At 39.7% G+C, this 127,362-nt stretch overlaps 1 protein-coding gene across 4 annotated transcripts; it reads left to right on the top strand.

Moving 5' to 3' along the window:
• The first annotated feature begins 30,933 nt into the window (after positions 1 to 30,933).
• On the top strand, positions 30,934 to 118,751 carry CDC42SE2 (CDC42 small effector 2). Of its 4 annotated transcripts, XM_080362413.1 has the most exons (7): positions 30,934 to 31,326; positions 32,121 to 32,178; positions 47,152 to 47,220; positions 82,587 to 82,918; positions 111,583 to 111,684; positions 116,239 to 116,356; positions 116,788 to 118,751. In XM_080362413.1, the coding sequence occupies exons 4-6, from the start codon at positions 82,865 to 82,867 to the stop codon at positions 116,335 to 116,337; spliced, it is 255 nt and encodes an 84-aa protein (XP_080218539.1). In that variant the 5' UTR covers positions 30,934 to 31,326; positions 32,121 to 32,178; positions 47,152 to 47,220; positions 82,587 to 82,864; the 3' UTR covers positions 116,338 to 116,356; positions 116,788 to 118,751. The 4 variants fall into 4 exon arrangements, with proteins under 4 accessions (XP_080218539.1, XP_080218537.1, XP_080218538.1 ...); XM_080362414.1 differs by lacking the exons at positions 30,934 to 31,326; positions 32,121 to 32,178 and adding an exon at positions 35,002 to 35,571; XM_080362411.1 differs by lacking the exons at positions 111,583 to 111,684; positions 116,239 to 116,356; positions 116,788 to 118,751 and adding an exon at positions 61,991 to 62,087 and having other exon boundaries at positions 82,587 to 82,851.
• Positions 118,752 to 127,362: the final 8,611 nt, after the last annotated feature.

The following is a 127,362-nucleotide window of genomic DNA, read 5'->3' as shown; positions in this document are numbered from 1 at the left end:
TGTTTTATATCAAAAAAATCTGTAGAGATCCTTTGCAGCAGGCAGGAAATTCTGATTAAGCAGTCTCACTGCCTGTTGAGATCTGCCTCAGTTCAGCTGCTGTAGCCAAGAGGTCAGTATGGCCTAAGCACTGGGCGCTACAGTGCAGAGGTGCCTTCCTGACCTGTACAGATACACTAGAGGTGGTGCTTAGCAGGACGAGGTATTGTAAAGCTGAGATTCAGCTCTGCTTCAGGTAGTCACATGCTTACACAATTTGACAGAACAGATGTCACCAAAATGATTACACTTAAGAAAATTCTAAGCACTTCAGCTTTTGACATCTCCTACCATAGATGTGTCTGTTAGAGCCTTCTGCCCCAGCGTTCTCCTTCATGAACTGTTGACTTGTGTACACTGTAGCTTTAACAAAAGCATTAAATACAACCAAGAAATATTTCCTGTTTGAATATTAAGTTTTGGGGTTGTTCTAACCAGATTTCCCTCACCTTTATTTAACAGTTTAAAATAAAGGTTTTCTTCAGGTTTTATTCTGGAAGGAGTACCTCAGGATAAGGTACATTTGCTATAGCCTGATATTCATAAAACACAAGTGATAGATTTAATCTATGAATCTTTTTTTTTTTTTTGATGGACGGGATTTGTGTTTAAGTCTTTATGGTCTTCAGGTGAAACAACATGGCTTTTCTAATTTAGTAGTACCAAATTCATTCCCTTCTCTGGTCCTGTGCTCTTTGGTAAAGGAAGCATTTGGGTGCTATTTTAATAGGGAATGCTGTTGTATGCCACAAAGTCCCTCCGCAGAGCGTTGATCTGGAAGTAGGATGAAGAGTTTAATCTGTACCTTCCCCAGGTACTGAGTTCTCAGAGAGTTTTTCAGGTAATATGAGATCAAGAAACCTGTGGCAACTTCAGTGGATAAATCTAGCATTAGCATCTATTCTTAGTGTTCATGCCAGTTGAAGGAGCTGAACTAGTTTGAATGTTACATAGCATCATCAATCCTGTTTGTATCATACTAGACCTGTAAATAAAGTAACTTAGCTTAAAGTACTGGCAGTTCTTTACACTTCCTTTACAAAAGGGAAAAAAAATATTGACAATTGAAAACTAAAAATAAAGGCTGAGCAATTTACAGGAAGAGCTGAATCCTACTACTTCCCTGCCTTAGATAACCCTTTCCAAACTACTTGCAACAATGTCATCCTAAACTCTGGAGTCTGACTGTCAAATCTTTGATATCTGGCTTTATGGGAAATTAGTACTTGACACAAGCAGGAATTGCAACATAAATTCAGTACTGAGGCTGGGATTTTGCAGTTACCAAGTCTTTATAACTAGAAGAAATCTAGTAATCCTTGAAGGTAATGTATGTGTTGCTTGTATGGAGTAAACCTGTGGTGTAGGTATCCAGGTCTCTCTAGTTCTGTTGGAAGACTTCACTAGCGAATCTTTTATGATAGCTGTATTCAGTTTATTAAAAGTTTAGCTTTCTTGTGACTTTTTTTGTTTTTCCTGCCAACAAGACTAAATCTGTGGAGAGGGAAAGAGAGGAAGGGCACATCTTTATACTTTGATAAATAGCAATAAGTTTAAATAATTGGCTCTTTATAAGCAAATATTTCCATTTAGTCAGCACTCCAATAATCTGTTTTGCATCAGATGGTGGAGTAAAAGCATCTACTTTTCAAATTATGCTTTTCTTTTTCTGCCAGTATGTACTTCAGCTTTCCATTTCATCTACCTGAAAGGCTATGGCATGAGTCTAGGATTAGTCAGGATTAAATAAACAGCTAGTGAACCTGCAGCCTGTAGAAGCTGGGAGGGTGGGTGGTATTCTCTGCATTCAGCCATAAAAATGGCAACAGTTCTACTGTTTCACCTGCTGCTGGAGTAGTAACAGCTGTGTTCTGTGAGGGCAGCGGCATTGTACAAAGGTTGGTTCAGCTGCTCCCAAACTGCACTTTCCAGCTGAAAGACATCTCCATAGCTGAGCATGGAAATTTTGTCATTCTGCTCCCTGTGCAGTAGAACTGTCGTAGTGAAAACAATCAGGCTGTGACCTCCACCGTACTCTGCACTTTTTCCAGACAGTTCTTAAAGGAAAGAATGAAAAGGTCATTCCATTGCTTCCTTCCCCTTCTAAGTATGTGTTTAAGATAAAAACCTTTGGTCCGTTGCTGTCCACTGGCAAACAAGCCGGCACTGATATTTCTGTGTAGATATTTGTCAGCCATTCTATACATTTTCTGTTTGGGGGGGCTGCTATCTTCAGCTTCAGATTTCTTCCTGACACTTTCAGAGGTCCCACCTGAAGTCAGTTTCTTGGAGGATTTTTTGGCGTTCAGCACAAAATCTGCCCCTGAAAAACAAGTGCTTTTGAGGAGAAGGAACAAGCCTGCGCTTTTTGCAGTTAGCTCTGTCTAGCTATGTCACAATGCAAAAAAAAGAGTACAGCTTTCAGGCTGTAATTCCTTTGGATGTGATTTGAAGGGCTACATATATAGTAAAATTTCTGTAGTAGTCTGGCCAACATGTTACACTGGATCAGCGAGGAAGAGACCTCCTGTATAACAACATAGTACTGAGAAAGGGCAAAGAAGGAATTCTTACCTAGCTGGAAATAGTCCCTGAAAAAATTTCCATTTTATGCCAGATTTTTTGGTCACTAGTATTTAATTATGCATGTTGTTTCCTCAGTAAATTTCCTCCGAGCACGCATTGTGGAAATATAAGCAGACAAGTGGTCTCACTGGACCCTGCACTGTTGCCCAATAGTAACTGAGGTGAGGCTGGCTTCTGTCAAACCAATAAATGAAATGCAAAATGAATGAAGATGAGAGCTTTAAAATTCATACAAGAAAGAGCAAATGGAATAAGGGACAGCTTTTGCATTAGTGTAAAAAAAAAAGTCAACGTACTATGTGGTTCTTTCACCAATTTTCCACTATAAATATATGTCAGATTTTCGTTGTTTAGTTGTAATCTGCAGTGCAGAGTGGAGATGAAAAGAATGCTTATTATATGTGGACTGAGGAGGAACAGAGGATTAAATAAAGAAATAAAAATGCAAATAATTTAATTTGCACTTGATTATACGTCATTGCAGTCATAATTAGGACTGCACTATGTGCAGAAAGTTCTTTGAACGGAAAGATTTAGGGTCAATTATCTGTATAATTTTGCCAAAGTTTTTGCTTTATTTCAGTGGCATTCAGTGGGACTTAGATAAATAAATACTCTTCTGCAATGATTTCCCGAGACTTCTGTCTATATTTTCATTCCTTATGGAGAATGAAGGAAGAGAATTTCCCCTATAAGGGAACTATAAAACTCTCAAATGTTCCAATGAGAAAGATCATATAAGAACTTCACATGTGCCCGCACTACTTTCTGGTTACATTGTAGATGCGCACACATTAGGTGGTAAGCTCACAGCTTCTAAAGTTTCACCAAAATATGGAATTAAATTGTTTGTAATCGTGTTAGGTACAAGAAAAATTAACATGGCAACTTAATGTCAAACTAACAATACAACTGCTTTTTTAAAAAGAAAAAAGAAAAAGGACTCTAGAAATTGTGGGCTTCATTTCACAAAGCCTCTAGTGTGTGTTTAGAGAAGCAGCCCCAGAAAAACACCTCAGGCAGGCAGAACTATGGCAGCTGTGCTCCCCAGTACTGCTGTGCTTTAGCTACTGTGTGAAAGACAAAATTTAGAGGATTTATGAGTCCGAGGACGAAAGACCGTGGACAGAGTGGTAAAAGGGCATTACCTGCCTTTGTCAGATGGGAAAGTTGTGCTATGATGCACCAGATACATCAAACAATGAATCACACTTCACAGCATGCTGTCTGATGTACAGATTAGTAGTTTGAAAATCTCTCTTCAGACGCATGTCAGGATTTCTTTCACTATATTTTTTTAAGCACGTTTCAATAAATACTTGAAACTGCAAACACTTAAAATGGAGAAAAAGCATGCAAATACTGGCACATGCATTCCACTATAATTTCAGGGCAGAGGACCCCAAATATGCAAGAGAAAAGGAGTAAAAAAAACAAAACCAAAACCAAAACAAAACAAAAATTAACAAACAACACAAAGAATGAAGCAACAACAACAAAAAACCACAACCAAACAAAGAAAACAAAACAAAACAAACAAACAAAAACCACCATGGAACAAAATACAGAATGTTGCTTCTGTGATCAAGACATCCAGTAAGGCTTGCTGCAGATTTCATCACTTTGTTCTTGTACAGTTCCATTTATTTAAAATTTAATTTTCTAGCAGATGAAGTAGTTACCCAAGTAATTTATTCAAATATACAGTAACTGAAACCACAGAAGTTAAGTCAGGTCATCTCTCAGGGATTTCTCCTAAGCGTAATTTCCTCTAGTCTGTGTCAAGGAAAGAAAATAAAAGAGGAAAGCTGAAATTGTAAAAAAACAAAAAAGCATAAAAGCATCTGAACTGAATTGCCTGTAACATGTGGCATGATTTTGAAACTAAAATTCCATTGAATCCTAGAAAAACAACTTCTGTGGAAGTAATGGGACCCTGCAAATTTTAGCAAGAAGAGCTATTAAGAATTTTGTTATTTCATGAATTATTTAGAGGACTGTTTCATATTTGGAAATCAGTAAGGGTTACTAAACAGACGTGCAAAAAGCTACCATAATATTTATTAAAACAGATCAAGAAATTATGTTTTACATCCATTCCAATGTGAAGTTAGGAATAAACTAAGATTAGCTAAACAGTAATCTCCAAGGAAGTATCCATACACATAAGGAAATGAAGAGGAATGAGCTGTAGGCCTGGCTGGTGTAAAATAGCATACTTTCAAACATGACTGCCCTTCAAGTGTGTTCTCTCAGGAGGGAATGTGAGTCTGGGATGGTTTGACACCCTACAACTGCAGCTAAGAGAAAGTAGAGGCTGAATATTGAGAAAAGCATGAAGTGCAGCTCTCGCTGATGTCAGTGCGTCTGCTCAGTATCTTCTCTTAGTGAAGTATTGCCCCCGGGAACATGGAGACCCTTTTTGTTAGGATGTTTGAAGTCTCACCTCCCACAATACTAACACATATGCAGTAGACACATTAGAATGAGCGGGAATGAGGGCTCAGCTGAGTGCTGGGAAAAGAATGAGTTATACCAGCCATATTGTATTTATGTTAAAGTCATTTAGAAGCAACATGCTTAAACACACTGAAGGTAGCAGAAGCTGAAAGGGAAGGAGATTCTTATGCCTGCACCATTGCTTACCAGATAATTAGGAGACAAAGAGAGAGTACAATAAAAAGACATTGTCCTGCACTTGGTTCAGTGTGAGTACATTCCTCTGTAGTACCCCTCTGTAGCTCATGGTCTCTACACCAGGAAGTCTTCCTGATAAGTGACTTAAGATTAAAATTGTGTGAGACACTAGGGTTTTTTGTCTTAAAAGTTTGTGTATGAACATGGCTCATTTGACTTCTAGCCTGTGCCCTTCAGGAACTGTGTCCAGACCCAATTTCACAGATGTTGTCAAGTAGTAGATGTTAACACTGTATTAGCATGGGTTGTTTAATCCTTACCCAGCAGATGGATTCTGATTATTCTGCCCCTGAAAAAAATCAGCTAGAAATCATTTGCATGGACTCTGCTGATATTTCCACAAAGTTAAATGTGAAGAAACTCAATCCCACTTGAATCAGTGGAGGCACTCCACATGTTTTGGGTTCATTTAACAGCTATTCCAAGGTTGTGGGAGGGTTTCCTGGGAGTCTCAAGTTCTAGTTCTGCTTACCTTCATAGTTCTGACCCACTGCAAATTCTGACTTGGGTGCAACGATCAGGGCAGTCTTAGCCTAGGTACAGAAAAATGTATTTTTTCTCTACCTTTTCTTTTGGTTGGCAAGCATCTGGCTTAGTCTTCTTCCCTCAAAATTTTTCTCATTATCTCATTTCTCATTATCAAAATGCTCCTTTTTTGTCAATATATGTGGACTGATGCTAAGCACGTATCAAATATCTCAGATAATTCTTTTTGAGAGGTTGGTGTTCTTTTTTCTGTCCCTGCTGAACTGTGAAATAATGTAAAATGTAGTTGAAGATGCATGCTTCTAGATGAAGAGCTAACAGCAGCCTGTTCTGTGCCAGACAGCCATATATATAACATGTAAATTATTGTGGATATCCTGAGTCCATTAAAAACAGAAAGGCCAGTACTTCTTATTGCCTTATCGTTAACTGTCGATCTCACAACAAGGAAGCAGAAAGGTGCGTTATGGAAGTACAGGTTTAAACCAACCACACCATTACTGCTGCAGCAATGGGAGAGGACTTTCAGTAAGGAGTGTCTTACCTCCTTGAAGCATGACTTTACACGAAAATTCCAGCTATGATGCAGAACTTGATCTGTCCGGTATTTGAGCAAATACATGTTCCTGCTTATATAAACAGCCCAATTAAATGCAGTGCTTTAATGCTTGCAGAACTGGCAGTGTATTCTATAACGACAGTTTGCCCAGGAAATAAGGAACTTGGCAGTAAGTCTTTCCTGCCTTGTGCACAGAAGCAATCTGACTGAATCACCTCTGTGCATAAAGCAAGCAGGATGTGGCATAATCTTCAAGGTGTGCCAAGGTCTTGTTTGCACTGCGTGCCCTTGGGTAAGTAGTAGCCTAAAAGCAATACAGAAATTAATAGAAAGAATGTGTAACCACTCATTTAATTTCTGGAGCCATTTTAAATTTTTATCCTGAAGAATATCGGTATAGATCCTCAACATGGTGATTGATTTTCAAATAAAGTAGCTTTGTGGCTCATATCTTGCGTGTTCTATCTCTACTGACAATGTGGCTGTTATCTAAGTATATCTAGTACAGTTAAAGATATATATACATATATATGTATATGTGGGGTGGTAACAGTCCAAAGAGATGTAGTCACAGCACCAGCTGCAGAGAGCAGCAGCAAAGTCTTCTTCAGACCTCCTAACTTGCGTTTGCACGTGACATTTTGGTATGGAGCAACAAAACAACCAAAGAAAGTCAACAAAGGTTCACAGTACTGAATGCTCGCACAGCTGTGCAGCTGTGAACATGCTGCTTCAAAAAGCCAAGTTACAGGCTACATCAAGCGTTTTAACTTCCTTGGTTTGTAATGCTCATATTTATACCTTCACATATGGTACATTAATGCTTTAACAGATATTACCTGACTCAAGGAATCATTTGAACAAAGTGTTTGATTTTTTGAACACAGTACATTTGACATAATAAAGTATCTACTTTTCTGTCCATCTGTGTACCTGAACATTCCCAGATAACTGTGGATCAACACAAACAGCAAAACCTCAAATAACCAACACACGGTTGTTTTATGGTTTTCATCAGTGCTTGTTTATTGTACGTAGTAATGTGTCCTTTCAGGAAATACAGGAAAACCAGAGATATGAATGGAGAATTGATAATTCTAATTAAAAACCTGATTCCATATTTTGGAGTTGCTTTCTCAGAACTTGAAATGGCAGGCAGCATTCTGGCAAGTTTCCAGTGGACCTTAAAGAGTCCAGTCTCCTGCCTCATGGATGAAACCAGGTGAGAATGGGTCCTGCGAGCCAGGCGGTCCCTGGGGCACTGCTCAGGCAAGAGCATGGCACGGGAGCACGGCGGGCTGGCTGTGCCCGTGCCCAGCCCACAGCTGCTCTTACTGGCATTTGGGAGTCTGCCGCGCAGGAATTGGCAGTGCTGCACTTTTCAGCATCCTAACGCTGCACAATCATCCTCAGCCCCCACACTAGTCACAGTTTCAGTATCCCAAATATTGCTGCTGCCATGCTAGCCTCTCCCATAACCAAACAGGCAGGACTGGATCGTCCCAACATCATCTAACACCTTGGTCACTAGAACACGATAGAGGCAAGGGGGCTGCAGGCTGGTCCCTGGCGATGACCAGCCCTCTGAATGGCAGTTCTTGGTGTCTGAGCGTGAGCAGAGAGTGAGAGGTACTGGGTAAGGCATGGAAATAGCAGGGGGTTGTAAGAGACAGACATCGCCCCAAGAGGTGGATAAGGCAGAAATGCAGGGGTTTTTTGAAAATATCTGAATGCTTCTCAGTGGCTCTCTCCAGTCTCCTGGAAATGCACAGTGGTTTTGTAATTCCCTTCAGTGGTATAAGAGCTTCCTACTGGGATTTTCTTTGTCAGTAAAGCCAGGTGAGTTCAGCAACCTAAGGATCAGTTAGGGAGAGAGGATTGCGTGATGATACTGACCACAGAAACTCTTCCTTATTTCTTTCCTCCTTTAGCCGAGGAACTTGGCATGATCCAGCAGCCCCTGGGTCCATACAGCCCCCTCTCATTTCACAATCTAGCAGCAACAGGTAGTGCACAAAGCTGGACTGTTTGCAAGCCACATGTAATTCAGGAAGCCCAAATTTGTCCCTGCTGTTCCATTAGGTGTTGGCAAGTGTTGTTTTTATATTGCAAATGCTGTATAACTATGCAGATTATTACGTTTGCATTTTTAAGCCAGCATACAGGCTGAGTACCAGATACAGTAATTTCCTCGAAGATTTCTTCATTATTCCTTCTGATAGGAACAGAACTTCAGGCCAGAAACTATTTAGGGAAGGGGACATGGTGCTTTATTTTTTTTTTTTTTAATTTTCAGGATTTTTGTGCTGGAGGCAAACTGCCAAAGGGGTTGACTGTATTGTACTTTGAATGTCAATACTAATGATTTAAGCAAAAGAAAGTGTGTGTCTCTTAGTCTTTATGCATATCACAGTTGCAAAACTAATTAAATTAGGTACTTCAAAGGAGGATTATTGTCCTAATCCCAGTTTGGTAGGCCAGGTGTGGAGGACAGAGCTGTAGTTATTAAATGGACAAAGAAAGCAACAAGAAACTGTGTGCAAGGTCTCAAAAATGGTAGTCTGTTGAACTTCATTACTCAGTGATATTTGACTGCTTCTTCATAGTCTCCAAATAGATTAGTTTGGTGGTTCAGACCAAACTTCACAAGGTAAAAGTTGCTGTATAATAATGATTACAATTATTTATCAAGTGCTGGGGGTGGAGACCTTAACATGCAAACAAAAGATTATAAATTAGTTTAAAATATATATAGTTTAAAATATGATGCAGTAAAGGGAGAAATGGAGCTGAGTATAACAAAAAGTTGAACCTAGCTGCTCAGCCTAACACCAGAAGTTTTCTTTCAGGACATGTATACATATTTTGTTAACAGAGACAGATAAATGGATATTCAGGTAGGAAATAGACATGGGAACTAAGGAGAGGTTTCAGTGAAGAAAAAACCCAGAGATGGTCAAAGAGAGAGCAAGGGCAGTTGCAGGAAGAGAAAACTGTGACGTGAGGGTAGTAGCCCAGCAGTGTGGAGGGTGAGATGCAGCAGAAGCTGAATTCCTGGAGAAGAACTGGCTCACTTGACTGGGAGGTGAGAACATCAGCATTGGCTAAATGTAATAAGAAGGTCAACAAGGTCAAGTTTTTAGCCAAGGAGAACAGTTTTGAGATCTGCTTTATAGATTAAATGGCAGTGGGGAGCCAAAGGGAAGGAAGTTTCAGTAATGATGGTAGTAGATTGTGGGAATGTATAGTTGCAACTTGGTTACTAGAACAGCAGAAAGAGAACATGTCAGAATCTTTTATATAAAAACTATTTCATATGTTGTTATTTGCTTGTATTCTGCTTATAGCAATGGGCAAGTGTTTAGGATAAAATCTCTCTGGCCACACTAGGGTAGAAATACTGCACTGGTTTTGACATAGGACTGTTTTGAATAGAAAACAGGAAATTAATCTCTCACTGAGATCTGTTTCTTATCGCTCTTGTCCTGCTTTGAAGTTCTTAAATCCAAAGTATTTTCCCTGCAAGCACAAAATTGCTTTCATAGTAATTACTCCCCTCCCTTCCTCCCTTCTTGAAATTTGCTGTCAATCCATTTGCATACACTCTCTGAAGAAAATATCTGGAGCAGAGAAGCAAGGTATCCATGTCAGGGTCCAGAGGGTCCGTCTGTGTGGCAGCACAGAGACACTGGGGAGTATCAGAAAACTTGCCCACACTGCCTGGTCCAGAGTGAAGGAGAGGTCAGATGCCGCTGAGCTGCCAGGTGCCTGGCTAAGCAGGGGGATGAATGTTGGCTGTGCATCCACAGCGCATTAATGGCCTGCGCATTAATGGCAACTCAAGGCAATAATGTGGACTATCAGCAGAAAGGACTAGAGCAGGTTATAGTTCTCAAAGGTAGAAGAAGCAGGACTTCTACCCAGAGAGCCACAGTCAGGTTGTGCTCTCTGGGGGACAACACAGCTGCATGCTTTTCAGAGTGACAGTCTCTCTTTTGTCTTCTGCATTTGGCTGCAGAACGGGACCACTGTAAAACTTAGCAGTGGCAGGAGTGCATTTGCACTCACAGCACACGAGCAGCAGGGCGATGAGCGTGCACTTAATACCATGGCTGTGCACAATAACAAGAGATTGCTCTGTTCTTCACCAGAATACTCTGCACAATGTCAGGGCAAAGAGGCGGGGTGAGGCAGGAGCAGGTCCATGGAAGAAGTGAATATGAGTCATCAGCAGCTATGCACATAGCCACAACACAGAAGAGGACACTTCTTAAACTGGAACAGAGTATGCAGCACAAGTAGCCAAAGAAGCAGAGTAGCACTTGCCCACAGCTGGCCACAAGCTGACCCCGTGACAGTGGACTAGGAGAAATAAAATTGTTACAGAGGCATTACAGAGTTTCCTTAGGAGGGAGCACCTCCTCCTTATTAGAGGAATCCAGAGCCTGATCCTCAGTGAGACAGGGTTATGGCCACCTGTTGAAAACCCCTGTTTCTCAGCACACAATCCAGGACTTACTTGTGCACCCAGATGTCCTGTTCTGCACAGCTGATATGGAGATGTATCAACAGAGGCAGTTCTCATCTTTCATCTTCAAATGAATTTTCCCACAAAGAGGAGGCTGCGTGAAATGACATGTTTTTTTCCACTAGTTTGGTGAGAAGATAAAGCCAGCCTCTGACTCTTTACCTGGCCTTCCCCTGACACACCAGTAGACCTAAGACCTGGATGAAAGGTCTGGAGGAGAGGCAAAGGTCTGGGACTTGGGGTAACATTGTGGAGGTCAAGTCCTTTTTCACAGTGTGTGTCTGAGATGGATGTACTGATATTGTTGGGGAAGAAATGTCCTGCTCATACTTCTCCTTAGGCTTCAGTGCTTGAGGTCATGTCCCTGTTATTTTTGTCCGTTTTTGTACAAAGAACTGTACCTTGTCTTATTCTTCTTGTAATGTCCAGTTTTAGGATCCTCCTTACTTACATGAGGAGACTGGTACCTATGTACGTGATTTGCATGTGTGTATATGTGCTCAAAAACACATCTTACACATAAAAAGTCTTTGTAACAGCAGTATTTTCATCTTGTCATGTATTAGGCTTCGTAAGGTTACTTTCAAGGGGCTTTTTTCCAGTTACGTAGTAATATTTTTAAGGTTTTATATCTGGAATAGCAAATCTGGGAGCTGAAGAATACATCTGCAGGGACCCAATGCTGTTCTAATTATTCTGCTTCTCACAGCAGGAATTCTTATTAGAAATCACTCATTAAAATTGATTCAGTGAGATATGGTGCGGTACTACAAATCTCTGGTGAATTGCATACATCCTTACTGTGCTCAAAATAAATATTTCACATGGAAAATACTTTCTAAGCAATAACCATTTGGGAGACATGCACTATGCAGAATAAAGTTGAGGAGAATTTGCTGATGCCCACAACAGGATAGCAATGATTGTATGAAAAAAATTATGCTTTAATACTTATTGGGTGTGCTGTTTCTTGTTGTATGCTTCTACAACATAGACATGAAGGAAAAACACAGCTTGTTTGTGTTTAGCTTGTCCTAGAAGAAGCTCTGAAAGTTATGGTTATGTCGTCAATAAAATGCCTGGATTACGGTACACAATGCGTGTCTGCTTGCAAATTCATACATAGGTAATTTTTTAATCTCTTGAGCCAGGAGTTGAGACTTAGAGGAGCTAATCACAAAATAACAGTTCATGAAGCTCTGACACTGTGTAGATGCACTTGTGGCTGTGGAGCGCAACTCAGGATCCGACCTGCATCTCCGTGGGCTTCTTGCTCCTCGGCACAAGTTAGACCTGGCCTTACATCACCTGTGTAGGACCAGTGCTCTCGCTGGGGTCTAAGCACAGACCCAAAGGCTTCCTGCTGCTACATGCAGGTTTCTCATGTAAGTGTAATGGTTGTGTTCGAAGCTGGCTTAACCAGATGCTGGTACTATCAGGCTGTGTTTGACAAAAATATGTTTTGACAAATGTAGTGCTAATAGAAGTTACACAAGGGAAAACTGAAGATGTAAAACCAGGCAGCTCTGGCAGAGCAAGGCATGTGTTCGAGATGCTTTTTCAGCATAATATCATTGTTTGGTTAAGCTGCTCCGAGTTGGAACTGCCACTGAAAAGGATGATTATGTCTTGCTCCCAGGTACATGTTCTTGCTAGCTCTTTCCTATCAAAACTAAGAATTGTTGGCAAGTCAGATCAGCTTGTTGATCTGGTTGAAAACTATGCCTTCAAGAAGTAAATATGGGTTTTCAGTAAGATTAAAGAGCTGACATGTCTCATGGCTGAGGGATCACTACAACCAGTGGAAACACATGGCAAGCTTGAGCAGCTGGGTGCCATGGGAGGAGCAGGACTTCTCTTGCTAACAGCAACATCACCCAAGGGTAGCTCAGGGTGACACCAAAACCATACCCTCACTTAGGATCCCTGCTTGGTTCAGCTCAGAGCTGCTCATGTCTCTCTGTGGGATAACAGAGCTCCTGGCAAAAATAGCTCCCGACGTCTCTCAGGAGGAATCTTTCTTTTGGGATGCAAATCTCTTGAGAAGCCACAGATACAATTCACGTCTCTGCATTTTCTGAGTGAATTGGATGTGACTCCTATTATTATCTATCTTTTTTCTTTCAGCTACAGCTAGGGACGTTTGCAGGTTGGCTTTAAGCCCTCTGAAGGTACTAGTAGTCTTTATGGAAATTTCAGCTAAACTGGTACAGCTACAGACAGAGTTAAACCCCAATTATTGAGGAAAAACAAATGAAAATTAGATCTACCACCTCCTAGCAGCTCTCACAGCCTACACCTCCATTTAAAATTATCTTAGCACCTATTTCGTGGGACTGATGTCTTACTCTGTGACCTTGCCCACCTAGTCCCAGAGAATTATTATCAACATCTATCACATAAAGATTTCTTTGCTTACCCCGTGCTGAAGTGAACATCAGTGGACAAAATTAACCCTTTTTCTTCCTTGGTTATAGTGTGAAGCATTTTCTCTTTGTTTGCTATAGCTGAGCTTGTATAAAACATCATGTTTTATATTATTAGCTTTTCTTTGTGCCTGAAACACCTTGAGAAAGAAAGGATTTCATGGCCTTCTAAAAGGTGTACTCAGAAGAGTTTTTAGAAGTAAGCTGATTCATAATCAATATTGCCAGGAAGGCACGTTTGATGCAAAGGAAATATGTGGGCAGAGCAGTAAAATAAGCCCATTAAAGGAACTAGTAGCAGCCTCCATATATAGAATCACAGAATCACAGAATGTTTGGGATTGGAAGGGACCTCAAAAGATCATCCAGTCCAATCCCCCTGCTGGAGCAGAAACGCCTAGGTGAGGTCGCACAGGAACATGTCCAGGCGGGTTTTGAATGTCTCCAGAGAAGGAGACTCCACAACCCTCCTGGGCAGCCTGTTCCAGTGCTCTGGCACCCTCACTGAGAAGAAGTTTTTTCTCAAATTTAAGTGGAATCTCTTGTGTTCCAGCTTGATCCCATTACCCCTTGTCCTATCATTGTTTGCCACCGAGAAGAACCTGGCTCCATCCCTGTGACACTCACCCTTTATATATTTATAAACATTAATAAGGTCACCCCTCAGTCTCCTCCAAACTAAAGAGACCCAGCTCCCTCAGCCTTTCTTCATAAGGGAGATGCTCCACTCCCTTAATCATCTTTGTTGCCCTACGCTGGACCCTCTCCAGCAGTTCCCTGTCCTTCTTGAACTGAAAGGCCCAGAACTGGACATAGTATTCTAGATGTGGTCTCACCAGGGCCGAGTAGAGGGGAAGGAGGACCTCTCTTGATCTGCTAACCACTCCCCTTCTAATACACCCCAGGATGCCATTGGCCCTTCCTGGCCACAAGGGCACAGTGCTGGCTCATGGTCATCCTGTTGTCCACCAGGACCCCCAGGTCCCTTTTCCCTACACTGCTCTCTAATATGTAATTTCCCAACCTATACTGGAACCCGGGGTTGTTCCTGCCCAGATGCAGGACTCTACACTTTCCCTTGTTAAATTTTATCAGGTTATTCCCCGCCCAACTCTCCAGCCTGTCCAGGTTCCGCTGGATGGCAGCACAGCCTTCTGGCGTGTCAGCCACTCCTCCCAGCTTAGTGTCATCAGCAAACTTGCTGATAGTACACTCAATTCCCTCGTCCAAATCATTAATGAATATATTGAATAATATTGGCCCCAGTACTGACCCCCGAGGCACTCCACTAGATACTGGCCTCCAACTAGACTCTACACCATTGACTACCACTCTCTGGCTTCTCTCCTTAAGCCAGTTTGCAACCCACCTCACTACTCTGTTGTCTAGACCACACCTCCTCAGTTTAGCTGTGAGGATGCTGTGGGAGACTGTGTCAAAGGCTTTACTGAAGTCAAGATAGACCACATCCACCGCTCTGCCATCATCCATCCACCTTGTTACATTCTCATAAAAAAGGCTATGAGGTTGGTCAAGCATGACTTACCCTTGGTAAAGCCATGCTGACTGCCCCTAATAACCCTCTTATCCTTGATATGCCTTGAGATGGCACCAAGGATAAGCTGCTCCGTTACTTTCACAGAGGACAGAGGTGAGGCTGACTGGTCTATAGTTACCTGGGTCCTCCTTCTTGCTCTTTTTGAAGACTGGAGTGACACTTGCTTTCCTCCAATCCCCGGGCACCTCTCCCATTTCCCAAGACTTGGAAAAGATGATGGAGAGAGGTCTAGCAATGACTTCAGCCAGCTCCCTTGTGACACTCACACTTTACATATTTATAAACATTAATGAGGTCACCCCTCAGTCTCCTCCAAGCTAAGGAGACCCAGCTCCCTCAGCCTTTCCTCATATGGGAGATGCTCCACTCCCTTAATCATCTTTGTTGCCCTGCGCTGGTCTCTCTCCAGCAGTTCCCTGACCTTCTGGAACTGAGGGGCCCAGAACTGGACACAATATTCCAGATGTGAAGTTGATAAGAATAAACGCCAAGTAAAAAAAAAATCAAATAGATTATAAAAATGAAATATGTGCTTCTGGTGACTGATATGTGATTCTTTTCCTTTTCCTTACTTACCTCCCTTCCTACCATAAGGTACCTAAATAAGACCTAGCTTGTATGATGGAAAAGTTACAGCTTTTGTCACTTGAGAAAAGACTGGCAGTTCTTTATCAGAAGCATGGGAACTGAAATGTCAGTTGGATGGCTCTTGGGAATGAAGTTGTGGAGGGAACGAAAAGAAAAGAGAAGAGTGAGTCAAGGAAGCCAGAGGGACAGGGGAGATTTGGGAGAGTGACAAGTAGCAGTCTCCACTTCCAACCCTAAACCCTCCACTCATTTCCCAAACTCTTGGATGCTTCTCGAGAAAATTTTCAAATCAAGAGTCTAATTGCATATATCCTAAAAACTATGTTCATTTTGAAGACTCAAAAAAAAAAGAGCCTAAGACAATTTTAATAGATTAAATTCCTGGGGGGAAAAAAGCTTATATTTTTACCTTAGTCTTAACTATTCTCTGCCAGGTTAGTATATGACACCTGCTAACAATATTATATTTTAAATAACATCTGGGTCTACAAACCTACGAAGCAAGCAATTTTTGCAATAAAGTGACTATAGGCCTCCACTACTATAAAAATGCAAAGCAGTAATGGCCAGCCAGCTGCATAATCCCTCAGGTCAGACCAGGGCTGTGTCCACCCTTTTTACTGTGCCAAGTTTGGCAAGGCCCTGGCAGTAAAACCTGGCTCTTGTGAAACGTTCTGCCCTCAAGAGTTGCAAAGCTTCTTTGTAAAATGTCAATCAGTGAGCTTGGAAAGTATTGCCATTCTCAATTTACAGGTGGAGAAACAGACACACAGAGGTTAAGTGGTTTATAAAAAGTCTTAGAGAAAGCAGGTGGCAGACCTGAGAGTGTAGGTCCAGGAGACTAAGTCTTTTGACCTTGATATAAGTGATACTTTCTCTGGAAGACATCTCGTTATTCACATCTGTTTTCTTGTATAATAGAGATACTTAATTCCAGTAACAGGAAAGGAAAACTATAAGAAATGGTCAATTATGAGAATGAGGCTAAAATCACTAGTGAAACAGAGGAGGAAGTTTACTGCTGAGAGGAGTACAATGTTGAGTAAGTTGGGAGCATGAACACTATTAGTTCTGATTCCTATAAGCAGACTTTGTTAAATTGGCAATTGGCACAGGAAATCCTTTGCTGCTTTTCCAGATATGGGCTTAGTTTCCCCAGGGCTGTTTTCCATGCATTCATGTTTTAAACCATATAAACTACAACTTCCTGAAAATAAAAATATCTTTGTCATGCTTAGACTTTTAATAAACTATGTCAGATTACACGAGGCACAAAAAGTATTTTTTTTTGCATAATAAAAGTTTCTTGCTAGTAACAAGACATTTTTAGACTTAAAATCTATGCAATGTCCTGAGCCTCCTCTGATGTTTCATAGTTTAACTCTGAATAGAATGAATGTTACTTCTCTCCACACCTACCTTTCTTCTCACACTGAAGCTTTTAACAATAAAAACCTAAACCCTACATCTGAATTCTCTATCAGAGCAGCAAAACAATTTAGAGCAGTATTGGCATTTCATATTTTCTTCTCCATGCACAGCAGGACTTCAATCTACATGCAACTTTGAGAGCAGTCTCAATGAAGGCAATCAAACTGTTCCCATACAATGGGATAAAGAAGAAGAATCCATCTTTTTTGCCTGTGAGGCATATGCCATTGTAGAGACATCCATGGGTTACATGTTTGGTGAAATTGCAGATCTGGAGGCTGACTGCCAAGCCATGTAGGCAGGGTTTAACTGCTGGACCACCTGCACTCCTTTCAGACAATGCACTCAGCAAGGACAGGCAGCCAAGAACCCTGTGACAGGGAACGTTAGATATGAATAGCTTTGCATTTTCAAATATGCTGAATGAGCGAGACAACTCATCTGTATTAACTTTGACATGGGTGTGTGACATGGTTGTGTGAATGGCTAAGGCCTTCATAATGTATTAGTTATTGCAATGATATTTTCAGGGAATAATTAAAAAGGAAAGCTAAATCCTACAGAAGTCTTCTGAGCTACAAACATAAGCAACATGCTATATCATCTTCTTGAGTTTATTTGAAGGCCTAAATCACATGAGAATGCTTGGAGTGTGTTTTGTCTGTCCCCTGCAACCTGTGTTTCGAGTGAGTTGGGGAATGTGATTTTTATTACCTTTTTGTGATTAAAAATGGACCCTTTGCATCACCAAAGACCAGGTGTTCATTCAGTGTAGACCAGTGAAAAGCACAAGACAGGGAGATTATTTCATTTCTAGAAGAGGACATGAAAGAAGGGTCCTCTCTTCCATGGGTACTTTCTGCAACACCTTGCTACCAGCCTAAGGAGAAATTATAGAGCTACACAAAACATTTTCTGCAATAGTTATTTTATCTGGGGTCATAGAAGCATGAAGTGAGAGAAAGTCAGCTTGCATAATTAGCAGCCTTTCAGTGTTAGCATCTTGTAGCCATATAAAGACAGCAATCTCTAAAATTGCTTCATTTTTTTCTCCCAGATAGTACCACTGGCAATGACTCAAGAATACAAAACGAATTACAGCAGAACCACTGATAGAAAAAGAAATAAAGAAAAACAATGGGGATGTTTTTAATGAACCACTTCTCTTGGGTCCCATTATAGACAGTTCTCAAAAGCTATTTTTAAGATTAGTTTATATTTATACACTGTTATTAGCAAATCTGCTCTTGCTAGTACACATCAGTGACTCAGTCTGTAAGGCATTTCTCCATTTTTTATGCCCTCACAGGAGTTTATGGTTGTTGGAGACTTGTGGAACTGCTTCTCTCTCTCTGTGAACCACACATACATGCATGTCTGTTTGATGTAAATATTTATTAATTTTCTATAGAGAATACAAGTACAACAGTTAAACCATCTTTGAATGGCCAGGGTCTGACAGTCTAATTTGTGAACAATATGGAAGTGAAATGTTCTATGCCCAGCTGTTGAATTTACATCTTTTGTTGTACACCTGTGAATTCAGATGGCATAAGTTAATTTTTAGGGCACTTCTATATTTTGAAGTGTCTCTGACAAAACAGGCTTATCTGAAACTTAAACAAGTATATATGAATTCGGTTTTCTCTTCTGTATTGCCAAATGAAGATCTGGCAGTTATCTTTTTTGAACTAGTAAAATAGAAAATAAACAAATATCCTATGTGCAGGGTGCGACTGTAAGATCTTCTGAGTATAGGTTGAGAAGCCAACAGTCCTGAGTTCTGAGACAGATTAGAAGTCACTTTCAAACTTGGATGACAAAGTTACAAATGTAAATCCATACTTATGCATTATAATAGGGTACACAGTATGTCAGGGCTGCTTAGAAGAGCCAGAATGGCTGATCCACTCCGTCCAAGTTTTGTCCATGGGTTGCTACAGTCTGCTGCGTGATGTGCTTACTCTAAATCTGAAATAGTTCAGAAAGACTGTTTGTATGTGAGCAAGTAGCGCGGTGCAGCAGCAGCAGCACAGAGAGCAAAGCACTCAGTGCAGAGAACCAAATGTCTACACTTCACACATTTCCAAGGTTCTGGAAGACAAATGCAGGTGTGAACTAATGGGAAATTCCTAAATCCTCGGTACTTTAAAGGAAAAATAATTATAAGCAACAAAAAATACAATAGGGAGAAAACAAACAAACAAACAAACTGCTGGAAAATATGTCTGTGGCCAAGTTTTGTTCCTCTTTTTTGATTGTTGTTTTTGTTGGGGTTTTTTTATTATTTTCTCTTTAGATTATAGTTCTGCATGGACTCAGCACCAGCAAAGACATTGTTTTCTGTGACAAACTGGGTTGAAACAGATCATCTTGATAAAAACCTAGGGAGAAAGATTTGTTCCAGCAGCCTGGAACTGTCAGAATGGTAGAAGGCCACTCAACTGGCCCTTTAACCATCTTCACCTCCTCCTTCATGATTGTTTCTTACTTTTACTTCCTCTGTCTTGTTCTTCAAATTGACTGTGAACTCCTCAAGGCAGGATCTGTTCCTACATATGTCAGAACTTTCTTGTGTTGCTTTTAAATATGATATAGTGAGGCTTTTGGATGCTGGCTCAAGGCAAGCAGTAAACAGCAACAAAACTAACATCAATAATATTTAATATCCTGAGCTTCCATTACATTTCCAGCCTGTTCTTCCTCCCTGTTTTCGAAGCAGTTGACCACCCTGGCAAATTAATGAACACATAGCCATTTCCAGCTCCTGTAGATTCAATTTGCTGTGCTTGTAAAAATTGTATATGTAGAGGTCACATATGGATGAACTCCAGATGGACAGAAAAACCAAAGAAACTGGTACATTATGCAGGCACAGACATATCAGTAGTTATAAAATTTGAACTGATATTTGACAGTTGTGAGATTTTTTAGTATGGGACAAATAGGCTGTGTCTTCACTGAGGGGTAAGTGTGCTTTGTGGCACATCTCATGTTCTGGTCCACCACGATGCTGAACATAGGACCTACTGGAGCACATTGCAAGTCCCCAACAGGCTGCTAGTCCTGGTTAGCTCTGTATAACCAGCCAGGTGCAGCCAGGAACTAAAGGCAGGCATGGTGTGTTCCCATATCCTTGGCTGTATTCCAGCTTTACCCTGGCATAAGTGTGCACTCCCAGGTTGAGACGCTGTAAAGACAATCATGACCCAGTTGGAATACATTAAATGCATGTAATTGATGGTGACACGTAAATGTGACATTCTCAGCAAAGCTGCGACACTTTCTGAAACGTAATCTTGCCTGTTCCTGGGTTATAAATTTGTGTGTGTGTGTAAGAACTGTTTGATAGAGAGGGAGTTTTAGGGGAAGAGAGAGGAATTTTATAGCTTCAAGAGGAAGATTTGAGGTTTCGGGGGTTTGCGTGTGTGTGTGTGCGTCTGCCTGTCTGTGTGTCTATGTGCAAGGAAAAGCAGAGCATATTTCATTGTTCTGTTCCCACACTGTATTGTCTAGGCATAATAAATGGAACATGAGCCCCATGTCTCTAATTTGATGCTAGGAAAGTCTCTCATTCTCTTTTTGCCCAGGGCAGACATCTATTCTCCTATTAAAGTTTCTCCAAAAGTAACTAAGCCTAATCCACCTTCCACTGAAGTCAGTGGGAATTTTTAAATTGATTTCACTGGTAACAGAAATAGGCCTTTATGATACATCCTTGTATTGTCGCCTTTTTTTTTTTTTTTTTTTTTTTCACCCTACGTTCTTGAGGAAGTGGTAAAGTTTCACTTCCCAGGAAATTTCTCAGTTTTTTCCAAAGCTAGGCTGAGTTGGGGAAAAAAACTGGAACACCACTCCAAATTTGTCCTATGATTCATTTTTTTTGTTCAAAGTCCTATTGGCATATGCCTATATATTAAACTCAGTTTGCCACTACAAATATCTTATGGATAAAGTATTTTACAGTACCAATCTGCAAACTTTTGCTAAAGCCCACCAAAAGTTTTTTTGGCAAAAATTTCCAACCATTTCTGAGTGATGGGAATGTCCTTGTGCAACATTACAGAGAAAGCTCTGGCAGCTACGTGCAATGGGTTTGAGAAGCACTGGTGGCCAGCAGCAAGTCTTTGCTCTTGCTCCCACTTGTTATCAACATTACTGAAGTTGCCCTTCAAATACCTTTAAACAAAAGCTTAATTCTTGAGTGGGTTTAAATGTTTTTTTAAATGTGACCCCACATTGCATGGGTAAATCGTGCTGGTAATTTTCCAGCAAGATTTTGGTTTAAGCCCAGATCTGGCTATCAGCACTTGAACTGCCTTAGGCAGAGGGCCTCGGAATAGAACTACTGTATATAACCAGATAGTGACAAACCTGTAAATATATGGGGGAGTCATGAAGCAGGATGTCATTCCCAGTCCTCCACATACCAAAGCAAGTTACTTGCTTTTGGTGTCCTATAGACCTTCTTCTACCCAATAAAGCTACCAAAATAAGGCCCATAACAATGGCCTGTGTGATGCACTGGTGTTACTCCCTGGTCTGAACTCCTCGCTCCCTGGATATGGTGATGCAGTGTGTTAACAACAAGGATGTCTTAGCTGGTTCTGGTTTTGTCACACAGGTGGGCTGCATATGGTCTCAGCAAAACAAGTGGTAGTTAACCTGCTTTCAAATGTGGATTTGGACCAACAGTGCTGAAAATACAGAAACTGAAAGGGAAGCAATCCTATGGTGGACACAAAGCACCAAAGTGCATACTGACTTTTCAAAATTACACACCCTTATATCCTCCATGGCACAGTCCTATTTAGGTATCATTGCCAGGTACAACTCAGCTGTGGGTTTTTTTCAGGAAAAGACCCTTTATGGTTTCAGTGAGGTATTCACCATATAAATCCTTGGAATGTTTTTCTAAATATACAAATGGGCAGGACATTTTATATAGTTTTTCCCTGCTTCTATCCTCCACATTTTCACTAGAACTTTTTTTTTTCTTTTCTTCTTTATTACTTATACACACTGTAGTCAGTCTCTTTGTCAGTCTCTTTGTCATCAACATTTTGCTTGAACTATTTTGGGGATGTTGGAGAAGTAACAGATAATTTAGCAAAGGGTAGCCTGTCAAATTCCTGAATCTGGTGTGGTAGCATGCTTGCTTGAGAATATTACCTACATTAGAGTGCTTTGTTTACAAAATGAACCATTCTGGAATGAGTAGCTGAAATCTACTCAGGTACAATGAAAGTCCTATTTCTATTTAATAAAAGATGTTGCTGAAGTTGCTGTAAATTTCAATGGGATTTTTTCAGTATCTGGAGCACCTGCAAGATCTGGCCCCTAATTTGGAATCTGAATGATATTTAGTATCCATTTAAAGCCCATTTTAAGTTTGTCCACCCAATTTTATAGTGCAGTGTCTGCCTTTTTTTTTTTTCTTCTGTCAATTACCCAGAATCCACCAAACTCTACTAAAATTGCAGGACATCCTGTGCCAATTAGCAGTAACTGAATGATGCTATTTACAGGGTGAAAGCAGGTGCGCGTTCTTGCCATTTTTCACAGAAACTTACTGGTATGAATTGGTATGGCTGTTTCATTGCTTTCACCTCAAGCATTTTCTTTAAACAGTCCCATAACATGATAGAGGTAAGACTTGGGTACAAGTGGTGAATTTTGATTGGCCCAAGATTTCTCTGAATAATTGCAAGTGAAGATGTTTCTCTGAACTGCAGTTACCTCCTGCTGTGCTACCATGGCTGTCCCACAAAAAGGAGGTTCCAGGAGTAGGTGATATAGAATCATAGAGTCATTTCAGTTGGAAGAGACCTTCAGGATCATCAAGTTCAACCATAGCCTAACTCTAGAACTGAACCATGTCCCTAAGAACCTTGTCTAAATGCCTTTTAAACCCCTCCAGGGATGGTGACTCCACCACTTCCCTGGGCAGGCTGTTCCAATGCCTGACAACCCTTTCCATGAAGAATTTCTTCCTAATATCCAATCTGAACCTGGTGCAACTTGAGGCCATTTCCTCTCATTCTATCACTTGCTGCTTGGGAGAAGAGACCAACACCCTCCATGCTACCACCTCCTTTCAGGTGGTTGTAGACAGCGATAAGGTCTCCCCTCAGCCTCCTTTACTCCAGGCTAAACAGCCCCAGCTCCCTCAGCTGCTCCTCATTAGGCTTGTGCTCCAGACGCCTCACCAGCTTTGTTGCCCTTCTCTGCACTCTCTCCAGCACGCCAATGTCCTTCTCATGATGAGGGGCCCAAAAATGACCATAGGATTCAAGGTGCGGCCTCACCAGTGCAGAGTAGAGTAGCATAATCACTCTCTAAATACAACACAGAGCAAGAAACCTCAGTTAAAACTACTTTCAGTGCTACTCCAAGTGTTGGTTACCATAATAAAGACCATCTAATGTCTTGTTGCACTGAATGGAGGCTTAACACCAATGCCACTACAATACACACGTACCACCCTACTGCACTGGCCCTGCCGCTTGCTGCCAGGTAATGGCAACAAGGTGCTTACAGTGAGGGCTCATGCTTCTGAAACTGCTGCTTGTGACTCTTCTCAGAAAGCCACACCTCAAAATCTTTTAGTTTGAAACTTACCAATAAATCCATACAAGTGAATATTTTTCTTTTTCTATTTTTCTTTTTTGTTTTTTCTTTAACACAACTTCCGATGCCTTAAATCCCCTTATTGTGGAAATATATGTATATTTACTTTTGGCTTTGGATATAGCAGGATTGTATTGAATTCAGGTTAGATATGCCAGTGCTCTCTCTGATATGTCAGACAGCAACATTGCTACAGAGAGCTCAACAGTTACATCTGAGGAAAGTTTCCTGTGTTTTGTAAGGAAAGGAAATAAATAAAGATAAAATATAGATTAGTAAATGGAAAGAAAATGGTTGATTAAATGCTGTTTTCTCAATTTCATGCCATAGTGAAGAAAAGGATGTCACTCAAGACATGGAAGAAATAGAGTTTCAGAGCATATTTGGATTTACAGTGTAATTAGCTGGCAGAACTTATTGCCACCACATATTGCTAAAGGCATAAAGCTGGAAAAAATGTATCCTGGCTGTATATGGCAGCTATGATTTTCATCACTTCAGTTAGGTAATTGGATGGTCCCATTTTCAAGGCCAGTTCTCCCAAATACATAACTGTTCTCTAAAACTATTTTCCTGTTATTCGAGTTGCTCTCTCTTTCAGTTTTGTGCCAGGGTTTCTCTTTTTTTGCGTGTTTGTGTAAGTGAGGTTCTTCTTACCTTAGTTCAAGTTGTGTATGCTATGTATATCTGTGTGTTTGTCATAAGAAAGTTAAGTCCCACATTTGTAAGTTCCTACAAGTTGTGCTAAAAGAGGTAGCCCAAGAGATAAGAGAAACTCTGCCCAGAAGATGGAAAACTACAGAATATTATTTCCCTTTCTTATACTGTGAAAAAATCACACAGAAGAGGCTTTATGAATATCTCCACTGTGAGAAAAACTTTGGTCATTTGACTTTTTATGAGACCTAGGAAACTAGAATGTACAGGTTCAAGCATTCATGGAAGTTCATACTATTCTCTTCCTGTTATTGCATCTTAGTCATATTTCAACCTGTACACATACTTTTGTCTTTTTCTTTTGAAGTTTTTGCAAAAATTGAAATTTCACTTCCCTTTGAAAATCTTAGACTAGAATTCAGAATGGATGTTATCATCCATTTACACTTCAGGAGAACATTCTACTGAATACTATAGGCAACATCCATGTGACTTGTACCTCATCATCAATGTTATTTTCTACATTGGTGGGCTTGTTCAATTCAGGAATGAAAAGGCAGGTGTTTGGGCCCACCCCTGTTCAGACACCCACGCCCTGTTGTTGCAAACTCTGTCTGGCAGTGCATGCAGCTGGATGTGCAAAACTGCACCTTCTCCAAGAAGGAATCAGTGTGGCTGTTGGCATGGTGATAAAAAAAACCTTTAAACTCACACATGCATTTTCTGTGGCATGGATAGCATTTGAGTTTAATTTTGGATGTAAATTCATATATACCCTGCCTCTGGCTTGACCTGACAGTTTTGTGAAAAGCTCAGGACATTTTTCCTAGCATATCATCTTGTTCTCTTCTGAGCCCCACCTCTTTTGACTGGTACTGTAGACACAAAATAAACGCCAATACTTAATGATAGTACTGTCTGAAATCCCAGTTGCAAGCTCAAAGAGCATATGCTGCAGGGCACACACAGTCACTGTTCAGATGCTGAGGGAAGTTGTTTTCTTCTGATGAATATGAATGTCCTGTTCAAAATAAAAATCGTCAATCTTTGGTGGCAATTCCAAATTAATCCAGCAGGTTGGCAAGATCTCAAAAATACCAACAGTATATGAGTTGATGCAACTTACTGCCAGTTATATAAACAAGGAAGGCATCGTAATGGAGTAGCTGATGGCACAGCCAAGTACTGCTGCAAGCAGGCTTTTAGCACTACTCATCAGCTGAGTAAGATTCTTGCTTAAAATTAAATAATGAAATTAAACTAGCTACAATAAACTCTGAACAATGTAGAGTTGGAAAAAAAAAAAGGCAATGGAAAAGATACACAGAAAATTATAAGGTGGAACTGAATGTGAAAGCTTCTGGTATAAAGAAAAAAGACCCAGACACATCAAGCACTGTGTTACGAAGCTGAACATGCAAGGTAAAAAATTGTTCTCAATAAAGACAGTGGCATGTCTTCCACTAAGTCATTCCACTTCTAAGGTCAGCATCAGTTCAAGGTGCTTCCCTGTGTTTAGGAACCGAGAGAATATTTCATGGAGAGGACAAGATACACCTTAGAATCACAAAATACCCCTGATACTGGATACAGCATCCTATTGTGCTTGTGGTGTTGGGTTATTGTTTCTTTGTTTTTTAAAGTCACAAATAGAATTATTTTGAAAGTATTAGAAATGCTATTTTTCTTCTCATTTATTCTTGGATTTTTTAGGGGGGACAAGGGAGGAGGGGAGAGGCAAAATGGGTTTGAACATCTTAAAGTAAGAAAAAAGCAATGGGAATTTATATTGAGATGAAGAGTTGACATCTTGTCACCATTCTTCAGTTATATTGAGCTGGTTCTGCTGCAGAGACAGGGAGGTTAACAGCAGTGACAATATGAGTCCACCTGGTTTGCCACTTGGAATAGGGCTGGCACAGCACAGTCGAATTCAAAACACAGCGAGCATTAATCTGTAATGGAAGTGGCAATTACAAAAACAACAAAAAAAAAACCTCTTAAAGAACAAAAGTAAGGGAGTAAAGTCAGCTTTCAAAGGGCTGGCTGGATGCTAGGAAGAATGATCGTAAATGGTTTAGAGACCTAATAAGTCACCCACAGGCCTTTCTGACTTCGGAGGACTTTTTCCCTGATTAATAAAAGCTTCCTAGGAAAATACTTCAACCTAGCCAGCAGCACTAACGAGATAAGTCTGCAAAACTCTGCATGCCATTATCAAGGCATCTAGGAATATTAGCAGCAATGGGGAGGAAAAATTAGACATTACAGAGGAATCCAGGGGGTTTCCTTCCATTGCTGGACCTTTCTACCTGGTTTTACAGTAGCATGTTGCAAAGCCTGTGAAAGACAAATCCTGCTTTATACAGTACCTAATGGAATGCCTCTAACCTCTGGTAAAACCAGTAAAATTGTATTTTCATAAACAGGAAAACAAAGTTAATCCCTAGAGCTTCTGAAATAGTAATGAATTTTTAAAGTGTAGAATTATTTATTGTTTGTATCACAATAGCAAGTAGAGAAGCCAAACAAATTGAGAGTTGCTTAATATCGGGCAATGTGGAAACATTGCACAAATGCAACAGAAATATGCAACCTAGACAGACCAGACAGCCAGAGGGTGAGAGAGGAAACAGAGATGCATGTTAAATAATTATGACTTTCCAAAGCCACATACATGCATAGAATGAAAACTAACAAACTACAGAAAATATATTAGAAACCTAACTACCAGCCCTGGTTCTTGCAAGTGTTAAAAACCACTATTGTTTGTGGAGTTGCATTTCCATCAGAAAAAAAGGACAATGAATGAAGGTATCATACAGATATTTCATTGCAGGCTCACAATAAAGCAACTATATCCCTGCAACCATTTATCAAAGTTCCTTTCTGATAGAAACAGTACTGCTAGCTGAGAAAATCCCTTTGGATTTTCACTTGGTGAACTTCCTTTGTTCAAGGATCTTTTTATTATGTAGAAAAGCTCTGATTTACTTTGCCAAGTTCAGGTCTTTACATGTTGAGTGAGAAGTGCCTGAGTCAAGAGGACACACATTCTTTTCCATTCTCCCCACACTTTCTTGGTGAGTGGTAAATCTGCTTCATGTGACTTGGTGAAAAAATGAAACTTCTTTAAGACAGAGCGTCTCAGCTTGCATTTCAGGTGTCTGGATCTAATTCAGAAAACAGTATATCTTATAAAGCCATGAGGGAGCAGGCATGGTGAATCAGCTTCCACATGGATAGTTACTAGGTCATATAGAGGGCCTTGTAATCCAAAATGCATGCAGAGTCAGAGAGTTTTCTGTGACTTGCAAGAGAAACTTCTGCCTCTTCTGGAAAAAGCAAGTTTTCCCCTTATCTGGACCCACTCATTGGCCTGAGCTCATCTTAAACCTTACGGTTATGACTAGATTTACCTTCAGCATTGATCACGAACAGACCTTTGCAGCCGATGGAAGGAGCAGAGCACACGTCGCCTCTTGGTAGCTGAAATGCATTAGCAGATGGTACTGCTGGTTCCTTGCCTGTAGCAACTGCAAAACAAAACATATTTGCCTAGGCTGCTGTGGTGAAGGTAGACAGTTGTCACACATAAGGAATGCAGGTCTGGTCAGCTAGCACAGCGGAGGGAATAGCTGCCTTAACCACTGGTAAGTGCTGGTCCACACCTTCACTGACTTGCATATGGCTACACTAGAAGTAGAGGAATCCCATGCTGTTCGTGTTACACCCACACACTGCTATTTAGTCACAGCTAACATGTTCATTTTATTGTTTATTTGAAAAAGGGAACAATGCATTGTTAAATTTGGAATTGCAAAGTAATTTTTCCCTTTTAAGAAGCAATTCTTCCCCTCTCCCCCACCAGACATGAGCAAAGCCAGCAGTGATGAATTTCTATTTGTTGTCTTTGCTATGCTAACTAGCATGCATTCTGATGTACAGGGTGAGAAGAATGTCATTTAGCATCAAAGGTTCATATAAATATTGAGTTAATTCTGCCTGACTATTTTTGTCATACTTCAGCATAGGGCCATGAGGACCACAGGAGAGGAAAAAAGTTTTTGAAAGATAACATTCTTGCCTAACACTGGGTGTGGAAGAAGCAACTAGTAAAAGCAGTCAGTAACATAGGCAAGACTGTCACCAGGGAAAGAAATCAGGAGAATGGTCAGTATTTACTCAGGACATGAGAGAGATATTTGGAAAGTGGTGAAGACAGTGTGACTGCGCTTTTGAGGAACTAACCGTAATGAAGCAGAGTACAAACTGTTGGTCAGAGCACATTTGTCCAACTCCCTTCAATCTATTGAAGGCTTAATGGAGTTTATTTGCAAGCATGGCTGGCTCTATGCACAGTTTGTTCTCTCACACAACACGATTAGTACTCTGTTAGTAACTACAGAAGCTGAATACGTACCATTGCTGCCAGAAGCAGCCTGGCACATGACTGTCTTCTGACAAGTATTTGGCACATGCTTTCATGACGGAGATGAATCTCCTGACTCTGCTGTTGGACCCAGATTGGAGAGGTTCGCTTCTTATAGGTATATGCTACTGGGCTGTACAATGTGCCTTTGGGCATCCTAGTGTCTGATGAGGCACATGGCAGGGGAGATGCCCAGAACTCTGATGACGTACTGGAACCATCTAACACAGATGACTGTGCATGCATGCACTTGACATATCTTTGTTCCTTGGAAAGGAATTGCTGTGGGGAGCAGTTCAAGCCATGTATTACCACAGGATCTTATGAAAATGCCACAACTCTTCAGAAAACAGTTGTACTCCTAATGTGGACAGTCCTTCCTGGCCATCATTAATGCATTAGCAGCTTTGGCCCAAGATTCCTGTCATGTTTCTGTGAGTCACCTGCTCCTGCATGAAATGTGGCCAATAAAAGCCAGGAATTATTACTTATATCACAAGTCTTACATGCACAATATTGAAGCAACATGTTAACATGGTGTTCCCTTTCTTGGTTCGTACACTTACCAAACAAGTCTCATGTTTTTGCAAAAGATTTTCTGTGTGGATATGCCTACTTGCAACATCTCCACTTAATGACACTTTTTTTGCATGAGCTCTACAGTAGTTCTATCAGTGTGTCTTTTTCAATATTTCTTTGCTCCTTCTCCCAAGAAGTTTTCAGGTGGGGAGTCCTGAGAAACAGAGCTTGAAAAAGAAAACAAACTTGTGGTTAAATTTACTTTATCTGCACCCAAACTCTGGATTAAGTTTCTGGTTTTACTACATACTATATGTATGACCTGAGGCAAGATATACTGCTTATTAATGCTGCAATTTCTCATCTTGAAAGTGGGGATGATAATAATACTTTCTCTACATCACAGGATTCTTATGAAGTAAAGTCCATTAACAGTAACGAGAAGCTTAAGCAGAATGGAAGGAAGCATTGCAGCTGTTCTTTGCAGGCATCAGATAAGGATGTTCATCATCTAAACACACACAGATGAACCACCATTGATGGGGTGCTGGGCCAGGACTGGTTTTCAGTGCCTCTGATTGTGCAATGGGAGATGAGTAGCTGGGTGTGCCTAGACGCAGACACCCCCCCTCACACCGTGTCCTTCCAAAGGCAAATTAGATATAACCACATCTGGTAGCTCAGTGGGCACAAATAAAGACCTCTTAGAAAATGTTCAAAATAATTAAAAAAGAGCCTGGAAAAAATAATAGAAACCAATCATGTTGGCAGTTGATGTAGGTCTTATCAATAACAAGAAATCTGTATTGTTAGTAAGTGTAAACATCAGGGATTCATACAGACTAAAAACAGAGATCAAAAGTTTTTGAAAGATTTTTTTATAGGCTTGATATCTTTTTCAGACAGTTCTATAACAGTTTGTGGATTTAGGCATAGACAAGGAATTTTCCATTCTAAAATTGCTCTCTCCAGTCTGGGTAGAGCTGCTAGCTGTACTTGCAAGGAACACCTCATTTCACATTTGTCATGTTTCACATTTGAGTCATGCTTTCCACCTTTAGGTTTTTTTCCCCCTTTTTTGTTTTTAAAAGATAATACATAGTCCAGTGGAACGGATTGAGCTCTCTTTAAGAGTCGCAATGGCACCATACCTATTGCGAATCAGTAATTCAGTTACGGGTGTGGAGCACCTGTGACAAGCCACCACCTCTTTGCAAGGTCAGGTTCATATTGCTGTCGTGGACTGAAGTGACTGAGGTGGGACGGCTGCTGGATGGCGCAGCTCACCAACACGCAGCGGGGGGTTGCTCCTGTCAGCAGCCGGGGGTTGGGAGACTGAGACCCTTCTCTTTTCCTGGATGTCCGACCCCAACCACACCAGCTTTCCTGACCTGCTTTCCACACCTCTGCAAGCCCCTTGCAATGCTAGCGCAGAACTCTGGGCAGCCTAATGAAGACTCAGCCATTTGCGCTGACAGCCCCGGGGCGTGCTGCCTCCTCGCAGAGCCACGGCAGGAGAAGCGTCTGAGAAGGTGAGACGACCTCGCCGGCTTGGGAGAACTCCGGACCGCTGGCTCCGCCCGCCTCCGGACAGGCAGAGCCCATGCCAGAAGCCACGCTGGCGCCGGCCCCGTGTGCCCCCCGGGGTGCGCAGCAGAACCCCGCGGTCCGCTCCGTTCCGCTCGGCTCCCAGCGCCCGGGCGCGGCGGCCGCTGTCAGGGCGCGGGGCGGGCAGGGGGCGCTGCGGCGCCGGCCCCGACGGCTGTTTGGAGGCGCGGAGGAGGAGCGGGCGGCACATCGATAGCGCTGACGGGCAGCGGCAGCCGACTCGCCGCCGCCCGGCCTCCTTTGTCCCCTCCTCTCCCCGCCGCGCCCAGCCCAGCCGGCAGCGCGGAGCGGAGCGGGCCGGCCCGGGGATCCCCTCCCCGCGCCGCTGAGGTCGCCATCTTCACCCCCCAACCCGCCTCAGAACCTGCCGGCCGGGCTCCCGGGAGCGCGGGAGGGGGCCTGCGCCGCGCCAGCCCGCTGCATGTGACCGCCGGGAGGCAGCGGCCTCCTCCGCGGATCTCGTCTGCGTCCTCCTCCGCCCCCAGCGCGGCGGGGAGGGGGCGCGGGGGTGCCCGGCAGCTGGGAACGGAGGTGCCGGGGCGCGGCGGGCAGACAAAGGAGCGGGCACCGCCGTGGGCAGCGGTGAGTGGCGGGGGCAGGCTGCGGGGGTCCCGGTTCTCGCCGCCTCTCTTCCCTGGCATGTCCGCACGGCAGGTACCTGCCGGCGGGCCGGGCTGTGTCGCGGCCGCTCCCTTCACCGGGGGTCGCGGGGGCTCGGGCCGCTGCTGGCGGAGGAGGGGGCTGCCGCCTCTCCGCCGCCTCCGCTTGAGACCGCCGGTGTTTTCGCCACCGCCAGCCCCGCGGCGGGCAGCGGCGAGCGAGGTGCGCGGGAGCGGCGGGGGCCGGGCCGGGCGGGGCGTTGTAGGGGCAGCCTCCGGCCCTGCGGCCGGGGAGCGGGGCTGGCCAGTGCCGCGGGCGCGGCGGGCGGTGCTCGGCAGTAATGCCGCCTGAGACTCGGACAAAAAGGAGTAAGCAGCAGGTTTTCTGGTGGGCGATGAAAAATTTCCGCCCCCCGCTTCCTTGGCAAGGCGTGTGGCGGGCGGGCAGGTGCCGCGGTGAGCGAGTGGGTGGGCGCCGGGCAGCGGGGCCTGCGCCGGGGGTGCCGAGGCGCCTCCCTGTCCCCCGCGCCGCGGCCACGCGTGTCCCTGAGCGCTGTGGGGAGCCCCGCACAGCGGCGGGATGGCCGGGAGGCCGCTCTGGGAGGGGCGCTGGGGTATAGCAGCTGTGACTGCCTTGCACATCCACAGAGGTGAAGCTGTATTTAAGGGGATTGCTTGAAATGTGGTGCTTGTCTTCTGGGTTAAGTGTTTGGTGTTCAGGCAGTTATTCAGTGTGTGCAACCTTGTGCTCTTACCGAAATTATAAATCTTTTGTAGGTCAAGATAACATAAGCTCCTGCAACTTTTAACGCTCAAGTTGGATGTGCATTAAACTGTAAGTCTTATGATTTTGTTTTTGAACTTGGATAGATGTATGGAATTACTATTTCGCGTTTGTGAGACAAAAACTACATAAGTAATTTAAATGAAACCCCAAGCAGACTTTTCCTATGCACATTGCAAATATATCGATAACATCTCTCCTGGACTGTGATAACTGGTTAAAAAAAATAGAAAAGAAAGAAAATCTGAAAAGCCCAGGGCGGGGTTTGCCTTAAGCTCCTTTTTTTTAGTTTGTTGGGGTTTTTTTTTTTTTTTTTGTGATGTATCTTATGTTAACCCTCAAGGGCAGACAGTCACCTTTTAATTTCAAATCAATGTACAGGAAGCACCTGTAAGTGTACATTTCCTTGTATTTGAGTTGAGATTGTATGGTCCTTTCTCCTCACTCATGAAGAATGCTTAGTCAATTAATGTGCCTAGGTAATCTGATTAGTAATAGCTCAGTGAAGATACAGACATTTTTCTGAAAGCTGGTTGTATATTGTTGAAATATAGATGTAATTTTGAAAGATGTAAAAAAATACTAGATTTCATTGTAGTAATTTTTGAAGGATGAAAGAGACTGTTGTAGATGAAATTGTATAAAGTGATCAAATGATTATGACCTCAGATAATCAATTAGATAATTCATTGTATAAATTTTAGTATGGCTCTAAATCTAATTGTGTATCAATAGGTGCATCATTGTTCTCTTAAATTTAATCTTTCCTGTTAGCTTGAGTGAGAAGCTAGAATATAGGTATAGCTGTCCAAATATCTAAAATTAATTTGCTAATGGGTAATACTTTCTACATGCTTTCTACTTTGAGAATCAGTTCTTCTGTGTTCAAGGAACTTCCTGATGAAATTTCTGTGTATTGAGACCAAAGTTGTATATATCAGATTATGAACATTATAATGTGTTTGTACACTAGAGGTGTGAAGAACTCTGAAACTGTTGTTAGATGTAGCTTGGTGAGAAATGTTACAGCTGTTTCATATGTTGTCCTTGATTTAAAGGCTATTTTGCTGAAGAATAGTGGACAATTTACTTGTTCTGTCATATAACCAGAAAAAATAAATTGTTTTGAAGCTTGCTAGTAATTCTAACCTTCCTGTTAGAAGTTCTGTGGTGGTTTGCAGCATGGTGGTGTGTGGGAAGCCTTGTGGACATTGTCTTGTCGCGATAGGGACAAGACAAATATTTTTAACATCCCGTCGTAGTTTGTGCTGTCCAATAAGTAAGTTGAGTTGATTTAGAAACAGAAGAGAAATTAAGTGTGTGTTCCAAGTGTCTTTCTAAGTATTTTACTGTGACTTTTTTACCCAGGTATCAGAGCTTCTGTTGCAGTGATAAAACCTTAACTCTAGAGTAGTGTTGAGAAATCATATCATGTGCTATGGAGGCATTACAGTAAACAAGAAGTGTTAAATTTCTCATTTCATATTTTTTCCCCAGCAAGAAATGTAATCAATACTCTCTTACATTTCTAGATGGAGTAGTGGTTTGTGGTGGTGAAATAACATTAATCAGCAGTTGCTGCTATAATTCATTGTTCACCAGGGTGGAGTCCCTGTAACACCTGGTAACTTGAGTAAGGCTTTTAGGGCAAACTTGCACAAACTCTGTTTGTGCCAGACCTTTTGACCCTCAAAGGTGGGGTGTGAAGGGTTTAATTTTTTTGTTGCCCTGGTTAGGATTTTCTGCTAGAATTACAGTATGCTATTAGGAAAATATTTTTTGTTTACAACATCGATATATGAATTACAAGGAAAATGAATTTCATTCTGTGATATATGAGATAGCAGGTTCTTGAAGTTCAAGTTTGGGGTTTTTTTAAACTATTAATAATAGCATCGAGACATTTATTTTGTTTAATGTGATTTATAGACCAACCTTTAGGCATGAAGCATAATGTCAAAATAAGTTATTCAGTAATGTACAAAGAAAAAGTACTTCCTGAAAGCACCTCGCTTTCAGGTCTTTCTTTTTTGTTTGCTTCACTTTTGGTGAACTTGGCTTGTTGCGGAGCGGCAAATTATATGGAAGCTTGGCATACGCTATAGCTAAAGAAAATCTACTGGTCTGTTTTGAAAACTCTGTCGTGATTTATGTTAGCTCTATGTGCAGAAGCCCACTGGCTTCTGGTCAGTGTCACTGAGTACTTGTATATAACTAAAATATGACTAGCTTTCACTTACTTTTGAGTAATAGTTTGACTATTCAAATTAGCTTTCAGCAACTTAGTTGCAACTCCCGATTACACTTGTCAAGCTGAGTCCAGGAACTGAAGAGCAATTTATCATGAAATTCATTACGGCTACACATGTTTTTACTAGATATGGTTCTAGCTAATATGAAAGACTGTTGCCTTACATAAACATGTATCTGAATGACCTGGTTATCTTTGGTCACCGCCTTACCTCTGGGTATCTGTTTATTGCCATACACCTCTCTGTGCTCAGATAGGGGAAAATGGGTGAAGACCACTGTGGTCCTTTGTAGTACCTTGTTGTACTGTGCTGCGTTGCATTCATTAAAATGTCTTTGCTACTAAGTACCCTATTTATTTAATATTAGTCTTTTTGTGTCTGCTTAATATTGGCCTGTAAAGCAAATAACATCTTTTAAAACATCTGAAGGTGTTGTGAAAGTGTTAAGTCACTGCTTTGATACCTTTAAAATCCGATAAATGCTTTCTTATATATGTTGAAGGATTGTAGTGAATTGGCTGCTGTTTACTACACAAATGTTGCTGGTACATGTATGCCTGTCTTCTAAAGCAATTTTGTCAGTTCCAAAGTATACTTAGCAGGGTTAACATGAAGGAGTTTTTAAATATTATAGCTGTCTTGCTGTTGCATTAAAAGTACTGAAGCTAAGTGTACATGATGATGACGGTCCAAGTAAATTATTATTTTTCTTCAAGGACAAATTTTTGAATAGCCTATTTGGAGATGTGTTAGAAAAACAGGGACACAGTGTTCCTTCCTGTGGCCAAGCCTGTCAGGAAAATGAGGGGGGGAGGGGAAGGAGAAATCCCTCTCTGAGGGATGCCAGCCTTGAGTTGGATGCATTGGATTCCTTAAAAAAAAAAAAAAAAGCCAGTAAATATGAAGAGAGCCTTTTGAGTATTCCCAAAAACTTTAAGGTTTCAAGATATTTTGATGAAGCAAATCTGTCTTGTGTGATTAGTGTCTCTTGTTTTATCACATGACTAGTGATGATGTCAAGAGGTAATGGCAAATTCAAGGAACAAACAACCTGAAACACATGAAATTCGGTAAGAGAGCAATCAAACAGCTGCACTGAACATGTCAAAGCAGAGGCTTTATGTGAAGAGTGGACTGAAGAGGAAGTTTAGCAGTGAGAAAACTGTCTGCTGTTAAAAATGAGAATTTAGTGGTGAGTGTTCTCTGAGAGGGTCTGTTCTCAGTGACTGTTGTGTGGCTCTGCCTAAGGAACCCTTTGGTCTCTTTTCTAGTTCAGTGTTTTGCATGTGGTTAGAAGTGGATGTGTGAAATGCAACTACTAGTCCAAGGGTAATTATTGTCTCAAGATGAACAGAGTTTTTTCTTGATTGCTTCTTCTCAACTCCAAGAAGAAGAGGAGCTTCTCTTGTCTGTGATGAAGGCACAGTTAAGGGAGTGCAGACCCACTTCAGAGCAGTCTTCCATCTTTTTTGTCAGTGTCACATTAACAGAAGGGTTTAGGAGGGAGGCATAAAGAGGAAGACATAAGGTGTCAGAGTCATCAGCAGGTTTTGCAGGCTTCTTCCTGGAAACATGGCTAAACTGTATTAACTTCCTCCTCTGATTTATTTAGTTTTCTGTCCTATCAGATTGGTAATGTTTGTCATGAGGTGTCAGAGAGAGAACTGAAACCTTGTCTGTGCGTGTGCAGTAGTGCATCGGAGTGGTAGGTGGGAGAAAGCAAGCTGCTGACAGTTGTGCTGCCTGAAGAGCCAGGAACTGCTGTTCGGCTTGCTACAAAGTTGTGGTTAAGGTATATGCAACAAACAACTAAAATGGATCTCTCTGGCTTGTGTTCAATGGATAGCTCACTTATTTGGCTGGTGTTGGAGGTATGGATCATGGTATAGGCCAACATCTAATAACAGCAAAGGTCTATTGGGTGGCAGTTACCTGAGCACATGATCTGATACTATGCTTATTTGAAAAATCTCAGCTCAGTCCTTTGCTGGACAGAGTTTGAATCTCAGCCCCACTATATGTAAGTTGTAGCAGAAGTGTTATGACTCAAGACGAGGTTGGTTTGCACAGCACAAACCATTGCTCCATTGCCTCTACATGGAGGAAAGGTGCTGGAGGAGAAATGGCAATTCATCTTTCGCATAGTAAAGAAGAAACTTTCATCTAAGTAATAAGCTCCTAATGCTGGGACAAGATTGCACATGGCCATGACCATTCTGATCCAAACGTTTTTCAACCAAAGCAGTTACAGTACTTAGAGTCACACTTCAGGCAAGCCGGGATAAAAGACTGTAAGTATCTTTAACCATTTAGGCTAAAACAGAGAGCTATTTGTTTTATCAGTATATAAATCACAGTACAAGGGCAAAATAATGTAGGAGCCAAATAACTGATTACAGACTGCATCATTGTTTGCTGAGTGTGTTGGTATCTTGTGCTTTTTTACAAATTATGATACAACTCAATGTGTTTTTTCTGACTGTACATGCTGTGGACTTTATCCGTTAATACACAGAGTTTAGAAATGTTTTCTTAGGAAAACTTTCTCTCTATAGAATAGAAAGTATGCTGTCACCAAGGCCTTCCCAGTCAAAATCCCAATTGCTCTCACAGAAGAAATAAGTGCGTCTGTCTTTTGAATGAAGCTAGCAATTTCAATGTTAAATTTAGTGCCTGTCCTGCCCTAACGTACAGGCTTATCTTTGTATAGACTTGATATACTTTGGCCTCACTTCCTTCTTGGAAGAGGATATTTTGTCATCTTTCTTTGTACTCACTCACTGAATTTGGAGACCAACTGTTTAAATCTTGTGCAAAACCAGGACTTTAATAAATTGCAGTTGGATTCCTCATGAAAACAGTCATTCTAGTAAGTATTGAAATGTTACATGCAGAAAGCTTTTTGTTACTTTTATTGGTTGCTTTTATCTTATGGCTCATGTTCAATAACTCTTGTGCTGATGGATAACATCTCTTTTAATTGGCCCCACGTGATGCAGCTGTTCTCAACAAACATCAGTTGCTAAAGGAATTTCACCTACACTTTTAAAGCTTCCTGAGAATAATTTTTCATTTGAGCTCAAGTACGCATTTTCCCTTCTAATCCTTCAAGTGAATGGTATCTTGCCCTGATTTGCAGTACTGAAGTCCTTTTCTAATAAGCTGAGCTTTATAAACGTTTGTTCAGCCTTGGGATAATAAAAATAAATTAAAATTGATGTAAAAAAGTAGTTTGAAGTTAAGAATAGTTCTGTTCACCTCAACTGCATAATCAGATTTCAAGATACCATAGAGGCTGTTTTCTCCACCCAAACATATGTTTAAGTATTTCAGAGGAGGAGTTTACTTGTTTTTTGTTTGGTGGTCACATATTGAAGAAGTCAATCTACAGTGGACTGAAAGAAAAGTTTAAAAATACCTGTTTCAAGTAACTTCTAATTTCTAAGGGAAGGGAGCGACAGGGAGTGGTCTTCAAATAATTACTATTGTTTTGGTATTTTGTGCACTCCTTGCTCATCAGTTTGGTGTTGTGTTGGGGATTTTTTTGTTTTTTTGTCCTCAAGCATATGGGGAGAATAATTTGTGGAGCTAGTGAAGGGCTAGGTATCTCTGGTGCATTCCCTTTTTTTATTTTTTTAAATTTTTTTTTGTTGTTGTCATACCAAAAATTCACCTTACACAGATGTTTAGACAGTGGGAGCACGTCACTGATCATGTCGCTGGTACAGCCAGGGTATGCTGCATAATCAAGTCCTTTTATTTTAGTGTTGAAATAGTGACTTACTCTGAAAGATAAATCTAGGTGTGTCTAGCTCTGTTATTTGATGCAATTGTAGCTTGTTGTCCTGGTTTTGTTAAAAACAAGTTTCTCTTTTAGTGAATTTGCCTGTCAGCTAAAGCCTTCATATTAGCTGCATTTTCCTGGAGAACCAGACACATGTTTTGGTAAACATAGCAATGGAATGCAAACTTATTGACAAGCATGGATGGACATCTCGCAAGAGGTGCAACGAGAAACAAGTGACCAAGAAACTGACCAACTGTGTATAACATTCCATTCACATGAATACTTCATATAAAAGTGGGAGATCACGAGGATCTCGTCCCTTTTGCCTTTGCCTTTTCCCTTCTGCTTATGGCCGACATTAGGAGAGGACCTTGCTAGTCGTCCCTGCGAACTGAGGCCTAGTGACAGACTGAATCCAGCTCCGGTTGGCTGCAGAGTCCAATCCAGGACTTTGGGTGCCGGCTCTGCAGTTGCTGAGACTTTCAAGATTGGTTTTGTATATTTTGTATTATTTTCTCTATTCTTACTAGTAGCATTAGTAAAACATTGTTAATTTTTCCAACTCTCTTCTCTCTGTCCTTCCTTCCCTCCCAATTGCCTGTCCTGAGTGGAAAGGGGGGAGAGGGAGGGGCAAAAGGGGGAAGTGGGGGGGGAGAGGAGGTTAACAATACATCTGCCAGGGTTTTATTGTCACCCCACAATCTAAACCCTCGACACTTGTTTTCTGCTAAGCTGTCTTGTAATGGGTAAAGCTGCATGATGCTCTTGAAAAATGTCAGTTGGACTTAAGACTGAGGTGAATTTGAAGGGGCAGTATGTCGGAACAGCCACTCTATTGTGAAACATGATTGAAACTAAAGCATGGACCATCTTCCAGTGTCCACCATTGCCCAGCTTCCTGTGAGGGCCCTAAGGAAGAACCTGTAAGTCCCTGCACTGGTGCATCTTCTTCATCCATGCATGGTTGTTAATTGGTGCTTACACTGCAGGCCTTTCCCGAGAAGTGTGTAGGAGTGGTGAGGGATGCCTTTCAGTTTAAAGTTAAACCCTGGCTGTGATGAACTTTTCATTGAGATCATAAACTCATTACAGTTGAGCCTGTGAAGAAAGCGAACTGCATCTTTGGAAGAATACATTTTCAAGGGTAATATTAGTCGTTACCTGCAGATAGCAGTTGTGGTGAAATCTTGTTCCTTGTATTTCTTCATTAGAATCATAATTGTGTTAGTTGTATCCCAAGGTGCTTACAAACTGAAGTATGAGACATTATCATTTTATATACAGGACAATATACATAACAGGTGTTGTGGTGGATTTGTTTGTTTAACCTGTTGTTTGGTTGGGGCACAAAGAACCAAGAATTGTCGCCTTTGCTCCCAGTCCTGTGCCCTTTATGTTGTCAGGATATGTAGCATTCACAGAAAGATGGCCCTCATTTCTTATGATTTTTTTTTTTAATTTGTTGAAAATCATAATAAATGAAAAGGAAAATGTGTGAGGAGTGATTCCACTTGTGGGAAACTCACAACAGGCAGAGACTTGTTGTAGTTCAAACAAGTGTGCATTTTTATGAAATAATATATAAATTAAGAATTTCTTCAAAGAAAATATGTTGTTCTTCAAGTGACACTTTACAGATAGCTCAAATGTTGGCAGAGATAATGGTGATTCTAGACTATGCTTTTTATACTGAATGTATGTCATTTATTTTGTCAAATCCTTAAACTTAGTTCCCTTTGAGGAACGGAGAACATAATGTGAAACCTTTGTTTCTACTGGTTGAGGTCACATTAAGTTATTTTTGTCAGTGCTCTTCTGTGAAGACAGCTTTACCAAACTATTTGTGGCTTATAGCATCTTTAAATATAACTTAATTTGTGTTTGCATCTATTCAAAGATGCTGAGGGCATTTCAAATACTGTACTGTTCCAAAATCCCAGACAGCAAATTTTGCAAATCACCATGGTAATGTGTGTGGGAGGAAGGCTAAAGTCAGAATCTGCATTAACAGACTCTGTTAATATTGCATATGCTCAGTGCCACTAGCGCTGCTTGTTCTTTGATGTAGATGCGTTCTTTGCTTAATTAAAACCAGAGTGATATGATGCAGCTAATACTGCGTGTAGTCTGATTTTTACCACTTTTTTTTTTGTGTGTGATTCTGAAACTAATCTAGTGAAATAATCAGATGCGTGGGTAATCATTGAGTCTTCAGGAAATGGCATAGAAGAATCTTTTAATCTAGCAAAGAAACTTCAAAACTTCTTTCTTGCTTCTCTAAGAACTTATGGATAGGCTTAAAATCAGTGGTTTACAACTGGAGCTACGTACCAAGGGCCCTTATTACTGATAGCTCGTGTCATGGTCATTTCTGCCAAGTCACTGTGAATGTTGAAGGTTCTTGTTTCTGGATAAGCCTGTCTGGATGCTTTTGTACATGCTGTTGTTGCCTTAGACACAGAATTTGTTCTGAAGTGCAGTCAATGGTAGTTAAAAAACAAACAAACAAACCTAAAGCAAACAAAAAAACCACCCATACCAACAAACAAAACCCAAACAAAACAAACGAAAAACCCACCAAAACCAAACAAAGAAAATCCTGAACAATTAAAAAAAAATATTTTAAAGAGGAACTGTGTTCTGAGTGCTGAAACTAGTCCTTAATAATTACCCTTATTCAGTCAGTTTTGATGACAGATAAGCTTATAAATTTGTATGAGTTTATAGGAGGACTGGCTGTTGCTTGCTTTGGGGAACAGGAAAAGTTAAACCCAAAGTTTCTTGGCTCTTTACTACTGTAGTCTAAACAAACTGGAAAAAAAAATAGGAGACTTAGATGAAGGATGATTTATTTACCCTGTTACTATATCGATTGTTTCAAATTCTAATGAGTTGGTGTAACTTTTTGGTTTAAAAATTTTGGCCCACTTCTATTGAGAATTACAGAGGCACTGGTACTGGTTCGAAATGCAGACCAAGATGTAATGACTTCCATGCTAGGTGGCCTGAGAGAATGTGCTTCTTGACTCTTCCATTGCATAAATAAACCCTATAACAAAACCACCAAGAGGGATGTGGAGTTGAAATGTCTTCTCTGCATCAAAGTTCAGATGAGTTGGGGAGGCTGACAGGAGCCCACTGTCCCACTGGCAGAGCAGAGTCATTAGCCCGGCATGACACCAACACTGGGTCATATTGTCCTGAACTTACACAGCCAGCTGTAGGTCTGAGCTGTCCGTGTCTGCATTCACATCACTTGGTATATTTTGGTTTTGCAACGCTATTCATTTGTTATGCACTCTGTCATAGCAATAATGCTTAGTACTATGTTTTGTTTTGTTTTTCAAAATGCAAGGCCTCCTTTCAAGAGGGTAAATGTGGGAAGTGATGACATTGAAAGTCTTTGTCTTAGGAAAACAAGTTGTGTTTTTTCAAGGCTGTTTTTACGAAGGCAGGACTCTGCTGTGCAGGCAGTGGAGCTGTTTGTAAAGGTGGTGATATGCTGGGTTCTGTGTTGGCTTGTTGAAGCAGTTGTTTCATGTCCACTAATAGGATATCTCTCTTTCCAGTTCTTTATAACATGAAACTTTGGGTTTGATAAGACTTCAAACAATGATCTGTTGTAGTTTTTTTGTTGTTGTTGCATTGATTACCTCAAACTGCCCATGTCTGTTATGTACAGGATTTGTAGTAGCACACAGGTTGATTGTTACTTGTGCAATTTAAGGCAGACAGCTAAGGAATTATTCATACTAGATTTTGAAGCGAAAATTCAAGTAAATTACATCCCCTATCTGATAAATCAGTTAAGTTTTTCATGTCAGGTTCTCAAAGTCTATGTTGGCAGATATGAAAACACAGTAGCTGCTTCTGAAAAGCATATTATTAAATGTACCTTCCTCCCACCAAAACCGAAGACAGTATTAACCTTTTTCAGCCATTTCCTTATGAAGAAGGAAAGCCTTTACATGCAGTGAAGGAGATCCCTGTTAGATTTACATTGTATGGTTGTAAAATAATCTGAGAAAGAAGTATCAGTTCACAAATACTTTCTCCTGCTCTTTATGAAAGGCTTAGCCTCTCAGATTTTGTAATATATGCTGTGTTTCTTCATACTAAAAATCCAGTCTAAGTGCAACAAAATACAGGATTTCATGCCTTACATAGATTAATTTCTGCACTCCCAGCCTCTGACCCAGGTGTATTTCAGCCTTCTCCTTAGGATGTTCATACAGTGTTGTCCATTCATCATCCAATTAGACACACCTCTGTCACTGACAAACCAGAGAATTTCATTAGAACAGAGAAGGAATAGGAAAGCTTGATGCCAGCACAGGTGAACATGACCTGGAGGTCAAGCTTCTATGTCAGTAGAATCACAGAATGTCCTGAGTTGGAAGGGACCCACAGGGATCATCAAGTCCAGCTCTTGTTCCTGCGTATGACAACCCCAAAATTCGCACCACATGTCTGACTCACAGTAGTTTCCAAGAGGATTAATTGCTTTGTTTTTCTTGGGGACATTTCTGGAGGCCCATGGAGATAAATGTAAACATTATAAAATACTGAAATGTCTTCATGCTGTTATCTTCTAAGGATCTCTTGAAAACAGTGTTTAAGGTGGGGAAAAGGTATTCAGGTATAAGTTCAAGTAGGCTACTGTCCAAAGTCCTTTTCTAGGCTGAGCTGGTGAGTAGAGGTTATCTTCTTCCTCCAGACCTAAGTGTGCCATCTCTACATTGTCCTCTAAAGGACTCTAATTTTGAGGCTTAGATCCCTCTGATAGGAATAGGAGAAATTAAAATGAGCTTTTGTGATTCTTTGTGCCTCAACTTAGGTTTAATGTTACATACCTTATGACTGTTTTGCTTCCAGATATGCACAGCTCTGAATTCTTTGACATTTATTAACTCAATTCACATTCATTATGATTCTATTAAATGAATTGGTGTACCAGTTATAGGCCTCATAATAAAATTATAAAATACGTTCTACTGGCTATCTATAATTTCCTGCTTGTATGTGACTTTACCATTGACTGGAATGGAAGGATGATTGTAAATCTGTGTATATATACTATATATATGTCCATAAGAGAGATTAAAATTATTTGGCAGGTGCAAAACTGATCCTTGATATTTTTTCCATTTCAGTTTTTAATAGCTTGCAAAAGAATTTAGAAGTCCAGTGTTCTAACAAAGATAACAAAAGTAAATATAAAGTTTAGATTATTATTTTCTTATGGACAAATTGTTGAAAATGCTGAAGTTCATTGTCTGGTTTTATTGTGTTTTTTGTTTTGTGGTATATGTTTGTTTTTCAATGGAAAGGACTGAATGTTTGCAGGCTATTTAACTCATTGTCTACTGTAAAGTCATGGCCTTTTTAGTTTAGATAATACTTTTCCTCAAGACAAAAATGCATTTTTAAAGCTTACATTTTACATATATAGTGTCTTCACATTCTTTATCAAATTTCATCCTATTCTGTGTAATTAGAAAACAACTTAAGAAATATTATGAGGCTGCACTAATTATTTTTTCTCTGAATTTAATACATGAAGTAATAACAACATTAATTTTCTCAAATCTATTAATGCTTTTGGCATTTTTGTAGCTGCCTCATCAAAATAGACTTATTTGGCATTTAGTTTCTTTAAACGAATGTGTATCTCTTCAGTGGAATCACAGAATCACAGAATGTTAGGCATTGGAAGGGATCTCGGAAGATCATCCAGTACAATCTCCCTGCCGGAGCAGGAACACCCAGATGAGGTTACACAGGAATGTGTCCAGGTGGGTTTTGAATGTCTCCAGAGAAGGAGACTCCACAGCCTCCCTGGGCAGCCTGTTCCAGTGCTCTGTCACCCTCACTGAGAAGCATTGTAGTAATAGATAAGTTTCACCTTTCCAAGGTAATTAATATGTCATTTATCATATTGATTTGTACTTTGTCATCTTTGTTTTCATATGCAGGTTTTATATTGAACTTCTCAAAAAGGTTAATATGACTAAATTGACTTAAGCTCTGATGGACTAAGTGAAATAAGAAACCATCTGAGCAGATAATGTTAGGATAATGATGAAATGCCTGCTAATGTTGCAGTGTCAGCAGTTTATTGTAACTGGTTAAATCAAAAATTTAATTATTATTTATAAGTACAGTAGTATACTAAATTGTTAGCTCTGAAAACAAGGCTTCAGACAAGAATAAAGCTTCAAATTTTCATGCAAATGCTAACACTTGGACAATTGCTGTGTATAATTGACATTAGTAATGAACGAGCAATGTCCAGACTTCATAGAAAGTGGTTGCAGGTTGATTAATAGCATGCCTTGGCAGTACCTGCAAACAACTGCTCTTTCCACTCTGCCGGTTGGTACTCTATGCCAGTTCATTTAATAGCATTTCAAGCCAGAAGTCTACCATTTATAGAAGTGGTTTTTGTGAATTACATTGTCCATTAGGATGTGGGTTTAGTCTACAGACTTCATTCATCTGGGACTTTAAATAGCTGTGACATGATGACTTAAAACTACTGGTCCAGAGCTCATTTGTGACTGGCTTTTCCAAATGTTATTGTACAAGAATGGCTTTTGTTGTTCTGTCCTGCTGCTCTTACAGTGTGGCCCAAGATTTTTGGTGCTACAGTTTAGGAAAGTGTAATTCATTTATTTTCTACTTTGTCTGTTTTTCTTTTTAGGAGAAGGGTGGAGGAAAACATTTGGTTTAGTAGTTGTAAATGCAAATATTCTTATATCTACTCTTGCCTTATTTGTATAAGTATAGTTACATAATGAAATAACTTATGCAGAGTTGCGTTCTCTACATGTTTTTAGGATGTTGTATGTGCTATTAATGTGTACTTGGTGCTAACGTATCATAATGCAGAAATGTCTCTGTTTTCTTTAAGTAAAATTTACTAATATGAATCTTTCTCCACTTTGATTTCAGTTACATTGTGTTTGAGTGAGGAGGTCCGTGTTTAACTGCAGTTAGATTATTTGTTTCTCCTATCTACATATTAAATATTGTCCACAGAGTCTTTAAGTAAAATGTAGTCAAATGTCAGTGACAATTCAGTTACAAAATTAACATCTACTCTAAAAATGCACGTTCGTCTCACTAGCATTAAGTATTTTATTTGCTTTCTTATTGAATTTGTTAGGCAATCAGTGCGGTGTCATGTTACAAGCAGATTGCTCATCTGTTTGGTCTGATAACAGTTTGTGATACGGTTATTTTACCTGGGGAAAGAAAATCATTAGAACTCTGCTTACAGGTATTCAGAATATAGTTTATATGGAGCCCAAGCATTATGATATTGAAGTGTTTTCCCTGTGTGCCTCTGGCACTATGTTGTTAGCCGCCTGCTTTGCTCCAACTACATGTCCCATCTTTGGGACCTGTAGCTCTCTAGACCTTTGTCCAGTAACTCTACACCTTTTATATAGTATGTCAAGCTTATTGTTCTGTCCACTAAAGTTTATTTTACTCCTCTTCATTATTCTGAGGTAACTAGATATAAACAAAGAGTAGAAAGCTATTGTCTGGGTGCTTAGCCAAAGGAAGGAGACCCAGATCACATTCTTTCCACAGAGTCTTCTTGTGTCGCTCTCAGGGCTATGCAGTCATCAAATATAATTTTCACAGAGGCGGTTATAGCTAATTCCTAACACTGTTCCTCTTAGCAATCCTCTGTTGTGAAGTCTTTCTTTTTCGACCACACAGATTTCGGTCCTAAGAAAAAAGGTGATCAAAGCTTTCTGTCTCTTGACATGTAACGCTGTCCAGGCAAGTTTCCCCTTTCCCTGTTTTCCTCCCTAACATTCTTCTCTTGATTTACCCTTTTTCCTCTATTTTGCTTGCTCTCATCTGCTTCAGGTCTTTGGTTTTAGTCCATAAATTTTCTGACAGGCTTTTCTTAAAAGAAAAAAAAAAAGAGAGGAGTAAAGCTAGAAAACAACAACAAAAACCAACTTAATTTTACTTTTTAAGTCTGGTTTATGTTAGTTTGAGAAAAAAACAGAAGACTCTGTTCCCTAGTTTGTGATGAGCAAGGACGGACTGTAATATGACAAACAAGCCCCCAGTGAAAATTAGCAAGCAGTTGTTTTGTTTTGTTTGATTGTTTTTAGTACAGGTTTAACACAGATAAATAATCTGCTGCTACTTCAACAGCACATTCTAGAGCAGTGATTCTTCTTGTTGCTCAGAGCCAGGTCTTGCTGGTTTCCTTTCTGTTGCTGCCTGTAGTACTTACAGTCTGTCCTTTTACTGAGAACTGCTGGATTTGATAGCAGATGCCATGGACAATAATTCATTACAAATTTCTTTGCTAGAGCTCACAAATGTCATGAGATTTAACTGCCAAGTTGCACATTTTTACTTGGCACTTAGTTCAGGAAATAACTGGTCTGTACTACCTGGTATTGCCATTGATCTGAAGGCCAGTCAGTAAGTGGGATTATCTAGCTAATCTTGCACACAAGCATTGGAACATGTGTCTGATTGAGGGCCTTTCACAGTCTCTGCTAATATTTAGGTTTGACTATAGCAAAGGGAGCAGCCAAAATTAAATAGTTACTGCTTTTGAACCCATGCTCCGCACTTGGTTGCTTTAACTATGGCATACATACATATGTACACACAAATAAATTACAAATATATATTTAAAACAGTGTGTAAACATATTACAAGAAGAATAAAGAGTGCCCAAGGGTGCATAAGTCAGCGAAAGTTTCTTCCAACACTGCAGTGAATAAGGTAGCCTCTAATCTTTGAATTCATTCATTAATGGCAGCAGCTCAACCATTCCAACATCTGTGGTGCTCTTCAAAGGAGAAGAGTTGGAGAAACTCCTGACTGTTCCTCTTGGTAGCTCTTTACTTCCTGCTAGCATGAAGTTACCATGCTCTTTGTTATAAATAATTTGCATTAGGATAATTACTCATGCCATTTTTTTCCTTCTTCCTTGCTCTTTAGAATTGGGGATATATTCAGTAACTTGCTGCTTGAAGAAAGGACCAGAGTAACTGAAGTTTTACAATTCAGGTAGGTAACACTATCAGTTTACTTTTTACTTTAAATATTGAGGTAAACACAGATGACAGATCTATGAATATTCATTGTGATACCAAAACCATCAAATCGTGATGGGGATTTTAACCTTAAGTAGATTGGATCTGGTTTCATGGCTCATCTCATGAATTCTAAGCAGCAGTTCGAGTGCCTCCTTGGTGATGAGTCCCTGAGGAGAAGTCCAGCAGAATGATGATATGCAAATATCCTTTGTGCTTGTAATAAAACCAGATTGATTAATATTCATGTCTGACTCAGACTAACTTTGACAGGAGGTCCAGGTACTTTGTGATCCTCAGTTAATTTAACAAATTATTTTTGACAACATTCAATTGTGTTATTGCCCCAACAGACTCTGGTATTCAGGGCATGTGCAGCCATGTATACTTTATCAAGATTTCCTTCCCTAATTTTCTTACCAAATATCCTCAATGGATTTGCTAATTATGTCAATTTCACATTCCTTTTCTTTTGTTCAAAGTAAGGCTTCTAGATAGATCTCCAGTACCTAATCCTTCAGTAAGATGACAAAAATCTCCTTTGGTTTTGTGTGGCAGCTTTCATGGTTTTAATAATTTAAGTAGCAATTTAATGTCATATGCTACTGATTATCATGGTTTGGTCAGGTTTGAAGGACCCATCCATCTTGACTTTAGTACTTTCTGACTCCCATCAAGTACATGTGGTTTTGTGTGGTATTTAATAATGCAGATGAATGGCCAGTGTTTTTAATCAGCTGAATTTGCCTCCAGAAAAGTTCTAGTATAGATCTATTCCTGTTTGACTTTAGTAAGTGATACAATTGCAGCACATTTATATAGAGTTGATTTCTATGGATTACATACTACTAACAGAACAGTTAAACCCTGAAGCTACTGCTGGTTTCTTATGAACTCAGTTCTGTACAGAAAATTTAATTTTAGAAGCTTGTAAATTCTATTTCAACATTCTTCTTTACTGTTTCGTATTTTACTGTCTAAATACACAAATGAACTGTGGAGAAGGATACTGTTAGATAACAGTACTTTAGGAAATGTGCATAAAAGTCTCTTACACATGCTGCTTCCTCAGAAAGAGGTGTAACTTATGAAACATGTTGCACAATTCTCTGCATTGAGAACTAGCCCTGCAAACACTGTTTCCTTTCTCAGGTACTCTGTAATAAACTTGTATTCTACCTTATTCTCTGTGCTTCTGAGCATCATTCATGAGGTATGTAGTTCGAGTAGCAGTCAAACTTGATGCTTTACTGTAAAGATACTCAAAGTATTTAAATACCGGTAAACTGCTAACATTACATTTTTTGTTTCCTTCTTTCTCTTTCCCTTCCCCCATGTTCCTTTGATGACTTTGAAGTGTTTTCAGTACCACCAGACATGTTTGGACTTATCCTTCATGTTGTGCATTTCCTCTCTATGAACACACCTGGTTTTTTTCAGCTCTGATTTCACTATTACTTGTAAAAGCTTTCTGCCAGAGAGCCTGGGGAAGGAAGAGTCTGCACATGAATCTACCCTGGAGAAGTATGTGACAAGGAGGTGGTTTTATTACTAGCATGTGAAACTAGAAGTGTAAGTGGCATCCCAAAGCAGGAGCAGGAACCGCAGCCTGTCTTGCTGGCCCTGCAGGTCCTTCTCTGGCCTGCTTCTTGCTGCTGTGCCTCAGGAGTAGTGCCAGATGTTTATATACTCATGCTGTGGAAAACGAAACAAAACAAACCCACAAAAAAAACCCCAACAACATCAAAAAACATACCATGTTTCATTGCAGAATGAGAATGGGATGTAGGAATGGGGAATCTCTGTGCTTGAGACTCTGTCAGGAGTGGGAGAGAGAAGGAAGTTATAGCCCAATCAGGTAATTTTAAAATAAATTTTAAAACTACCAACACCATAAAGCCTCACAACAACAACAAACCACAATACCCTGTGGAGGTGGATGGAAGTGGGAGAAGAGTCAGTTGGAGACCAGATGTAGGGTTGATAAGGGCAGGTAAAAGATGGTGATATCTGTTTGAAAAAGAAGATGGAGAAGAGCAGAGGACGAATATTTACTATCAGGGGAGAATAAGGGCTGTACTTCAAGCAGCAGGAGGGCAGGGGTGAGAGCTGATACAGGAAGACCAAATGGAGAAGAGACATGGCTTCTGCTGGAGCACTGGCATCAGTCAGTATTGATCTCCCCTGGAGCAAGGGGAGGCAGGGAGGGAAGAGAACGCCACAGTGTGAAAATATGTGTATTTCATTCTTGTGCCAGAGACAAGTAAAGTGCAGTGGGTGTTCCCAACCTGTTGGCTGCCCTTTCTGTACATGTTCCAGGAGTGTCTGGAGAAAGCTTCAATCACAGGTCAGGAAGTAGAGTCTTCCTGACTTGCCTCCCTGGAAGTAATGGAACTGATAGGTTTAAAATCTCAATAAACATCTTACAGTATGTCCTAGACCAGCCTAAAAAAACCCCAAGCAACCGAACAAACAAACAAACAAAACCAAAAACCAAACCAAAACAAAAAAAAAAAACACCACCAAAACCCAAATTATTCAAGTCCTAATATTTTTCTTCTTTTGTCTTGAGTGTTTCGAGGCTCCGAGTGACAGATTGTAAGACAGTGATGCAGGACAGTGCACCAGGGCCATTCCCTGTTGCCTCCTTATATAGAACTCTGCAACATTTCCCTCCCCTGTTCCCCTACAATTGTGTGGCTGGACTTGCATCTTCATTCACATAGCCAGTGTTTCTTGTTGCATGATTTTGACCACATGGTGGGTGGATGTACTTCCAGTCATGTGAAGAAGGTGGCATTAAAGCTTGTGGCTCTTCATCATAGTTAGTGTATTTCTCATCTGGTCTCATGATACTCTGAAACATATACTTTCCAGCTGCTTAGAGCAAACCCAGAGCAATCTGGGGGGAATAAAAACCAGGATAAAAATGTGTTTTCCTTAACTTTTCCATTCTAGTATTGCTACTTATCATTTAATTCCCTAAAGATCTACAATACTGAAGTCGGAGAGAAAGTGGGGAAAAAAAAAATATTTTCTCCCTTATGGAGGTAATATCAAAATGGTAGTGAATTTTAGATAAATGCTTTTACACCAGCAAATGGCTTGAGTTTGTCAAGGAAACCCTTATTTCATTCATGTCTAGCACTAAAAGCTTCTCCAACATTTCTGCAGTATACTTTTGCAGCCAGAAGTCCTAGCCTAAAATGCTAGTGGATCATTCATGTGTTGTGTTTCTGTCTGGGTACCACCACAGAAAAGCCTGCATATCTTCAAAATGTGAAATACGTCTTTTCTATTACCTGGGTTTTGTAGTATATTTTTTCAAATTGGGTTCATGGGCTGTCTTTTCTGAGCAAGATTTTAATGGAATTTAGTTTCCTGTGGAAGGAAGTGTTTATACATCATTCATCACACTTTCATCAATTCTGAATGACTTGAATGTTCAGTTTAGTAATTGATTCATGAAGTTGGAGCAATGGCAAAAAGAGTTGTTTTAGTTCCCTTATTTAATTGCTCTAAGGGCAAAGGAAAAAAATTCACATAAGATGTTGGATTTTATTTTCAGTTTAGCTTCTACCTCCAACTCCTGAGTTCTGATAATTGCATTAATCCTGTAGAATAACTGGGAAGTAACACAGGTGCAGAACTATGCTCTGCTGTTACTCCAGATGCCCATTTGTACAAATACTTGCATTTCACTACTGTTGTCTCTTGCACCAGCTGTGTTTATATCTGACTGTTCTCCACCCTTAATTGTAAAGGTTGACTCAAATCATTGGGGTGCAGCTGGATTTTCTGATTCACCTTCTTACATAGGTCTTGAAAAACAGCTGGTGTTTTTTTCCCTGAAACGTTTTGTTTGTATTTTGAAATAGAATCATAGAATGTCCTGAGTTGGAAGAGACCTACAACGATCATTGAGTCCAACTCCTGTCCCTGCACAGGACAACCCCACGGTTCACATCATGTGTCTGAGGGTGTTGTCCAGTCTCTTCTTGAACACCGTCAGGCTTGGGGCCGTGACATCTCCCTGGGAGCCTGTTCCAGTGCTCCAAGACCCACTGGGGGAAGAACCTTTTCCTAATGTCCAACCTAAACCTTCCCTGGCACATCTTCCTGCCATTCCCTGGGGTTCTGTCATTGCTCACTACAGAGAAGAGATCAGCACCTGCTCCCCCTCCTCCCCTTGGGAGGAAGCTGTAGCCACCATGAGGTCTCCCCTCAGTCTCCTCTTCTCCAGGCTGAACAAACCACGTGACTTTGGCTGCTAGTAGAACACAGCTGATCCAATTGAACGATATTAATTCAGAAGTCCACAGTGCAGCTTTTGCTGTCACTTAACAGTAAAGTGGACCATGAAGAACAAAAACACTAAAGCTTCCTGCAAATGGAAACCATAAAACAGGAGAAATCTAGAAGCTGGAGGGCATCAATAAGAAAATTACTGTAATGGAAGCCAGCTTTCATTACACCTCTCTGTGTGAAGAGAATAGTAAACAAAAAAAGTAAAATAGGAAAATCTGTTGGGGAATATTGGGTGATGTTTAAACTGCTTTGTTTTCCTTTATGGGTAAGCCATCTTGCACTGTAATGGGGAAGAGAAGGAGAACACAAGGCCCACAAAGAAAGGATGCTTGGAAGTACACCTGCATGATGTTCAGTTGCCGTAGTTTGAAGTATTGAATACGTACTCTGAGAGATCTTTCATTTTGAAGGTTTTATATTTAGACTTCTAATTAGCTATAGAATGTACTTTGTAATGATATTTAAAGTATCTCTAACAGATTGGGAAGTTATGTTCTGTAAGATTGGTTTTTTTTTTTCTCCTTTCTGGAAGTACAGTCATGCTGTAGTCTTTTCCTTAAATTGGCTAAGCTTATGTACAGTGTGAAATATGGTATCCTGAAAAACCTGTAAGTGCTTCCTGCCCTCTTATGCACGCTGTACTTTGCAATCTTTTTTTTTTTTTTTCTTATATGTGATTTTATGCAGGGAAAAATCTGCCATTTCGTGATTTAGGCACAAAGCCTAAGAAGCCTAAAAATGTAACTGACTTTTAGCACCATGAGTAATCATGTCACCACAGAAAATGCCCCAAGCCCATGTGGTTCATAATGCTCAGGACAAAGTGCTCTCTGCAGTGAGAATGCCAAGGACAAATGTCCTGGGACTACTTGAATGCTGGCGTCCCATTTCCTGGGAGAGCACAGGCTCTGTTCATACACAAATTGTTGAGTGCTTACTGTCTGTTTTCTGTACATCAGATTTGTAGTTACCCTCCAATGTACAATGCCTATCCATTCAGAAAAGCTACCACACAATGTGCGTACATTATATAATCAAATTAGATCCCTATAGATATAAAATAATTAAGGATCCCTATTCTACAGCATGAAATTATCTGTGGTACTTAAAATCTAGTAAGTTAGGTAGCTCAGAGGCAGACAAGCTCATACAAAGTCTAAGAATCTGATCTTCACAGCGAGCTGGATTCAAAAGTGAAGACAGGATATGTTTCCCTTATTGTATCTAAATTTTGTTATTGAATTCCGGGTGGAACTTCTAACCATGGCAACTGTCTATTTTCTTCGAAAGAAGAAAAATTATATTCTCTTCTATTGATTCTTGATACTATTGTTACAATATCAAGAAGGAAAGAGGAACTAATGAACAGACTTTTGCTAATGGCCCGATTTAACTTTCAGATTAATCTTTGCCGTAGAAAATACTCCTCCACTCTCCTGTCTTCTTTTGGACCAATAGTTGCTATACCACACTGAAAGGCATAAAATGGATCATTTTCTACACTTGTTTTTTAACATTATCTACAACTTACTGGATACTCCCTTAATAGGAAAAGCAGTTCAAGCATGTCGCTTGGAGGAGGGTTGTGTTCCAGTAGGAACTTATTCAGGACTTTGGCACATAGATTCAAAATAGTGTTTTGAAAAATCTTACTGATATTCAGCCTTGGACATGCAGATTTCTCAGGTGTCTTGCTTCCTTTCTGTGGTTACACACACACACACACGTAGTCTGCGTGTTTACTCATGCTCAGAATTGTTGCAGTTTGATCAAGCTGTTTGGATGCTACCCTCTGTCCAGGAGAGACTGATCCAGTGTCTCAGAATATGTTCCATTCCAGTTATGCTAGGCTTCTCACAAGACAGTATGTCATTTCCTTTTCAAAATCTAATGAGTAAAGTAATATCTTGCTGTTCCTTCCTCATTAAGCATGAGCTAGTAGCTGCAAACTGCAACATTTTTCAATAATTTGATTTCTTCTTTTGATGGAGACAATTCAGAAGCAGCACATCTTGTCTTTGCCTTTCTCTGTATTGAAATACATAGCAGTTTTTAATCCTTCTAGGCTTTTTTGATTCTTGGTTATTAATCATACCAGGAACATTACCTGTTACTAACTAACTTGGGGACGAAGGGTAAGCAAGCCAGTATTTCTATTATTCCTGTTGCATAATAGATCTGTGCCTCTCTCTGGCTGGGTTATGCATGACCAGCCATTCTTTTGAGGCTGGTTTGTTACACTTCAGTCCAAGTATTTGTCAACAGTTATTCTATCAGTCAAATTGGGTCAACCAGCCTTTGGTATGAATTATGTTCGGAGGCTGAACTGCATTTACACATGATGAGCACATTGATTGGTGTAGGAGTCTAAAGAACTGGAAGAGTGCCCTCAAGCTGTAGCTTCCTTAAATCCCATTGACTGGCAGAAGCGGAATGCTGCTTTTGAATTGACTTGGGCAGGAAAATAGTGGTGGGGGAGGTGCAATGGCTTCACTGGCACTTTTGTTTGCTTTTTAGTTAATAAGAGCAAATTATAAAATGAAGATGGTAATGGCAGCCTAGCCTCCTTTTAAGAGTAGTCTTGTCAAGTTAGTGCTAGTCTTGGGGACGATGCTCTTACTGTGGTAAGATGGAAATGTACTCTCAAAGAGGAATGCGTGGGTGATATTTATTTGCAATATACATATATGAAAATACGTTAATTGCCTTATGCAGAAGAGGGAGTGGAGGCACAGGAAAGCATTGTAATTAATTACTGGAGGGCAGAGGTGCTGGAAGAATTGATTTGTAATACAAGAAGCCAAATCTGTAGTTGAGTAGCACCTGCTTCTCAAAAATCTGGCAGGCTTTGATTGGAAACTGCTGGTTACTTGGCACTTCTGAAAATCTGGCTATCTAGCTTTCCAGTTGTGTTTTGAGAGGCTTCTAACATAAGGCTTCTAACTTGAGCTGCCACAAGAGACTGGGGTGCTGCTAGATTCAATGTTTTCTGCCTTTTAATGGACTGTGACTTAACAAGTACATGAAAAGCCAAACTGTGACATGAATCTCTGTAGTCCTAGGTGATTTTGAAGTGCAGATTCCCCAGGCTAGTTTGTACACAAATGTTACAACTTAATTGATCTGTTGTGGGGAAAACAAACTCATGGAAGATCACTGAGATTTCTCATTGTTAACACTTTCCATAAAAGAAAAACATGATTTACTGTCAAAATTTCATTATTTACCTTCGGAAAAGGCAGTCTAGAAAATTATTTTGTCAACAAGTGCTCTCTCATAAACACAGTAGTTCCTTTCTGTACCCTATTCTGCTCTCCATCTGTTTCCTCAATATCTTCTGCATGATCTTTGCCTCTGGATATTTAGATATTTTTCAGCAAAGCTTCTTACTGCAGTGGGTTATCTGTTGCGGTATCATTACAAGTGCTTTTACTTCCACTTTTTTCAATTTTTTATTTGTTTAAAAACAAATCTCTCACCCAGTTCTTTTATATTGTATGTATACTCCAGGCTTGTTTCGTAAGTGTGGTTCTTTTCTGCTGTGCCTTGCTTCTCTCCCTCTCTGTTGCCCGCAACTGTAACCTTTCCTGTTACCTTTCTGTCTCTTCCTGTTCCTTTCCGCTGCTTGTATCTCAAAATAGCTGTAGTGGTCGTTACTGGTGGGGTGATGCTGTTAGATGGACCCAGAATTTGAAGGCTGCTGGATAACACTACATTGTGAAGTCTTTCATGGGATGGCATGGGAGAAAACTGTAACTACTTCTGTTTTAAGAGCACTGGAAGAAGTTGCTAGTTCTGCAAAAACTGACTGTGGTAGGGTCCTGGTGTACGTTACTCATGTAGTAGTGGAGGCTCTTGGATGCTCTTTGTTAACCTAATATATTGCATTGTGGTAGATAGAAACCCCTTGTAAATAGGCATCAAATTCCCAGCTGTAAAGCTTTGTTGCAGAAAAGTCTGACTTTGTTATATGTCCCCAAACAAACTGTAACAAAAGCATATGCTTGTTCCAGTCTCTGGAGACTGATATACTTTCATTTCCATATATGTTTAACGAAGTTACGTAGTGTTTACTTACCAGAAACTTCTACAGTAGTGTAGCGCTACAGCTATTACTAATTTGGTAGTTCAAGCTGAACTCAAGTGTGGAAGTGGTTTTTTGTTTGTTTCACTACTTTTTTTTTTTTTTTTTTTTTTTAGACAGCTGAGAATCCACTAGGAAAAAAGATACATTCACAGATATCCAGAAATAATAGCTTATTTTGCAGAAACTGATTATATTCTGAGGATGTGTTCAATAACACGGTTATTAATAACAAGCAGTTATGAAAAGAAGAAATGTCTGTCATTTGACAAATTAAAAGCAGTAACTTCTCAGAAAAGCTTTCTAAATGCTTTTCACTATTTCATTGTCCTGCTATTAGTATTTGTATATTTTAGAAAGTACTTATTTTTTGAGATATTGAATTTTCAATACTGCAGTAAAATACAATATTCATTATGAAATAGAAGAAAGTTTTTTAGACTATTGTTTTCAGAACTTCCGCAAAAATCCCACTTTGCCTCTTTACCCATCAAAATACTGATACAGAATTAATGAGTGAAAGTTGATGAGCAATATGCACTGACTATTAATACTGGTGTTACCAGTGCTGTCTAAATTTTGCCACTGTCTTGGATATTAGTATATTATAAGGGAAGTTAAATCAGCGTTTGTTTTGAAATCTTAGTCTCAAATTGAGGGTGAAAGCTTTGTACACATCTCACTAGAGCAACTAGACTGCTTGAGATATCTATATATAACAATATAATGTACAGACAACTAGTTAATTTCAGATGTTCAAAGATGGATGTACTGGTCACATAAAAAGCAGATTCTCTTTTGATGGATATCAGCATTATTCACTACAGTGCATGTCCAAGAACTGCAGTTATTTCAGCAATACTGCTGTTCCTCTGGCTCTTATTCTCTATTCTTGTACTTCTGGCTTGTGTGCTACATAACGTGAAATGCATATATTGGTGTTTTGGTTTGGTATGGTTGGTTGTTTTTTTTGTTTGTTTTGTTTTTATTCCTTGGGCTCCAGCAAATAACTGTCTCTAACACAGGAATTGAAGTTCTTCCTATCAGTAGTTCTACCATCCCCATTACAGAGCTGTATAACAGGAGACAAGAGAAAGGTTAGGTAAAAGAGCAGGTGGAATAAAGTATTAAAATAAATAGTACCACAAGTAAGCATGGTACATGTACCTTTTTTGATCTTGTGTTCCTACTTTAAATATTTATGAGATATTCACATGGAAGAAGGCCCACAGTTGTGGGTTAAGGCATCACAAATTCTGGATTAGAAGAACAATTAACTTGCTGTTGCACTAGAAATATCTGAGTCATGGTCATTGAATAATGCCAGTTGTATTCTTCAGGATCTCTTTATTTAAACTCCTGACGTTTTCCAGCCCCCAGGTAGTTAAGTACTTTAAACAGAACTGAGAAAGTTAACCATAAATGTGCTGCTTTTTCAAAATCTGAACTTTTAAAGAAATGCCCTTGCAGAAATTAGGCTTATTCATCTCTGCCTTCACATGGGGCTCAAAGACCTCAGCAGAAGTACCAAAATGAAACACATTAGGGAAGATCTAACCTGTTTCTGAAAAGGTTACCAGGAAATAGACTAGACTGTCTGATATGTGTTGATACATCCCGCATCAACACCGAGTTAAAGTGTTATATTTCTGTTTGTGGTCCTTCCAGTGTTAGATCACAGGTGTCAGCTCATGGGATAGGTCGCAGCCTTTTAGTTTCAGGCTTTATTTGGAAGTCCTCATCTGCTGCCTCTTTGGAAGTGCAGTAAGTGCATAACCTTGCCAGGATGCTCTGGTAACCTTATGGGCAGAAATTCCTATCACCTTCTATGGAGACATGGGTTCCTTGGAGCTGGCAGAAATCCCAAATATTTCCTCTGCTGTTGCTAAAGAGACAAACCTGCAGGTACAGGAGTCCTGACCTGATAAAATGAAAAACTAGTCTGACCTGTAGGCAAGGCCTAGAAAAGCTGTGATTTTTCTTTCTACCTCTTGCTGTGTCATAATCTGACACCCTGTGTGACAGTGCTTCTACACCCCATGTACTCTCTGCATATGCTTATTAAGGTAAAGCTAATGGCCACTTTGGATTAATTTGGGGCAGTCAACATGGCTTCACCAAGGGGAAGTCATGCTTGACCAACCTCATAGCCTTTTATGAGGACATAACCAGGTGGATAAATAATGGCAAAGCAGAGGATGTGGTCTGTCTTGACTTAAGTAAAGCATATGACACAGTTTCCCACAGCATCCTTGCTGCTAAACTGAGGAAGTGTGGACTGGATGATTGGGTAGTGAGGCAGACTGTGAACTGGCTGAAGGAAGGAAGCCAGAGAGTTGTGGCCAATGTGGCAGAGTCCAGTTGGAGGCCTGTATCTAGTGGAGTGACTCAGGAGTCACCAGTACTGGGACCAGTACTGTTCAATACATTCATCAATGACTTGGATGAGGGAATAGAGTGCACTATCAGCAAGTTTGCTGATGACACCAAGCTGGGAGGAGTGGCTGACACGCCAGAAGGCTGTGCTGCCATCCAGCGAGACCTAGACAGGCTGGAGAGTTGGGCGGGGTAAAATTTAATGAAATATAGCAAAGGCAAGTGTAGAGTCCTGCATCTGGGCAGGAACAACTCCAGTGTCCAGTATAAGTTGGGGAACAACCTGTTGGAGAGCAGTGTAGAGGAAAGGGACCTGGGGGTCCTGGTGGACAGCAGGATGACCATGAGCCAGCACTATGCCCTTGTGGCCAGGAAGGCCAATGGCATCCGGGGGTGTATTAGAAGCGGGGTGGTTAGTATGTCGAGAGAGGTTCTCCTTCCCCTCTACTCTGCCCTGGTGAGACCACACCTGGAATATTGTGTCCAGTTCTGGGCCCCTCAGTTCAAGAAGGACAGGGAGCTGCTGGAAAAAGTCCAGCACAGAGCCACAAAGATGATTAAGGGAGTGGAGCATCTCCCTTACAAGGAAAGGCTGAGGGAGCTGGGTGTCTCTAGCCTGGAGAAGAGCATACTGAGGGGTGTCCTCACTAATGTTTATAAATATATAAAAGGTGAGTGTCATGAGCATGGAGTCAGGCTCTTCTCAGTCACAACCAATGATAGAACAAGAGACAATGGGTGCAAGCTGGAACACAGGAGGTTCCACTTCAATATGAAAAGAAACTTCTTCACAGTGAGGGTGACAGAGCACTGGAACAGGCTGCCCAGGGGGGTTGTGGAGTCTCCTTCTCTGGAGACATTCAAAACCCACCTGGACACATTCCTGTGTAACCTCAGCTAGGTGTTCCTGCTCCGGCAGGGGGATTGGACTAGGTGATCTTTCGAGGTCCCTTCCAACATTCTGATTCTGTGATTTCCGTGAAATAAATGTTCTTGGTTTCCATTGTAAACAGCTTATTTGCACATAGCCTCAAAAGGCATGATTTATGAGTTCCTGTGTATTGATACTCAGGGTTCTCATGGAGAATTAATTTCTTTCTCTGTTCATTTTTTTGCTATTCAACAATGATTTCTTTGTGTTGAGGAAAAGGAGTCTAAAGTGAAAACCAACTGGTTTTGTCTCCTTTTCTCTGACACTAGAAGTGCTAAACAACTTCTTTCATAGGAAGTTGCTGATAATATACTGGCACTTAGAAACAAGATGGTACCAAAAGCAGTCCAAGAAAAAATTAGTTTTTAACTTTTTTTTTTTTTAAATTTATGTATTTATTTTGCTTAATTTTCACAATGGAAACACTGCCCACATCCTTCTCCCCTTCATAAGTGGCGCTACCCTGTAAAAGTGCTCGCAGAATGAATCCATCTGTAAATGCCAGTAAAGATTTTAAGTTCAGACCTGGGAAAGTAGTTCAGTGTGAAAAAAAAGCACTTCAGACCATAGCAGTGTGTGCTGATTTGGTAGTCATGTCCTTTTGTGTTTTGTGTCTTCAATCTGTATGTCCCAGAGGGGGCCAGGGCTTTTAGACGCAGCTCCTTCTGGAAGGTTAGAAATACTAGGACACGGTTTTTTACTGGTTAAAAACAAAACAACCAACGCCCACACAAAACACAAATCTCGTTTCCCCAGTTCTTAAGTCAAACTGCAGTGTGAACTTCCCATCAACTCATGATGACTGGATCATACCGGAGCAGCTTCTGGGGACCCTTCCCTGGAGGGGGCAGCCTGTTGTCGTGGCAAGTGGCTTGGGGACAGTACCTGGTCCCCAGTGCAGCTCTTCAGGTATGGGTGGTTGGGATGGGGTGGCAGGAGCTGCCTGCCTGCTCAGTGCTGGGGAGAGAAGGAGAAGCAGATACTGGAACCCTTTGTGCCCATCTCAAGACATGTGCTGCAGTGGGAACAGGTCACACAGCTGCAACCCTGGCAACTAGGGCCCAGAGCAAGGGACAAGGGCAGCTTCCTGGCAGAGGATCGCCACGTTTGAAGATGAGCAAACTAAAATGGTAGCATAGTCATTAGAAGAACTTGTGTGCCTGTTTATCTTCCTAGTGATTTCTCTCTTTTTTTTTTTTTTTTTTTGTAATTTAACATTTAGACTGAAATTGATCTATGTGTTTTTCAATACATAGATAAATTAATGACTTAATACTTTCCAATGTCTTTTGTTATTTCTGACTGCATATTGGTTTGGGCTTTAGGAGTTTCTTGTATTGAACATATGCCTGTAAGTTTGTTTTCATAATAAACTTCATAAAAGTCTTGATTATTTTTTTTTTCATTTTGGTTTTAGAGTCTTAATTTGATAGCATATTTCCTGTTTAATACAGCACCAAATTCATTGTCACCAGTTAAAAGCATGAAGGAATTTTGTTCAAACTGATTTTTGTAGCGTAGAGGCACAAAATCCTGAAAGCAGCGATGGTTTGAGAAGCAAATTTATTGTAAACAATGTGTGTGTGTATTTATCTATATATAGATTTGCATTAGTTCTTCTAAAGTGGTCATTCTTGTTGTGACAGCTGTTTTCTAGAGAAACTAAATGTTTCGTTTGTAAGATGCAGCAATCTGATCTGTTTGCATGGGGAGTCCCATGAATGAATTGGGATAACAGCGGTGATGTGAATACAATAGGCTTCATTAATTACCCAGCTGTGGATGGTGATTCACCATCCACAGTTCTGGCGGCATGTCTGGGAGAGAGGGGGCGTTTGTTTGAGGCAGAGTCTGAGTAATGAATACCTTAAACCAAGTGATCTATGGCTGGGTGGCAGACAAAGGGGGCTTTGGGGAAGTGACTGATTGTCCTATGTGAAAGGAGTGCAGCCATCTCTGGCCTTCATGCTGAGCCTCGCATGTGAGCCATTGCCCCTTCTTTTGGGGAGAAAAAGGGGAAATAAATCCACTTAGGAAACAAGTGCACCTTGCCAGTGAAGGTGCTGTTACTGCTGATCTAGTTACTGTAACATAGAATGGTGAACTAGAAAGTTTGGTTATTTTGTTTGTTTGTTTGTTTGTTTTTCCAGTATTTCAAGAAATGCAGTAGCAATTTTTTGGCAAAATAGTTATAGATTTATTTTTGTTTTCCCTTGTCTTCCACTTTCTTACCTCCTATAAGGAATCTGCAATGTCTGTGCTACAGGCTGGTTGTGAGTCAGAGCCCAGAGCAATAACAGCAGCAGATGTGATGATTCCTGGATGTTCACTAATCAGGCCAGTGTGGTTATCTGGGGCAACCACGAGTCAGGAGCACATTCCCTTCTGCTGACTGATATATAGGCCAAAATGTCCTGCTCAGGAGCTGGGTGGAAAGCTAGAACAACATCATCTTGAACTGTTCAATCACTTCACTCAAGCTTGATTGTAGATGGGATGAATTACTCATTTAATGGCTTTTCTTTTTTTATTTTTCCTCTTCCCTCACTTGTTCTGTATTCAGCCTGAGCAATGAAAGAGGACTGAAGGTGAAAGCTAGAAAGAACACACCTCACTAGGTGTGTTTGTTGACTTGTTGTAAAGTGCAAAGTGAAAGGCCTGGCGCCTGTAAAATATTTGGAGACACCTCGAGTGTCAAATTATAGAAATATATGTATTTTTGTGAGGCGTAGGAAATATGAAGGAAATGTTTTGGTCTGGCATAGGATTTGAGGCTTTAAATGCTAAATTTCACAGCTGTATCTTGTGCTCTTTGCAGAACTTGCTAGTGAAAGCAAAGTTACAAATTCAAAAAGTTGGACACCCCCTGTAACAGCCCTTTCCTTTATTTGAGAAGGAGCAACCAGAATGGAGAAGTATGTTAAAGAGCAACTCTAACTTTCTCTAAATGTATACTTCTAACACCTTAATCTTAACTTTCAGATAAAAATTATTATCCCAGGCCAAGGAATTATTGTGTGGTTTGGGTTTTTTTTTTGTTGCCAGATACATACAGAATACTTCTGTCAGCAGATTCAAGGAAAATGTCTCCCATCTCACCCAGATACCAAAAAGAACTAAGAGTTGTGTGGCATTGGAGGAGGTAGGATCTCATTCAAAACAGAGAAACTTTGTATGGTAAACTGAATTGTCACCTTACAACTGTTCAACAATTTACTCAACATAGTTGCTGCTTGTTTTTCATTTCAGTTGATTTACTTACATGGAGACTTGATTGTACCCTCCAGCAAAACCCTAGTGACTCATTTCCAGGCCTTTCACTGGAAAGGATTATACAAATGAAATACTATGATGTTATTAAGTAACTTACCAAAAAAAACCCCAAACAGAAATAAGAGAAATGTGAAGGCAGAAAAGACCTGTCCCCCCCCCCCCCAATCCCCCCCCTAGAACAAGAGATGATTCCACTGAATTTTATAGCTTAAACTTTCAGTGGTAATGGAGTGTGCCAGCAGTTCTTTAGCATGCAGAAAAAGTGCTCACCATGAAGTCTGTAAAGACCAATTGTATTTACTTAAAAGCTATTACAGTCTCTTCTTCCAGTGTGGCTGCAAAAGTTCTTAGGAGTTCAAGGTAACTGGGAAAAGGGGCAAAAATCTCCATAGAACTAAAAAAAATAGTGCACCTTGTCTCAAAATCAAAAAATCTGCCATTTTCCCTCTCTCATAAAAGGCAGTGTGCTAGTTTGGGCTATTTTTACCTTTCCAAAACTTGTCTGTTTAATTCCCATTTCTTGGTCATTTGCCGTGGGAATTTGTGGGAGAAAATGAAGCTGTTGTGCTACTTAGTGCTTTGTATCTCCAAAATGCTGGGGTATTGGCATAGGACAAAGTTTAAATGTGTTTAAATCCCAAGCATAGTCTCATTTAAAGGGGAGCATGTACCAGCATCCATAGGCTCTCCTGACTGTGGCAGTACCAGAGGAGGTAGTGGATTTGTATGTTAGGAAACATTAATGGTCTGTCATGTTTCTCCATAACAATACTTAGACTCAGGATGATACTTCTGAATAGGTAATATATATTTACCCTGTGGTCTAGGGAACTAAGTATTTGCCAAGAGAAGTAACTCTGATTAGGTAAGTTTACCTGTCGAAAGAGTAGAATAACAGAACAGGCGGTCAAGAACAGAGTGGGTGGTGTTGGCAAAGCATTTTTTCAAGCTTAAACTTGGAAGCATCTGATGTTAAATCTGTCACGAGCTAAGCCTTGTAATTTGCCTCACTGTCTGTGCCTTGTTCTGCAGTCTTCATCAACATAGTTTACGAAAAAGGTCCTAGAGGAACCTGGCAGTTCTTCCTGATACAAAGAGCTGCAATGGTTGCTGTTGCTGTTTTCCCTATGGCTTTGTCGTGCACATTACAAAAGGATTGCCTGTTGCATTGAGCTGTCTGGAAAACTTCCGTAGTTGATCTTGAGTAAAGGAACTTGTATTTCCTTGTTTCAAGTGTGCAAATGGGTTTGGTTGACGTGAGAAGCACTTGAGTCTTTATACTTACATTTATAGAGATTCTTACTCTGTGTGGCAGCAGCATTCTTTTCATTGTGAGGAAGCACAAGTATTTTACTTCAGATTTGTTATTCAGGACCTTTCACATTTATCAGTAAAGCACCCTATGTCTAGTGATTGTTTTGGAACGAGAAATACCATGGTCAAAACACTGTTTATTTTTCAGGCTTCTATTAGGGGTTTTGTCGAGGTCAGAGTGTTGGAAAGAAGGTGGCAGTGTTTTGTACATATTTTGTCTCCCGTCCATACCTGTTTGCAAGCAGATGGATAAAATAAAATAATGTAGGAGATTGGCTGAAGATGGTATGCTTCTGACCCATACTACAATTGCTAATGTGGTTTCTTGTAAATAATCTCATTTCTTCCCTTTCCTTTCTCCCAGAGAAATTCTCCAGAGCCATGTCTTTGGGCTTGAAAGTGTTCATTCAGTGCAGATAAGCAAATACTGTTGGGTAACGTGACAGTGGAGTTGAAGTGCCCACGATGGGAAAAAGAATGTAACTTCATTGCTGTGCTATCTTAGAGTGATAAGATTTTATTTCATGCTGCTAACGTCTGCTGTTAGTAGATGCTATTTTGGCCATTACAAAATGCAATGTTTAGTGAATATTTTTTCTTGACTACGTGTGTGCACAGAGGAGAGAAGTATCCCTTAAGGAAGTGATAAGAAAGCAAGAAGTAAGCAGGGACAATATCTGAAGACTGTACCAGGCCAGCGTGGGGACCTGGACAACACAGGACAAGAGCAGGAAGCACAGCTGCCTCTGTGAACAAAACTTCTGGGAACCTAAGTGTAAAAGGACTCTGTAGCAAGAAGCACTTAGTTGGAAGGGCTGCATTTCACCTTCAACATATGGAAGAGGTAGACTCAACACAAAAGGGTTGCTTGGCTTGTTCCTTCTATTTTGTTGTATAACTTCAGGCTCCTATCCTGGGATTCGACGTGTGAGCTTTGCAGTGCAGGACTGCAGGGAGAACAGAGGCAGCACAAAGAGGAAAAGCACTACAGCCTGAATATCTGGCAGCTTGGCACACCATAACGGTGACTGCATTTTTTGCTTGAAATAGTGGCAGAAAGATGAAAGGCACACAAAACTCTTTGTAGCAGCTAATAATGCAAGTATCTTGAAGGGAAGGGTTGAAGAGGAAGATGTACACAGATTTGGGGTTCACTTGTCCTAAATTCCTGATTCCTTTGTCACCTTAGTATCTTTATTCCTTTAAGATCTGAGCTGTACCAGGTAGATTATCCTATGGAAGCTAGATGTGTAGACAAGACTGACAGAATATTTTTTAATTTAAAAAAAAGGGGGAATACATATGTGACAATTGTCAAGGTGGATTGTGAAGTATGGAAAATTTCCACAAAGCCTTGATTAATTCATTTCAAAAGAAAACAATATATTGCATGTCTCTTCTTGGAATGTCATACATAATGAAAATAACAGTAAAAGGCAAGTGATGTATGGTCTCCCCCCACGCACATACCTTCCAGATGCTTATTTGTACTGCTTCCTGTATTTTGCCTTTTGAAAAGTGAGGAGGTTGAGAAAATGTTGTTTGAGAAAGGGGGGGAGGGATGATAAAGTTTTTGTATAACTCTGAATTATGTGGAAATGAAGGATCATACTTTTAAGACTTAGATTACTTAATCATTAGAATAACTTTCTAATGGTACTAGTGGATTCCCCATAACTTGTTTTTAAGTGATATTTGAATGGCTGTTTAAAAAAAAAAAAAAACACAAAACAGACTAGAAGTCAAAGATCTTAGTTTTCATTCAGTTGTGTAGGATATTAGATAACAATATTTTAGAGGCCTTTTCAGGCTGGAAGAACCAGTAGCTCATTTATCACCACTTCTGTTTGCGTCTACAAATTCTAAAAACAAAACAACAACAAATCAACCAGCAAAAAACCCTCAAAAATTGGCTAAATGCAAAGCAGTAGAAGCATATTAGTGACTACAAATCAGCTGGTGGCATAACTATATGCTTATTTGTTTTTTGACTTGTTAAAAGTAATTATTTACTTTCAACTTAATAGTATTTGACAAAGAAAAATCATGCAAAGAAATGCGTTGTTTTGCCGTGGTGATGTACTACAAAATACATGCATCAGTGAACAGGATGGTGGTATTTCTCCAGATAACTTCTGTAAGTCAGCATTAGCAAATCAGCTTTCTTTCCAAACCTTGATTTGTTTCTTTACCTTATTTTTCTTGTATAGCTTGTCTTATCTGCAATCTCTTATTTGTAGTCTCAAGCCTTGTCGAGGGTTAAGATTGCAGGGTGACAATAAAACCCTGGCAGATGTATTGTTAACCCCCTCTTCCCCCCCACTTCCCCCTTTTGCCCCTCCCTCTCCCCCCTTCCACTCAGGACAGGCGATCGGGAGAGAAAAAGAAGGACAGAGAGAAGAGAGTTGGAAAAAATTAAAGATGTTTTACTAATGCTACTAATAAGAATAGAGAAAATAATACAAAATATACAAAACCAATCTTGAAAGTCTCAGCAACTGCAGAGCCGGCACCCAAAGTCCTGGATTAGACTCCACAGCCAACCAGAGCTGGATTCAGTCTGTCACTAGGCCTCAGTTCGCAGGGACGACTAGCAAGGTCCTCTCCTAATGTCGGCCATAGGGAAAAAAGGGAAAGGAGAGCTGAGATCCTCGTGATCTCCCATTTTATATGAAGTATTCACGTGAATGGAATGTTATACACAGTTGGTCAGTTGTTTCTCGTCGCCCCCCTCGCGAGATGTCCATCCATGCTTATCAATAAGTTTGCATTCCATTGCTAGGTTTTACCAAAACATGTGTCTGGTTCTCCAGGAAAATGCAGTTAATATGAAGGCTTTAGCTGACAGGCGAAATTCACTGAAAGAGAAACTTGTTTTTAACAAAACCAGGACAAGCCTGAAGTATAAAGTCTTTATCTTGAGAAGATCATTAGACATTTTAAATTCCTGTTACATGAAAATCCATTCAAAACAAAAGAGAAAGTTCTAGTGATTTATGCAAAATTATGTATTAATGAACAGTAAAAAGTGCAGTGCTGTATGGCACACTTACAGTCCTGTGCTGTTGCCTCATTGTAGCAAAGATGGGAAATCTTCTCTTACATGTTTTTTGGATTATCTTTGCTTAGTGTGTACCTGGCAAGAAGGCATTCATAGGTATAAGAACTGCATATATGATACGTTGATATGATACCGAAAGAACAGACTTGCTCTACAGTTATGGACTTTTAAGAAGGTTGTACAATGATGTTTTGTCAAAGAGCTGGTGAGTATACTGCAAAGCTTTTATAAATACAGAAGACAAGAGAAACAAAACTACTAAAAGTACAAAAAGCTTGATAGGTATTAACTCCGATGTGGATAGTATCGTTTTGCACATCTAGTAGAGAAGTAGTTTCTGTGGGTACTGCAACCACTACAATATATTCATAAAATAGCTTGCTACAGTCAGTCTTTACCACCCAAAGGAGGATTAAAACTAAGCTTTTCTTAAAGTGATAATGTTAGCTGAGAACCAACATGTTGTATTACTGTCAGACCTGCAAAAAACCACTTCTTATGTTCGTTCTGAACAGCAAAACTGAGTAAATGAAGAGATTCCCTTTAAAATGATTGTTGTGATATCATCATTAAATGGTCTGAATACTTGACTTTATATTTACATTGCTAGAATGCAATGAAAGCAGATATCAGGATAGATGTATAGAGGTTTTTAGAAATTCATAACAGATAAAGTTAGCAGAAGTGTATATTCAATGTTGGTTTTTTTTTCAAGACAGACCATTTCTGGCAATTTCAGAGTTCTCCAAGCAGAGTTGAGAAAAAGTTGTGCTTAGAAACCCACCTGTTGCTTTATATTAAAAGATAACATTTTTATCTCGTTCTTCCAATGCCTGCTTATAAAAATGGAAAAGATTAACATATAGGATTCTAAAAACTAATAAACATTTGTTGGCCAGTTTTACAGGGCATAGGGTTGCCCTCTGTGTTTAGCTCTGTGAGATGTCCTGGCTCTGTGAGAAGATATACATTGAAATCCATAAACTGGTGGAAATGCATGTACTTAGAACTAATTTGAATAAGAATGTCCTTGGCTATCTTGAGTTATAAGATAGTATTGTCATTATGCCTCAGTTTCCCACACATATGAAGTGGAAGATGTCAGGATCCTTCCTCAACGTCGGAGTGCTCACTGCAAAGCCCATGCTTACCATGAACTTTCTAATTGTGTCTTTTTTCTTAACAATTAAACTAATTCCTGTTAAATAGTTAACAATATGATCACTGTAATGCATTATCCTCAACGATCTTTATATATATATAGATATATATATATATATATACACACACACACACACGTGTGTACATGCTTGGTTGTTGGTTTTTTTTTTTTTCAGTAGTTCAGTAATTACCAGCCTTTGCTATGGCAATCCTGACACAAAATTATATCGATGAAGTCACCATGGCCCAAGATAGAAGAGTTACGCTTATGGTAGAATGCTGAGAGTATATTACATTCAGGAAAAAAAGCTGTAGTTCTTTTACCTACTTGATACTAATTTTCAAAGTTTTTCTAAACGTACGTTAAAGACCTTCTGATTTCTTTCCCACAGAATCATTAAGAAAAATGGGATGGAAAAGATCTGCTCATTCATCTGTTAATTTCTTTGCCAAGATGTGACTGTTAATGTGTGGGCTTTTCCCCTTTCTTTTTTTTTTTTTAATCTAATGCTCTGTACAGTTTAGTACTAAATGACTCATGTGTTGGAACTTCCACAACTTTCCTACTGAGACTATAGTACAGTTTCAAATAAAAACTAGGAAGTTGGGTTTTTTTAATAATTGCCTTCCTTTTTTTCTCTTATAGCTTTTACTGTTAAGCTATAATCTCATTTCACTTGGGTTACATTGGTTAAATCTGTGTTAGAGTAGGAAGGGGACCTGGAGGCTGGCTATTAAGAGTACAGAAGTGCTGATTTGCCAATCTATTTTCAAAATGTAATTATGCAGTTATATCAACAATATCATTTGTGCTTTTGGACATAATTTTTTTTCCTAATTAAAGGTGTATTTTATGCTTCCATCTATAATCTGAAAGTATGACCATACAAATAAAGAACTGCCATATTTACTAAGCTAGATTAGTTTCTCTCATGTTTATGCTTTGTTAATTTACCTTTGCTTTTTCATTCATTGGTGAAAACACTGCACTGGTATCTTAATTGCTCTCAGTGATTGAAAATACTGACTTAATACATACAGGCCTCTCTAGTTGACATCAAATAAACAAGAATTTCATGTCTATGTGCAGTACAGGCACCTTTCTTTCCCCTCAGTGCAACAGAATCTTTCCATGAAATGAAACTAAAGGAGTCATACAGAAGTCTCTGAGTTGGCTGTGTGCTCTGAGCTTCTCTTGAATTAATATGTACTAGTTATTGACAAATAAGTAAATGTTTTATAATAGTACTGTACCCATAAATTTATTTAATGCATCGAGTTTTTAGAATAAAAACGTGAAAAACCAGATCCTTTAAATCCAGATTTTTTTGTTGCCGTTACAGTAATCTGAAAATAGTTTAGTTTTAACATGCCGCAGCTTTGATTCCTTCATGCAAGACAATGCACTGCTTCTAGTCTGAATCTCAAAAACAAAGTTAGAGCTAGCTCTTGATGTCCAGCTCTTGATGTCCCCACAAATCCCTCCCCCTTTCCACACAGAAGCCCATGCAGGGGGTGAGGGTACAGAGCATGAGAGGCAGTGAGGAGACATTTGGTGAGAGGCCATCTCTGAGGTCAGGTGGGTCTGGGTCATGTCTATGTGTGGAAGTTGCAATAGCCAGTCCAGACTTTTTTTCTGTAGTCTGCTCAAAAATCCTGTCTGGTGCTGGTACCACTACTCCACTTGTGAGAGTCGGGTCCCCCATGGGCAGCCATGCTCAGCACCTCCGGAGGTGCCCACATGTGAAGTGGATTTGGTGCAGCACTATGATGGTGCATTAAATCACATGTCGGACAGCTGAGCACCAGTCCCTTCCTTCTGTAGACGTAGTGTATGTGACAAACAGCAAATCTAGTTTCATATCCAGCACGTTCTTTGTTGTTTTCTTTTTTCCTTTCCAGAGTAGGTGTTGTGATTTCTTGTCTAATAAGGTCGTTTGTTCTTGATGTAATTGACAGTTTAAGAGACTTTTGAAGGCAGAAGTCATAGTGTGGGAACATAAGTGTGACAGAAAGCTAATGGAAGTAAGCAGCAAATGCTGTCGGGCTTTGCTGTCGGGCTTTAAGGTAAAGGACGAAATACCTTCATTGACAGAGGGGAGGTTCGTGGTGTGATTGGTTTGGGAATTTGGGGAGAGGGAGGGTTAGGATTTTTTGGGAAGGTGTAATGTTATTGTAGCTACTTGCTAATCCAGAATAGAGCTCTCTGGTCAATTGTGGCAATCCAGCCTAAAAAGAAGAGTTGGACAGCTTGTTCATTTTTGTTTAATGAAATCAAAACCTAGTGAAGACTCCAGACAGCACAAACACTGGAGTTGACTGTATGTTCACAACATGTGTTTCTGAACACCTGGTAGCATGATAGAAAGTACTGTTTCTCAAACTGTGTTAAATTGAGAGGCAGATAGCTTTGCTACGAGTTGAGTTTTAGTGTACGAAAAACATTTTCTACCAACCAGGTTAACAATTAAACCAGTGACTGCGGAGGTAAACTGAGCAAAAAATGTCATACTATTTAAATCTTCTCTATTGCTCTGGATAGAAACACAGAGCAGATTTTCAACTGTGCTCTTTGCTTTAGAGTGTCTCATTTTTCATGCTGCAGCGTGAAAACCATTTGCAAGGAAGTAGACGTAGTGTTGAAAACTGCAGCACTGAGATTTTTGGGAGGAAATGTCAGTGGCAGTGTGTACCTTCCCTTCCAGTCCACTGGTTGGGTTGAGATTGGAGCCTGGAAGTTAGTCTCCCTTCATATGATACTTAATGTCAGCCAAGAAGCTGCTCCTGATCTCACTGAGTTACCTGCTTGTCTGGTTGTTATCCCCTGCTGTTACATAGCCTAAACCTTAAACAAACCAAACACTATTTCACAGAAAACTTTCAAACTAATGGCGAAATTGACACAACAGACAATGTGGTTATCTTGAGGGTGGGCAAGAGACCACCTGCTGAATCCAGATATCTCCTGAAAATTTTGTTGGACTGTGTCCTGAGGAACAAACCAGAAGTGCTGGGGTACTGCTGCAGTCCGCTCTTGCATAGTAGTGTAATACATACATAATATTTCCTTCACATCACAAAGAACAGGAAGGTCTTTAGTTTGAGAGATATTTGTAATTTTCACAGTTCATTCCACAGGAGTGTTTTCTTGATGTTTTTAGAAATTGAGAGGTTTTTTTCCTTTAAAAAGGAAGCCCCAAAATTATCGATTTACAAGAGCAGTTGTTATGAGAATTTTTGCATACATTCTGTTAGTAGGCTCTTGGATAAAACTGGATAGTTTGTGACATAGGATAGTCTCTGGAATTTATGAATGAACATTCTTTAAATTGTTGAAAGATTCAATTTACATCCAGAAAATCATATCCTATCTGTATTAGGCTTGTTTAAGAAGACATCTATAATTAAAATTTCTAACAACATGCTATGAGTATTGTATGGGAATACAGGTTTGAATGGCTGTAGTTAATATAACTAGAAGTTAATTGTGGAGTTCAAATAGTGTCATCATGTGGTTATTTGGTGTCAGAGTACACATTGCCTATTTACTTCCTTACAACAAGCCACTGACAAAGAATCAAGATATATAAAGCTTCTTTCATATTTAGTAGACAGGCATTGCAAGTTGCTTATGGTTTTATTAGGAGCTTTCAGTTTGGCGAGCTGAAATTAACCTCTTTAGCATATACAGCTACAACAACTTATTTTAAAGCTCATTGGAAAAATGACTGTTAGCCTTGACACACGTTTATTGTAGGTTTTTCCACTCAAGGGTTAGTGATCAATGTAGATAAGCCATATGCTGCTGTATACATGAGTGTTTCATAGGACAGCCAAATCATTTTGAGATTTACAGTGGTTTTACATTGGCAATAAAACTCCAGGTGACTTAACTACCACTGAGATATGACCCACAAGGCGTTTTCCAAATGGGCGTTTTTAGCAGTAATGGCCTTGGATGTTTATGTGGGTACACAGGGAACACAACTCAGTGTTCTTGGCAAGATAGGCACGTCATTTCTGAGGAGACAATTTAGCTTCCTGTGCGTTCAGTTTTCAGAACAGCAGTAACTGTTCTGCTGAGAATATGTACTTTGTTAAAATGTTTCTGGAACATTTTGAAACTCCCTTTTTTGTGCAGCACTTTGTTTCTTAACTAGGTCAATAATTCTGGTATCTCCATTGGAATTGCATTTCAGTGTTCGAGATTGTCTTGTGTACCATGTATTTCTATTTTAAGATTACTATATGCTTTGCTATTTTTCTACATATGTTATGGCATATTGTTTTTTGATTTTAAAATTGCACACCTCTCTACTTGATTTCTTAAACTTTATTAACTTTTAATTAGACTTTACTTGGTAAAGTTGTTCATGTGTCTAGTGTATAAAAGGAACGTGTTATAGGTGAATTATTAAATGAAGTTATCCTTATGGAGTTAACTAAAAGGGTTTTATCAACTATTAAATGATGATCACATGATAATGAATTGATTGAATGAGAATTAAATGGTAATCAATTAAGCAATAATTTAATGGTAATTAAGGAGTGATTAAACCAAATTTTCAAGAAGGGTAAGAAGAAAGGTCCTGGTAATAACAGGCCTGTCAGTCTCACTTCTGTGCCTGGCAAATTTATGGAGAAGATTATTCTGAGAGTTACTGAGAAACACATGAATGACAATCCAGTCATTGGTCACAGCCAGCACAGGTTCATGAGGGGAAAGTCCTGCTTGACAAACTTAATTTCTTTCTATTGCAAGGATTTCAGTAAAGCCTTCGAAACTGTCTCTCACAGTATCCTCCTGGACAAGATGTCCAGCATACAGCTGGATAAACACAAAGTGCAGTGGGTGAGCAATTGGCTGACGGTCAGGTTCAAAGTGTTATGTAACTGGGGTTATATCAGGCTGGTGGCCAGTCACCAGTGGGGCTCCCCAGGGCTCAGTTTTAGGGCCAGTGCTCTTCAGTGTTTTTTGAAAACTGGATATGGAAGTAAAATGTACATTAAGTATGTTTGCTGCTGATACTAAATTAGGAGGAGAAGTGGACTCCCTTGAGGCTAGAGGGGCCTTACAGGGTGATCTGGCTAGACTAGACACTGGGCAGTCACCAACAGTGTGAAATTTAACAAGAGCAAGTGTTAGATTCTTCACCTGGGATGAGGTAATCCTGCTTGCACATACAGGCTGGGGAACAAGGTGCTGGAAGGCACCTCCACAGAGAGGGATCTGGGGATTCTGGTCAGCAGCAAGTTGAACATGAGCCAACAGTGCCCTGGCAGCCAAGAGGGCCACCTGTGTCCTGGGGTGCATCAAGCACAGCATTGCCAGCCGGGCAAGGGAGGTGATTGTCCCACTCTGCTCTGCACTGGTGCGGCCTCACCTGTGTGCAGTTCTGTGTGCCTCATATTAGGACACCCCTAAGGCGGGCAGTGGAGGCATCAAGGGAAGTTCATATTGGACATTAGGAAAAAGTTCTTCACTGAGAGGCTGGTTGGTCACTGGAACAGGCTCCCCGGGGCAGTGATCGTAGCACCAAGCCTGTCAGAGTTCAAGGAGAATCTGATTATGTCATATGGTGTGGTTCTAAGTAGTCCTGCAAGGATCAGGGCATTTGACTTGATGATCCTTATGGCCCCCTTCCAAATCAAGATACTCTATGGTACTTTTAGGCCTAATATAAAATATTGTTTATCTCATTATAGATATCAGATGCTTGGTAAGAGGTCTCTCAACCTTGCAGAGTAACATGGAGAGGTGTCCCTACTCAAGGGGGAGTTCACTGCTGTGCAGCCTGCTGCTATGCAGAAGAGTTCAGTGGGCTGACGGGGGCTACAGAGATTTAAAGCATAAGGTGACTGACTTGTAGTCAAACCCTGCTGTGGTGTACATACAGGTGTGCGCTGCAGCAGTTTCAGATTTGTCTGGTCCCAGCTCAGGCTGGTACTGTTGGCTTCTGATAAGACATGCCCTAGATTCCTTAGTCCCTGTGAAGATATAGCCTAAGACATTTCTCATGCGTTACACAGAGGGGCTGTCTTCAGTCACACCTCCTTTTTGGTGATGCCTGAACCAGAGCGCTGTTTACTCAGCGTGGGAGAATGCATCACAGACTTGTCAAGCAACAAACTTCACTTGCACTTAAGCCCCAAAATTAGTAATCCAGTATCTATCACAAAATGAAAATCAGTGAGGATCTTCAAGATTTTGTTTGCAGTTACATTTTCTATAAACTTGCCTTTGATGAACATTTTTTTAGTATTTTGCGAAAGACATACAAGAGCTCTCTGTGGCCAAGTATTTCTTCCAAAGAGTAAATACACAAATTCAGCTGAATATTAAGCATAATTTGCAGTGACTATCAGCTTGGAGGAGAGAGAAGGGAAGAGCAATATTTCCTCTTAAGTAATGTGTGGTATCTGAATTGAGGTGCAGTCTGAAGGTGGTCCCAAGACAAGATGTTTGATTAAGGATTTCTTATATGAAGCAACCTTGTACAGGTACTGGTGCTTTTGCCACTAGTGAGCTGTGTCTATGTCTGCATGTGCAATGGCTTAGTATGGACAATTGCAGAGATAAAAAAAATCTCCTGAAACATTTTACTCCCCTCCCTATATCTTATTCTGCTTTGAAAAATAAGTGTTCTTTTCAGGAAAAAAAAAAAAAGAAAAAAGAAAAAAAAAGTAAGGAGGTGCTGTGGACCTGCAAAATGTCATTTCATACTGACTGCAACTCTAACACATGAAATTTCTCCTTCTCAGCTCACCTTAGAAACTTTTTCCAGGTGGTCATTGTTTTCGTTATTGCAGACTGTCTGAGGTTTGTAGAGGTAAAAGCTTACTAGCTTTCATGTTATTTTTATCCTTGCTGTATATAGCATGATAGCCTTAGCCATGAGAATGGAATACTTTGTGGTTGCTGCAGTTACTGACCTACACTTTGTGTGCGTGGCTTCACAGAGACATGTGCGTGCACACACAGTCATGGTATTTGGTAGGCTTTTTGTGTGTAGAAGTGGTAAGAGGGGTTATCTGTGTTGTGGAAGTATAGAATCTCTCTGTGCATAATTCTTAGTAGTTATATTTCCATTCATTGTTTTCTTTGCAGTTGTTTAAGGCTTATAGAATTAGGACACCCTTCTGCATTATGGCATATTTAAATTAGGACACATGAACCCAGCTTCTTTGTTGCTACAGTTACGTTTAGGTTTTCATTTCCCTTAAATGGCTTAAGAAATGTCTCGAGACAGAGGAAAAGAACCTCTTCTTGCTGTGTGCTGCTAGATAAAGATGAAAGGTAACCCTCCTGTCCAGGTGTCACTTTGTGCTGTGTGTTACACAGTAATGCTAGCAGACTTCTGGCTATTGATGGGAGGAGAGGAGGAAAATGCCAGGCAATTTATGCTGCTTTGCTTACTGTAAGTACTTGGTCTCATAATTTTGTACTTGAGAGGGAGGTGAGGAAGTGACAGCAATAATCTACTGAAATGCATTTAAATATCTTTAGATACAATGGCAGACTTCCATTGCAAGGCTGTCTATCTTACAGTAGCGAGTTAAAATCTGCGGTAGCAGTCTGCCGTGTTGATTTTTTGACATGAAACACTATACTGGTGAGATCTGGCCTCTGTGAACTCCTGACAGTTTTAATGACCTTTCTCCTTTTGTTCCCGCTTATTTTCTTCTACCCTAAACCATCCTTGGAAGTTGCTTTGGCATATTAGTTTTCTGTGGAAAAATGAATATGATAAATGCTATGAATAATGCTTTTCACCTGTTATCATACTAAAAAAAACAGGTAGGGGTCCCTTGAATATCTTGTATGGCCTGTCACATAGTTTATCACAAGTACATTATTCCCCATAGACTATTCCATTCCTTTTAATGCTACACTGTTCTTAAAATTATGGACTCTCTGGAGGTTCTAGGTTTTGGATTGTGTTGTGGGGTTGATTGGTTGGTTTTCTTTCCATTCTTTATGGAAGTGGTACCCTGTTCAGAGCCCGCCTTGGACCACTATTTTGCCTTGGGGTTTGGTTTGGTTTTTTTCCCTCTCTGACTGGTATTACTGGTTAGAATTAACAAGGAGGCCAGCTGAGAAAAGTGTTCTTTTGCGTTACTTTCAGTGAGGCTTGCCACTTAAGAAAATAATCTTATTGACCAGTTAGAACTTTGATGAACAGATTTGGTTTTTTTTAATGTGAATGGCAGGCAATAAGAAATCAGATTTCCTAAACCATAGGAGTGGATTCTCAAAGGCTTCTCACTTTTTCTTAACTGACTGTTTTTGTAAGTAGAGCAAAAGATATTATGCTTGGACTATGTATTGGGTAGGACAAAACACATTTGTCTTTAGTTTGTCTTATTGTTGTTTAGTAAATAAATTTGGACCATTGGTTTTCTGTTAGTCATTCTGTATTTTCATAGTGTAGAGCTATTAGATGTTCTGTGCTCTGGTTTCCATAGAAGTAGGTTCCTGTCTGCATGTATGTGTGGGAAATGGCATAAGCTATGTATCAGCTGTTTCAGAACGCTTCATTTAACCCATATATATTGAAAGCAATTATTAATTGAAGACAGAGGAAGCTTTGAAATGGCAGTGATGGAGAAAAGGTTACTCGCACTGCTCAGTCACTTGATACAGTACTGCCTGTTAAACTTTGTTTGAGCCGAAAAAAACCTATGCTTTCATATTTCAAATTGAACATGGGGAATTTTAATGGGACACATGTAATACTGTCAATTTCATTTGTTGGTTTTGTGCACAAAATAATAAGGACCTTTCAAGGACCTGGCCACTTACCTGAAGTAATTAAATTTAACAGAATGGCTAGAGACTCAAACTCAGGTAATTGCAAGTGGATGCTGTTTGGAGAAAAAAAGGAGGGAGTGAGGGTGACAGGACCCTTGTCAGTGACTGAGCAAATGTTTGACCTTCACACTATCAAGATGTTTTAGAGGTGTTTGAAAGCTCTCTGCTTTGAACTTTCAGCTTGCCCTTGCAATCCAAGGTATTTACTGTCACAGTGCATGACCAAGTGGTGAGCTTTCTTCCCTCTCATGCCATTGGTGACCTGGTAGGAAAAGCCAGGTATTTCTCCTTACCATGGAATTGCTGTGGTTCCCTTCCTGTACCTTTTGCTGCCTTCCCATGTATTATCTCAGGTTGGTACATTTCATAAGGGAAACTTGCGGCAGCTTCCTACAAACTGAAAACATGAACAGAAACTGGAGGTGTTTTGTTTCCAGTGAAAGATGTGGTTGTTCCCAAAACTAGACTCCCTTCTATTAAAAATTAAAAAACAAAACAAATGCCACATCTTTCTCCCTCAAGTAAGCATACCCTCATCCCACTCCACCATTTTCAATATTCTTTGTAATTTTTAATTCAGAAGCAAAGCACTCTCATAATATGTACTCATTCATGGCTAATATTTTGTGTTGAGCTTGACTTGAAGTACAACCTATTACTGAGTTAGTTAAGGAAATCCACTGATGAAAAGCATTTCAGTGTAAATATGGGGGAAAAAAAAAGAACTGACTCCAAATAACCAATGATCCCAAAGTACAACACTATAATAAAATCTTATAAATAGCTCTAGACATTATGTTCAAAACTGTATCATAAAGACATTAATCAAATACCATCTTACAGAGTTTGAAAATGCACAAGAAAGTCTAACTCAAACTTTGAAGAAGTTTCTTCAATGTCATGAAACTAAACTGCAAATCACAGGGTGGGGGGTGGGAGGCAGAATAGAAATTGGAAAGTGAAAAAGGGATTTCAATCTTATTCAGCCTGTGTGCATGGTGAATATAATCCTTTGTCTGGCAAGAGCTACTTGCAGCTCAGGTTTCTCCGGATCTGAAAGTGCAAAAGATAATTGGTGCATTAAAAGCAGTGACAAAGTCCCCAGAAGCGCCTGCTCTGCATGGGGGAAGGGCAGAAGAGTGCTGCTGCCAGTGCACTGCCCTGTAGAGGTGAAGTTTCTGATACAAAATTTAGGCATGAAGGAAACTTTCTCTGTAGGTAGTGTTTGTTTAAAATCTTGATTGGTTCTTGAACAAATTGTTTTATTTCAAAAAACAAGGCTAGCCAGGGCGTAAACACTTTTCACTTCCTCTGAGAGCTGGAGAGCATCCTCCAGTTGCTACAGCTGTAAGTGTATGGGAGTGTGCACCAGTGGAGCCTCTGTTGTGTGGACACACCTTAATCCACCCTTCTCCTCACTTCTTGATGCCACTTGGCTGTATCCACTAAGCAGCAAGAGGAAATAGTATGTCTACAAAATGGATTTAAAGTGAAAAGTATGAGAAGTCTTAAAAATACACTCCAAAATTATAATTTTTTTTTCTTTTTTACCTTCCCCCACACATACACTCCTTAAATAGTAGTCTGAGCTTTGGATCAAATCTAGTTAAATTCAGATATGAACACCTGCAGTAATTTTCTTTCTCTTCCTGTGGTTTTATTTGCTTCAAGTAATCGTCAGAGTGTTGTTACCACGCTTCCTGTTTGAAGCCATAGTGAACAGCGTGCAGTCAGAGGATATGGAGGAGTCACCCTTAAAAGGAACTTTATAGATATTTTTTAAAAACAGCAGGCTGTTCTTAAGCTATATAATTAATAAGTAGCTTTATTCTAACTGACACTCCAGAGCATGCAGCATATTCCTGTTTGGATCAGATAAGGTAAATGCTCTCTAACCCTTTTCTGCCAGTAAAACATGAAGAAGGGAAGATCGATGTCTTTTTTTTTTTTTTGCCTTCCTCCTTTTCTGCTCTGTTTATTTCCTACAGAAAAGTTAATACTGCTTTAATAAGAAAAATTGCTGATAATGTAGGAGAATGTGCTCCGTCCCCACTGTCCATTAATGATCAATGCAGGGTTTGCACTTACTACCTTTATGACTGTTTTTTTAACAGTAAACAGTAGCTTTGCTTTTTACATTAGATCAGCTACTGTGGAATAAACTTTGGAGAAATAAAAATTACCTTAATGTGTTTTCACTTAAAATTTTAAACAATGTATCCTTTTGAATATCTTCATTTCTTCATTCTACTTAAAATTTCTATGAATTGGATGAAATTAAAGTCATACATAAAAGCCTTAAAATATGACAAAGTCCTGTGTGTTCTTGCAGTGTGGATCATACACTCCAGAATAAGTTGCATTCATAGTTCAGAAGGTTTAAATGGGGAAAAGGTAGATAGATGTTTCACCCTTCACCACTCTGAGTAACTTTCCGGTTCAGATAGAATAAGCATCTTGTTTTTTCAACGTGAGCTGTACGGTGTTATGCCACTCAGAGCACCATGAGCTGCTTAAAGAGCAAAGACAGAGAACGATGGAGCTGTTGTCTTGAACAGTGTTCTTCAGCCCCTGTTGTCCTCTTCATCTGGCAAGTGTGCACAGATGAATGCAACAACACTTGCGAACAGCTTGATCCTACCACAGAGCAGAGAAGTAGCTGTGAAGCGTTGCATATGTTTTGGGATCTCATTAATCATGTTTAGGTTTAGGGTGCAGCCCAGGCTTTGCAGGAACACTTTCTCAGGAGATTGCTAGTGGGTTGATGCTACATAATTACCTGACTGGTAGTTGTAGGTGAGCATGGTGCTTTTTTCATTCTCTCTTCATAACCAGTAATTTGGAAAAGAACAGCAGAATTTTCTTGTTTCAACTTGTTCTTTAAACAAGCAACTAGCAGTGTAAGAGAAGTCCTAGAGTGTTGCAGTTGATATTGAAGTGCCAATGTGCCTTTTTACCTTCAGTTTAATTGCTTTTTCTTTCCATTTTGGTGCAGCAGCTTTACACTTGATCTTTTATATCAACTTGGCCACTCTAAAAATCAATTGTTTAGCAGAGTGGGGTGTATAAAATTCCAGTGCTCTAAGAAATAATGCGAAGCTTTTGTTTGCCGTTTAAGAGGTACAGTTACTGTCAGTTTTCTCCAGGGTTACACGTATGTACTCCCACCACCTTTTTTTTTTTTTTAATTAAAAGACAAAGGATTGAAAAACTGCTTGGTGCTGATTGCAGAACCTTGAAATTAAAGGCAAATGTGGCACTGCACAGACTATAGAAGGTGAAATACATTTTTAAGAATGAAAGTGTTATCAGAGACTGTCATTGACAATCTGTAGCTTGGCTTTGTCACTCAGCAGCTCTTGATTTTATGAAGTGGGACTCAGTTTCAATGAGAACTCTATTCTGGAGGGCACAAGTCCTGCGTGCTGAGAGTGGAGGAAGTCTTCTGCACCCTGGAGCCTTTTGTAGCCAGGAGGAGCTTTCCAGGCTCACAGGAGCCTCCACAAGCCCTTCGGGTTTGTCCCCAGGGCTTCAGCTCAACATGGCGCTCAACGCTGCAGTGAGCTGGAGGAGCGTGCCAGCCATCAGTGAGCAAATGAGGAGATGGATCGGCAGACTAATTTCCCTGCCCTTTCCACGTGTGTCTTATATACATGGCTGTAACAGTGGGGTAAAAGTTAACTCTCTGTGAGTTTGGTATGTTAAGTCTGAACTTTATCAAAAAGAGATTGTGAGGAAGCAATAATACGAGCATCAGAATTTCAGGAGCTGCAAGTCAGAGTATTGGGTCACTTGTGCAGCAAGAGAAGCCCACTGCAGTGTATCAGTTTATAGCTCTGGCATGTTACAATATATTAGGCTTTAAAAGGCTCTAACTTTGAGTACTTGCTTTCTTGCTTTCTTATAAGCTGAACAGCTAGCATATACGGAGCGTTTCAGAACAATTTAGAACCTATCATCTCAGGCATAAAACCACCAAATTTTAAGTACAGATAAACTGGACAGTTACTGGACTGGAATTTTTAATTGTTACATACTTACCAGGAGTTAACCATGGTTTAGTTCCCATTTTGTTACATATTGAATCAAGTTTGGAAAAGAATTGTGCAGCATGCAAATTCTGAGACTGCAGAGAACAGTGGTTTTTTATCAAGCTTTTTAATGTTAGTCCAGCTCTTGTTATTTATAGTTGATCAGCTTTCAATAACCCGAAGAACTGAGAAAATGATGCGAAAGTACCTAATTAGCAAGTGAGAACTTTTTAAAAGACTTCTAAAGTTATTTTCATTCTTGGATGTTACACTGTTGGTTGATAATTCCCATGTTTCATTGCAGCTTCTTTACACATACATGGGATTTAGATTATCATCTTTGAGGTAGAAATAAAGTCCTCTTTTAAGTAGTGAAAAGATGTCATATTAGCACTCTTCTAAGACCTTTTTTTTTGAAGTGTGTGACAAAATAAAGGTTGTGTAAAAGGATTTTTGGTTTTGTTTTAGGGGTTTTTTTTGGTTTTTGTTTTTGTTTGTTTGTTTTGTTTAGGTTTTATCTTTCCCTCAAGGTGTTCTGTTTCATAAAGCTGCCGTGCTCTGTGTGGTGTTAGAAAAAGCTAGCAAAGCATTTTTGCCTCCTTCCTATTCTGATGTGTAGGCAAGAAATGCCACAAACAGGCGTATAAACTTAATTTAAACACTACCGATAGCTATTTCAAAGCTAGGAGAAGCAAGAACTTTTCCTGGGGATTTGCTATTCAAATGATATTACTGCAGCAGTGTTGATTTCTTGAATATCCTCTGTTAGTCTTCTAAAAGGTAAGAAGAGGGAAAGCTTCCCAGAGGCCTTGGACATACTACAGTAAAGGTGCTACTGTATGTCTGTGTGCGTTGCAGCCAAGAGTCCTAGGAAAGTACCTGGCGGGTGGTATCTCCACAGTGCAGTAACTTGGTGTGTGTATAGTAAATGAGAGACCTCATCACTAACATGCTTGGTGTGTAGAGAACTGATGAGGGCGGTAGCTAAGTGAGACTGCTCTGCCGTGGAGCTTGTGTGTAGGTACTTACATATATGTAGTTTCTGCATCCCATGGATGCATACTACTTAATACTGTAAAGAATTGCATACTAATAATGATGCATAGTCATGCACACATTTCTATGAATGAAGATGCAGTTGTATATAGAATTATTAAGGAGTGTGTGTGTAAAAACTTATGAGTATTCATTATCTTACTTTCTCTGCAAGTAAAGTTTGTGATAGATGGCAAGATAAACAACACGTTGAAATCTCACAGGAATTTTTATTGCACTTACTGAAAGAAATGGGGTTGGAGATTAACCAAGGAACATTATTTTACCGAAGGAATGGTTGGAATGTGGAGCCTCAGTTGGTTCCACATGAGGAATTTTAGAGGTTTAAGGAAACAGTTTCAAACTCTGCAACTAATCTATTTTGAAGCCAACTGTACATGAAGCAGGAGAGAGTGGAAGGAAAACACCTTGAGTTGACCCAGTCCAGCCATTTTGCAAATTTTCCATTTACAGAAACTTGTTTCCTCAATATTTAGAAAAGTGTGTCACTGCTCAATAGCTGTGCAAAAGGCTTGTGGTTAAATACTATTTAAACCTCACACTGAGAATGGACTGCGTTACTTCTCCATTGAAAAAATATGAACTGTCAATAGGCACAATTCTGTAAGAAGTTTAAAAGGGTGTGTGGGCAGTTGTCACTTCCTAAAATGACATTTGAAATTTAGAAATAGATCAAACAGAGGTGGCTGCCAAGAGATTGAACACCAGTTCTTGATACCACTTTATCTAACCAAAGCTGGAATGTAAGCCTCATATGGATTTCTCTTGTATGCTGTTTTTGGTGGTTACTCTAGAAATAAGCATGTGGCTTGTTTGCTAGTGTCTCTTCTCTCTGTGGTTCACTAAGAAATAAATCACTGGTGTGGGTGACTGTCTGGGAGCACAAGATTCTGTATATTCTTTCTTTTTGATGTAATGTACTTCTGTTTTCAGGTTCACGTAACGCTAGGGACCAAAGAAGCATATGTAACATTTCTGTGGTGCTGGGACCAGCCTTCTGAAAGAAGACTCTAAAACAACTATTGCCTTCAAGTTATTTGTCCTGGGACTGCCTTGAGTTTGGAGAAGATACCAACAGAGAAAAGATTTTCACATTGGAACAATTACAAATAAGCCTATTTAAAGAACTTAGTACAGAACCTGGAGACAGATTTACAGAGGTTGAGTCCTGCTTATCATCTGTGAAACTTCATCACTTCAGACTGTAAACAATGAGTGAGTTTTGGTTGTGTTTCAACTGCTGTATTGCAGAACAGCCTCAGCCTGTAAGTATGAATATTGGCACTGCTTTATTTTTGTATGATTAAGTACATCATTCACGTTTTCTTATGGCTTTTTACATTAGTGCTGTTTGGCCACACTCAGTGAGAATTAAGGAATTAACTAACATCCTGGCTTTGTGGGGATGTTCTAGGCTGTTGTCAAACAGATCTTCCTGTCCTTAAGATCAAATCTATCCTAAGTCTTTGGCAAGAGCTTTTATTTGTTTGAACTGAAGGGGAGGGGAAAGGAAGGGAAGGGCAACTAGGACCTAAACCATCATTCTAAAATAAGTCATTTTTTTTATATGGAGATCTGTAAATGTCCTGACTTCTGTATGGCTTAAGGCCTGCCTCCAGGTGTGGCTGGACAGTGATGAAAGAAAAAAATGATTCTGTTAAAAAGTCCAGTGTGAAATCCAGTCTTCCCCCACCTTAATGTAATTAAGGATTTCATCCTTTATTGTTTTCTTAATTTTTAGATGAAACCTTAGTAGAATGAAGGGATGCACTCATACCATAAATACTTTTATTTTTTAATAGAATTTGGAATGACTATTCTGGGAAAAAGTACATAGCCAATACTTGGATAAGAGAACATTGCAAAGCATACATAAGGAAGAGAGAAAGTACAGAAATATTCTTGGGTTTCATATATTCGAAGTACATTTAAAGTATGTTCCTGACTCCAGCGTTGTTGGGAGGAACTCTACCTACATAAAGGTGGAATTAACCAGGAATATGGTTAGCATTGTGAGAAAAATCATTATATGGTGTGGCATCCAGATCAAGCTAAATTAATGTCTAGAAAGGACAGTCATCTTGCAAATAGATGGAAGAGAGCCCACTTACTACTAAAGGATATGCTGGAATTACAGTTACTAAGAAAATCCCAGAGTGAATAAATTCACATTAACATGCTCAGATGATAATATTTGGCTTTAAGGAAGCCAAGGAATTAAAAAAAAAAAATCTGGTGTTAAGCATTTTCATTGCACAGAGCCTGAATGCTGGACTGATCCTTGGGCAGCAACATAAGTATTAAAGTGTGACCATTAACACTTCTAACAAATGAATGAAACTTTATCTCACTGTTAGTCAAGTAGAGTTGTGGGAGATGAACTCTGAGTTACCATGGGAAACTGCAATCTTCCGCTGTTGCTTGAATACCGTGCAGTCCTTTAAAATGCTGGTTATGTCCATATATAGCCAAAGTTACTTACCTACTTTTTGGAACATATATTTCAATTAAAATAAGGTGTGACCGTTAAAAATCTTTGAGATAGAAAATGACATATTCTGTTTGTTTACAAGAATCCTGAGGCTCAGTCCTCATAAAATCTTGACTCAAGCTTTATGACGCAACGATGTTATTGCCCACAAAATACATGGTATGTTAATACAGCATATAATGATCTTTGGGTCAACTCATGGAAAGGGTGGAGAACGTACCTCAAAAGTGGAGAAAAGGGAAACAACCCATTTTGTATGTTTCTGCTGACATGGTGGTATGCATTGGCTTAGAAAATTAAAACTACTCTCATGTTTAAGACACAAATAGCACATGGCTGAGCATTGACTGAGTTCCTAAAATCTGCTTTTCAAGCTTGTTTTGAAGTGCCAAAATTTTCAGGATGCAGCTCAGGAAAAAGAGTTGTGGTCCCTCCTTGGCATGCGTGACAATAGGCTCTTAGCTGTCCTTCCCCTGCCGTTACTCAGCTCATTTTGCTGTGCTGTGTTATACAGCCGTGGTTATGCCACGCACTGTTGCAGTAAGTGGAGTATTTAATCAGATACATGCTAAGCTGAGTAAGTACAGGAACATTTTTCCTCTCTGATGTGTGGCAAAGCGTGTACTGTCAGTGTGAGCGAACTGATGAACCAGACAAGTGCAAAGGAAACAGTTTTTCTTTGTCTCTGCAGGCAACATGTGATTACATGTTTGGTAGACTTACATGCTGAAAAGCATGCTAGTTTTTAGCCTCAAAATACTGGTATGTATTGCCCTGTTATATCAGAAGATAGGTGAAACATGCAAACTTGTGTGAAAGTACATGTCTGTCCCCTACTGTGCATTAAATCTATCAGTATAGTCCAGTTTCTCAGGAGAAATGCCTTATCTACCTGGTCTCAGATCTTTCATGTGCCTTCTTTCATTTTACCTCCTGCATCTCAACTTCTTCACTGTCTGACTAACAGTGTCTCACATATTCAGCATGCTCCTTCTATGGAAGGACTAATATGGTCTTGCAATAATGCTGACAACCACCGGCCTCACAAGATCTTGCAAGCAGGAAGTAACTTCATTTGCTACTTCTTGTGATCAGTGTTTAAAATGTTCCTTTTGTTTTTAAACTTATATTCTCTGAAACGTGTGTTTTGTTTTGGCTTTTTCTCATTGTCAAGTGCTGATGTCTGGAACACCTTTATTGTCATGAATGTGACATTAAGCCTCTTCACTGGAGGAACCAAACCTGGAACTTTGAGTAGTTGAATGTTTCTACAATATTTATAGCTTCCACTGATCTAAGGAGTTTTCATTTTCTCCTGAAATCCAGGATGCAGAAACTCTCTCTGCTTTCTTCTGGCAAAATTCTAGCATATTTCATTAGGAATCTTCAGTATAGCATCTTTATTCTTTGCAGATATAGAGCATTTAAAATTAAAAGTGTGTACATGCACTGAATCCTTTCAGTTAAGTTTAGAGAAGACTGTTATTCAAACTGTACACAAAGGCATTTTCTAGGTTATTGCCAGTGCTGTCTGAGCCTTTCAGACTTGCATACTCGTGCTTTCCAGTGCATTTGCATGGTTTCAAACCATGTCTTTTTAGATAAGATTTGCAAACTTCATGGCAATACGAATGCATTATTTTTCACTGCCATCACTTAACTAATACCATACCCCAGAGCAGAACAGTAACAATGTTGCAGTTGTATATTAGTAAACTTTTAAGAGGCTTCTTAATTATAAGACAATATTCAAGTATTACCATCAGCTTTCATTGCAGTGTATCACAGCACAGCTTTTTGTCTCTTGTCGGTGCTGAATGGATGCACCGTTTTGCTGTCAAATAACATACACGTATCTGTTGTGGTTTAACCTGAGCTTGCAATATAACCACAACAGCCACTCGCTCATTCCCCCTCTCCCACTCCCGAACAGGGGGGAAAAATGAAAGGGAAGGGATAAACTAGTGGACTGAGATAAACACAGTTTAATAAAATAACAAAGTATTACTAGTATACTACTATTATGACTAATATATGTAAAATGGAAATAGAATATAAAATAAAAGATATTCAATGCAATTCCTCATGAGCCCTGTCCACACCGAGCAGCCAGTCCCAGGCAGCAGCACCTGGTCCCAAAGCCAATCCCAGAGAAAGAAGAGAGGAAAAAGGCAGAAAGGCCCAGAGGCCTCTGCAAAATGGCAGGATGGCAAAGGGCCAAACTAAAGAAACTGCCAAACAGAAATCCACTGAAATGGATCAGAACCAGGAAAGGTCTCCGTCCCTGTCCATACTGACTGCTCCGTAGCCAGAAGATCCCAGCTTTCCTTAAATATGACGCACGATGCTAATGGTATGGAATACTCTTATTGATGAGTCTGGATGTCAGTCAAGCTCTGCCCCAGCCATGCCCCTCTTCCTCGATGCCTCACACCCATGGGCAGAGTGCTCAAAATGTCCTTGGCTCCCAGACAACAATAATTTAAAACATTAACTCTGTCCTGGGGTGTTACCTTCTTGTTCTCAAACTAAATCCAGACAATGACCATGCTAGTTAAAGACAAGAAGGGTTTCTAACTGCATGAAGAAAATTAACTCGCTTTTGGTCCAACCAGCACACTATCTTAGAAAGCAGTGTTCTGCTCTCTCGTCTGATGTTACTTTGGTTGCTAAATATTTTCACTTGGTGTTTCCAAGACTGCAGTACTCATAAGAAGATCATGGAAGGGGCATGTCTGAACATAGGTCTCTATGTTTCTCTGAAATAGGGTAATAAATGAAGAAATTGAGTATGCAAAGAAATGAAACTAAGTAGTAATACAGTTGAAGGAAGGATGTTTCTGATGGTGGCTTAGGTCTTGATTCTTAATAGCCTGAGGTTTTAGCACAGTAGGATGCAAGCAAAAGCCAAGGGAATATTTTCTCTTATCTGCTTCTAGTTTTCTCTTGTCAGATTTGAATTGATAATGTATTTTACCACAATGAAGAATTCAGACAAGGTCCTTTCATGTCTCTTTTCATGATACAAAGAAGGTGATATCAATCTCTTAATAACTATGTTCAACTTTTCTTGTTTTTTTACATGACCTGAATTCAATTTTTTATGTTCTGACCCAAACTTTTTTGTATTTTGAGAAGAGTAGCACTTTCTGTGATTGCACCAGGTTTCTTACACTTCCCACCAATACCCTGTAAAGGATTTTGTAAGCTAATCTTGCACGTCTCAGTGACGAGTCTTTCTTCCCATGCTTCCCATGTGCTACTATTCCATCCACTGCTACATTTCAGTAAATTCTGCCAAATCCCCACTACCAGATGCATTGCTTGATGACAGAAGCTTAGAGAGCCTTTTATGTTGCAGGTCTTCAGAAAACATGTGCATGGTTTCTTTCTTAGGCTAAGCTCCTCGCCTACAGCAGGAAGCTGTTATTTTCCTCCACTTCTTTTTTTTTGCATGTTCTGTCTGTCCATTTTTAACTTGCAAAGTTAATTTTTGGTCTGAGAAGCCTTTGGTTGTGATACAGTGTACTCTCACCTGGTTTGGGCCACCACCCAGTACAGCTGAGCTCTTCATTTTCCTTTGACCTTGCGGTGAAATTACTGCTGTGCTATAAAAAAATAAACTGTCCTCTCCTTTTTCTTGCTCCAAGCTTCCTTCTCTGGCTAATTAGTTTCTGGTTTGCTGCTTGTCTCTTGTTTAGATTATTTCCATTTTGTATTTTGTCAAAGGGCTATTGCAGGCTTGCTGCACGGTATCCCATAAATGTTTAAAGTGGTTTAGAAAGTAAAGTTTCCTTTGTGTATTTTATGATGTATGAAAGAGGATTGACAGATCTGTATTTAGAGTGGGGAGGTCAGTCTTAAAATACAGGCGAAAATACCCTGCACATACTGCTGTATTTGTCAACTGAACTGAATACTGAATGTTGCAGAAGACTCAAATGATCTTGACTCAGGTTCCTTAAGGAAATTGACCACTGATGGTTATTGTCAGGTCTAGCTTTCTTCCTAGAGAAGGAGTCATAGGAATAGCTAAGGATACATCTACCACTGTGATTCTTAAAAAACTTAAACACAATAAAGGTAACGAAGCAGTCAGTATGCATAACAAATGCCAAATATATCATCCTCAGTAGGCATGAACAGTAAATCAGGTGTTTGCTACTGAAGAAATACTGGGCCAGGCTCCCTCTTCAGTGTTGCGGCAGCGTTGTGCAAGCACAGCTTCTGGCTCAAAATCACTAAAACTCAGGCTCCCTTATTCATTAAATTTGATCAGCCTACCACATTCCATAAGCCTGTGAAAGACTCGAATGTAAAAGGTGACAATTCTAGAGAGCCCTCACATTTCAGAGTTGTCATACTGAATTACATATTGATCTGCCAGTTCAGATGTTTCAAATTCCTTCTCTTTCCTGTTTAGTGCTGTTGTTAAAGTAGCCTGAAGGAACACCTTATCAAAGAGGACAGAGTTAAATAAGCAACAAAATACTTGTCTTTTATTTCTCAAACCTGATCTATTTTACTTTCAGCCTGATAGAGCTACTTTATTTATTTTTTTACCTTTAAGTTAGCCTACACACATCTTAAATTATCTGTTGTTATGTTCAAGTATTAAAAGGTTTACAAAGAAAACCAAAAAGGCAGTATTTTGTGTTTATGTATGCATACCTGAATGAAAATTATCTGAATATTTTGTGATCCTTTATTATGGCTGTAAAATTTTTAGGAGCTCTTAGCTGTATTGATGCTATTTCTTTAATGTAAAACTGGTTGATGGGTTTGAAAATAGCTCTTTGAGGGACTGGAAACAAGAATTGTGCCAACTTTCTTTTTTACTGAGAATATGTCTTGCATATATCAAAACATATGAACGTATTTGAAGAAGGATGTAGTATGCTTTTAATATCTATAGGCTATAGGCTCTACAGAGCTCAGGCTTTCTGCTTAAATATGGGGAGGAAATAGATTGTACTCTTGATCTGCACACTTCGAATCGCTTGTGGCTTTTAAATCTCCAAATTTTTCAGTGATAAGACATCTTCAAGAGCAAAACCCAGTATGAGTCACTGACAAAAGGAGCTGCCAGAAGAAAGAGTTGATACTGCCTAGCAAAAGTTGGTAGTTTTGCAGCCACCCTTGGGGACTGTGCTGAAGCGTTTCTGAAATTAACAAATCCAGTGTGATCTTTGTAATTTGTTTTTCTTTTTTTTTAGGGGAGGTTGAAGTTGCAAAGCCCTGACATTTTTGGTGTGCCTTAATTTCAATGCCTGGCAGTTGAACTGTTTTCCCCTGCTCTGCTTTTCATGTCAGAGCAGGGGAGGTGGGCAAGCATGTAGGTTTAGAGGCATTTTGACTTGCCAACAGCTAGAAGCAGAGATGACTTGTATATAGCCTTAGAGATGTGCACATTCACTGACTGTATAGAAGTATGATATGTGTTACTGAACAGAGAAGTCAGTAGTTACCCTGAAGCTCAGTGTTCAGCCTTTTACCTTTAGCTGTTTCTGACAGGAAAGAGAGTAGAAGCTTCCTCTGCTGCTGTCTTACTGAATTGTTGTTGTAACTCTTCTGTAATGGATCTGAGATATCGTGTTGGAGGTAATTCTTACGACCAATATGGAGCTTATAAAATACATATTTTTAAATGGCTGTTTGGAAATACCTGCCTGCACTTACATTTTTAATTCCCAAAATCAGTATTTCATAATGATGAAAGTTTTCCTTTTTCAGACTGTTCCTCAAACAGGAGGTTCTGCAGTTTCTGTCATGACTCTTTTGTGTGAGACATGCATGATGTCAGAGTTCCTCTTGAATTATGTGATTGCTGTTCCTCATGTATTCTCAGAGATCCTGAAATTATAAGGCACCTATTAAGCCATAGACTTGAATATATAATCACTTGCAATGATTTTCTCACTTCCATCATCAGAGTAGCTTAGCTGATCACTCTGAAATGATGCCCTGTGGGTTAGTCTCTGCGTTAGTCTCCTGCCACAGAGTGAGGAGAAGAATAGAGGAGTGAAGGTTGGACAGAAAAACTGAAGCTGTGGACCACACTCTGATGCAGATACAGCACAGTAACACCTCTCCAAACCCATCAGTTTTATTTTTCTCTTTAAAATACTTTTAGAGGGTTTTTTAGCTACTTGGGTGTACCCTCAAGAGAGCTGTAGTTTATTGTAGCTGAGAAAGATACCATCTCTCTTTGTGTTTTGTCCCGCAGTGTGTCAAATGTGTCACACTCTGTGGTTTGTTGACATGTCATGCTCTGAGAGTGACCTTACTTCAAAAGGGAGAGGCTCACATGGAATCTTTTGAGTAGTTTTAAGCTACCTTATCTCTCTTCCTGCAACTGTAAATTCAGCTCATTCAGTCTTAGAAAAATAATGGGTATTTATAATATGTTGTCTTCAGCAAGCACAGGGTCTTTATAATTGTTTGTTTCTCTTGTGTGAGTATGACTTTTTCAGTGTGAACATAACTACCCTTTGTGTTCTGCTTGATGGTTTATCATAAAGTGCTACCTTGTTCATGGTTTGTAAAATTTTTTGTTACTGGGATTCTCTCAAATGAGAATATTTAGTTTTGCCGTATCTTTGGCAGGCCTGCATCATGCTTTAGGTGTTTCTAGCAAGATGGTTTCAGGTTGCTGTGGCTGCCTTATCTCTGGAGACTGAGAAGTAAATTGGGACCAAATTGTGATTTGTCATCTAAATTTGGCCAGACCAGCACTTCTTTGGTGGTGCCGTGTGGCACTTCATGCTTTACTGCTCTAGTGGTGGCACTGGCCTGCTGGAGCTCTCTGCCTCTGGAGCAGAGGTGTGGAGCTCATCTCATCACCTTGCATAGCAGGAAATACTGTTGGTTGTGGGAGGCTGCCTTCCCCCTGGCTTACATCCATCTCTCTCAGGGCTGTGGTACAGCACAGGGATTTGTTGTTTCACTTAGTAAAAACAAATCATAAACTTTAAAATTCTTAAACAAAAACAAACAAATCTGATGGGCAGTGGCTGTGGTGGCAGCTGAGCACAGGTGAATGCTCTGGAAATTTGTGGTAGTCTTCTGTTCTGGCCTCACACTGCTTTAAGCACAGGCTAAAGTCTTGCCTCCACTGAAATCCCAAAGTTACACCACTGATTTTGAGTTCAGTTTTCTTGCAGTTCAGGCCTGATTCATTTGAGAGATTGGCGTTTCTGTCCTTGTTTTGTAGCTGGAAGGTGTCAGGCAGGTTATTTGGGGAGCTGTGGGTACCCCATTGGTGGCTTTAGAGCCTCTGACTTCACATGACAACAGAAAAATTCTTTGGGGCATATAGGATGATTTAGTGAGTAGAGAAAAATGAATTGGATTTGAATATAATGGAGGAAAATACTTCAACAGGATTGATGAATAGATGTTCATTGGGGATTGCACCAGAATGGTAAAATTTTAGAGGCAATGTCATACCAGGGTTTTCAAACAGACAGTTGTGTAAACTGTAGTTATTAATCTTTACATCATTATGTATACGTACATAAAACTTGCCTTTTGGGGTCCTTTATCATTTCAGTGAACTGAAAAACTGATGCTATCAGAACTTGAATTATCTAAAGAAATCGCTCGTGATTGTGTCTGTCTGGGAGCTGAAGTTGTGTGTCAAGGGAGTGTATTATCATCAAGTTCCTCAAAACCTAGGGGGCTTCCAAGCCAAGTCTACTTCAGGTAGATTTCTTGAAAGGCTTGAGTAAAATTAATATAGAACAACACGTTAGTTAACTGTTTGGAACAAATACTGTTTTAAATACAGCTTTCTGTACCACAGTTACTTAAAAACAAAACAAAACAAAACATTTAATTCCTAGACTCGAGGATGGTGGTTAAATAATAGATTACTGTTAAAATGGGGCAATAAATCCTGCTAGGCACATATTCCAAACAAATCTGCTGGGATATGTGAACATACACACATATACGTATATGCCCATGTATGTAACATACTGGATTGCTTGTGTTTGTGGTACCAGCTTGGCATTGCTGAACTTGTAAAGAGAATAAATGCCAAAACAAGAATAGGTGTGGTGATCTACAGAATAGCAGGCAAAAGAGCCTACAAGGCCTTTTATTCCTCATGGAAAAATATCAAATGCATTTTTTTAACATCAGAATTAAGCTTTGAAAATGAAATGCCTCTTCAATTTTTAATGCAAAGAAAGGGAGATTTGGGGGAGAAAAGAGAGTAACTGCAATGCATGTACTTCAGAGAATAAAGAAACAGGACATATATGTGAGAAGAACTGGGGCTACTTAATTGTTGCTTTTAAAAACTTTTAAAACCTGCCAAAGATTTCTAGGCCCACTAAGCTATGTGAATATTATATTTCCTGTAAGCTAGCCATGAAGACAGTGCAATCTGTATAACACTATGCAGCCAATACTAGGCTGCTACCAGTAGTGACTGTGAGGGAGAAGAGATGATTAAAGTGGCCGTAGTGAAAGCAGTGTGAATAAAACTGCCTGCTGGAAGACTAGAAAGGATTTAATCAAGGACTCTTTTGTATGGCCCTGCCCGTAAAGAAATAAATGCACATATCCCCAGTCAGTGAGATTAAACTGCTCTTTTTAACTCAGGAATAAAATGCCAACATTCCCATTGTAAAAGATTAGTGTTCCTACACAGAGAAGATAATCAAGAGGAAATTTACACATCTTAATACATACTCACCTAGGTCAAAATCTGCCAAGAAGCTGACTAATGTGTGAAGATAGATGTGTGTTAGCTGATTTAGTGGTTAAAGAACTGATTGTTGGGTTTTCTGCAGGCTACTACAGTTGCTGTTTTTCAACATAGCAACGGCATACAAACTGTAGTTCCTAGTTTATCTGATTTGTTTTGGTATTTTGTTTGTTTTTTGTTTAGTGTGTGTGTGTAGGGAATAATCTGCTGAATTACAGCAAAAATCTACTGCTAGACTGTTTTTCTGAGTGCTTTCCTGGGATTCTGCTAACTGTACTGAGATCCTCTGAGGAAGGCCACTACCAACTAATAAAAAGTACAAAACACTTGGGTGTTTAGTTGTAGGTTTTTATGGGGCATGTGTATAAGCATCATGATTTGAAGGCAACACAGCTTAAATGTTAAATCAAAAATTTATTCTAGCTAGATTTTTAAAAGAACAATGTCAATTATAGATAACCTATATATTATTTTTTTAGACTTCACTCCTTACTTGGTGTTCCTTGTATATAGCTCTTCTGTATTCTCTAAGGAGAATATAATGCAAGAAGAAATTTCTGAAGTGTGCAATACTTGTGTGAAATAACTGCTTCATAATATCTGCCATGATATTTTAAAAATGTGAGGTCATCTTGATCATCCTTGGAAGACAGTGAAATTAGTCTCCTTGTATGCTGCCAGTAGCATGCTTCAGGTCACCAAAATGACATTCTGTGATATCTTTGTCCCTTGCTCACTCTCTCTGAACTTGCTACTGGTGTAAATACTAATTTCTGTTTAGTTAGGGTGAATAGAAGAGCTTGCATCAGTATGATCTACTTCTGCTTTATATAATATGGAAAATGATCAGGTACTGTGCATTACATAATGACTTATGTAATTCAGTATTCCAGAATTAGTCACCTTGCATTATTACCCAGTGAAGAGCAAAGAAAAACTATAAAGGGAATGAGACTATTTTATTTGGTTTTGATATCCTTGTATTTTTTACCTAAAAAGACAGACAAAACTTCCCCTTTGAAGCATGCTGTGAAGTGCAACTTGAAAACCTGTTTTTCAATTTAGTTGTTTATTGATCAATAAAATGTACATCAAGTGATCAAATTTTAAAGGAACCATTTTTGAAAACAAGTAAACTTCCAGTTGCTAGGTCTACAAACTCATTCTGGGTTCAGAGAGTCAAGCTGAATCTTTTTCCCACGCTGGTACAGTAAGTTTTCTGCAAGTTAATTCCTTTGCTTCAGCTCACTGGAATTTAGTAAATAATCTGGTTGTGCCCAAGAAGGAATAGAATTCGACTGAGGCTCTTAGCAATGTTGGCTCTGCAGGCATTGCAGGAGTAAGTATCACTGGCAATTTATTTTTTCTAACCAAACATAGCAGACATTTATATCTGCAATGCATAAGACAAGAAAGAAGCCTGAAGAGAAAAATTTGGGAAGGGCAGAAAGGTTTGGGTTTCTCAATTTTTTCCTTGGTGATCCCAAGGAGGGAATGTTGAGTGTCTTGATAGTGCATGCATCTTTCCACTTTCTGACTTTGTTAGCTTTGCAGATGGAAAACAGAACCTACTTGTGCTGTTCTTAGTGGAGAAGTTTGTTTGCCCTTGAGTTTTAAAGAATATTAGATTCATAATGTGTTACAATACGTTAAAATTAACACTTCGAAGCTTAAGAAATTATGCTTAAAATTTTCTGGAATTATGTGATGGAAAAAACTAGGGTCACTTCTGAAGCTATAATGTTTGGCTTTGCATAAAAGCAGCTGCAGTATAAACCAAGTGTACATTTTTTTTATGGAGACAAACTTTTTAAGCTTATGAAGAGCTATAGCAATTCACTTTTTTTAGGAGAGACTTCAACATAGCTGTTACAGCTGACTTAGGACAAGGAAAGGTGAAGGAATAGCTAGAAGCTTAACATGGCAGGATTTCTTAATACTCTATGGTCTTCTAGCTATGCAGCCTTTGGGATCCTTTATCAAGGTAATTTGTAAATCAGTTGTTCTTTCTGGTAAGAAAAAGAGCAGTAAAATTCCTGCCTGGATGGCTGTCGAATTACAAAGTTGACCGATACCTTTACGAGGACCAGAACAGAGGTTAAAGTTGCTGTCACAGAGCAAAGCAGAGGCAGGGAGGGCTCCTGAGAAGCGAGTGTGCGGTGGGCTGTGAACACCAGTCATCTAAAACTTGAAATGTCTCTCACATTCCAGCAGGCAGTGAAGAAAGGGATGTGGAGCCACAGGGACAGCACCACCACCACAGCCTTCTGATTTTCGAAAGTATTTCTAGTGCACTGTTTCCAGACATCTGAAGTGGAAGGTCAAAGAGTCTCTGAGAAGCTCTCCATAGGGTAACTATAAAGTGACAAGTGTTTTACCAATTCTGTGGTAGACAACTCAGATTCTGCCTTAACTGAGACCTTTAGTGTTGATGCATCTCTTGTTGTCCTAACCTATTGTGATGTAGTATGCAGCTCTACTTAGTCTGAAACTCTGAAGCTATTGAGAATTACGAAGGTGGCAATGTCTGTGCAAGACAGCAGTTTAGGTGGCTACACTAATGCCTGTGTACACAGATCTTTGCAGACTTCGTGGAAACTCGGTGAAATGGCATAGCAAGGTGGAGACATAGAAAACATGCAGGAGATTTGGGAACAAAATGAACTTCTTGCAAATTGTGTGCCTTGATCATGGAAGCATGTTTCTGGGTGGTATAGCCTGATGACATTGTGGCATAGGGAACTCTTAAAATAATCTGATGCGATTGGAATTTAGCAGTTGTCATGCTGGTGAGCCAGCTGTTCAAAACCAACTTGTTTTATTGGTATAGTTGCCAGAGGCCACTTGACACCTATGTGTTAGTAAAAAGTACCTGACACTCAGGCCATGAAACAAAGTGGTGGTGGTGGTGTTTTAGCTTAGCTGTAGTTTTTTCTTCAATTTAGGAACAATAGATATTTTCCTACCAACAGTTACTAGTCAATTTTGTATTCATAGTTCTAGTTGTTGAGATGATGGAGTTGTGTACCTGTATTTTTAGGTATTATATGGTTCAATTTGCTGAAGAGTAAAAGGAAAAAAAAATGTTATAAATAATCTACACTTACTACTGTGCACTCAGTTTAGACATTTACAGCCTGAAGCTCTTTATAAAATCTGGATTTGTTCTGTATTTTTATTGCTTTTTCTCCTCTTCATTCTGACTTTCTTAACCACCAGTGACTGTAAATCTGTAGCCAACAGCTGCTGTTGGCTGTATCTTGTTTATGGTAGAAGCTGACTACACTTGTGGAAATGGAAAGCAGTTCCCTAAAATTGCCAATGAATCAAGAACCTGAAGGAGTCAAGAGTTCTCCATGGTGCTCAGTGTTGCAATGCCAAACCTGTTCTGCTAAAGAACCATGCTTTCCTGTTCTTCCTTTCTTAAGAAGCTCCTAAATATGGCTTGTTCTGGCAAGACCAGTAAATCTGACATGCTAAGAAAGCAAATATATTTCCTGGATTTCTACAGTGGATCCAACTTTGGAATTGCCAGCACTAGACTGAAGGAATAGTGTCCAAAAGTATGCAAGTAGGAGACACAATAATACAGTAATAGAAATTCTGCTCTCACTGTAATAAATTTATCATAGATAACTTACTGCAGAAGACCTGCATTACAAGGAGGCATAGGTTACCACAGAAGTGGATTAGTAAGTAGAAGGGTTTTTCTAGACATTATGATCAGCCAACACTGCCTGTAAAAATGATCGTATGGTTTGTTGTTGGTCCTACTTCTGATTCCAGCAGTGAATTCTGAATAATGAACGTACCTCAGACTTTATCCTCAACGAAATTTGTGTCTATTCCAAGTGCAGCTAGCAGGAGAGTAAGGAGATATTGCTACTGCTCTTGACGGATTCTTTTCAACAAGGCTGGATTTAGAAGAGTAGAATTTGACAAATGAATCAGGAATAAGGGACACTTTCTGACTTGATGAAATGTAAATAGTTAATGATTGCTTATACTCAAGACCTGTGGAATTGAGGCATACCTTAGCTAGACTATGCCTGTACATGCTTGGAACTGGTATTTTCCTTTTGATAGGAGGTTGGCCAAGGCAGCAAGATTCCTTTGTTTTGCTAGGGAAAGCAGGACACTCCTTGAGACAACTTAATTTTTATGTTCCTTGTTGAACTGAAATAGGTAGGAATACTGTGCTTGACTAGAAGTTTTTCTCACAATGGTCGGTCTTGTTATCTGTCTTGCAAGCCTACTGATTTGCAACGGCACACCTTGTTGCTCTTCCATTGCCCCTGTGCTTCTGTTGTGACTTGTTAATTGGCTCCTGAACAATTTACCTTCCATCTTTCAGGGGTATTTGCTACTCTTTGGGCACAGGCATTTGTGTTGTTCCTCTGTGTAGGATACTATTCTGAATACGTCAAAAGCTGAGCAGAGAGCTATTTTAAGTCTGAGTGCAGCTGTTGATTTGAACATTTCTTAGGAGTTACTGGTAGGGTACTCTTCTAGAGATGCTTCTAGCCATGCCATGTGTGGGCTCGGCAAGTAAGTAGCTCTAAAATATGTACTGGGCCATCTGTTGCTAAATTGTTTTGGATGCTTGTTGTATTGTCTTTTTCAAATTTTATGTATAATGCCATCATTTCCACACCCACTACTGGAATCACCTTTCAAATGAGTGGCTGTTTTCATGGTATAGGAAGAATTTGGGAGGTGGTTTCTGCTTCCCAAAAGTTTTAACCACTTTTTGCTTTCAAGAGCAAGCAAAGACACAGTACATCATAATGTATTTTGAGATGCACTTGTTCCAGTGCCTTACCTAAAATGAACTGGATGAACATGACAGCCAGATTTGGGAACTTTGCGGAAGTCCTCACAGGAGCAAGAAGTGGGATGGCCACTGAAGCAAATTCGTGATTCTGTGGTTGTGAATGCTTCTCAACACTGTGAAACAGGGCACCCGAGGCCATGTGGCTGCTTATATGCTGATGAGGTAACTGGCCAGGGTGCCTTTGGAGCAGCAAGGAGAACCCAGAGATAATGATGAGTTCACACAGGTGACAAATACCTTTGCAACAAAATGCCAATGAGAAGATTGCCAGAAAGGTCAGCAGCCAGGAGTATATCTCGTGGTTCTGACACACACAAAACTGAGATGGGATTAGTTGCTTCTAAACAGGATTTGTACCAGGAAAAAAACAAACAAACAAACAAACAAACAAACAACAACTATCTTCATTCAGAGCAAGTTCATTTTGATAAAACTTCAGTGGGAAGTAAGTAGTGCAGTACACAACCAGAAGACTGGGTGAATATTTAGGTAGTTAATTGCATACATATATAAACAAACAAGATGCTGCTGCTATTTGGGCCAACTAGTGTCAGGCTTTGAAGATGACATTCACAGAGGTATTTAAAAGCTGATGAATTCACTGTGTCTGTGGTTGTTCACTCTCAAGGATATTATTATTAAATGTTATGGCTTTTTTTTCCCTGCGGCACAAGTACTACAGCTTCCACCCATTAATTCTACATCTAAAAAAGATCAGTGCTGTAAATCCTGAAGATCCCACTTCTCCCAGTAAAGGAATTACTTATGAGTTGTATGTAGAGGTTTTCTGAAAACACCACGTGTGCCCCGATTTCTTCTCATAGTCGAAGGTGAATCACAGTGTGCAGTACCAAACTCCTGCTAGTGAGTACATATGATAATGCATTTAGAGCTATTATATTCAGAGCAGTAGGTGTTTTAACTAGCTAGTCTAAAGAAAGCGTTAGACTTATTAAGTGATTGGATTTGTTTGGTGTGTCTGAGGATCCTCTATCTGGCAGTGGCTGTTATCTGTTTGGAGGTAACATTTCAGTCTATTTTTTTGTTCTTGTACTTTTCTGTACTGGTGTTCAGTATGTGCATATCACAGAATGTTAGGGATTGGAAGGGACCTCGAAAGGTCATCTAGTCCAATCCCCCTGCTGGAGCAGGAACACTTAGATGAGGTTACATAGGAAGGCGTCCAGGTGGGTTTTGAATGTCTCCAGAGTAGGCGACTCCACAACCCCCCTGGGCAGCCTGTTCCAGTGCTCTGTTACCCTCACTGAGAAGAAGTTTCTTCTCAAATTTAAGTGGAATATCTTGTGTTCCAGTTTGTACCCATTACCCCTTGTCCTATCATTGTTTGCCACCGAGAAGAGCCTGGCTCCATCCTCATGACACTCACCCTTTATACATCTGTAAACATTAATGAGGTCACCCCTCAGTCTCCTCCAAGCTAAAGACACCCAGCTCCCTCAGCCTTTCCTCATAAGGGAGATGCTCCTCTCCCTTAATCATCTTTGTTGTCCTGCGCTGGACCCTCTCCAGCAGTTCCCTGTCCTTCTGGAACTGAGGGGCCCAGAACTGGACACAATATTCCAGATGTGGTCTCACCAGGGTGGAGTAGAGGGGAAGGAGAACCTCTCTCGATCTACTAACCACCCCCCTTCTAATACACCCTAGGATGCCATTGGCCTTCTTGGCCACAAGGGCACAGTACTGGCTCATGGTCATCGTGCTTTCCACCAGGACCCCGGGGTTCCTTTCCTCTACACTGCTCTGTAATAGGTCATTCCCCTACTTATACTGGAACCTGGAGTTGTTCCTACCCAGGTGCAAGGCTCTACACTTGCCCTTGTTATATTCCATTAAATTTTTTACTGCCCAACTCTCCAGCCTGTCCAGGTCTCATTGGATGGCAGCACAGCCTTCTGGTGTGTCACCCACTCCTCCCAGCTTCGTGTCATCAGCAGACTTCCTCATAGTACACTCTATTCCCTCATCCAAATCATTGATGAATATATTGAATAATACTGACCTCAGTACTGACCTCTGAGGAATTCCACTAGATACAGGCCTCCAACTAGACTCCGCCCTATTGACCACAACTCTCAGGCTTCTTCCCTTCAACCAGTTCACAGTCCACCTCACTACCCGATCGTCCAGATGGCACTCCCTCAATTTAGCTGTGAGGATGCTGTGGGAGACTGTGTCAAATGCCTTACTCAAGTCAAGGTAGACCACGTCCACTGCTCTGACATCATCCATCCATCTTGTTATGTCCTCATAAAAGTCAATGAGATTGGTCAAGCACGACTTCCCTTTGGTGAAGCCATGTCGACTGCCCCTAATGACCCTCTTATCCCTGATATGCCTTGAGATGGCACCAAGGATAAGTCGTTCCATCAGTTTCCCACAGATGATGGTGAGGCTGACCGGTCTATAGTTACCCGGGTCCTCCTTCTTGCCCTTTTTGAAGACTGGAGTGACATTTGCTTTCCTTCAGTCCTCAGGCACCTCTCCTGTTTCCCAAGACTTGGCAAAGATGATGGAGAGTGGTCCAGCAATGACCTCAGCCAGCTCCCTCAGAACCCGTGGGTGCATCCCATCCGAACCCATGGATTTATGGATGTCCAGATTGCCTGACTGTCATTCCAGTTTAGAATATCATACAGAGTGTATCTACGAGTACAGAGGGCTTATATGTACTATAACTTATGCAACGTGCATGCTTCCATATAGATGCGAATATGTGCTGATGCCAGCATGTGCAGGACATAACAAACTCGTTAATATTAGTCACCTAGCTGAAGGAGGTGTTACTGCAGGATTTACGAGCATGAAGTATTATTTCTTAACAAAAATAATTTCAATATGCAGCATACTTAAGGACACCTGAAGCTTTTGTTTATGTTGTAGCTGGGGAGGGACACATTCATTTGGCTGAGCAGGACGGGGCTACATGTTGTAACCCTGACACACATCTTCTAGAGATCTACAGCTCCTGTCATGCCAGATGACCTTTCAAGTATTTCCTGTGTTCTTGTTGGAAAAGATCAGCGAGTGAAAGGAAAGAGCTCAACGTGATGCGGATTGCAGTGTGTCCTTATCAGCACTTCGGAATTTTTTGTTTTTAAGAAGCTGTTAGAAATTTCCAGAAAGTTTGTATTGCGGTGTATCTTTACATCGTTTGTTTAATGTGTCTTTTAACATTATGTTTTTGATCACGGGGGAGAATATACTGCATCTGTGTTACAGAAAAGTCAATTCGAGCCCACTCTGCATTCTTCTTCTTCATCATCGGTTGATGAGACTTGACAAATAATCTAGGTGGCAAGAGACCTCTGGATGTCATCTAGTGCAATGCACCTACTCAGAACAGAACCAACTGTGTCTTTTGTGGGGCTGAAACAAAGAAATAAATTTAACAGCAGAGTCAGTTATACTGTTAAGCGACATTATTTATTCAGTGCTGGGCAACACTGGTCATCATCTTCCATAAGTGCTCCAGCAACTGGATGCTCTTGCATTGCTTATATTCACATAATTATTACATATGCATTACAATTTTTGAAAAATTTGACATACAATACATATGTAGTAAGAAATAATGGATTATGTTAGTTATAATTGTTTAGTTTCTTGCTTACAATACACCTATTAATTATTAGTAAAATATAAACTAAGCACTCTGCTTCTGAACAATGTATCACTTAATCTTCTGTCTCCCTCTTATCATGCAGAAGGATCTAAAACTTGAAAAATATCTTCTCATTTTGCAGATGGTCAGAAAGCATTTATCTCATGTCAATTGGTTAATGATGGGTATGTCTTTTATAACTTCATCACAGTATACATGAATTTGGCACCTTCTCTTCAGGGCCATCTCCAGTTGTGTTCAGGGGATCTCCAAGGATGGATATTCAGATTCATTGGTTCTTGGTTCAGTGTTTGACCACCTACGTAACTTTTTTTATTTAATCAGTACTTTCTGTATTGAACTTCAGTCTGTGGCTTGTCATACTATCCCTGTGCACCTCTGAGTCTGTCTGTCTTCTGTATGCTCCTGGTAGGTAGTGGAAGACAATTAGGACCACAAGCAGATATCTCTTCTTAAGGCTGAAGAAACCTTCTTTTTCAGTCTCTTCTTCTATACCATGTGCAGCAGAGTTTTTGTCCCTTACCTGTGTCACAGCTCTGGATTTACTCCAAAGGATGCAGTGAGAAACTTTTGTTTCTAGCTGTGTGGGCTGGTAGTAAGCACATTGGAAGTTAAGCAGCTTGGCAACTGTAAGAAATATGTTAAATGGTAAGTGCTGATTTTTGCTGAGATACCAGAAGCAAGCATCACAGGCTTGTTCCTTTCACCATGCCCTGCCATCCTTTTCATTGATGAATGACCTGTTACTCTACAATCAGACCTCATGGTCTGTCTAAAGACATTGAAGAAGTATGATTGCTGTAGTAGAAAACCATATTTTTGTCTTAGATGACTGTTTTGGTTTTTTAAATTATATTTAAAGAGGCATTAATCACAAAAAGTAATGAGAATAAACTTACTGGAAAGAGAAGATAGTTTGTGATATAATGTGGCAGTCACGTTACAAGTTGTAAATGTCATCCTAAAGTTGTGCTAATGTGTGTTTTGAAAGGGACAGTGCTTACTGGCTATACCAAGGAATCTGGCTTACTCTGTGACTTAAAGTTGGTTTAAGCATCTGGAACAGAACAAGTTCCTATTAATGTGTGAGCTAAACACATTTCTTAAAAGACCTATTGTCTTTTGGAGTCATTTGACCTCATCTGGCAAATTTTCCTGTTTATTTAGAAAATGGGCTAGTATTGCCAGTTTTGTCATATGATGACTAACGTCATCACAATATAAGGGAATATTGTGCAAACAGATCAAAAAGTGCACACTTCAAAAGACTCAAGAAGGGGCTGAATTTGCTGAAAGGAAAGGAACTGATTGAGATACCAACAGGCAATCCAGCTTGAAGTATTCATTTACAAAATAGCTTAATTCAGTGTGAAATTGTGCTTAAGATTTTATAAAATCAGCTTCTCTTCCATATTAAATATTTTATTTTCCCTGTGCTTTTTTTCTTTTATTAAACAGTGACAGAATTGCTAGTTCCTTTGCTTGAGAGTTCAGAAAGCAGTCAGGTTTGCTTATTCTTTTTTTGCCACATGAGTCAGTAAATCCCAAGTGATTTTCCCTAAAGGCTAAATCCAGTGCACATTTGATAATCAATTTATTAGACGCTAACTATAACGGCTTACATTATTTTAAAAATTGCCTCTTTTCCATCCTTTGTCTCAATTTCCTAACTTTCCTTTAGCTAGAAGAGTTGGGCAGCATCCTGGATTTTTGGAAAACTCACGGAAAGCTGAGTGTGCTGGAGGCCTGTTGCTTGTTGCTGTTGCTAAAGCGCTGGCATGAAAACCTGGGCTGTGTTCCTCCTGCTTCTGTTCTGATGAAGCCATAGTTTCTAAGATCATAAGCAAAACTCTTTAAGCAATCTGCTGGAAACTGCCGATGTAAGGGACTGAGAAAAACATGTTAGTAGAGGGAACAGCTTTGGAGTTTCACAGCTGATGAAAATCACAGCACTGGTCAGAACGTCATTACACTGGGCTTAGGTGCCACATGTTACTGCTTTAGAATAAATCTGTCCCTGAAATACAGTGTTTTGCAGGGAGTGGATAGCATTTTAATTTACCTTGCATACTGTCTTGGTTGTGCTTCTCTGTGTTTCTTCTGTTTGATAGACCTCTTAACGTAAGGCATTTGAATCCTAAAGATTACTTCTTCATCCTTTCCTTGTCAGAGAGTATGTGGTCTCCTGCAGTTCCATATAGTCAGTGTCGCTCTGTGGTTCAAAAAATAAATGAAATGTTAAAACTTTAAACACATGGTCATGCTTAACTGGAATTTTAACATTACTGTGCATGATGTCTTTTTGATCAGCTTCCATATAATAATTACAGATTATATAAATATTGGAATTTGCAATGTAAGCTCATGGGTTTAAAAATTTGAGAAAAAAATGGATGGTACCACATTTTTCATGGAAATGTTTAGGAGGCACAAAGCCATTTCTTCTTCAAAAGTGTCATACTGGCTATGTAGTGATCCTATACATCCAGCCACTAGTTTCACAGTACTAGTTTGCTACATAATAATCCAGTTGCTAGAGATGGGAGTGTATTAGCATTCCAGCCTTACATGTGTACATGCTTTTCATTTTTCTTTACACAAAGTTCTAGGTTCTTAGTTAGGGAGGAAAGTGTAGAGAAAGGCATCTTAAACACATAATGCACAAAATCAGAGACAAGGGACATCCTTGCCTCTGCAGCCCCTTTACATACAGTTCGGTGAAAGACAACCTTCTTTGGTAATTTTGATGGTCAATATTGGGAACCCAGACATGTGTCTTTTGAGAGACAGACAGCCAGACTGTTCTGGAAGCAGAGCAGCATGTATGTGGGAGGACCAAATGCCACCTTTGCAGGGTGGTATGATAGCTCCTATTCTGAGCAAGTACCCGGCTCCTCCTGTGCGTTAGCCTGTGGAGGATCAGCTGGGTGACAAAGCATAGGGACTCCTCAGTTGCAGATGTAAAAAGTAAGAGAGATCAAAGAAGAAAAATAAAATGAAGGGTGCTTTCTCTTTTTCACTGTCTCCTATAACCATCCAAATCCCTCATCTTGAAATGGTTTACTATCTTGTCTTTGATTAAGTCCTTTCTTTAGATTTCTATCTTAGTTTTATCTTTGGCTTGCACTGCTTTTGAAGTTTCAGCTGAGTTCTTGAATACAAAGCTAGCAAGCAGCTCTATTTCAACAGAGTTGTATCATTGAAAAGTTTAATAGATCACACTTGTCCTCAGGGGAAAGTTACAAAACACCTATCTTGATTGGTGGCAAAGATCCCAGAGAGTAAATTACCAGATTAAGAGTTTACTTTTTGCATTAGGTTAGCCTTACATTAATGCTAGAATGAATGCTAACAGAAGTTCTCAAAAAAAAATTGCTTTTTGAGGATTATTTGTGAAAGAAGGTGAAACGCAATAGATGTGAGCCTCCATATGAATCTGATACTTCCTATTTAAAAAAAAAAAAGGCAAATCACTTACTTAACTATAACTATCTTGAAAGTGCATCTATATAGGGTTGGATGTATAAGCAGACTAGCTCCTAATCATGGAAACAAATGTTCTAGGTTGATACAGAGGAGAACCAGAAGTATATTTCCTGTTGCATTTGTCCTGTTCTACCATAAGAGAAGCGGTTTTGGTGGCTCTACGGGGCTTTGTTTTTCTGTAGGAGAGGTTGGATCTGGATTGTTTTAGTATGGAAAGATACAGGAGCTCTAGTGTGGCAAAGGATTAAATGATGTAGTTGAAAGTTATTATACTTCATGATGCTCAGATTACCCTGCTGCTACTTAAAAGTCAAGCTTGCAAAGAGCTATCATAGAGAGTGAATTGCTTCTTACTGTATTGGATGCCATTTTAATGACTGAGATAGCAGTGACCAAGCAGTTTGGAAAGCTGACCCTCATGTCGTGGAGACAAGTTTAAAAGCTGTGTAATCTTCTAGCGTTTATCTTCTGGTGTGCTAGTGTTATCTTTCTGCTTTGACAAGAGCACAATTTTTAGTGGTAATAAATGTAAATGGTCCTTCTCTGACCACAGAAACTCATTCTGCAAAACAAGGATCCAGCTGGATCGTTCCCTTCTCTGTTCACCAGGGAGTTTCCCCATAGAGAGTCAGCAGGTAAATTTATTAAGTCTTGAATCAGGCTTCAGAGAGGAATTAAGTGTTCTTTAGTTACCTTCTTGCCAAGAGAGATAAGCCTGTTTTACAACAGTGATCATTTAATAAATGGGAAAAAAAACCTATTTTTTGCCTTAGCCAGCTTACTGAGCCTGCAGACCAGCAGTAAGCATTGCTGATGCCATGAAGGCAAACTTGGCACATGGATGGGGACCACTGAAGCCTCAGATGCTGCTGCCATGGCACATTCTGCTGTGGAATGTTATTAATACTTTGATTTACACAATCTGCACTCCTTTTAAATAATCATTTTTATTTTAAAAAATAGTCTGAAATTAGAAAAGAAACTGATACAAGACTGGAAAATTAATCTTGGGAAATCACAGTATCACAGTATGTTTGGGATTGGAAGGGACCTCAAAAGATCATCTAGTCCAATCCCCCTGCTGGAGCAGGAACGCCTAGGTGAGGTTGCACAGGAACATGTCCAGGCGGGTTTTGAATGTCTCCAGAGAAGGAGACTCCACAACCTCCCTGGGCAGCCTGTTCCAGTGCTCTGTCACCCTTACTGAGAAGAAGTTTCTTCTCAAATTTAAGTGGAATATCTTGTGTTCCAGTTTGTACCCATTACCCCTTGTCCTATCATTGTTTGCCACCGAGAAGAGCCTGGCTCCATCCTCGTGGCACTCACCCTTTATATATTTATAAACATGAATAAGGTCACCCCTCAGTCTCCTCTTCTCCAAACTAAAGAGACCCAGCTCCCTCAGCCTTTCCTCATAAGGGAGGTGCTCCACTCCCTTAATCATCTCTGTTGCTCTGCGCTGGACTCTCTCCAGCAGTTCCCTGTCCTTCTGGAACTGAGGGGCCCAGAACTGGACACAATATTCCAGATGTGGTCTCACCAGGGTGGAGTAGAGGGGAAGGAGAACCTCTCTCGATCTACTAACCACCCCGCTTCTAATACACCCCAGGATGCCATTGGCCTTCCTGGCCACAAGGGCACAGTGCTGGCTCATGGTCATCCTGTTGTCCACCAGGACCCCCAGGTCCCTTTCCCCTACACTGCTCTCTAATATGTAATTTCCCAACCTATACTGGAACCTGGGGTTATTCCTGCCCAGATGCAGGACTCTACACTTTCCCTTGTTAAATTTCATTAGGTTATTCCCTGCCCAACTCTCCAGCCTGTCCAGGTCTCATTGGATGGCAGCGCAGCCTTCTGGTGTGTCACCCACTCCTCTCAGCTTTGTGTCATCAGCAAACTTGCTGATAGTGCACTCTATTCCCTCATCTAATGGGTGCTTTTACTCTGCATCAGATGAAATGCCAAAGCATGGTGTTTTGGTTTTGCCTCATTATGTATCAAGGCTGTTCCGAAGTTAAAATACAAAAGATGTTTCTCATCATTTTGTTCAGAAATGGAGACAATAAAGCACAGGGATTATGCCTCAATAAATGTTACTTTTTAGATTTTCTGCATGTGAATCTGTAGCAAGCTTACAAATTTTATATTGAAATAAGAGAAGCCGAATAGCATCTCATGAAAAATAATAGAGGTAATCTTGCAGAATAATGAGAAATTATGACAAATTTGAATGAAAGTTCCTCTTCTACAGATAGACAGAAGGAAAGGAGAAAAGTTGCTAGAACTTTTATTTTTTATTTGTATATATAGAGGCTGAGAACTTTTCTAATTCAGAACTGCTGCCATTGCTATGGAGTGTCTTGAGCTAGAGAAGCACAGCCCAACCTCTGGAGAAAATTTGGAAGTAGTCAAAAAAGACTGCTTCTTCCCTGCAAGCCAAAAATAGAGGGCAATAAAAGAAATTTTACATGCCTCTGGACCCATCAGTAGCAATTATTTGTTTAAAGAAACAAATTACAGTTTTGAATTTCTTGCAATAAAATGTTTGTGGCTTTGCTGAAGGGCAGGTTGAATATATGGTATAAATAGTTTAATTTTTTTAAACAGAAGGGTTTATCAAAAGTTTCACGAAACTTGAAGGCTTAAAATAATTTCTGTGTTAACTGTTGGTGGCTTTCTGATTTCTGATCTTTTACTTTGAAACAGATGCTACCCTGTGTGGGTGCAAAGCATCACTTGCAGATTAAGCATAGAAGAGACGTCAATTCTCTACTTCATTACTGTGGTAGCTGAAATGTGATCCATTGCATCTAGTACATGTTTAAAGCTTCTGAGGTGAGTCCTCAGGCTGCTTCTGTTCCTTTCAAACATTTAACACACAGACCTGCATCTCTTCTGCTTCCGTTTAAAGATTATTTATTCTTTTTGTGGTGTAAAGATTACCTAGTGTGTACTTTGCAGTACAGGTTCTGCAGATTTTTGTCAAGGGAACAAACCAAGTAAAGCTATTAAACAGTGATGTTTCATATTCCACTTCCAACATGCCTTTACAAGTCTCTTCATCTCACCTCACTTCTGTTGTGCTCCTTGCCACCCCTGCCCCGCTTAGTAAAGGGAGAAGTGCTTTAGGACAAGGCAAGAGGAGGAAGTACGACAATTCGGATTTTGAACTTTTTTGCCCATCAATACCAAATGTTTCAGTAATGACCCACGCTAACAAGAAAGATAACAAACAAGCTAGCTAATAATAATGTGAGCTTTCTTCTCCTTCCCCTTGCTAAGAAAACATCCACAAGAAACACAGATACAGCGCATAGGGTCTCATTGCAGTTAGGCCAACACAGTTGCGACATACGTGTTCTGCCAGAAACATCTTTAAAACAAACCTTTAGATGATACAAACGTTCACACACACGAATGCTGAAGTCCTTTGCACTAGCATCATAAACATGCAGTTGTTTTCTAGACCACCTTCATAGTCAGATCTCATTACTACATTGGCTAGTGGTGTAGATTCTAAAGCTAATTATTTATGGTACGTTATCGAGTGGAGTTTGTGCCATGGGTGCAGGCTGGTGGGAATTAATTTTCACTGGGCCCTGTCAGCTCAGGCACGTGACTCGCACTAGGAGCAAGCATGGAGTGGAACAAGTGATACAGAGGGAAATTAGCATCATTGTACAATTCATTTCTTAAGTAAGAGGTGACTGTGTTGCTTCTCAGCTTCCTTAAATTAAATATGCTAAATTTACTGAAGAATTAATCTATGTGTTAATTCTTGTTGTTTAAAGACAGTGGTATTGCATGTATTCTCACAGGTACAGGGCCTCAGAAAAAAAGAACTTCACAACAAAACCCTGGCAAAGCCAGTGTTTATTATGTCCTCTCTAAAAGCTTTGTAACCTTTCCTGGCATGCTCCCCTACTCCTGTCCCCTGTGTTACATTCCTCAAAAATAAGTGATTTCTTACATCGTTCCCCATGCTAACTGGTCACTGGTTCTTGCTGAAGTTGTCTACAGAAGTGACACATCTTGGTAGGAGCAGCCATGCACTGGAGCAGAAAAGTTGGTGTTGGGGAGCCATGATATGCATTAGATCTCTTTTTGCAGCCTGCTTCAGACCGGCTTTCCTGGTCCATTAGCCTCAATGTCTGTTAGCAGTAAGAGTGCATCAGCAAGTCTTCCCGTTCAGCTTCACCCAAAAGAAGTCCAATTTGTACACTCCAAGATCGCTCTGAAATTTAAATTGAAGCATTGTAAATAGGGACTGGCAAAGTTGCTTCAAAAGCATGCCCATGAGCCAAGTTGAAACACTGATGTAAATGCAAACCAAATGCTTCTGCAGCAAAAAAACACAAAGATTTGCTTTCAGAGTGAAATACTTTATGGTCTTAATATAGCAGAGCATTTAAATGTTGTTCCATTGCTTCAAGGAGATCACGTGTGGGCACATGCCCTGGTGTAACTGGTGATGGCCTCTGATAAGAAACTTGCTTGAGATAAGAAAGAGGATTTGATGGCAATTCACTTGGACTGGTGGTTACCATTTGACTAGCTGATGATTAAGGGAGAATCATTTACAGTAATTCACAAGATGCAGCACTCTAATTCTGTTACTGGCATGCCAGTGATCTTAGCAACCACTAAAGGAGCAAAATAACTTGAGTCGCCCAAAGAAGGAGTTTGGTTTTTTGCGAAATGATTAAAACAAATTCCAAAAGCTCTGAGATTTTCTACGTTTTCTCTGCATCAAAACGCTGCATTTCAAAACTCTGCTAAAACTGAGAGACCATGGATATATTGTTTAGAAATATAAATGTATCTGACTTTGGCTGGTTTTGGTTTTGTTGTGTTTTTTTTTAAAGGGGGAGAGGGCTAACTACTGCAGACCTGAAACAATTTTAAATGTTCTAATTGGCGTGGTGTGCTACAGCTCTCTAGAGCTTCTTTCTGTGTCAGAGTCACAGCATATTACAATTCTATATTGTGTAAATACAGCAACGTGCATTTAAAATGATCATCACACCTGGTGGAGGTGCTCCTCATCCTGAACACATCAGATGAGCAGTTCTCATCCAGTGGCAGCATAAGCCTGGTATGGGGTCTGTCCTCCCAAGTTAGTCACATATGCTTTACTAGCTGATATCATGCATAAGTTAAGAAATTGTTTGCTATGTGCATAAATGAGCTTGAATTCCAGTTTGACATATTAATGCATTGGTGGGACATGGTAATAGATTCTGTTGTGGCTTTTTATGGCTTTATGAACTCTACTAATGTTTTTCTGTAATTGAGAAATCTTGATTGATTTCCATAAACATTTTCTCTGTGAAAGCCCTTAAACTACAGGAAGATGTTTTTATAGCTATGATTATTTTATTTGGTTGATTTTGTCAAATTTGTTGGGAGTAGGGAGTTCACTAATAGTTTTAGAACAGATTGCGTCATTTTGTTCTGTTGTTTCACCCAAGCTATTAATATGATGCAGTAAGGTACTGAAACATACTGAAATCTGGTTTTAGTAATAGGGAAAAGGTACCAGAAAGGATTAAATGTGTTTGTACTTGCTGGCTAGCCCCCAGGATGTATACTCATAGCTGTGGGCTCTGATTCACAAAGATGTAATCTGTAGCTGTGTTTCAGTAGCAGCTAGCCCATATACCTTTGTGTCTTGATTCTGAGTGGTCTTTGGGTTTCATTGCAGGTTGGAAATGGAGATCCTTTTAAAAATGAGACTGAGTGGACTTGAAGATGATGGGAAGTTTTTAATTCAGCTCAAATAGTTTCTTAGTTATTACGCTATATTTTGGATGACACACCTTGAATTGAGATATTCATAATGTGCTTCATGGCTGTTGTTTCTTCTTTAAAATACAGGATCTGGTGACTGCACACTGTATGGTTTGCTCTGTGTAGGCTCCCTGGCTCTGCCCTAAGAAACGAGGATGGGATTTTTTGTTTTGTTCCTTTAGAGGCAATGCTTAGCCAGAGGCAGACAACCAAAGCAGCTTCAATTAGAGGAAGTCCTTACTGCCTCCAGTTTTTCATTTGTGTATTATTACATTAACAAAAAAATAAAGCTGTGATGCTAAGAAAGGGGAGGCACAGGAATCAGAGTCCCCGTTCTGGCATCCTGGTGTACTCTCAGACTGCACCCCTTCAGCTCACACTCTGCAACCATGCAGACTGGAAGTTGTCTGTGTGTACAGGTTTCAGCAAAGACATGTCTGTGATTAACCCTGATCAAACTCAAGGCATTGTGAAGTGAAGTATATTACAGATAGTGACAGAAAGTCCCATGGCATGCAAATCAGAAATTCTGTTAAGTTCAAGGTTTCATAGACTGTACTGATGGTCTTTGATCCTTAATTCTTTTTTTGAATGACTAAACCTCAAATATCATCTGTCACGTCATGCTTTAAATACAAATATAGGCAGAAGTTACTGTATAAAACCTTTCAAATATTGCAACCATGGAATGCAGTAAAGTAATTTACAAAGATCTTATTGGTCTAGATGTTAGCAGTGGTATCAGTGTTGGTCTAATGCTATGCTATAGATGCTCTGAGTAAAAACAGAGGACAGTATTACCAATGTCTTGGTTAACCTGGGAATTTGGAGTCTGCTTGTTGACTCTATGAAAATATCATGGTGTATGAAAAACCCTGTGGACAATTAACTCTTACATTTATGACACACATTGTTTTTGCCTGTTTGAGGACTCTCAGTTAGAAGGTTTCTTTACCTTCCTTTCAGAAAAGACGACGGCGGATTGACCGAAGCATGATTGGGGAGCCAACAAACTTTGTTCACACAGCTCATGTAGGATCAGGAGACCTGTTCAGTGGAATGAATTCGGTAAGCATGAGCAGATGAAGAGTATTTCATCTTGGAATACAGGAACACTGTGTATGTATATCGTGGCTGAAGCAGTCAACTCTAAGAAAGAATCTGCTTAAAACTGAAGACCAGCGTACTAGTATCTTATTTCCAAGTACTAAACATTTGTATTCAGGATTATGGTATACCATTTTTTAAATTCCTGTGTTTATTGACAATACATAGTAGATGCTGTATAAATTGCACAGGGTATGAGTAGAATACTTTTAAAAAATTCATTCTGATGGCATGTATGAACTAAAATAGAGGTATATTTTAAAATATACTAGAGTATTTCAGAGAAAACTTTTAAAAGTATCTTATAATTGACTAGGTTTCTCACCTTAAAATCTTTTAAGCTGCTTTAAGTATAGTTCATGTAAAACTCTAACTTGCCTTGGTCTATGGTGCACACAAATATTTTTGGATATCCTTGTTGAGGTTTTTCTGTCTTCTGTAGCCATATTTGCAGGGTGAATTATTTCCAGGGCAAGCAGTGATGTCACAGGCAAGGTTTTGTGGCTTCCTGTAGATGACAGGAGCAATAAATATTTTTGTCTCTCTGAAAGTAAAAAACAGAGGCTAAGATAGATACTGAAAATTGGCTTATGAAGATAGATTTCTTTTGTACAACTTTGTATTTATGCACAATGTCAATCTGTGTTTAAGGTCAACACTATGCAATCTAGAAAAGGGTTTTATGTAGGTAATGATGAAAAATACTTAATGACCTTAACAATCCTCTTTAAAGGAAAAAAAAATGTTTTGAGATGAAAGTGATGAGAAATAACTTATTGACAAAGGAGAAGAAATAATTCTGTCAGAGGTATCAGAGTACAGAGCAGAGCTGTAAAGGAAGGAGATAATTTTAATGTAGTCAGGTGAGGTCATGTGTAGTTTCAACTAGTTTACAGCTTATTGAAATCAAACAAAAACTTTTTAAACTCAGTACATGTTGAGGATGGGCAAAGCTAGAAAATCTGACATGACAAACAATATGATACGTTTTCCCAGAAACAACATGATAGTGTTGTGGAAGTGGAAGTGACATCTACTAAAACCTGTGTAAGCAAGTTAAGTGGGCAAACACAGCTTCAACTGGATAAAATTGAGTTAAAGCCAATTACTTACTTAATGCAATATATTACATTAATATTTAAAGCCATTATAAACTCTTTATTTCTGGGGGTTTTTTTGTTTGTGTAAAGTGTGGCTTTTTGCTTTTTAAACGTTTGTTGTCCTTCCTGTGAGAACCTTCCTCATTCTCACAGCTGAGCTGCCTCTTGAGGTTTGTGGTGGTTGCCTGACGCTTGTCTCTTTAACCTCAGACTTTAACCCTGCTTGCCATCACCTCTGACGTGCATAATATCCAGTTTATCTCTGGATAGTATATAATCATTATTGTCCCTCTATATAGACTTTTTGATTTTGAATGCTCATAAATGGCTGTCTCTTTCTCTCACTTTTTTTTTTTTTTTTAATTTGGATAATGTGCTGCATCATTGGCCAGAGTGATTTTTCTGATCCCAGATAGAAAGGATCTATATGCAAAAAATAACCCTTTCCCCCCCCGACTCTCTTCAGAAGCAAAAATCTCTACTTTTTCACACTGCTTATTTTCCTCTTTCTTCTGTGGTGACTTACTGGGGTAATATTGTATCCAGTGTCCTTGTTAATTCCTCACAGCGTAAACTCAAAGATTACAGTGTTTAAATTCCACCTGTATTTCTGGGGCTTAATTTCCTTTATAGTGTGGACATAATCCTCCATCATGAACCTCCTGGTCTCTTTTCTCTTTTGAATACTTTAGGAAGACCTCCTGCATTTTCTTTAGCGTTTCCCATATAAGTTTGAATCTTCATCCACTGTCTGATCTGTGCCTATTTTCATCAGCATTGTTCTTCACTACATGTCCTTATGATTCTGAGGACAGTAGTTTTGACTACTGAAATATTTTGCTTTTTGTTTGCCTCCTGTAGAGCACCTTGCTCCTTTTTTTAAAGGTACGCTTAAACAGTAGAAGCCCTTTGTGCACTATTTCTTTCTCATTCCCATCACTTTCTTATTTTACCTTCATATTCCATGGAGAAATTTCACTTTCTTCTTCTGCTTCATATTCCTCAGTTTAGCCTTCGAATTCATTTATTCTGTCCTTTTCTTAGTTTTCCCTTGTCTTCTTTCTCAAGGGACCATCTGTGCTATATCCTAGTTTTGAAAGGGAGGGAAAGGAAAAAAAAAGAAAGGAGGAAATTAATGAGATAGATACGTAGCACAACAGATTGTGTGATCTTTAATTGGTGGAATCTCTTCCCCTTCCAAAATCTCTAAATACTTATTCTATCTAAATTAGACATAGGAGAGAAGAACCTTGCTGTTATGTATGATCAAAGGAAGGCAATGTCATCTTTTAGAAAGAAAAAAAAATAATTTCATTTCATGGTGCTTGTTCTTGCACTGTCTCAAAAGGACAATGCTTCACAAAGAATACCGCCTTATAATCGCACAGTTGTTAGACCTGCATTTTGCTCGGTGTTCTTAACATTGTATATCTCCTATATAAGTTTTCATATACAAAATAGCTACTGAACTGGTAAAGCAGTCAAGTTTAATTTGCTGCATTCTCTTTGCTTCAGGTGTTAACAGCCTCTGCGTTTTAGATTGATATTTCCTTACCCACTAATACAAACATCTATATGTGTGACTCAAGCACCAGAGAAATTATTCTAACCTTTAAAAGAAGTGCTCGTAAAAATTTACACTGTAGCTTGGCAATTTGTGTTGATTTGCTGTTCTTCAGAATTTTAAAGTAATGTAGGCAAGTTGTCAGGCTGGCAAGTGACATGGCCTGGAGATGTTTTTCTAGCTCTTTTTCACTAGAGGCAGAGTTCATTCAGTTGAAATTAATGCCATCCTCAAGTCATTCTTGTGAATACATTTACATGTAGACTGATTATTTTCTGAGAGAAAAAAAGATTAAATTCAAACTCCTTTTATTCCAAAGAGCAACAGAAGATGCTTGGTGAAGAAAACTATGAGCTCAGTGAAATGCAAAAGTTCTTAAACACCACTGTATGAATGTGGTTGCATTTCTCCACACTTCCTTACTGACTTTGTAGTCTCTGATGTCAGCCCCACTACAGCATTGGCTCTGAACACTTTTCCTTGAAGAAAAATGTAACTATAACATTGCTTTGCTGCAGCTGTATTACTTATTTGAGCAAGGTGCCAAGGTAGTAAATGGCTTTACATTACACTGCTTAAATACATAAAAATAAGGTCTTATGTGCAGCACTGCAATATGCCATACTATTGAAGACAAAGATCCTAAATCGAGCTCTCTTTTCACATGAGTTTGAGAAACTCTGTAAGATGGAGTTATGCTGATTTTGTGTGTGTGCGTGTGTTTTACTTTACTGTGGAAAATAATATATTTATTTTGTCTTTTTAACCGGGAAAATACTGTACAATCTACTTGAAAATATTACTCCAGTGCTGTTTTAATACAGCTTTCTAGTGATGTTTTAAGGTCTCTTTGAAGGAACACACCTGTACTAATTGCAAGCAGTGCCCTGCAGGCATAGACTTTACTGCAAGTTCAGTTTCAGAAGCTGTAGCCTTGAATGACTGTTATTTTGTACTCATTGTATACTTGTTATTTATGCTCTGGGGTGCAGAGAGAAAAAGGCCAAACCTTTGAGGTTGGAGTTGTCTTCCTGCAGGCACTTGGAGATTATTATTTTGACTCATGCAACACAAGCAGGAAAGAACTATGGGTTCCCTTCCTTTTTTTCGATAAAGGCAATGAAAGCCATAGGGGGATGTGCATGTCTTGGGGGTGGGGAGGGATGATGTCCTTTACGTATTTATTTGAACCATGCTAAAAATACCTTCAAATAAGTTGCTTCCAGGGATGTTGATAGATTAAGTATGATTTAAATATTAATGGCCCTGCCATTGAAAAGAATAGTAGCAATTAAGGAAAGCAGTGTATGCTGTTACATAAATAGATAAATAAAAAACCTTCCACAAACCAAAAGCTTGTTTTTGGTTTAGAGAGTCCTTTTTTAATCATGTGAAGTTAGCCATTCAGTGGAGATACTGTCCAGATATTTTGTAAGTTGTCTGTTCTATTTTTAACATATCCACTTCTGGTTTATCATACTTGGCAAAGAACACTTTCCATATAATAAGATAAATTATAGCTTGTCAGATGGAGTGGAGTGGGATACCAGTAAGAAATTTGATCAATTTTTTCTCAAGTAATCAAGCGGGTCAGTAAAAGCCTGAATCAGCTAGTTTTCTTCAGGAGAGAGGAAGAACTTCTGCCTCAGCACTAGTTCTTCCATCTCACTTGTTCAGCTGCCTGCAGAAGTAAAAATTTAATCAAACCTACACTGCAGATGTTCTCATGCAAAAGTAATGTAGCTTTAATGGTACAGGAGCACTTCAGAACCAAACCTAAACAATAAATGCAATCAGAAGCATTTGGTGCCATTCTTATTTTCTCTTCCTCCCTTTCCATTTTGTCTTCAGGTCAGCTCAATTCAGAATCAAATGCAGTCCAAGGGAGGCTATGGAGGTGGCATGTCTGCAAATGTTCAGATGCAGCTTGTGGATACAAAGGCAGGATAGCCTTCGGGAAACCCTTCCAGTAAGTACTGCATGCTGCTTTTTAGCTACTGTTAGAGTAGTAGGAAAATAAATCATACTACTTTGTAATTAGCTCCCTATAAATAGCTGTGTCTTTACGATGCCCAATTTTAAAATGCATTTCTAAGTAAAAAATTCAATATCATGTAGAGATGTTATTTTTTTTGCCCAATGAACAAGAGATTGTCCTGACTGCATCAGTCTGTTTGTATGTTTTATACCTAAGACAGTAACGTAGGCAAATCTTTGCAAGTAAAGTTAGTTATGTAATAAATTTCAGAAGAATTTTTTTATATGATTAGTATACCATTTTTGCAACAGTTATATCCATTTAAGTATAATATGTGTGGTGTTAATTAATAGCAACATTACAGTAGTAAAACGGTCACTCAGAATGTTCAAACTCTGTTTACTGTGTTTTCTGTCTTCCAGGTTTATGTGAGTTCCTGTATCTTCTTCCCTGTGTCCCCTCTTTTGCCTTGGTGACTGCTTTCTGTGCTTATGACAAGAGAAGTGATGGCTCATTGTTCACCCTTTGTGATTACTCCAGTGAAGATTTGCTGTTCTGCTCTGATGATGCCATTTATCAGATTGGTCCAACCGTGCCTTTTGGTGGCATGCACACATTGGCCTCTACCAGTATCATGGACATAGAGCTGTTTAGGATTGGTTTTAGCTTTTTGTTTACCTTAAGGCAAGTTAAAGCACCAACCTTATATTCCCTCATCCCTCAGAAATATTAATGCACAACATTTGATTGCTTTTTAGTCTTTAAATCTTTTCTTCACTCAAGTAATTTAGAAATGAGTGAGTTTCCATTAATGTCTTCAGTCATCTGTTGTTCGTACCCATCTTTGAAAGGTCTGGGACCTGCAAGCACAAGTGATTATTTCATACAAAATCAGCAGAGTAGATGACTGCATGCTTTGTGAAGTTGCTTTGTATGGTGGCCTGCTTGGTGCTAGGAGAAAAAAAACTTGCCTACTGCAGACTGGTGAGAAGCTTTGCTGTGGCACCAAGTCATGCCTGTTCCTGAAAAAGGACTTGTAACTTAGCTGCTTCAGAGTTATGTCTTTATTTTAGTTTTTATCCAGCTGGTCTTGAAATAATAAAGAGAGAGCTTGCATTCATGAGGCATTTGTTGTAAATGTTCGGTATATTTATTTTGAAAGAGCTGATCTGAAGACTGTAAATCAGTGTAGTACCGTATCTAAGTGTTGTGGAAACACTTTAGTCTATTTAAAAAGAAAAGAAAAGAAAAGCATCATGTTTGGCTGCTCTTTTTTCTTTTTACCATTTTTCTTAATTCTGGGCTGTATGTTCGTTTCCAGCAACAGCATGTCAGACTGCCTGCAATATTAGCTGAAAAGTTTAGTAGACCTCTCTAAGTAGTTGGCAGTTTCTGTGTACTAAATGTTTAGGGGCCATGGAAGTTGCTGAGAGCAACATACTAACCTGGCAGAACAGATGCCGATTAAAACAACATACAGGGTGACTTTTTACTAAGTCAGTAAAACGCCTTTTGCTCAGGTTCCAAAGCATGTTTCTTTCACATGTTGTGAAATTGTATTTTAATATTGCACTGTTTTCAGATTATTGCTGTAGATTGTCCCTTTTTTTCCTCCTTGTTGGTGGTTTGAGCGAAGTCAATGATTGAGTCCTGGTTGAGTTAAATTTTTATGTGGTTGAAAAAACCCATCCAAACAAATAAAGCATAACTGAGCCTAGTCAAATCCATTTTTATACACGTACACGCATGTATTCATAAATACAGATTGCCATCATAAATGATTCTTTATTCTTTTTCCATCCTTTCCCTGATTTCACTTTGCAACAGCTGTCAGGTTGATTTAAACATGTATAAACCTACCAACTCTGCTCTCACAGTTTGCAAAGAACTTAGAAAATGCAGGGCCATGGAGGTAGTTTGCCTTCTCTCAGTTTTCCTCCAGTGGCAGGTGTCAGTTGTCTGGTTGAATAGTTTGAATTAGGTTGGATAGTCTTCACTGATAAAGGTACTGATTTGTCATGACAGAAGATCAAGATGTTCAATTGTCTGGGTGCATAAACATGTGGCAATGCAGTGAGTTGTTTGGGTTTTTTTTCCAGTGATCAACATGTCCAGTGCCACTTTATCAATGAGTCTTAACTACACTTTGGTTATGAAATTATTTGAGCTTTGTCACTGGTAATAGCGGCTTAAATTTGCTTGCCAAACATATCTTGCACTTGTCAAAATGTTTTCAGCTCAATAGCCAGGAAAAAAAAAATTGACATATTTTTATAACAGACATAATTTGTACATTGTGTTCATTCTTGAATAAAGTCAGTTCAGTGTTGGCTTGTAGATATTAAAAGGAAAGTATTGACTTTGATTCAATAAATGTTTTCTTTCAGTTGGTGGCCTATCCTTTTTCTTTTTCATAACTTGCATTAGCGTTAGAAAAACACTTGCAGCCTACAGACAAATTTGAGGTGTTGATAAGTAATTTGCAGCCTTGAGGGTTTTTTCATACCACTAGACCCTTTTGTTGCCAAGTGAATTAACCCATAATTTTATTGATAGTTTTGTTGCCTTGATTCAGTGTGTATACCAAGGGCTTCTGCAAGGATCTTCAAGGGAAGGTTTATCAAAAAACATATTTGAAACCTTCATATACAGGCTTGCTTTCCTTTTGACTGCAGCTGGTATGTGCGTTACTTTCTTGATCATATTTCCAGTTACTGTGGTGATCAGCAGAAGACTTAATCATACAACTAGTCATTGTAATATGCGTATCTGCATTAAATATATCTTCAAGGCACAATATTGTCTACTCCGTATTTGACTCAATTAATTTTTATATTTTACACTCTCAAAGTTAAGTCCTTGAGCACCGATTTACTACTTCAGACTTCATGCTGAATTGTTTTAAAGATGGATCATTAATTCTTTAGGTCATGGCAAGATCTTAGTTGCCATCTGAGGAAAAAGGATGGTTCTAAAGGGTAAAGCCATGAGGTATCGATCAACTGGAGGGTGCTTTTCTTTAATTACTGAGGTTGTAGAAGCTTAGTACTATCCATAAAGGTGTTTATTGAAGAGCAGATGTTTTAGTATAACCATCTATAAAAATAAAAGGGTTTGATCTCTCAAAGAAGCAGCCAACATGTGTACACTTAGTCTTTAGTGTGTTTAGCTGCCTAAAACAGTTGTATGAGTCAATTCACCTGTTTTATGCCTTTTTAAAATTTTAAGTGAGAAGCTGCTGCATTAGCAACCAAGTCTCTGAACATAGTCTTGGTCCCAACTAGCACTGTATTCTGACATGATTTGATATACCAAAAACATCCCACCCTTCAGATCCAGAAAACTGTTAGGAAATCTTGCCCTATATACATAATAACACCTTCTTACCAAGTACATGTTTCATCACAACACAGTTATTCTGATTTCAGTATTCCTTTTCTCTTTTTTTTTCAGCTATGTTTGTTTGTTTCCCCTGTGGTGAGGGGAAGAGTTAATTGAATACAATGTTGATTTTCAAAGTCTAATTTTTAAAGCTATTCCTATTTTGTGTGTATGTGTATGAATAGGACCCCTTCCTAGAGAAAAGATAGTTACTTTTAGAGCTTTATAAGGATTCTGTAGATCTTCAGCACTTAATTGTATTTCCTGATCTCTATCTTCTCTGAAGATCTGTGTGCATGCCACTCAAAAGACTTAATGAATTTACTTTAATTTCTTTATATGCCTTTAAAAAATAAAAAAGTACTATGTCCCCTTCTGAAACTACTAGGAAGCAGCATAGGGTTTACCAAAGAAAGTTTATTAGGTTTTTGTATTTGTGAAAAAAGTCCAATGGAAGAGGCCTCTCCTCAGCATTTTCTTATTCCTTAAAAGCAGTTGTTAACATGATAGAACAATGAAATCTGGACTAAATTGCATATTTAGTGGTACATTGCAATTCCATGAGCACAAACAGCTACATCAGGGCATAAAACAGTTTCACAGTAAGACATTAAAGGCTCAGGATTTGGGATAAGAATTTGATGCTTCTTTTCTACTAAGTCTATAGAAACATGCTGGTTGCATCCACAGGCTGCAACTTCCCTATAAAACTATTCTACTAACAGAAGATGTAAAAATTATAATCAGCTCAGCACTACTTTTGAAGAAGTACACCTGCCTGAAGACTGATGACACATGCAACATGTGCCGCTGGGAAGCTAAGAGATACTGGATGAGTGAATTGCCAAGCAGTGAGCAAGATTCCCCAGAATGAGACTTAATAAAAATTTGACCATTTCCTGCTGGCAAAAATCTCTGTATTAAAGTAGCAACAGGTAAATTTTATATGGTTCTTTCAGTGTTTGCTGTTAGGTGATTAGGAGCAACCTCTGTGCATAGTTGCAATAAGCCAAAGTAACTGGAAGTTATCATGAACTCGAGCAAGTAACACTCTCTTAAGCATAAGCCATACTGAATCATCACTGTGAATGTATAGCTCTGGCTAGTTTCCTTAAAAATTGACCAAATACAGTAAAACATCCTCCTTACTCTTGATGTTCTATCTTATGAAATATTTGCAGATTTTAAAATGGCATTTTGGTGACCATATTTTAAGCTTATGTGATGGAGAAGAATCGCATGTGCTCTTCAGTATTTCCCAAGAAGAAAAGCTATTTTCTTTCACTGTATTCATGACATGAAGCAAAGTGCCCATAAGCGTGCACCTCATCACTTAACATTACTAAATCAGCTACAAATTATTTTAAAATGTGCACTACTCAATTAATAAATTGACAAATATTTAATTGTATTTAACATCCCAAATAATAACGATGCAGTCCTGACTGTAGATCCGTATACAGTGGCTGTGATATTAAAGCGTATTGAAAATGTTGTCCTGGCTCTGCTAATGATTAGTACAAGTACTTCTAAGGCCTATCAGTAAAACCAATTTGGACTGGTCCCATCTACTTACTCTCTTAGGCCCTGTTAGCGCTGATACTGATTTGGCTGCTCAGCTGACTCTGTTGGGTACTGATGTATAGTACAGGTTGTACTTTTGGCAAAATTGGTTAGTTTTAACTTGGATCAGTTTCTTAATGCTTATGTAGAGTAAGCATGGGAGTTAGCAGCACAGGATCAGAAATCGTCTGTTACGGGGTACATTGATGTCTTAACCTGACTGTGGAAATGCATCAAGCTTTCCGAATTAAAAAACACCTGACATTCAACTTATTGACAATGCTTGGCTACAGCTGGGGCTGTGAATATGTCTGCTGAAAAGCTACTTCTGCTTTTTGGGATTTCTATTTTCATGCATTGGGTTCACCAGCTTTGCCCAGGTTATTCTGTTTGGTTTGGGGACGCAGAGCATGGTGAACACATTGCCAAATGGTCAACTGCATAATGACCAAGAGTCACCCAACCTCAGGCAATACAATTAATTTCTGCCATCTGTATTAAATCCATCTATGCAAGACATGACTTTCTGCTTTCACACAAGGTAACAGGAATGATGACTTCAGACTTCAAGCAGGTTTCCTATTAAGACTAGAAAATACAGAGTGCTGGTGGAGTTGGCAATAATTTGCTGAATACTGAGCTTGCTTAGCTAAATATGATGCAAAATGGTATAACCACATTTATGAATGAGCTGTCATGCAAAAGGAATATTTGTTTGTTATAACACAGCTATTTAAGTATTTGTAAGCATTTGTGGGAGCTCTTCATGGCACGGATTGTCTACAGCCAAATTTATCTTTTTTTTTTTCAAAAAAAAATTCGGTGATCTGTTTTTAGACACAAGATAGTATCAGAGGCTATTAGCAGAAAATAAAAGTAGAGTGTTATGTTTGGTTTATCAGTTCTTTGAAGTGAGGTGGTTGCTTCACTTTTGGACTTCACTTGTAGTAGAAGACACTCCTGGTATGCCATGACACACACAGAGCGGGGCTGGAGATCTGGTAGGTAACACTGAAATTAGCTTACTCTGATTTTCCAATAGTTCAAGAAGATGTTGATATATGCAAGAGTTATGATAAGCTTTATCAATCCAACAGTGACTTTGAGAGCAGGAGATGTTTCAGCGTGAAACAGTGAGCTGGCCACTATGGCTGCCTGTTGTTTCATGTGTTGATGTCAGTATTCAGGTGGTGCTGGTGTTGTGTCAGTGCTCTGCATGTCAGAGTCATGAGCAATTGTTGCCCAGGAATGTGCTTTCTTTCACCTGTACTATGTCTTCAGTGCCAGGAAAAGACTGTTGACTTTTGTTTGGTTTGGTGGTTTGTTTTTTTTTTAATCTCTCACCATTACATCAGCTTTTGTAGTTATAATTGATTTGAAATATCTGCTAGAAAATATGAATGTATTTTGCATATTTTACATTTGTGCATTTTGTGGTGGGAAGCTCAGATGAAAGATTCCTGTTGATACAGCAATGGTGTGAGGAGCTCTCATGCACCATGCAGGAGCTGAGGTGTATCTTTTCCACCCACTGTCACTCACCATAATCCCTCACCAAATGTGTGAGGTAGGCCATTACACAAGGCCAGTTCTTAAAACATCACCTCTAGGAGTAAGATCAGTATTACTTGGAACAGATTTTAAGTCCTCAGATTTCATGAAATGTGACCACACTAAGGCAATGGCTATTGTGAAACAGTTTTCCTTAAGAAATGTTCTTACAGTACCAATAAAACAGGCAAAGAATCTTAATCCTTGGAGAGGAGTATACTTACCAGGTAGTTAATGCTAATGTACATTTAGGCACTCTGCTGCTTTTTCCACTTGTCACAGTTTCACCTACTGGAGCATTAACAGTCATCTCATGTATGGTGTATGCATTAAGCAGCAGAGATAATGCATGGATGTGTGTGCATTGTGCAGCATTTTGATTCATGATCATAAAGCAGAAAAACATTTGAGAAGGTGGAAGTAAGGAATCAATAATCACAGTTCAGTGAGCAGCTCTGGGTTTGGAAGGATGGAGGACTGAGGAGGGCAGATACTAACAGTGGGTGAGTGAAAAGAGGGTAGGTGGGGGAGGAGGGTAAGCTTTGACAGGTATCCAAGCACTGTACCCAGGCCAATTCCCCGTGGTGCTCTTTTATAAAAGGAGCTATTGGCAACAGCCACAAAACCAGAGCCTAGTGCAGAAAGGCTTGCTCATTTTTCAGTTTTAGGTAGGAGATTCAAAGCCAATTACTCTGTATGTTGCAGCAGAGATTCGGTTTCCAGCTGGCATAAGCAGAATTCATCGCAACAAGCAGCGTTGGAGCAGCCCAGAGGAACAGGGCTGCATAGTGAACAGAGCTGGGAAATTAACATCTTTTTGGCAATTTTCAAAGTCTGTATTAAATGCAAATGATTTTCCTTAATGTGAACATACATAGGATGAAGCGATGGATGCTCATGCAGATCCACGTCTCTTAAACATTCAGAATTCTGTTTCCAAACCCATTTACTGGAGCTGGATGACACCAGGATGATATTGCTGCTATAGGTCCAAGTCCCAGTATTTCTTTTTATTGACTATAACCACCAATTTCTGTCTCCTTACATCCACTCGCAATTGCACAGATCCTCTTTTCCTCAGAGACTGACAAAATGCACCCAGCCCATTATTTGGATGGGAATTAAATTGCCATGCCATGCTTTGGTTAAGACCTTCTTCACTCATTCTCTGAATCACTACCAGAGCACTGGAAATACATGGCAGAAGGAAATACTGCAGTTAATTCAACAGCTTTATAAACCCTAGAACTGAAAAGTTACATCAAGATGTCTGCTTACTAAACCAGTTTTAAATAGGATTTTAAGCCTCTTGTAACACACTGGCATACCCAAACACTTAGAGCAATATTAAACTGTTCTGACCTACATAGATACAGTGGCACATGCTGTCCCCAAGGTACATGCTATAATGAGGCATAATGATTTCTTCTCTGAGACAGAGTGCCTGATTGTTTCTGGGGCATGAGGCCCTTGTCAGCTGCTGTGCAGGACATCCACCCGCCTCCTGCAGAGCTTCAAATATCCGCGATGCTGCAATGCATAGGCCAGTGCAGCACTGATAGGACAGACAACTCCAGCCTCACCCCGAACTGAACCAGTCATTTGCATCACATTCCTGGGCAGCTCTGCCACCTTCCTAAGTCCAAGTTCACATAGTATTGCCCTGAGTTAAGAAAACTCAAAACGGACTTTCCATGTAAGGGCACTCAGCTTAACTCTGTGTGAAGTCAAGTCCTTGTCCTCCCTGACCCCATCTAGCAGGGTTATGCCAGCCCCGTCAGCTAAAGGAAAGGTGACTGGAGCTGGTTATTATCAATACAATAATCAATGCTATCATTGCTTGGAAAATTGTGATCAAATATGTGCAGCTGCTCATTTGGATAGCTTTCCTCAGTGGGAAAGCTGTCCACACCCATGAAGGAAAACCCTCCATGGGACTGACATGCCTTCTAAATTTAAGCTTCTCTGGAAGTAAGAAGTTTCCACAGTCCGGTCCAACAAATCATGCCATAGGGCCCATAAAGGCTTCCCTTCCCCTCAGCAATCTTGATGTTCACTTTATGAGATGTAACTGGCCTCCCTAATGGGCAATTGCTTTACATAGCTCATCATACCATGGTAAAGCCACTTTCACAGCACACTGCACTATTCCCCAGTTAAGAACCCCACAGTCCAATTCCCTGACCATAAATGAATCTGCAAAGAAGAATGGCCTTTTCTAATCAGGCCAAAGGGATCCAGAATCAGAAGATTACGAAGAGTTTCAAGGATTTTACAAAGCTAAGAATACATTTGCATGGCTCAGAATTTCATTGCTTTGCTTCTTCCACTGCACAACCTTTTGCCCAAATTTCCAGTACACCATATCATCTGCATTTTTATTCCTCCACTGTCTACTACTTAAGGTTTTGGGCTTCTGAGAACTGATGTTCCTTGTTTCTCACCTGAGGTCAGTCTAAATCCTCCCATCACAGCGACATTTACATAGATTATCAGGAACATGCAGCAGAATCTAATGAATTTAAGTGAGACTTGAAATAACAAACATGGGAAAATTGCCTCTAAGCATCTCCTAGCATGCTTTTGAAGTAGCACTAGCAGTTTTTTGATATTTGGCCAGGGGCTAACATTCTCTAAAGGGTAACAGCAGTACATTTTGCTTTTGTAGCTTTGCATCAAATAATGGCCTGCCAGGCATTACCTTCACTTCAGTCAGTAATACTTAAATGAAAGGTCACTTAAGAGTTTTCTAGTGAGGCACACAACCGCACAGGGTATAATAGACACTATAATATATATATTTCTTTTAATGAATAATTATATAAATCAGTGATTTTTTTTTTCATAAACTAACTGCCCTGTCCCTTGCCTGTGTTCTGCACTCAGAAAGATAAGCCTACTTCAGAAGCAGCAGGGTGACAAGAGAGTTCTCTACTGTTTCAAGCAATTACCACAGGGTAAGAAAAAATAAATCTTCTGAGAAAATAAAAAAAGAGTCATAGCAGCCTTGTCAAAAAGCCTCATTTGTTTTAATGAAATAATTTTTTTGATCAAAGCCTACAGCAGCTAAGCCAGGATAGGAGAATTTGTCTCATCAGAGGTCACAGCAACTTACTTTTACTTTGCTAATTTGTGTCAGCAAGAGCACGTAGGGTCACCTGGGTGAGCAGAGAGAGAACCTTTCACTTCAGATTCGGTTTCAGATGAAACTTTTAGTCACTTCTATCACAAATGTTCGTTTGGTGGGACGTAGGAACAAGATCTGTCTTCTGCCAAGCTGCTTGAGAGACAGTCCTGATACCAGCATATTGGCATAATGGAAGAAACACCGAACCACAAGAGGAAAGACTGAGGAACTTGCACAGATAGATGGGATAATTATTTTTCCTCTGGTTCCTATAAGCAACACCTTCAAGGCGAGCAGAGAGGAGAGCAGAAGGGGAGCTGTTGCAGTCATGCTTGCTGTAACTGAAAGCTCTGCCCATGAGACTCCTCAGGTGGCATTTTGCTCACACACTGACCCGGTACAGCTGCTCTTCACTAGAGGCAGCATCTCTGACTGTGCAGCCTCGCATTGTTTCACAAATATACCTTCCTTCGTGAGTGTGCCTGCATGTGACCATCAAAGAGGTTTTGTTACAGCACTAAGATCCCCCTTGGTTAGCCCCAATGACACAACATGTCAGTCTGATGTAATACCATCTTGAGCCCCTTACTCTAAGAACAGCGGCGTCAAAAACTCATCATCTATTTTCTTTACAGATAGGGTGAATAATGGAAGAATTCTTTTGTGAACCTACGACCTCATGAAAGCTGAATGCTTCGGGTCTTGCTATTTTGCTCCTGTGGTTAAATGCAAAGTGAATATTGATTTTGATTGATCGTGGTTCATTAATCAGCAAGGGTGTTTGATGTTTGCATTTATGGGTTATGGGAAGCAATAGCAAAATCCCAGCCTGCCTGAAGGTGAAAGTGCACAAAAAGGTGTGTGCAGCAGGATCGGTGGTTCTATTAAATCCAGACACACAGTGTGGCTATCCAGCTGTTTGAAGGCTGCCCACACAGCTCAGCATAAAAGCCCACAAATACAAGCAGGCCTTGGCAGCAGTTCTTGGGAGTGAGAAAATGAAAATTCAGCAGCTTCTGCACCTCCAGGCTCCACTAGCTTTCTTTGGTCAGGTAAACTTGCCTAGATAGAAGAAAACATGAAAAGTCTTTGGAGTGGTCCCACAGCTGGTCTCTGCAAGGAGAACCTTTGAAGCAAACACCTAGTCCTTCTGGGCTGATGCAAACATGGCAGTGCACAAAGCCTCAGCTGGCAGATGACTGTCAGCACCAGGACCCAAGGAAGATAGTTGGCTAGGTGGTGTGAGCTTATTGTAGCTCATGGAAAACTGATAGCTGGCTTTGAACTCTGTAACAGCCTCCTTCAGAAGGGGAAGAGGGCTGGGTTTTGGTGCAGAAGTGACTAAGTTGAATGACACAGGGATGCCTGCTGGCGA

This window comes from Nesoenas mayeri (assembly GCF_963082525.1).
Source record: "Nesoenas mayeri genome assembly, chromosome: Z".
In the NCBI taxonomy this organism is placed as follows: domain Eukaryota; kingdom Metazoa; phylum Chordata; class Aves; order Columbiformes; family Columbidae; genus Nesoenas; species Nesoenas mayeri.
Note: the sequence above shows the minus strand (reverse complement) of the source record. Positions and strands in the feature narration are given on the sequence as shown.

Excerpts from the sequence above, each read along its gene's own strand:
- CDC42SE2 (XM_080362411.1), top strand. Across the intron at positions 47,221-61,990 it reads ACTGAAGTTTTACAATTCAG|ATACATACAGAATACTTCTG; the intron begins GTAGGTAACACT and ends TTTTGTTGCCAG. Across the intron at positions 62,088-82,586 it reads GTTGTGTGGCATTGGAGGAG|GTTCACGTAACGCTAGGGAC; the intron begins GTAGGATCTCAT and ends TTCTGTTTTCAG.